Source organism: Xenopus laevis, chromosome 8L (assembly GCF_017654675.1).
Source record: "Xenopus laevis strain J_2021 chromosome 8L, Xenopus_laevis_v10.1, whole genome shotgun sequence".
In the NCBI taxonomy this organism is placed as follows: domain Eukaryota; kingdom Metazoa; phylum Chordata; class Amphibia; order Anura; family Pipidae; genus Xenopus; species Xenopus laevis.
In genome coordinates this window covers 7,135,800-7,279,978 of record NC_054385.1, presented here as the reverse complement: position 1 = coordinate 7,279,978, position 144,179 = coordinate 7,135,800, and the positions used below count along the sequence as shown (strand labels likewise).

Sequence of the window (144,179 nt, the reverse complement as noted above, 5' to 3'; positions counted from 1 at the left end):
ACAGGAGACACAAAACTGACTCCTTTTAATCCTCAGATTTTATTTCTACATCAAAGTCCTTTTGTACAGTCAGTGGGGCTTATTTATCAACACTGGGCAAATGTATCCATGGCAACCAATCAATTTGCTGCATTCATTGTTCTACTTGCAGCTGGCTATAAAAAGCTAATCACTGATTGGTTGCTATAGGTAACTGCCCATGGGCTAATTTGCCCAGTGTTGATAAATGAGCCCCAGTGAGTCAGTCTGTTACTGTTTGAGATTTGTAAATCACTTTGTATTTATTCCACTGAATGATCAGCATGGGGGGGACGGTGGCAATAGCCCCACACTCTCAGCAGTGATATCAGTAATACTCAAGGTGCCCAGGGAAGGAGAGTGGGATTTTTAAGGTGAAGACACACAGGGCCACTAGTAGCAGCTACTTGTCACAGCTACAAAATAGACAGTGATAATTGGCTTTACTAAGACACTACATTTGCTTTAGCTGAGGCAACTCTCACTATTGTCTATGGCAGGGGATGTTTTTGGCATTTTGTAGCCGTGTGACTTCACATTAATAATTTCCAATGGACTTGCAGTACAATAGTGTGTGTGTGTGTGTGGGGGGAGACCAAGAGCGCAACATCCCAAGATCCCCTCGTTACTTTTTATTACTGTAAACTGGAGAGCTGCTGAATAAAAAGCTAAATAACCCAAAAAACAAAAATAATAAAAAATGAAAACCAATTGCAATTTTTTTCCAAATATCACTCTCCGCATCAGACTAAAAGTTGTCTTAAAGGTAAACATCCCCTTTAAATATTAAAAGAAGTAAAGTTATTTGCTTCAGCCCCAGTCCCATCTGGAGACCCTGCCCCTCCCTGCTGAGCCCCTATGACTTGTAAAAGTGCAGTTTCTTTAGACAAATCCAGCCCATTACCAAACACAGTGACTTCATGTTACATTTATTTGTTGTCATTTAGTGACATCTAGTGGTGACAAAGAATATAGCACTGTTTTTGTCTGTTCTCTGCACTGCTGGTTCTGACTAATGAAGCAATGTACCTTGAATGTCATTGCTGTTCACTGTTTTTGTCTGTTCTCTGTACTACTGGTTCTGACTGATGAAACAATGTACCTCAATGTCATTGCTATTCTCTGGTTTTGTGTGTTATCTGCACTGCTGGTTCTGACGCATGAAACAATGTACCTCAATGTTATTGCTGTTCACTGTTTTTGTCTGTTGCCTGCGCTGCTTGTTCTGACTGATGAAACAATGTACCTCAATGTCATTGTTAGTCTCTGTTTATGTCTGTTCTCTGCACTGCTGGTTCTGGCTGATAAAACAAAGTACAATAATGTCTTTGCTTTTCTCTAATTTCTTTGTTCCGTGCACTGCTAGTTCTATCTCATGAAACAATGTACCTCAATGCCATTGCTGTTCTCTGTTGTTGTCTGTTCTCTGCACTGTAGGTTCTTACTGATGAAACAATGGACCTTAATGTCATTGCTATTCTCTGTTTCTGTCTGTTCTCTGCATTGCTGGTTCTGACTGATCAAACAATGTACCTCAATGTCATTGCTGTTCTCTATTTTTGTCTGTTCTTTGTACTGCTGGTTCTGACTGATGAAACAATGTACATCAATATCATTGACTATTATCTGCTTTCTGAGTTCCGTTCTCTGCTGGTTCTGACTGATGAAACAATGTTCTCTGTTTTTGTCTGGTCTTTTGACTGCTGGTTTTGAATAATGAAACAATGTACCTCGAATGTCATTGCTGTTCACTGTTTTTGTCTGATGCCTGCACTGCTGGTTCTGACTGATGAAACTATGTACCTCAATGTCATTGCTATTCTCTGTTTTTGTCTGTTCCCTGATGTCATTGCTATTCTCTGTTTTTGTCTGTTCTCTGCACTGCTGGTTCTGATTCATGAAACAATGTACCTCAATGTCATTACTATTCTCTGTTTTTGTCCTCTACACTGCTGGTTCTGACTGATGAAACAATGTACATCGATGTCATTGCTATTCTCTGTTTTTGTCCCCTGCACTGCTGGTTCTGACTAATAAAACAATGTACCTCGAATGTCATTGCTGTTAACTGTTTTTGTCTGTTCCCTGCACTGCAGGTTCTGACTGATGAAACTATGTACCTCCAGTGACGTAACTAGAGGGGGGCGGGCCCTGGTGGGGCCCTGAGGGGGTGCGGGCCCTGGCCCAATCGCACCCCTTGTTCCCCCGGTAGTTACGCCACTGTGGACCTCAATGCCATTGCTATTATCTGTTCTTGTCTGTTCTCTGCACTGCTGGTTCTGATTCATGAAACAATGTACATCAATGTCATTACTATTCTCTGTTTTTGTCCTCTGCGCTGCTGGTTCTGACTGATGAAACAATTTACCTCGGTAACATCGCTATTCTCTGTTTTTGTCTGTTCCCTGCACTGCTGGTTCTGACTCATAAAACAAAGTACCTCAATGTCATTGTTATCTCTGTTTTTGTCTGTTTCCTGCTATGCTGGTAATGACTGATAAAACAATATACCCCAATTCATTTATATTCTCTGTTTTCTTTGTTCCGTGCACTGCTGGTTCTGACTGATGAAACAATGTACCTCAATATCATTGCTAGTCTGTGTTTTCATTGTTCCGTGCACTGCTGGTTCTGACTCAGGGAACAATGTACCTCAATGTCATTGCTGTTCATTGTTTTTGTCTGTTCTCTGCACTGAATGTTCTGACTCACGAAACAAAGTACCTCAATATCTTTGCTATTCTCTGTTTTCTGCACTGCAGGTTCTGACTGATTAAACAATGTACCTCAATGTCATTGCTTTTCTGTGCTTTTGTCTGTTCTCTGCACTGCAGGTTCTGACTAATGAACCAATGTACCTCAATGTCATTGCTATACTCTGTTTTTGTCCACTGCACTGCTGGTTCTGACTAATAAAACAATGTACTTCAATGTCATTGCTATTCTCTCTTATTGTCTGTTCTCTGTACTGCTGGTTCTGACTGATGAAACAATGTACTTTAATGTCATAGCTATTCATTGTTTTCTATGTTCTCTGAACTACAGGTTCTGACTTATGAAACAATGTACCTCAATATCATTGTTTGTCTGTGTTTTCATTGCTCCGTGCACTGCTGGTTCTGACTCAGGGAACAATGTAACTCAATGTCATTGCTGTTCTTTGTTTTTGTCTGTTCTCTGCACTGAATGTTCTGACTCACGAAACAATGTACCTCAATATCTTTGCTATTCTCCATTTTTGTCTGTTTCCTGCACTGCTGGTTCTGACTGTTAATACAATGTATTTCTAAGTGAATTCCCAACTTCCATGTTTTTCGCATTCTCACTGGGTTTATAGTTAATTGTAAGAGTCATTGCCATTGTCTGTCCTTCTCTGTTCACTGCAGTGCTGGTTTTGATTCATGAAACAATGTATCTCAAAGTGACTTCCCAATATCCTTTTATTCCTCATTCACACTGGGTTTATAGTTATTTGCTATTTGCATTGTCTTTATGTGTCCTTGTCTATTCCTTGCACTGCTTGATCTGACTTATGAAACAATGTACCTATAAGTGATTTCCCAATTTCCATAAATGCCTCATGGTACAAGTGCAGCTTCTATAGACAATTTCAGCCCATTACTGAACACAGTGACGGCATGTTACATTTATTTGTTGTCATTTGGTGACATCTAGTGGTGAAAAAGAATATAGCACTAATACAATTAGCAATAATACTGCAAATTGAACCATAAAAGGAAAATTGCTCCCACTCTGATTAACCTCAATATAGTGACCTGCTGCTCCTCTTCTTATAGTTATGTGGCACTGTACTTGTCTGTTCCCTGCACTGCTGGTTCTGACTCATGAATCAATGTACCCCGGTATCATTGCTAGTCTCTGTGTTTGTCTGTTCCCTGCACTGCTGGTTCTGATGCATGAAACAATGTACCTCAATGTCATTGCTATTCTCTGTTTTTGTCTGTTCTCTGCAATGCTGGTTCTAACTGATGAAACTATGTACCTCAATGTCATTGCTATTCTCTGTTTTATTCTGTTCTCTGCACTGCTGGTTCTGACTCATGAAACAATGTACCTCAATGTCATAGTTGTTCTTTGTTTTTGTCTGATCTCTGCACTGCAGATCCTGACTGATGAAACAATGTGCCTCAATGTCATTGCTATTCTCTTTTTTTGTCTGTTCTCTGCACTGCTAGTTCTGACTCACAAAACAATGTACCTCAATGTCATTACAATTCTTTGTTATTGTCTGTTCTCTGCACTGCTTGTTCTGGCTGATGAAACAATGTACCTCTATGTCATTGCTATTCTCTGTTTTGTGTGTTCCCTGCACTGCTGGTTCTGACTCATGAAACAATACATCACAATGTCTTTGCTATTGTCTGTCCTTGTCTGGTCTCTGCACTGCTTGTTCTGACTGATGAAACAACGTACCTCAATGTCATTATTGTTCTCTGTTTTGTTCTGACACATGAAACAATGTACCTCAATGTCATTAAAATTCTTTGTTTTTGTTTGTTCTCTGCACTGCTGGTTCTGGCTGATGAAACAATGTGCCTCATGTCGTTGCTATTCTCTGTTCTCTGCACTGCTGGTAATGACTGATGAAACAATGTATCTCAATGTTATTGTTATTCTCTGTTTCTGTCTGTTCTCTATACTGCTCATTCTGATTGATGAAACAATGTACAATAATATCATTGCTTTTCTCTAATTTCTTTGTTCCGTGCACTGCTGGTTCTGCCTCATGAAACAATGTATCTCAATGTCATTGCTATTCTTTGTTTTCTTTGTTACATGCACTGCTGGTTATGATTGATGAAACAATGTACCTCAATGTCATTGCTATTCTTTTTTTGTCTGTTCTCTGCACTGCTGGTTCTGACTGAAAATACTATGTACCTCAATGTCATTGCTATTCCTCTGTTTTTGCCAGTTTCCTGCACTGGTGGTTCTGATTAATGAAACCATGTACCTCAATGTCATTGCTATTGTCTGTTTATCTCTGTTCTCTGCATTGCTGATTCTGACTGAGGAAACAATTTACCTCTATGTCTTTGCTGTTAATTGTTTTTGTCTGTTGCCTGCACTGCTTGTTCTGACTCATTAAACAATGTAACTCAATGTCATTGCTATTCTCTGTTTTTGTCTGTTCTCTGCACCGTAGGTTCTGACTGATGAAACAATGTACCTCAATGTCATTGTTATTCCCTGGTTTTGTCTGTTCACTGTACTGCTGATTCTGACTGATGATACAATGTACCTCAATGTCATTGATATTCTCTGTTTTTGTCTGTTCTCTGCACTACAGGTTCTGACTTATGAAACAATGTACCTCAATATCATTGCTAGTCTCTGTTTTCATTGTTCCGTGCACTGCTGGTTCTGACTCAGGGAATATTGTACCTCAATATCATTTTGTCTGTTCTCTGCACTGCATGTTCTGACTGATGAAACAATGTACCTCAATGTCAATGCTTTCTCTGTTTTTGTCTGTTCCCTGCATTGCTGGGTCAGACTGATGAAACAATATTTCTCTAAGTGAATTCCAATTTCCATGTTTTCCTCATTCTCACTGGGTTGATAGTTAAGTGTATCAGTCATTGCCATTGTCTGTCATTCTTTGTTCCTTGCACTGCTGATTCTGACTGATGAAACAATGTACATTAATGTCATTGCTATTCTCTGTTTTTGTCTGTTCTCTGCACTGCTGGTTCTGACTGATGAAACAATGTACCTCAATGTCATAACTTTTCTCGGTTTATGTTCCCTGCTCTGCTGGTTCTGACTAAATAAATTATGTACCTCGAATGTCATTGCTATTCACTGTTTTTGTCTGTTCCCTGCACTGCAGGTTCTGACTGATGATACTATGTACCTCAATGTCATTGCTATTCTCTGTTTTTGCCAGTTTACTGCACTGCTGGTTCTGACTGATGAAACAATGTACCTCAATGTCATTGCTATTCTCTGTTTTTGTCTTTTCTCTGCACTGAAGATTCTTACTGATTAAACAAAGTACCTCAATGTCATTGCTATTCTCAATTTTTGTCTGTTCCCTGCACTGCAGGTTCTGACTGATGAAACTATGTACCTCAATGTCATTGCTATTCTCTGTTTTTGCCAGTTTCCTGCACTGGTGGTTCTGATTAATGAAACAATTTACCTCAATGTCATTGCTATTGTCTGTTTTTCTCTGTTCTCTGCACTGCTGGTTCTGACTCATGAAACAATGTACCTCAATGTCATTATTATTCTCTGTTTTTGTCTATTCTCTGCATTGCTGGTTCTGACTGAGGAGACAATTTACCTCTATGTCTTTGCTGTTAATTGTTTTTGTCTGTTGCCTGCACTGCTTGTTCTGACTCATGAAACAATGTAACTCAATGTCATTGCTATTCTCTGTTTTTGTCTGTTCTCTGCACCATAGGTTCTGACTGATGAAACAATGTACCTCAATGCCATTGTTATTCTCTGGTATTGTCTGTTCACTGTACTGCTGGTTCTGACTGATGAAACAATGAACCTCATTGTCATTGTTTTTATTGGTTTATGTCCCCTGCTCTGCTGGTTCTGACTAATGAAATAATGTACCTCGAATGTCATTGCTGTTCACTGTTTTTGTCTGTTCCCTGCACTGCAGGTTCTGACTGATGATACTATGTACCTCAATGTCATTGCTATTCTCTGTTTTTGCCAGTTTTCTGCACTGCTGGTTCTCACTGATGAAACAATGTACCTCAATGTCATTGATATTCTCTGTTTTTGTCTTTTCTCTGCACTGTAGGTTCTTACTGATTAAACAAAGTACCTCAATGTCATTGCTATTCTCAATTTTTGTCTGTTCCCTGCACTGCAGGTTCTGACTCATGAAACTATATACCTCAATATCATTGCTATTTTCTGTTTTTGCCAGTTTCCTGCACTGGTGGTTCTGATTAAGAAACAATGTACCTCAATGTCATTGCTATTGTCTGTTTTTCTCTGTTCTCTGCACTGCTGGTTCTGACTCATGAAACAATGTACTTCAATGTCATTATGATTCTCTGTTTTTGTCTGTTCTCTGCATTGCTAGTTCTGACTGAGGAAAAAATTTACCTCTATGTCTTTGCTGTTAATTGTTTTTGTCTGTTGCCTGCACTGCTTGTTCTGACTCATGAAACAATGTAACTCAATGTCATTGCTATTCTCTGTTTTTGTCTGTTCTCTGCACCGTAGGTTCTGACTGATGAAACAATGTACCTCAATGTCATTGCTATTCTCTGTTTTTAGCAGTTTCCTGCTCTGCTGGCTCTGACTGATGAAACAATGTACCTCAATGTCATTGATATTCTCTGTTTTTGTCTTTTCTCTGGACTGTAGGTTCTTCCTGATTAAACAAAGTACCTCAATGTCATTGCTATTCTCAATTTTTGTCTATTCCCTGCACTGCAGGTTCTGACTGATGAAACTATATACCTCAAGGTCATTGCTATTCTCTGTTTTTGCCAGTTTCCTGCACTGGTGGTTCTGATTAATGAAACAATGTACCTCAATGTCATTGCTATTGTCTGTTTTTCTCTGTTCTCTGCACTGCTGGTTCGGACTGATGAAACAATGTACCTCAATGTCATTGCTAATCTCTGTTTTTGTCTGTTCTCTGCACTGTAGGTTCTTACTGATTAAACTCAATGTCATTGCTATTCTCATTTTTTGTCTGTTCGCTGCACTGCAGGTTCTGACTGATGAACCAATGTACCTCAATGTCATTGCTAATCTCTGTTTTTGTCTGTTCTCTGCATTGCTGGTTCTGACTCATGAAACAATACATCTCAATGCCATTGCTATTCTCTGTTTTTGTCTGTTTCCTGCACTGCTGGTTCTGACTGTTAATACAATGTATTTCCAAGTGAATTCCCAACTTTCATGTTGACCGCATTCTCACTGAGTTTATAGTTAATTGTAAGAGTCATTGCCATTGTCTGTCGTTCTCTGTTCTCTGCACTGCTGGGTCTGACTCATGAAACAATATACCTCAAAGTGAATTCTCAATTTCCATAAATACCTCATGGTACAAGTGCAGCTTCTATAGACAATTTCAGCCCATTACTGAACACAGTGACGTCATATTACATTTATATGTTGTCATTTGGTGACATCTAGTGGTGAAAAAGAATATAGCACTGATACAATTAGCAATAATACTGCAAATTGAACCATAAAAGGAAAATTGCTCCCACTCTGATCAACCTCAATATAGTGACCTGCTGCTCCTCTTCTAATAGTTATGTGGCACTGTACTTGTCTGTTCCCTGCACTGCTGGTTCTGACTCATGAAACAATGTACCCTGATATTATTGCTAGTCTCTGTGTTTGTTCCCTGCACTGCTGGTTCTGATGCATGAAACAATGTACCTCAATGTCATTACAATTCTTTGTTTTTGTCTGTTCTCTGCACTGTTGGTTCTGACTCATGAAACAATGTACCGCAATATCATTGCTAGTCTCTGTGTTTGTCTGTTCCCTGCACTGCTGGTTCTGATGCATGAAACAATGTACCTCAATATCATTACAATTCTTTGTTTTTGTCTGTTCTCTGCACTGCTGGTTCTGGCTGATGAAACAATGTACCTCAAATGTCATTGCTGTAAACTGTTTTTGTCTGTTGCCTGCACTGCTTGTTCTGACTTATGAAACTATGTATCTACATGTCATTGCCATTCTCTTTTTTTATCTGTTCACTGCACTGCTAGTTCTGACTGATGAAACAATGTACCCCAATGTCGTTGCTAGTCTCTGTTTTCGTCTGTTCTCTGCACTGCTGGTAATGACTGATGAAACAATTTATCTCAATGTCATTGCTATTCTCTGTTTTTGTCCCCTGCACTGCTGGTTCTGACTAATAAAACAATTTACCTCGATTTTCATTGTTGTGCACTGTTTTTGTCTGTTGCCTGCACTGCTGGTTCTGACTGATCAAACTATGTACCTCTATGTCATTGCTATTCTCTGTTTTTGTCTGTTCTCTGCACTGTAGGTTCTTACTGATGAAACACTGCACCTCAATGTCATTGCTCTTCTCTGTTTTTGTCCCCTGCACTGCTGGTTCTCACTAATAAAACAATGTACCTCGAATGTCATTGCTGTTCACTGTTTTTGTCTGTTCCCAGCACTGCAGGTTCTTACTGATGAAACTATATACCTCAATCTCATTGCTATTCTCTGTTTTTGCCAGTTTCCTGCACTGCTGGTTCTGACTGATGAAACAATGTACCTCAATGTCATTGTTATTCTCTGGTTTTGTCTGATCACTGTAATGCTGGTTCTGACTGATGAAACAATATACCTCAATGTCATTGCTATTCTCGGTTTTTCTCTGTTCCCAGCACTGCAGGTTCTTACTGATGAAACTATATACCTCAATCTCATTGCTATTCTCTGTTTTTGCCAGTTTCCTGCACTGCTGGTTCTGACTGATGAAACAATGTACCTCAATGTCATTGCAATTTTCTGTTTTTGTCTGCTCTCTGCACTGCTGGTTCTGACTGATGAAACAATGTACCTCAATGTCATTGCTTTTCTCGTTTTATGTCCGCTGCTCTGCTGGTTCTGACTAATGAAATAATGTACGTCGAATGTCATTGCTATTCACTGTTTTTGTCTGTTCCCTGCACTGCTGGTTCTGACTGATGAAACTATGTACCTCAATGTCATTGCTATTCCTCTGTTTTTGCCAGTTTCCAGCACTGGTGGTTCTGATTAATGAAACCATGTACCTCAATGTCATTGCTATTGACTGTTTTTCTCTGTTCTCTGCATTGCTGATTCTGACTGAGGAAACAATTAACCTCTATGTCTTTGCTGTTAATTGTTTTTGTCTGTTGCCTGCACTGCTTGTTCTGACTCATTAAACAATGTAACTCAATGTCATTGCTATTCTCTGTTTTTGTCTGTTCTCTGCACCGTAGGTTCTGACTGATGAAACAATGTACCTCAATGTCATTGTTATTCTCTGGTTTTGTCTGTTCACTGTACTGCTGATTCTGACTGATGAAACAATGTACCTCAATGTCATTGATATTCTCTGTTTTTGTCTGTTCCCTGCACTGCTTGTTTGACTAATGAAACAATGTACCTCGAATGTCATTGCTGTTCACTGTTTTTGTCTGTTGCCTGCACTGCTTGTTCTGACTGATGAAACAATGTACCTCAATGTCATTGCTATTCTCAATTTTTGTCTGTTCCCTGCATTGTAGGTTCTGACTGATGAAACTATGTACCTCAATGTCATTGATATTCTCTAATTTTTTTCTGTTCCCTGCACTGCAGGTTCTGACTGATGATACTATGTACCTCAAAGTCATTGCTATTCTCTGTTTTTGTCTTTTCTCTGCATTGTAGGTTCTTACTGATTAAAAAAAGTACCTCAATGTCATTGCTATTCTCTGTTGTTGCCAGTTTCCTGCACTGGTGGTTCTGATTAATGAAAAAATGTACCTCAATGTCATTGCTATTGTCTGTTTTTCCCTGTTCTCTGCACTGCTGGTTCTGACTCATGCAACAATGTACCTCAATGTCATTGCTATTCTCTGTTTTTGCCAGTTTCCTGCACTGCTGGTTCAGACTAATGAAACAATGTACCTCAATGTCATTGCTATTCTCTGTTTTTGTCCATTCTCTGCACTGTAGGTTCTTACTGATTAAACAAAGTACCTCAATGTCATTGCTATTCACATTTTTTGTCTGTTCCCTGCACTGCAGGTTCTGACTGATGAAACTATGTACCTCAATGTCATTGCTGTCCTCTGTTTTTGTCAGTTTCCTGCACTGGTAATTCTGATTAATGAAACAATGTACCTCAATGTCATTGCTATTGTCTGTTTTTGTCTGTTCTCTGCACTGTAGGTTCTTACTGATGAAACAATGTACCTCAATGTCATTGCTATTCTCAATTTTTGTCTGTTCCCTGCACTGCAGGTTCTGACGAAGGAAACTATGTACCTCAATGTCATTGCCATTCTCTGTTTTTGCCAGTTTCCTGCACTGCTGGTTCTGATTGATGAAACATTGTACCTCAATGTCATTGCTATTCTCTGTTTTTCTCTGTTCTCTGCACTACTTGTTCTGACTCATGAGGCAATGTACCTCAATGTCATTGCTATTCTCAATTTTTGTCTGTTCCCTGCACTGAAGGTTCTGACTAAGGAAACCATGTACCACAATGTCATTTCTATTCTCTGTTTTTGCCAGTTTCCTGCACTGTTGGTTCTGATTGATGAAACATTGTACCGCAATGTCATTGCTATTTTGGTTTTCTCTGTTCTCTGTACTGCTGGTTCTGACTCATGAAACAATGTACCTTAATGTCATTACTATTCTCTGTTTTTGTCTGTTCTCTGCACTGCTGGTTCTGACTCATGAAACAATTTACCTCTATGTCATTGCTGTTCACTGTTTTTGTCTGTTGCTTGCACTACTTGTTCTGACTCATGAAACAATGTAACTCAATGTCATTGATATTCTCGGTTTTTGTCTTTTCTCTGCACTGTAGGTTCTTACTGATTAAACAAAGTACCTCATTGTCATTGCTATTCTCAATTTTTGTCTGTTCCCTGCACTGCAGGTTCTGACTGATGAAACTATATACCTCAATGTCATTGTTATTCTCTGTTTTTGCCAGTTTCCTGCACTGGTGGTTCTGATTAATGAAACAATGTACCTCAATGTCATTGCTATTGTCAGTTTTTCTCTGTTCTCTGCACTGCTGGTTCTGACTCATGAAACAATGTACCTCAATGTCATTATTATTCTCTGTTTTTGTCTGTTCTCTGCATTGCTGGGTCTGACTGAGGAAACAATTTACCTCTACGTCTTTGCTGTTAATTGTTTTTGTCTGTTGCCTGCACTGCTTGTTCTGACTCATGAAACAATGTTACTCAATGTCATTGCTATTCTCTGTTTTTGTCCTCTGCACCGTAGGTTCTGACTGATGAAACAATATACCTCAATGTCATTGTTATTCTCTGGTTTTGTCTGTTCACTGTACTGTCGGTTCTGACTGATGATACTATGTACCTCAATGTCATTGCTATTCTCTGTTTTTGCCAGTTTCCTGCAATGCTGGTTCTGACTGATGAAACAATGTACCTCAATGTCATTGCTATTGTCTGTTTTTCTATGTTCTCTGCACTGCTGGTTCTGACTGATGAAACAATGTACCTCAATGTCATTGCTATTCTCTGTTTTTGTCTTCTCTCTGCACTGTAGGTTCTTACTGATTAAACAAAGTACCTCAATGTCATTGCTATTCTCATTTTTTGTCTGTTCCCTGCATGGTAGGTTCTTACTGATTAAACAAAGTACCTCAATGTCATTGCTATTCTCAATTTTTGTCTGTTCCCTGCACTGCAGGTTCTGACTGATGAAACTATATACCTCAAGGTCATTGCTATTCTCTGTTTTTGCCAGTTTCTTGCACTGGTGGTTCTGATTAATGAAACAATGTACCTCAATGTCATTGCTATTGTCTGTTTTTCTATGTTCTCTGCACTGCTGGTTCTGACTCATGAAACAATATACCTCAATGTCATTGTTATTCACTGTTTTTGCCAGTTTCCTGCACTGCTGGTTCTGACTGATGAAACAAAGTACCTCAATGTCATTGCTATTCTCATTTTTTGTCTGTTCTCTGCACTGCAGGTTCTGACTGATGAACCAATGTACCTCAATGTCATTGCTAATTTTCATTTTTGTCTGATCCCTGCACTGCAGGTTCTGACTGATGAAACTATATACCTCAAGGTCATTGCTATTCTCTGTTTTTGCCAGTTTCTTGCACTGGTGGTTCTGATTAATGAAACAATGTACCTCAATGTCATTGCTACTGTCAGTTTTTCTCTGTTCTCTGCACTGCTGGTTCTGACTCATGCAACAATGTACCTCAATGTCATTGCTATTCTCTGTTTTTGCCAGTTTCTTGCACTGCTGGTTCTTACTGATTAAACAAAGTACCTCAATGTCATTGCTATTCTCATTTTTTGTCTGTTCCCTGCACTGCAGGTTCTGACTGATGAACCAATGTACCTCAATGTCATTGCTAATTTCCGTTTTTGTCTGTTCTCTGCGCTCCTGGTTCTGACTCATGAAACAATACATCTCAATGCCATTTCTATTCTCTGTTTTTGTCTGTTTCCTGCACTGCTGGTTCTGACTGTTAATACAATGTATTTCCAAGTGAATTCCCAACTTTCATGTTGTCCGCATTCTCACTGAGTTTAAAGTTAATTGTAAGAGTCATTGCCATTGTCTGTCGTTCTCTGTTCTCTGCACTGCTGGGTCTGACTCATGAAACAATGTACCTCAAAGTGAATTCTCAATTTCCATAAATAACTCATGGTAGAAGTGCAGCTTCTATAGACAATTTCAGCATATTACTGAACACAGTGAAGTCATGTTACATTTATATGTTGTCATTTGGTGACATCTAGTGGTGAAAAAGAATATAGCACTGATACAATTAGCAATAATACTGCAAATTGAACCATAAAAGGAAAATTGCTCCCACTCTGATCAACCTCAATATAGTGACCTGCTGCTCCTCTTCTTATAGTTATGTGGCACTGTACTTGTCTGTTCCCTGCACTGCTGGTTCTGACTCATGAAGCAATGTACCCCGATATTACTGCTAGTCTCTGTGTTTGTCTGTTCCCTGCACTGCTGGTTCTGATGCATGAAACAATGTACCTCAATGTCATTACAATTCTTTGTTTTTGTCTGTTCTCTGCACTGTTGGTTCTGACTCATGAAACAATGTACCCCGATATCATTGCTAGTCTCTGTGTTTGTCTGTTCCCTGCACTGCTGGTTCTGATGCATGAAACAATGTACCTCAATATCATTACAATACTTTGTTTTTGTCTGTTCTCTGCACTGCTGGTTCTGACTGATGAAACTGTACCTCAATGTCATTGCTATTCTCTGTTTTTGTCTTTTCTCTGCATTGTAGGTTCTTACTGATTAAAAAAAGTACCTCAATGTCATTGCTATTCTCTGTTGTTGCCAGTTTCCTGCACTGGTGGTTCTGATTAATGAAAAAATGTACCTCAATGTCATTGCTATTGTCTGTTTTTCCCTGTTCTCTGCACTGCTGGTTCTGACTCATGAAACAATGTACCTCAATGTCATTGCTATTCTCTGTTTTTGCCAGTTTCCTGCACTGCTGGTTCTGACTGATGAAACAATGTACCTATTCTCTGTTTTTGTCTTTACTCTGCACTGTAGGTTCTTACTGATTAAACAAAGTACCTCAATGTCATTGCTATTCTCATTTTTTGTCTGTTCCCTGCACTGCAGGTTCTGACTGATGAAACTATGTACCTCAATGTCATTGCTGTCCTCTGTTTTTGTCAGTTTCCTGCACTGGTGGTTCTGATTAATGAAACAATGTACCTCAATGTCATTGCTATTGTCTGTTTTTGTCTGTTCTCTGCACTGTAGGTTCTTACTGATTAAACAAAGTACCTCAATGTCATTGCTATTCTCATTTTTTGTCTGTTCCCTGCACTGCTGGTTCTGACTGATGAAACTATGTACCTCAATGTCATTGCTGTCCTCTGTTTTTGTCAGTTTCCTGCTGTACCTCAATGTCATTGCTATTCTCAGTTTTTGTCTGTTCCCTGCACTGCAGGTTCTGACGAAGGAAACTATGTACCTCAATGTCATTGCTATTCTCATTTTTTGTCTGTTCCCTGCACTGCAGGTTCTGACTGATGAACCAATGTACCTCAATGTCATTGCTAATTTTCGTTTCTGTCTGATCCCTGCACTGCAGGTTCTGACTGATGAAACTATATACCTCAAGGTCATTGCTATTCTCTGTTTTTGCCAGTTTCTTGCACTGGTGGTTGTGATTAATGAAACAATGTACCTCAATGTCCTTGCTATTGTCAGTTTTTCTCTGTTCTCTGCACTGCTGGTTCTGACTCATGAAACAATGTACCTCAATGTCATTGCTATTCTCTGTTTTTGCCAGTTTCCTGCACTGCTGGTTCTGACTGATGAAACAATGTACCTCATTGTCATTGCTATTCTCTGTTTTTGTCTTCTCTCTGCACTGTAGGTTCTTACTGATTAAACAAAGTACCTCAATGTCATTGCTATTCTCATTTTTTGTCTGTTCCCTGCACTGCAGGTTCTGACTGATGAACCAATGTACCTCAATGTCATTGCTAATTTCCGTTTTTGTCTGTTCTCTGCGCTGCTGGTTCTGACTCATGAAACAATACATCTCAATGCCATTGCTATTCTCTGTTTTTTTCTGTTTCCTGCACTGCTGGTTCTGACTGTTAATACAATGTATTTCCAAGTGAATTCCCAACTTTCAAGTTGTCCGCATTCTCACTGTGTTTATAGTTAATTGTAAGAGTCATTGCCATTGTCTGTCGTTCTCTGTTCTCTGCACTGCTGGGTCTGACTCATGAAACAATGTACCTCAAAGTGAATTCTCAATTTCCATAAATAACTCATGGTACAAGTGCAGCTTCTATAGACAATTTCAGCACATTACTGAACACAGTGAAGTCATGTTACATTTATATGTTGTCATTTGGTGACATCTAGTGGTGAAAAAGAATATAGCACTGATACAATTAGCAATAATACTGCAAATTGAACCATAAAAGGAAAATTGCTCCCACTCTGATCAACCTCAATATAGTGACCTGCTGCTCCTCTTCTTATAGTTATGTGGCACTGTACTTGTCTGTTCCCTGCACTGCTGGTTCTGACTCATGAAGCAATGTACCCCGATATTACTGCTAGTCTCTGTGTTTGTCTGTTCCCTGCACTGCTGGTTCTGATGCATGAAACAATGTACCTCAATGTCATTACAATTCTTTGTTTTTGTCTGTTCTCTGCACTGTTGGTTCTGACTCATGAAACAATGTACCCCGATATCATTGCTAGTCTCTGTGTTTGTCTGTTCCCTGCACTGCTGGTTCTGATGCATGAAACAATGTACCTCAATATCATTACAATACTTTGTTTTTGTCTGTTCTCTGCACTGCTGGTTCTGACTGATGAAACTATGTATCTACATGTCATTGCCATTCTCTGTTTTTATCTGTCCCCTGCACTGCTGGTTCTGACTAATAAAACAATATACCTCGAATTTCATTGTTGTGCACTGTTTTTGTCTGTTGCCTGCACTGCTGGTTCTGACTGATCAAACTATGTACCTCTATGTCATTGCTATTCTCTGTTTTTGTCTGTTCTCTGCGCTGTAGGTTCTTACTGATGAAACACTGCACCTCAATGTCATTGCTCTTCTCTGTTTTTGTCCCCTGCACTGCTGGTTCTCACTAATAAACAATGTACCTCGAATGTCATTGCTGTTCACTGTTTTTGTCTGTTCCCCGTACTGCAGGTTCTTACTGATGAAACTATATACCTCAATCTCATTGCTATTCTCTGTTTTTGCCAGTTTCCTGCACTGCTGGTTCTGACTGATGAAACAATGTACCTCAATGTCATTGTTATTCTCTGGTTTTGTCTGCTCACTGTACTGCTGATTCTGACTGATGAAACAATATACCTCAATGTCATTGCTATTCTCGGTTTTTCTCTGTTCCCTCTACTGCTTGTTCTGACTGATGAAACAATATACCTCAACAATATACAATATAACTCAATGTCATTGCTATTCTCAAATTTTGTCTGTTCCCTGCACTGTAGGTTCTGACTGATGAAACTATGTACCTCAATGTCATTGCAATTCTCTGTTTTTGTCTTTTCTCTGCACTGCTGGTTCTGACTTATGAAACAATGTACCTCAATGTCATTGCTTTTCTCGGTTTATGTCCCCTGCTCTGCTGGTTCTGACTAATGAAATAATGTACGTCGAATGTCATTGTTGTTCACTGTTTTTGTCTGTTCCCTGCACTGCAGGTTCTGACTGATGATACTATGTACCTCAATGTCATTGATATTCTCTGTTTTTGCCAGTTTCCTGCACTGCTTGTTCTGACTGATGAAACAATGTACCTCAATGTCATTGCTATTCTCTGCTTTTGTCTTTTCTCTGCACTGTAGGTTCTTACTGATTAAACAAAGTACCTCAATGTCATTGCTATTCTCATTTTTTGTCTGTTCCCTGCACTGCAGGTTCTGACTGATGAAACTATGTACCTCAATGTCATTGCTATTCCTCTGTTTTTGCCATTTTCCTGCACTGGTGGTTCTGATTAATGAAACAATCTACCTCAATGTCATTGCTATTGTCTGTTTTTCTCTGTTCTCTGCACTGCTGTTTCTGACTCATGAAACAATGTACCTCAATGTCATTACTATTCTCTGTTTTTGTCTGTTCTCTACATTGCTGATTCTGACTGAGGAAACAATTTACCTCTATGTCTTTGCTGTTAATTGTTTTTGTCTTTTGCCTGCACTGCTTGTTCTGACTCATGAAACAATGTAACTCAATGTCATTGCTATTCTCAATTTTTGTCTGTTCTCTGCACCGTAGGTTCTGACTGATGAAACAATGTACCTCAATGTCATTGTTATTCTCTGGTTTTGTCTGTTCACTGTACTGCTGGTTCTGACTGATGAAACAATGCACCTCAATGTCATTGATATTCTCTGTTCCCTGCACTGCTTGTTCTGACTAATGAAACAATGTACTTCGAATGTCATTGCTGTTCACTGTTTTTGTCTGTTCTCTGCACTGCTGGTTCTGACTTATGAAACAATGTACCTCAATGTCATTACTCTTCTTTGTTTTTGTCCCCTGCTCTGCTGGTTCTGACTAATAAAACAATGTACTTCGAATGTCATTGCTGTTCTTTGTTTTTGTCTGTTCTCTGCACTGAATGTTCTGAATCACAAAACAATGTTCCTAAATATCTTTGCTATTCTCCGTTTTTGTTTGTTCTCTGCACTGCAGGTTCTGACTGATGAAGCAATGAACCTCAATGTAATTGATTAACTGTGTTTTTTTCTGTTCTATGCACTGCAGGTTCTGACTGATGAACCAATGTACATAAATGTCATTACTATTCATTGTTTTTGTCTGTTCTCTGCACTGCTGGTTCTGACTGATGAAACAATATACCTCAATATCATTGCGATTCTCTATTTTTGTCTGTTTCCTGCACTGCTGGTTCTGATTAATGAAACTATGTACCTCAATGTCATTGCTATTCTCTGTTTTTGTCAGTTTCCTACACTCCTGCTTCTGACTGATAAAGCAATGTACCTAAATGTCATTGCTATTCTCTGTTTTTGTCTGTTCTCTGCACTGTAGGTTCTTACACAGGGAACAATGTACCTCAATGTCATTGCTGTTCTTTGTTTTTGTCTGTTCCCTGCACTACAGGTTCTGACTAAGGAAACTATGTACCTCAATGTCATTGCTAATCTCTATTTCTGTCAGTTTCCTGCACTGCTGTTTCTGACTGATGAAACAATGTACCTCGAATGTCATTGCTGTTCACTGTTTTTGTCTGTTCCCAGCAGTGCAGAGAACAGACAAAAACAGGTTCTGACTGATGAAACAATGTACCTCAATGTCATTGCTATTCTCTGTTTTTGCAAGTTTCCTGCACTGCTGGTTCTGATTGATGAAACAATGTAACTCAATGTCATTGCTATTCTCTGTTTTTGTCTGTTCTCTGCACTTTAGGTTCTTACTGATGAAACAATGTACCTCAATGTCATTGCTATTCTCAATTTTTGTCCCCTGCACTGCAGGTTCTGACGAAGGAAACTATGTACCTCAATGTCATTGCCATTCTCTGTTTTTGCCAGTTTCCTGCACTGCTGGTTCTGATTGATGAAACATTGTACCTCAATGTCATTGCTATTCTGTTTTTCTCTGTTCTCTGCACTACTGGTTCTGACTCATGAGACATTGTACCTCAATGTCATTGCTATTCTCAATTTTTGTCTGTTCCCTGCACTGCAGGTTCTGACTAAGGAAACCATGTACCTCAATGTCATTGCTATTCTCTGTTTTTGCCAGTTTCCTGCACTGCTGGTTCTGATTGATGAAACATTGTACCTCAATGTCATTGCTATTCTGTTTTTCTCTGTTCTCTGCACTGTAGGTTCTTACTGATGAAACAATGTACCTTAATGTCATTACTATTCTCTGTTTTTGTCTGTTCTCTGCACTGCTGGTTCTGACTGATGAAACAATTTACCTCTATGTCATTGCTGTTCACTGTTTTTGTCTGCTGCTTGCACTACTTGTTCTGACTCATGAAACAATGTAACTCAATGTCATTGCTATTCTCTGTTTTTGTCTGTTCTCTGCACTGTAGGTTCTTACTGATGAAACAATGTACCTCAATGTCATTACGATTCTCAATATTTGTTGGTTACCTGCACTGCTGGTTCTAACTGATAAAACAATATACCTCAATTCATTGATATTCTCTGATTTGTTTGTTCCATGCGCTGCTTCTGACCGATGAAACAATGTACCTCAATGTCACTGCTATTATCTGTTTCTGTCTGTTCTCTGCACTGCAGGTTCTGATTGATGAAACAATGTACCTCAATGTCATTGCTATTCTGTTTTTCTCTGTTCTCTGCACTGTAGGTTCTTACTGATGAAACAATGTACCTTAATGTCATTACTATTCTCTGTTTTTGTCTGTTCTCTGCACTGCTGGTTCTGACTGATGAAACAATTTACCTCTATGTCATTGCTGTTCACTGTTTTTGTCTGTTGCTTGCACTACTTGTTCTGACTCATGAAACAATGTAACTCAATGTCATTGCTATTCTCTGTTTTTGTCTGTTCTCTGCACTGTAGGTTCTTACTGATGAAACAATGTACCTCAATGTCATTACGATTCTCAATATTTGTTGGTTACCTGCACTGCTGGTTCTAACTGATAAAACAATATACCTCAATTCATTGATATTCTCTGATTTGTTTGTTCCATGCGCTGCTTCTGACCGATGAAACAATGTACCTCAATGTCACTGCTATTATCTGTTTCTGTCTGTTCTCTGCACTGCAGGTTCTGATTGATGAAACAATGTACCTCAATGTCATTGCTATTCTCTGTTTTTTCCCCCTGCACTTCTGGTTCTGACTTATGAAGCAATGTAGCTCATTATCATTGCTAGTCTGTCTTTTCAATGTTCCGTGCACTGCTGGTTCTGACTCAGGGAACAATGTACCTCAATGTCATTGCTTTTCTTTTTTTTTTGTCTGTTCTCTGCACTGCAGGTTCTGACTGATGAACCAATGTACCTCAATGTCATTTATATTCTCTGTTTTTGTCTGTTCACTGCACTCCTGGTTCTGACTGATGAAACAATGTACTTTAATGTCATAGCTATTCTTTGTTTTCTATGTTCCGTTCACTGCTGGTTCTGACTGATGAACCAATGTACCTTAATGTCATTGCTATTCTCTGTTGTTTTCTGTTCCATGCACTGCTGGTTCTGACTCATGAAACAATGTACCTCAAAGTCATTGCTATCCTCTATTTTCTTTGTTCCATGTACTACTGATTCTGACTGTTGAAACAATGTACCTCAATGTCATTGCTATTGTCTGTTTTTCTCTGTTCTCTGCACTGCTGGTTCTGACTCATGAAACAATGTACCTTAATGTCATTACTGTTCTCTGTTTTTGTGTTCTCTGCACTGTAGGTCCTTACTGATGAAACAATGTACCTCAATGTCATTGCTATTCTCTGTTTTTCTCTGTTCTCTGCACTGCTGGTTCTGACTGATGAAACAATGTACTTTAATGTCATAGCTATTCTTTGTTTTCTATGTTCCGTTCACTGCTGGTTCTGACTGATGAACCAGTGTACCTCAATGTCATTGCTATTCTCAATTTTTGTCTGTTCCCTGAACTGCAGGTTCTGATTAAGGAAACAATGTACCTCAATGTCATTGCTATTCTCTGTTTCTGCCAGTTTCCTGCACTGCTGGTTCTGATTGATGAAACATTGTACCTCAATGTCATTGCTATTCTGTTTTTTCTCTGTTCTCTGCACTGCTGGTTCTGACTCATGAAACAGTGTACCTCAATGTCATTACTATTCTCTGTTTTTGTCTGTTCTCTGCACTGCTGGTTCTGACTGATGAAACAGTTTACCTCTATGTCATTGTTGTTCACTGTTTTTGTCTGTTGCTTGCACTGCTTATTCTGACTCATGAAACAATGTAACTCAATGTCATTGCTATTCTCTGTTTTTCTCTGTTCTCTGCACTACTGGTTCTGACTCATGAGACATTGTACCTCAATGTCATTGCTATTCTCAATTTTTGTCTGTTCCCTGCTCTGCAGGCTCTGACTGATGAAACAATTTACCTCTATGTCATTGCTGTTCACTGTTTTTGTCTGTTGCTTGCACTACTTGTTCTGACTCATGAAACAATGTAACTCAATGTCATTGCTATTCTCTGTTTTTGTCTGTTCCCTGCACTGCAGGTTCTGACTGATTGAACAATGTACATCAATGTGATTGCTTTTCACTGTGTTCTTTGTTATGGTTCCGTGCACTGCTGGTTATGATTGATGAAACAATGTTCCTCAATGTCACTTCTATTCTCAGTTTTTGTCTGTTCTCTGCACTGCAGGTTCTGATTGATGAAACAATGTACCTCAATGTCATTGCTATTCTCTGTTTTTTTCCCCTGCACTTCTGGTTCTGACTTATAAAGCAATGTTGCTCAATATCATTGCTAATCTCTGTTTTCATTGTTCCGTGCACTACTGGTTCTGACTCAGGGAACAATGTACCTCAATGTCATTGCTGTTCTTTTTTTTTTGTCTGTTCTCTGCACTGAATGTTCTGAATCACAAAACATTGTACCTCAATATCTTTGCTATACTCTGTTTTTGTCTGTTCTGTGCACTGCAGGTTCTGACTGATGAAACAATGAACCTCAATGTCATTGGTTTACTGTGTTTTTGTCTATTCTCCGCACTGCAGTTTCTGACTGATGAACCAATATACCTCAATGTCATTGCTAATCTCTGTTTTTGTCAGTTTCGTGCACTGCTGTTTCTGACTGATGAAAAAATGTTCCTCGAATGTCATTGCTGTTCACTGTTTTTGTCTGTTCCCTGCACTGCAGGTTCTGACTGATGAGACAATGTACCTCAATGTCATTGCTATTCTCAATTTTTGTCTGTTCCCTGCACTGCAGGTTCTGACTAAGGAAACTATATACCTCAATGTCATTGCTATTCTCTATTTTTGCCAGATTCCTGCACTGCTGGTCCTGATTGATGAAACATTGTACCTCAATGTCATTGCTATTCTGTTTTTCCGCTGTTCTCTGCACTGTAGGTTCTTACTGATGAAACAATGTACCTCAATGTCATTGCTATTCTCAATTTTTGTCTGTTCCCTGCACTGCTGGTTCTGATTGATGAAACATTGTACCTCAATGTCATTGCTATTCTCTGTTTTTCTCTGTTCTCTGCACTGCTGGTTCTGACTCATGAGACAATGTACCTCAATGTCATTGCTATTCTCATTTTTTGTCTGTTCCCTGCACTGCAGGTTCTGACTAAGGAAACTATATACCTCAATGTCATTGCTATTCTCTGTTTTTGCCAGTTTCCTGCACTGCTGGTTCTGATTGATGAAACATTGTACCTCAATGTCATTGCTATTCTGTTTTTCGCTGTTCGCTGCACTGTAGGTTCTTACTGATGAAACAATGTACCTCAATGTCATTGCTATTCTCAATTTTTGTCTGTTCCCTGCACTGCTGGTTCTGATTGATGAAACATTGTACCTCAATGTCATTGCTATTCTCTGTTTTTCTCTGTTCTCTGCACTACTGGTTCTGACTCATGAGACATTGTACCTCAATGTCATTGCTATTCTCAATTTTTGTCTGTTCCCTGCACTGCAGGTTCTGACTAAGGAAACCATGTACCTCAATGTCATTGCTATTCTCTGTTTTTGCCAGTTTCTTGCACTGCTGGTTCTGATTGATGAAACATTGTACCTCAATGTCATTGCTATTCTGTTTTTCTCTGTTCTTTGCACTGCTGGTTCTGACTCATGAAACAATTTACTTCTATGTCATCGCTGTTCACTGTTTTTGCCAGTTTTTTCTGCACTGCTGGTTCTGCTTGATGAAACATTGTGCCTCAATGTTTTTTCTCTGTTCTCTGCACTGCTGGTTCTGACTCATGAAACAATGTACCTCAATGTCATTGCTATTCTCTGTTTTTGTCTGTTCTCTGCACTGCTGGTTCTGACTGATAAAACAATTTACCTCTATGTCATTGCTGTTCACTGTTTTTGTCTGTTGCTTGCACTGCTTGTTCTGACTCATGAAACAATGTAACTCAATGTCATTGCTATTCTCTGTTTTTGTCTGTTCTCTGCACTGTAGGTTCTTACTGATGAAACAATGTACCTCAATGTCATTACGATTCTCAATATTTGTTGGTTACCTGCACTGCTGGTTCTGACTGATAAAACAATATGCCTCAATTCATTGATATTCTCTGTTTTGTTTGTTCCATGCACTGCTGGTTCTGACTCATGAAACAATCTATCTCAATGTCATTGCTATTCTCTGTTTTCTTTGTTCCAAGCACTGCAGGTTCTGACCGATTGAACAATGTACATCAATGTGATTGCTTTTCACTGTGTTCTTTGTTATGGTTCCGTGCACTGCTGGTTATGATTGATGAAACAATGTTCCTCAATGTCACTTCTATTCTCAGTTTTTGTCTGTTCTCTGCACTGCAGGTTCTGATTGATGAAACAATGTACCTCAATGTCATTGCTATTCTCTGTTTTTTTCCCCTGCACTTCTGGTTCTGACTTATAAAGCAATGTTGCTCAATATCATTGCTAATCTCTGTTTTCATTGTTCCGTGCACTACTGGTTCTGACTCAGGGAACAATGTACCTCAATGTCATTGCTGTTCTTTTTTTTTTGTCTGTTCTCTGCACTGAATGTTCTGAATCACAAAACATTGTACCTCAATATCTTTGCTATACTCTGTTTTTGTCTGTTCTGTGCACTGCAGGTTCTGACTGATGAAACAATGAACCTCAATGTCATTGGTTTACTGTGTTTTTGTCTATTCTCCGCACTGCAGTTTCTGACTGATGAACCAATATACCTCAATGTCATTGCTAATCTCTGTTTTTGTCAGTTTCGTGCACTGCTGTTTCTGACTGATGAAAAAATGTTCCTCGAATGTCATTGCTGTTCACTGTTTTTGTCTGTTCCCTGCACTGCAGGTTCTGACTGATGAGACAATGTACCTCAATGTCATTGCTATTCTCAATTTTTGTCTGTTCCCTGCACTGCAGGTTCTGACTAAGGAAACTATATACCTCAATGTCATTGCTATTCTCTATTTTTGCCAGATTCCTGCACTGCTGGTCCTGATTGATGAAACATTGTACCTCAATGTCATTGCTATTCTGTTTTTCGCTGTTCTCTGCACTGTAGGTTCTTACTGATGAAACAATGTACCTCAATGTCATTGCTATTCTCAATTTTTGTCTGTTCCCTGCACTGCTGGTTCTGATTGATGAAACATTGTACCTCAATGTCATTGCTATTCTCTGTTTTTCTCTGTTCTCTGCACTGCTGGTTCTGACTCATGAGACAATGTACCTCAATGTCATTGCTATTCTCATTTTTTGTCTGTTCCCTGCACTGCAGGTTCTGACTAAGGAAACTATATACCTCAATGTCATTGCTATTCTCTGTTTTTGCCAGTTTCCTGCACTGCTGGTTCTGATTGATGAAACATTGTACCTCAATGTCATTGCTATTCTGTTTTTCGCTGTTCTCTGCACTGTAGGTTCTTACTGATGAAACAATGTACCTCAATGTCATTGCTATTCTCAATTTTTGTCTGTTCCCTGCACTGCTGGTTCTGATTGATGAAACATTGTACCTCAATGTCATTGCTATTCTCTGTTTTTCTCTGTTCTCTGCACTACTGGTTCTGACTCATGAGACATTGTACCTCAATGTCATTGCTATTCTCAATTTTTGTCTGTTCCCTGCACTGCAGGTTCTGACTAAGGAAACCATGTACCTCAATGTCATTGCTATTCTCTGTTTTTGCCAGTTTCTTGCACTGCTGGTTCTGATTGATGAAACATTGTACCTCAATGTCATTGCTATTCTGTTTTTCTCTGTTCTTTGCACTGCTGGTTCTGACTCATGAAACAATTTACTTCTATGTCATCGCTGTTCACTGTTTTTGCCAGTTTCCTGCACTGCTGGTTCTGCTTGATGAAACATTGTGCCTCAATGTTTTTTCTCTGTTCTCTGCACTGCTGGTTCTGACTCATGAAACAATGTACCTCAATGTCATTGCTATTCTCTGTTTTTGTCTGTTCTCTGCACTGCTGGTTCTGACTGATAAAACAATTTACCTCTATGTCATTGCTGTTCACTGTTTTTGTCTGTTGCTTGCACTGCTTGTTCTGACTCATGAAACAATGTAACTCAATGTCATTGCTATTCTCTGTTTTTGTCTGTTCTCTGCACTGTAGGTTCTTACTGATGAAACAATGTACCTCAATGTCATTACGATTCTCAATATTTGTCGGTTACCTGCACTGCTGGTTCTGACTGATAAAACAATATACCTCAATTCATTGATATTCTCTGATTTGTTTGTTCCATGCACTGGTGGTTCTGACTCATGAAACAATCTATCTCAATGTCATTGCTATTCTCTGTTTTCTTTGTTCCATGCACTGCTGGTTCTGACCGATGGAACAATGTACATCAATGTCATTGCTTTTCACTTTTTTCTTTGTTACGGTTCCGTGCACTGCTGGTTATGATTCATGAAACAATGTACCTCAATGTCATTGCTATTATCTGTTTTTTTCCCCTGCACTTCTGGTTCTGACTTATGAAGCAATGTAGCTCATTATCATTGCTAGTCTCTGTTTTCATTGTTCCGTGCACTGCTGGTTCTGACTCAGGGAACAATGTACCTCAATGTCATTGCTGTCCTTTTTGTCTGTTCTCTGCACTGCAGGTTCTGACTGATGAAACAATGAACCTCAATGTCATTGGTTTACTGTGTTTTTGTCTGTTCTCTGCACTGCAGGTTCTGACTGATGAACCAATGTACCTCAATGTCATTGCTATTCTCTGTTTTTGTCTGTTCACTGCACTGCTGGTTCTGACTCATGAGACAATGTACCTCATTGTCATTGCTATTCTCAATTTTTGTCTGTTCCCTGCACTGCAGGTTCTGACTAAGGTAACCATGTACCTCAATGTCATTGCTATTCTCTGTTTTTGCCAGTTTCCTGCACTGCTGGTTCTGATTGATGAAACATTGTACCTCAATGTCATTGCTATTCTGTTTTTCTCTGTTCTCTGCACTGTAGGTTCTTACTGATGAAACAATGTACCTTAATGTCATCGCTATTCCCTGTTTTTTTCTGTTCCTTGCACTGCTGGTTCTGACTCATGAAACAATGTACCTCAATATCATTGCTAGTTTCTGTTTGATTGTTCCGCGTACTTCTGGTTCTGACTGATGAAACAATGTACCTCAATGTCATTGCTTTTCTCTCTCTTTGTCTGTTCTCTGCATTGCTAGTTCTGACTCATGAAACAATACATCTCAATGCCATTGCTATTCTCTGTTTTGGTCTGTTTCCTGCACTGCTGGTTCTGACTGTTAATACAATGTATCTCTAAATGAATTCCCAACTTCCATGTTTTCCGCATTCTCGCTGGGTTTATAGTTAATTGTAAGAGTCATTGCCATTGTCTGCCGTTCTCTGTTCACTGCAGTGCTGGTTTTGACTCCTGAAACAATGTATCTCGAAGTGACTTTCCAATATCCTTTTATTCCTCATTCAAACTGGGTTTATAGTTATTTGCTATTTGCATTGTCATTATGTGTCCTTGTCTATTCCTTGCACTACTTGATCTGACTTATGAAACAATGTACCTCATAGTGAATTCCCAATTTCCATAAATACCTCATGGTACAAGTGCAGCTTCTATAGACAGTTTCAGCCCATTACTGAACACAGTGACGTCATGTGATATTTATATGTTGTTATTTGGTGACATCTAGTGGTGAAAAAGAATATAGCGCTGATACAATTAGCAATAATACTGCAAATTAAACCATAAAAGGAAAATTGCTCCCACTCTGATCAACCTCAATATAGTGAACTGCTGCTCCTCTTCTTATAGTTATGTGGCACTGTGCTTGTCTGTTCCCTGCACTGCTGGTTCTGACTCATGAAACAATGTACCCCGATGTCATTGCTAGTCTCTGTGTTTATCTGTTCACTGCACTGCTGGTTCTGATGCATGAAACAATGTACCTCAATGTCATTGCTATTCTCTGGTTTCGTCTGTTCTCTGCACTGCTGGTTCTGACTTATGAAACAATGTACCTCAATGTCATGGTTGCTCTTTGTTTTTGTTGGATCTCTGCACTGCAGGTTCTGACTGATGAAACAATGTGCCTCAATGTCATTGCTTTTCTCTGTTTTTGTCTGTTCTCTGCACTGCAGGTTCTGACTGATGAAACAATTGACTTTAATGTCCTATCTATTCTTTGTTTTCTTTGTTCCGTGCACTCTGTACTGCTGGTTCTGACTGATGAAACAATGTACCTCAATGTCATTGCTATTCTCTGTTTTATTCTGTTCTCTGCACTACAGGTTCTGACTGATTAAACAATGTAACTCAATGTTATTGCTATTCTCTGGTTTTGTCTGTTCTCTGCACTGCTGGTTTTGACTCATGAAACAATGTACCTCAATGTCATTGCTAGTCTCTGTTTTCTTTGTACCGTGCACTGCTAGTTCTGACTCATGAAACAATGAAGCTCAATGTCTTAGTTGTTCTTTGTTTTTGTCTGATCTCTGCACTGCAGGTTCTGACTGAAGAAACAATGTGCCTCAATGTCATTGCTATTCTCTGTTTTTGTCTGTTCTCAGCACTGCAGGTTCTGACTGATGAAACAATTGACTTTAATGTCATAGCTATTCTTTGTTTTCTTTGTTCCGTGCACTCTGTACTGCTGGTTCTGACTGATGAAACAATCTACCTCAATATCATTGCTATTCTCTGTTTTTGTCTCTTCTATGCACTGCTGGTTCTGACTGATGAAATAATGTACCTCAATGTCATTCATATTCTCTGTTTTCTTTGTTCTGTGCATTGCTGATTCTGACTGATGGAAAAATGTACATCAATGTCATTGCTTTCCTCTGTTCTCTTTGTTCTGTGCACTGCTGGTTCTGACTGTTGAAACAATATACCACAATGTAATTGCTATTCTCTCTTTTTGTCTGTTCTCTGCACTGTTGGTTCTGACTCATCAATCAATGTACTTCAATGTCATAGTTGTTCTTTGTTTTTGTCTGATCTCTGCACTTCTGGTACTGACTTATGAAACAATGTATCTCAATGTGATAGCTGTTCTTTGTTTTTGTCTGATCTCTCTGCACAGCAGGTTCTGACTGATGAAACAATGTACCTCAATGTCATTGCTGTTCTCTGGTTTTGTCTGTTCTCTGCACTGCTGATTCTGATTAATGAAACAATGTTCCTTAATGTCATTGCTATTCTCTATTCTCTTTGTTCTGTGCACTGCTGGTTCTGACTCATGAAATAATGTATCTCGATTTCATTGCTATTCTCTGCCTTTGTGTGTCCCTTGCATTGCTGTTTCTAACTCACCAAACAATACATCTCAATTTCATTGCTATTCTCTGTTTTTGTGTGTTCTCTGCACTGCTTGTTCTGACTCATGAAACAATGTACCCCAATGTAATGACATTGTTTTAGTCTGTTCCCTGCACTGCTGGTTCTGACTGAAACAATGTACCTCTAAGTGACTTCCTCTATATCCTTTTTTTCCTCATTCTCACTGGGTTTATAGTTTGGTGTTACAGTCATTGCCATTGTCTGACCTTCTCTGTTGTCTGCCCTCCTGGTTCTGACTCATGAAACAATGTACCTTAATGTCATTGCTGTTCTCTGTTTTTCTCTGGTGTCTGCAATGCTGGTTCTGACTAATGAAAAAATGTACATCAATGTCATTGCTTTTCTCTGCTTTCTTTGTTCCGTGCACTGCTGGTTCTGACTCATGAAACAATGTACCTCAATGACATTGCTATTCTTTGTTTTTTGTGTGTTCCTTGCACTGCTGGTTCTGACTCATGAAACAATACATCTCAATGTTATTGCTATTCTCTGTTTTTGTCTGTTCTCTGTACTGCTGGTTCTGACTCATGAAACAATGTACATTAATGTTATTGCTATTCTCTGTTTTTGTCTGTTGTCTGCAGTGCTGGTTCTGAATCATGAAACAATGTACCTCAATGTCATTGTTATTCTCTGTTTTTGTCTTTTGTCTGCACTGCTGGTTCTGACTCATGAAACAATGTACCTCAATGTTACTGTTATTCTCTGTTTTTGTCCGTTGTCTGCACTGCTGGTTCTGGGCTCATGAAACAATGTACCTCTATGTCATTGTTATTCTCTGTTTTTGTCTGTTGTCTGCACTGCTTGTTCTGACTCATGAAACAATGTACCTCTAAGTGACTTCCCAATTTCCATTTTTCCTCATTGTCACTGGGTTTATAGTTAAGTTTAACAGTCATTGCCATTGTATGTCCTTCTCTGTTCCCTGCACTGCTGGTTATCACTCATGAAACAATGTACCTCTAAGTGATTTCTGAATATTCATGTTTTCTTCATTCTCACTGGGTTTATAGTTCTGTGTAACTGTCATTGTGTCTGTCCCTTTCTCTTCTCTGCACTGCTGTCTCTAACTCCTGATACAACTTCCCAATATCCATTCATTCCTCATTCTCACTGGGTTTATAGTTCTGTGTAACTGTCATTGTGTCTGTCCCTTTCTCTTCTCTGCACTGCTGCCTCTGACTCCTGATACAACTTCCCAATATCCATTCATTCCTCATTCTCACTGGGTTTATAGTTCTGTGTAACTGTCATTGTGTCTGTCCCTTTCTCTTCTCTGCACTGCTGCCTCTGACTCCTGATACAACTTCCCAATATCTATTCATTCCTCATTCTCACTGGGTTTATAGTTCTGTGTAACTGTCATTGTGTCTGTCCCTTTCTCTGCACTGCTGCCTCTGACTCCTGATACAACTTCCCAATATCCATTCATTCCTCATTCTCACTGGGTTTATAGTTCTGTGTAACTGTCATTGTGTCTGTCCCTTTCTCTTCTCTGCACTGCTGCCTCTGACTCCTGATACAACTTCCCAATATCCATTCATTCCTCATTCTCACTGGGTTTATAGTTCTGTGTAACTGTCATTGTGTCTGTCCCTTTCTCTTCTCTGCACTGCTGCCTCTGACTCCTGATACAACTTCAAAATATCCATTCATTCCTCATTCTCACTGGGTTTATAGTTCTGTGTAACTGTCATTGTGTCTGTCCCTTTCTCTGCACTGCTGCCTCTGACTCCTGATACAACTTCCCAATATCCATTAATTCCTCATTCTCACTGGGTTTATAGTTCTGTGTAACTGTCATTGTGTCTGTCCCTTTCTCTTCTCTGCACTGCTGCCTCTGACTCCTGATACAACTTCCCAATATCCATTCATTCCTCATTCTCACTGGGTTTATAGTTCTGTGTAACTGTCATTGTGTCTGTCCCTTTCTCTTCTCTGCACTGCTGCTTCTGACTCCTGATACAACTTCCCAATATCCATTCATTCCTCATTCTCACTGGGTTTATAGTTCTGTGTAACTGTCACTGTGTCTGTCCCTTTCTCTGCACTGCTGCCTCTGACTCCTGATACAACTTCCCAATATCCATTCATTCCTCATTCTCACTGGGTTTATAGTTCTGTGTAACTGTCACTGTGTCTGTCCCTTTCTCTGCACTGCTGCCTCTGACTCCTGATACAACTTCCCAATATCCATTCATTCCTCATTCTCACTGGGTTTATAGTTCTGTGTAACTGTCATTGTGTCTGTCCCTTTCTCTTCTCTGCACTGTTGGCTCTGACTCCTGATACAACTTCCCAATATCCATTCATTCCTCATTCTCACTGGGTTTATAGTTCTGTGTAACTGTCATTGTGTCTGTCCCTTTCTCTTCTCTGCACTGCTGCTTCTGACTCCTGATACAACTTCCCAATATCCATTCATTCCTCATTCTCACTGGGTTTATAGTTCTGTGTAACTGTCACTGTGTCTGTCCCTTTCTCTGCACTGCTGCCTCTGACTCCTGATACAACTTCCCAATATCCATTCATTCCTCATTCTCACTGGGTTTATAGTTCTGTGTAACTGTCATTGTGTCTGTCCCTTTCTCTTCTCTGCACTGTTGGCTCTGACTCCTGATACAACTTCCCAATATCCATTCATTCCTCATTCTCACTGGGTTTATAGTTCTGTGTAACTGTCATTGTGTCTGTCCCTTTCTCTTCTCTGCACTGCTGCCTCTGACTCCTGATACAACTTCCCAATCTCCATTCATTCCTCATTCTCACTGGGTTTATAGTTCTGTGTAACTGTCATTGTGTCTGTCCCTTTCTCTTCTCTGCACTGCTGCCTCTGACTCCTGATACAACTTCCCAATATCCATTCATTCCTCATTCTCACTGGGTTTATAGTTCTGTGTAACTGTCATTGTGTCTGTCCTTTTCTCTGCACTGCTGCCTCTGACTCCTGATACAATTTCCCAATATCCATTCATTCCTCATTCTCACTGGGTTTATAGTTCTGTGTAACTGTCATTGTGTCTGTCCCTTTCTCTTCTCTGCACTGCTGCCTCTGACTCCTGATACAACTTCCCAATATCCATTCATTCCTCATTCTCACTGGGTTTATAGTTCTGTGTAACTGTCATTGTGTCTGTCCCTTTCTCTTCTCTGCACTGCTGCCTCTGACTCCTGATACAACTTCAAAATATCCATTCATTCCTCATTCTCACTGGGTTTATAGTTCTGTGTAACTGTCATTGTGTCTGTCCCTTTCTCTGCACTGCTGCCTCTGACTCCTGATACAACTTCCCAATATCCATTCATTCCTCATTCTCACTGGGTTTATAGTTCTGTGTAACTGTCATTGTGTCTGTCCCTTTCTCTGCACTGCTGCTTCTGACTCCTGATACAACTTCCCAATATCCATTCATTCCTCATTCTCACTGGGTTTATAGTTCTGTGTAACTGTCACTGTGTCTGTCCCTTTCTCTGCACTGCTGCCTCTGACTCCTGATACAACTTCCCAATATCCATTCATTCCTCATTCTCACTGGGTTTATAGTTCTGTGTAACTGTCATTGTGTCTGTCCCTTTCTCTTCTCTGCACTGTTGGCTCTGACTCCTGATACAACTTCCCAATATCCATTCATTCCTCATTCTCACTGGGTTTATAGTTCTGTGTAACTGTCATTGTGTCTGTCCCTTTCTCTTCTCTGCACTGCTGCCTCTGACTCCTGATACAACTTCCCAATCTCCATTCATTCCTCATTCTCACTGGGTTTATAGTTCTGTGTAACTGTCATTGTGTCTGTCCCTTTCTCTTCTCTGCACTGCTGCCTCTGACTCCTGATACAACTTCCCAATATCCATTCATTCCTCATTCTCACTGGGTTTATAGTTCTGTGTAACTGTCATTGTGTCTGTCCTTTTCTCTGCACTGCTGCCTCTGACTCCTGATACAATTTCCCAATATCCATTCATTCCTCATTCTCACTGGGTTTATAGTTCTGTGTAACTGTCATTGTGTCTGTCCCTTTCTCTTCTCTGCACTGCTGCCTCTGACTCCTGATACAACTTCCCAATATCCATTCATTCCTCATTCTCACTGGGTTTATAGTTCTGTGTAACTGTCATTGTGTCTGTCCCTTTCTCTTCTCTGCACTGCTGCCTCTGACTCCTGATACAACTTCAAAATATCCATTCATTCCTCATTCTCACTGGGTTTATAGTTCTGTGTAACTGTCATTGTGTCTGTCCCTTTCTCTGCACTGCTGCCTCTGACTCCTGATACAACTTCCCAATATCCATTCATTCCTCATTCTCACTGGGTTTATAGTTCTGTGTAACTGTCATTGTGTCTGTCCCTTTCTCTGCACTGCTGCTTCTGACTCCTGATACAACTTCCCAATATCCATTCATTCCTCATTCTCACTGGGTTTATAGTTCTGTGTAACTGTCATTGTGTCTGTCCCTTTCTCTGCACTGCTGCCTCTGACTCCTGATACAACTTCCCTATATCCATTCATTCCTCATTCTCACTGGGTTTATATATTGGGTCAGCGACTCCCATTTTAAAGCATTAAATGAAGAAGGCAAATGATTAACTAAAAACGATAAAATATTAAAAATGCATTCAAATTTAAAAGTTGCTTTGAATTAGAAATTGTACAACTCACTAAAAGTTTAATGAAAGTTGAACATTGTCCTAATGGCCCAGATACTTTGCTAAACCGAACGATATCACCGCACAACTGTTCCAGGGGTTGCAGTTATTAGTATAACCACTAGTTGGCGCACACTATTTTACACAGCATTTACTTTGTTTAGCTCCAAATCTGCCTCAACCAATATGGCGAGTGGCGGATATCCGCTAAAACAAGTATGGCGGCGCCCGTGGCAGTGATTAGTGCAGGCTGGATGTATCAGGATGGAGGTGGAAGTAAAGCTGTCGGTGGCACAAAAGCGAATCAATGCGGAGTTGGGATCACAGAGCGGCCTCCATCTAGTGACCCCGGGGACTCCATCACCACGGACACGGGACTGATGAGGTGGGGACAAAGTGTAGCACGTGGTGAAGAGATCTAGGGGTGTAACTGTACTGCTACTATTTCTACTCCACCCACTGACACACGGACAAGGGAAAGAGAGAAAGAAAGAGACAGTCAGGGAGTGAATTAAAGGGATAGTTCTCCTGTCAGTTAATTATTAGTACTGTAGCTGTCAGGCCGTCATCTATACCACTGCATTGTTGCTAGGGTCAATTACACCTTAGCAACCAGACGCTGGAACAAAAACCTAAATCGTTATTAAGATAATAAAAAATAAGAGCAAATTGCAAACTATTGGGATATAACTGGCTGCACCATGTGAAATGTTCTTTTAAAGGTGGACAATCCCATTGGGTGAGATTTGGGGTGAGTGCTTATTTGTACCCTGGGTACCCCTGGAACTATAGCAGGGTGACTGTTACCCCAATGTTTCTATATATCTGTAACCTTGTTATGAGCTAAGGGGGCCCAGCCTGAAGGTCAGTTAGGGGGAGATTTGGGGTGAGTGCTTATTTGTACCCTGGGTACCCCTGGAACTATAGCAGGGTGACTGTTACCCCAATGTTTCTATATATCTGTAACCTTGTTATGATCTAAGGGGGCCCAGTCTGAAGGTCAGTTAGGGGGAGATTTGGGGTGAGTGCTTATTTGTGCTCTGGGTACCCCTGGAACTATAGCAGGATGACTGTTAACCCTATGAGGCTGCTGCCTTATCTCTTACCTTATCTATCACTGCCAAAGCTCAAAAATGAAACCACATCCTTCGATAATTCTAAAGCAAAATCAAAGTGAAACTACATAAACCAAACACAACTGGAAAACCTAAAACAACATGTATATATAATATGAACTGGCCATGGCATATAGCTATAGAATAGCTGTTAAATACAACCCAAAATTAACTAAAGTATTGTTCTTAGAAACAGAATGATTTCTGCCAGATCATAGAAGCTTATCTACTCTTATGTACTTCGGGTGACTAACCTCCCCGAAATGCTTTGCCGCTGGTATGAATACGAATCACCCGTGGGCCTCAGGAAGAAACTTTGGACAACATCGGAAATCCAAAGCGATTTGTATGCCATCCCGCCAGCTATTCATATTCTTGCCTGCGGGAAGGCATTTCGTGGAGATTAGTCGCCCAAAGTAGAGAACATTATCGCCGGCGGGTAATCTCCCCGTCTGCCACTACCCTTAAAACCGAGCCCCCCTACCAATTTCCTTGTTTCCCACTGGAGGGCACTATTAGGGCAGAGACACACGCTCCGATTCTGGGAGATTAGCTGCCCAGCGACAAATCTCCTCTTCTTCGGGCGACTAATTTCCCTGAACTGCCTACTGCCGCTGGAATGTAAATCACTGGCGGGATGGCAAAAGGTGTGCTTCATTCTCCAAAGTCGTCCGAAGTTGCCTCACGAGGAAACTTCGGAAAACAAAGTACTCCGAGTTCCATCCTGCTGGTGATTTAGATAGTAGCCGGCGGGAGGCAGTTCGGTGAGATTAGTCGCCCGAAGAAGAGATTTGTTGCCGGGCAACTAAATCTCCCCAAATCTGAGCGTGTGTCTCTGCCCTTATAATATGGGATGACTGTTCTCAGACACAAATATTCCAAACAGGCTTCCTGTACAGGATAATCTATACAAGTATGTAATTGAGCAGCAGCATTTTGGGTTTCACTTTTTTTTATTTCAAATGTATTATTATTTTTTTGTGTTTATAGAGCTCCCAGCACCTTTTATGCTACCACAGGACTTCAGTGTTGGCAATGGGACTACATTTGATCAGAAGAATGAAAACACAAGTAACGGTAAGTCCACATCACATGCCAAGAGATAAATCAATGTCCGAGCAGAGCCACTTAATAGGGCACTATTAACCCACTACCATGCTATTTGTCCGTGTATCAGATGTGCCACAGTCACCTCTGGACTAAACATGAGTGTATCTGTATATGCCTCACGCGCCACAGGATCTGTTCTTTTTTCTGCCACCAAGAAAAATACCATGGTAAAATTCATTTACCGAAGTTCTAGCTGACCCAACCCGAGTAGTTGAGTAGTTACTCGCCTTCAGCGTTTTCTGAGCTATTAGATACCTGTCACTTCATATGAGCAGATAAAAAAACATTAAAGACCAAATAAGTTTCCTAAAACCATCAGGAGAGATCAGTATATACATGTACATAGAAGCGAGACAGTAAAAATAAATATTACATTTATATAAGGATGTGCCGCATACTAGTGCCCCTGACTGACACCTTGTTGGTGGCCAAGCAATGAAGTGAAATAAATAATCCACCAAGCAGATATATAGGAGCAGACGTGTTTCACCCCATATGTATCATGAGAACCATAAGGACCAATATAACAGGGAGCACCCAAGGCCTGTCCCCAAGCACTCTTGCTATTCCAGTTCTGTTACACTTTAGATCTCTGTACAACATACAGACAGCTATTACTAGAGATGTACTAACTTATAGTTTCATGTTTTGCCTTAAAATGTTTTCTTCCTGTTCACTGCAGAATTCAGACTTTATCTCTTCTTTTTTTCCTTCAGTAATCATTGGTGTTGCTGATCTAATTGGTGTTGCTGCCCTTACAATTACTGCAGTAGCCTGTTGGGTGAGTACAACATGCTGCTAATTTGATATTGCTTCCATTTCCCCGCCATGTAAGGATTTATTAGCTGAAGGTGAAGTTAAGGCTCATTGTTTAGATTTTCTATATGCTTTGGTCTGATATGGGAATTCTCTTAGGACCCTTACACACCAGCATTGGACATTTGTCTCAATTATTTAACATGAATTTCTCTATTAAAAAAAAAAAAAAAGAAACATTTTAGACATGTACCCTGTGTACGCAAACGTGTCAAATATGTGAAAAAATTTCAATATATGAAACCGGGCCCTTACACTGATGGGACATGGGAGTTTTCTGATTTAATGGCTGCTGATGGACAGGACCTGAGCCCCTAGAGCTGTTTGCTTCATATTACAAGAATGGGACCTGTAATCCAGAATGCTCAGGATAACCGATAACAGATCTTTCCATAATTTGCATCTTTATACCTTAAGTCTACTAGAAAATCATGTAAACATTAAATAAACCCAATAGGCTGGTTTTGCTTCCAATAAGGATTAATTATATCTTAGTTGGGATCAAGTACACGCTACTGTTTTATTATTACAGAGAAAAAGGAAATCATTTATAAATATTTGAATTATTTGTTTATAAGGGAGACGGCTTTTCCTTGATGCTACACTTCCTGGATAAAGAGTTTCTGTATAACAGTCCCATACCTGTACTTTAGTGACGTGCGGGTCGGGTTTTAACCGCAGTCGAACCCGCCCTCCATTCTCCCGCGCCCGACTTCTCGGTTCCTTTTATAGACCCGCCGATGACGTCACGGAAGGGGCGGGGCAAGCCGGCGCACGGCTATAGAACGGAAAGTCGGAAGCCGGCAATGGGGGTGCGAGCCCAGCCCGCACATCACTACTGTACTTGTGTATGCTGCCATCCAGTGGTCATCATAGAATCAATTGGTTTAATCCTTCTTGCACAAATATACCCTGATAACAATGTATCCGCTTGATTAGCAGGGTACATCCACATCATGGATTCCAGCCAATATGTCAAAATTAGATTTTTGCTGAAGGTTATTTTAAATTGTTAAATTGTTACAGATCAAGTTTTAAAGGTTTTTTTTTTTTTAATTCTGTCTCCTGTCTCCTTTAGCAATGGAAAAAGATCAGTACAGTCTGTACATAACCTGCCTAACTGCTAGTTGATCCAGAGGAAGCAAAAAAAAAAAAAACCCCATTTGAAGCCTCTCCTATTTGACTCAGAGGGGGAAAATATTCCTTCCTGACTCCAAGATGCAATGGGACCAGTCCCTTTAAGAATGAATTGTATAAAACTGGGAAATCTACAAATCTTTGCAGCATTTCTGTCGGTACTTCTGTCCATTTGGAATTGTTCTGATCACTTGAGCAGGCTCCTCTTTACTTCCTAATCTGCCAATGCACAAAACACTGGCATCAGCAGATGGATTTTCTAAACATAGACTATTCCTAAACTTACTGACTATAGTACATGGGTATTGGTGGAGAGTGCCAGGAACCGTTTGTGTATGGCCAGGCGCTAAAAACGCCTTTAGATGCCAAAAACCTTTTTTTTTTTTTTTTCCATTGTGCATTTAACTGTTTGTAATGTTGCTTTATTTGTCTTTTATAAGAAAATACAAAAGGCTTATTTATTTTGGTGATTTCATTTTATTTTAAAGAGCAAGAAATTTATGCTAGTTTCCCCCCACTGAATAAGTCTGCTTACTTTGCTCACTACAGTCCATTTTCCCATTTCTCTGGTACTTGGAATCAGACACCGTAATATTTTGGCTATGGGAGGAGTCTGGGAAATTTACAACATGAGCCAAAAAAAAGTTTCTGATTTTACAGTTTTTTCCCTAAATAAGATTTAGCTATATTTATAATGAATTTTTTTTTTTTCAAAACAATATATTAAATATAATGGATTATAGAAACCTTGTCTCATGTTTTGCTTTACATCTGCCCAACATTGAAACAGCAGTGAGAAAAGTCATTGGGCTTAAAGGGGTGATTCACCTCTAAGTTAACTCTTCTTGGTATGTTATAGATTGCCTAATTGTAAGCAACTTTTCAATTGATCTATATTTTTTTCTTTTTAATTTAATTCTCGTTTCAGCTTTCAAATGGGGGTCACTGACCCCACTTAACGAACAAAAGCTCTGTAAGGCTACACATTTATTGTTACTGCCATTTTTTTAGTGATATCGTTTTATTCAGGCCTCTTCTATTCATATTCCAGTTTCTTATCAAATCAATGCTTGGTTGCCAGAGTAATTGCACCCTAGCAACCAGATTGATGAAATTGCAAACTGGAGAGCTTCTGGATAAAAATCTAAATAACACAAAACCCACAAAAAAAAAAAATTACAAATTGTCTCAGAATATCACTCTCTTTGTCATACTAAGTGAAAAGCGAATTTAAATGTGAACAACCCATTTAATGATATGGGCAGGGGCTTATAAAGAGGCCAAAAGAATGATAAAATAATATATGTCAGAAGATGTGTACAAAGGTTTGTGGAGTGAGGAGAGCATAAGAGGAAACGGGGTGTGGGGATGTGAGAATAAAGAGGTAGAAGACCATGGCAATTGGAATGAACAGTAGAAAAATGGGGTGTGCAAGTGGGAAGGAGAGGTAAGAAGGGAAATAGCAGAAGGGTAGTTAGAGATATGAAGAAAAAGAGTACATGTGTCTGTATATGAGAAATGTAACAGCAAGAAGAAGAAGAAAAAGGTGTGTGTCACAGGTATAGTTGTGGGCATTTTTGGGTCTAATAATCCAAATGCCACATAAAATAGAATCTACTTTCTTTGGATAAAACTTTCTCAAAGTGCCACAGATTGTAAATTCTGCTGAATTTCCAGGCAGGGGCCCGACACCCCAGGGGCCACAGACAGCACTACACGTGTGTAAACCACATTCACTGTTGTCTATGTGCTTCCTGCATCCCACATCTTGGATTTTCAGCAAGAAGGAGGCCCAATGTCTTGTATTGATGTGTTTAGGAGATATGGGGCTTTCCAAAACAGTTGGATTTTCACACATTATGTACATAGACATTATGACTTTAAATATTTGTATTAGAAGTTGAATTACACAAAAACCCAGCTATAGATTGATTGTCCAATTGAGGACAAGTGAAAAACTTAAAATGCAAATGAAATGTTAATTTCTGCAGGCACTTAGACCTTTCACTGCTCTCGGGATCAGAACCACCTTCTGGATACAACTGTTATAGTGCCTAAAAGAAAATAAATAAAGGTCAAATATGTTTCATTGCGACCCAGGGAACATTGGGCTTATTTCAAGCATTTTGGATTATGGAAAAACCCAATCAAGTACAACTCTCAGAGTCTTGTCATGTGATGAAAACCTTTCTTAAACAAAATAGGACCGTTCCTGCCAAAAAAAATATTTTCAGATGGTGGAAGAAAAAGATTTCTGGTGTCGCTGGCCCTTTAACGACATTCACAGCACAGAATGAGAATGCAGAGCACGACGACGACAAGGAAGCAGCCAATCGTACGTAGGATGAAAATCACTAGCCTTTTATGTTGAGTGACGGCTTCTTCTGATACAAAAAAAGAGAAATAATATAAAACGTTGGCAATTACAGACCAGGATTATTTCTTCAATCCTTCTTCAGAATCATATAACCCCAGTCGGTGAAAACCTTTGAGTCTATTAAATTAACTTGTGGAGGCCTATTTATCAACAGTCTAATTTTTGCGGTTTTAGAGGTTTTTTGAAACCACGATTAAACTCACTTTCTCTAATACTACGAATGTTATGGATTTTATTAAAAGATCCGAAAAAACAAGTGTGAACAGAAAATTACGCTGAACGATTCAAAACAAAAAAAATACTAAAACCTCTAAAAATTTGAGTTTTTGGTACAATTCCTAGAGAAAAAAAATCTGAAAAGATTCCGAATTGATTTAAAATGGTCCAATAGGAGCAGCACAGCTTCCATTTACTTCTAAAGGACCTCAACAACTTTTACCTGACAACATTTTGTATTATTGTTTTTTTTTTGGTTTTTATGCTTAATAAATCTTGAATTTTTAGAGCTTTTAAACAAAATCAGAAAACCACAAATTTTTGGAGATTTGTGAAAAAAAAACAACGCAATTCAATTGTTTGTAAATGGGCCCTTTAGTATATTATAGAATATCCTATTCATAACAACATTACTATTGGTTTTCATTATTTTTAGTTTTTAAATTACATGCCTTCCTCTTCTTCCTCTTTCAAGCTTTCATATGGGGGTCGCTGACCCCAGCAGCCATAAACTATTTCTGTGAGGCTACAATTTATTGCTACTCGAGGAGTGACATCTCCCCATAAAATTTTGAACCATTTGTTTGGATCATCAGCTGATAAGAAAGAAAGCCGAGATGACTATAGGACTGGTTGATTAGAAATACCCAAAATGATCACATACCCACAGCTGTGGGGCTCCCCTGAACCCACACATGTATTGTCCTTGTGATGGTACTCCCAATCATTAACAGCTTAACTGTGTAAGTTCCACTGTCATTCACACTGGGATCCTTCAGCAACAGGGAACCGTTCAGTGGGAAGAATTCCACTCGCCCTTCATACTTTGTGAATATTTTGGTTTTCTCCTCAACCCACGTAGGACGACCTTTGGCACCGATAGTCCCATTCAGTAGAGAACAATACACAATGGTGTGGCCTCCAATGACCCACTCTATGGATGGCCAGTACCGACGTGGAGATGGGATGAAATATGTGGTTTGGAGCAGGACGGACTGCCCAGCAGTGACATTGATATTGTCCTCATAGACAATCATCTCATCCCCTACAATGGAATCTGAGAAACACACAGTGTTACAAATATACCTATTATTCGTTATGCATAACATGTGTTTCCAGTATTGTCTAGGAAGGTTTTCATTCATCCAGGTCATGATAGAAAGCATCTAATAGTTATAAGTCTAAAGCCACTGGACTTGCCGAGTAATCCTGAAAATGCTGCACCACTCATCCGGAGATGGAGGTTCTAGCAAAATGTTCCAGTGGTGAATTTTATCACCGTCTTAGAATCTTCTATCCGCAATAACATTCTGGTGGATGAAGCTGAAGAACTCTTCTTAAAAAGTATCAGCCATGCTTGTGTTAAAGAATTTTCTACAGCATCACCACTGACAACTGAATTGCTGAATATACTAGAATCAGTGATGCTGAAAAATATGAGCGTTTAAGAGGAAGCATTCCAGAAGAAAAAGATTATAGGCTGATTGCAACAAAATGAAAATGTCATCAGACAAGCTGTACATCATTGCCTGTAACCAAGACAAGCCACTTTCCCTAAGACACACAAGTAAAAAGCCCCATTAAGGTACATTTTGTAACAAGACAATAACTTTGCAGCAGAACAAAAATCAACCAAGGCCAAGTTTGTTCTTTGCTGGACCAACATTTCAAGCACACGTATCTTTAGGTATAAACATGGCTGTGTATTGGGTTCACCCATGTCTCCTACCATAGCAAGCCTTTACAAAGAGCAAAGAAAAGCTTTGAATACAATCAAGGAAACAATTCGGCCTGCCTGCCTGAAATTCCAACTGAACCATTGTGATTGGGTTTTGGTTATTACAATATTCCCATGGGTTGAACGTCTTAGTTTGAAGAAGCCACTTGCATAAGTGATTAAATGTTTTCAAGGTTATTTACCAAGTTCAGCTGCTTTAGACTTATTGGTATTATATTGTGTATCGTCCCTTTCTGTTGTGAATTTTTGCTTGACCTTGACCTCTGTAACTGAAGAAAACAGAATCATACAAAAAGTTAACCTGAAGAATGGATGGAAAATATCAGAGGTTGCATTATGTAAAAAGGATGATGCCCTCTATGGAGCCACAACGTCTACATAGGTAGATCAACTCATGTGGGTGAGCTGACCATTACCCCTCAAGCCAACTTATAAATCACATGGAGGACCCAAGAAAATCCATTGGGAGGTTATGTTTTTTTTCTGATCCATACCGGGATTAGCCCATTGGTTTGGGGGCTACCCTTGCTTCGTATAGAACATGTTGAAAAAAAAGTAAAACGACACAAGGACAAATACTCTGCATAACCTTCTAACCCAATTATATCAGTTACAAAGACTTAAGTCATAGCCAAATAAAACATTTACCAAAGGAGGCTGGGGTACTCTCAACCCACAGGTAGATTGTCCCTTCCATGATATCGCCAGGCATTAGAAGTCTGACCATGTACGTTCCAGTATCATTCACACTGAGATGTTTGAGTATCAGGGAAGCATTCAACGGGAAGAATTCCACCCGTCCTTGGTACTCTGGGGATATTATGGTGATTTCTGTGACCCACAGAGGATGTCCTTCAGCACTGAGGGACCCATTATATACAGAGCAATGTGCAATGGTTTGGCCTCCAATCATCCACTCTATTGATGGCCACTGCCGAGGTGGAGAATAGACAGAATATGTGGTTGGAAGCAGGACAGACTGGTCGACCGTGACATTGAGAAATCCTTTATGGACAATCAGATCATTCCCTGGATGGAATACAAGTAACAATTTACACAGTTGGCCTTTTGTTTATTGTATAAAGTGAACTAAAAATTTCATTGTCGAAATTTGCCATGTATGCCTCCATCCGAGCAGAGGTAATGCTTCTGGATTCAGGCACATTGGGTAGAAGGGCAGCGCAGAGGAATGGATTCTTGGTCTGTGTTTCTCTGCAGGCCAAGATCTGACTCGTCTAGTCCTAGCCTAAAAATCCACAACGAATCTGGATACCCAGTGGGAAACCTTCTTTAATTTCACCCCACAAGGAGGCAAAAAGATCAAACAAACATCAGAAAATCTCTCCTGTTATACCAAATGTACACAGGGCATATATCTGTACTAAAGCAGCTTATTAGTTATAACACTATAAAACCTCAAGCCTTTCCACTTGAACATGGAGGGCGAGTGGTCAGCTTCTACATCCTGTTTATAGACAATGCAGAGGAAAACAAGAATAGAACTGTGATGAGGAAATTCACTCATACGGAAAGTTAGCCTTTTGATTTACTTTTGGATTCTGTGAAAACAAGAAAGAGAATTGTGGCCGATACCTGTAGAAATATGTGCCATTGTAATTGAAGCCTTTAGTATAAATTAGGCAAAGATCTTTTAAGTGTAATGATAGACAGGGCAATTTCCTGTCCTCCAACCATTTTGTACTATGAGAGAGACATTCATGGGGCACTTATTTGCCAAAATCTAAAGAAAAGGGGAAATTTGGAGATGGTAATACGCCTTTAATCACATACCAAAAGAGGCAGGGCTCCTCTGAACCCACACATGGACTGTCCCTTCGATGACTTTCTTGGCCATTAGAAGTCTAACTGTGTAAGTTCCACTATCATCCACACTGAGATCTTTGAGTAACAGGGAAGCATTCAGTGGGAAGAGTTCCACCCGTCCTCGGTACTCTGAGGATATTCTGGTTTTCTCAGTGACCCACATAGGAAGGCCTTCAGAACTGACGGACCCGTTTCGTACAGAGCAATGCACAATGGTCTGACCTCCCAGCACCCACTCTATTGATGGCCAGTGCTGAGGTGGAGTAGAGATGGAATATGTGGTTGGAAGCAGGACGGACTGTCCAGCAGTGACATTGAGAGAACGCTTATGGACAGTCAGGTTATTCCCTACCATGGAATCTGAGGAACAAATTCTGAGTGTTACAAACATAGACTTAAATGTGTTTTGCTTATAACAAGGTAATAGATGTTAGTAGAATAACAAAGCACTGGCAGACGGCCCCAGAGCACATAGGCTTCTCCTGAAATGTCACCGGCCTTTAGGCTAGGTCTCTGTCAGTGGTCTAGACTCCCACTAGAGGGACTAGTACCATACAATAATTATTATTAATAATACATGTAATTACTTACCAACAGATAGAGGGCTTTGCTGAACCCACAAATGTATTGTCCCTTTGTAGATATTGTCATCCATTAGAAGTCTGACAGTGTACTTTCCTGTATCAGCCTCTGTGAGATCTTTGAGTAACAGGGAAGCATTCAGTTTGAAGAAATCCACCCGTCCTTGGTACTTTGGGGATATTCTGGTGTCACCGGTAATCCTCACAGGACTGCCTTCAGCACTGAGTGAGCCATCACTCACAGAACAATACACAATGGTATGGCCTCTGATTACCCACTCTATGGATGGCCAGTTAGTTATTGGAGAAGTGATGGAATACGAGGTTGGCAGCAGGACGGACTGGCCGACAGTGACATTGAGCGAATCTTCATGGACAGTCAGGTCATCCCCTACAATGGAATCTGAGGAACACAAAGATCAGTCCTATATGTTGGTGTAGGGAATACAATATTAGGGAGAAAGAAAAGCACGTTTCTTATAAAAAGCTATCCGCTATTGCACTCGTCCGACAAACTGGTTTTGCATAATCAGAGTGAGAAAGAGGATGATGGTCTAAATTCACAGTTATATTTTTAGGTTGGACAGATGGCCTGCCTATTTGAAGTAAGGAAGATCGGGGTCACTTTTTAATTTTTATGTGTGGTTTACGGGATTCTGCTTATGCATTTATCAGCACAGGAAGTCTGTAGGTTGCTCTTTTCCTTTCCCTGGTGTAGGAGCAACAGAATTACGTTTCCATTACGCCTCTGGCAGCACCACCCTGGGGGCCATAATCCTCTTTAGTACAGAGCACCTGTGGCCAGGGGCAGTTTATACATTAATCCTTAAGAAGTGTAATCTCTGTGTGGATGGATCATATTAAATATGGTTTCTTTTAACTTTAAGATACTACTACTGAGGCAGGAAGAGTCTCCTGATGCTTTCCTGCTCCATTCTATTGCTCCAAATCACTGCTAGAATTAGGGAGAGGACTCTACATTATACTGATGTTTATTTTAAAGGTGAACAACCCTTTTAAGGTTGCCACTATTTTTTAGTGATTGTAGTGACCCTGCTCAGGGGGGGGGATTACGTGAACGTAGCACACTGGCCCACCCCACCCCCTTCAGTATCAGGGTCTGCTGTATGGGAGTTACACCACTGAAGGTCGTATTAAGCAGTTTCCTAGGGGTTATTAATATCATTACATTTGTGAATCTACTCGACAAATGCACACACACACCTGTTTTATATGACTGGTCCTTTCACTTCCCTAACATAAAAAAAAGAAGTGCCACTCCTATAAAGCCTCTTATTTCTAAATAAAATTTTTTTTTATGAGCTAAATATATTTTACCGTAACAGATAAGCAGTTGCAACTTTTCCAGAGTATAGGGACCCTTGTCTGATATCAATCTGTCCTTTAGCTACAAACCATTGTCTGTTTCTGGTTTTCAACATTGTTTTATATATGTAACTGCATAAATAAATGCAATGGAGAGAAAGTCGCTTCTATAGTCTTGTGGCTCTTGCATTGATTAACAGTCCCATTGTATCTTGGGTTACCTATAAAAACAGGTGGGAAGGCCAAGATGCCCAATATTTGAAGGGATCACCTGCTATTGGTCGCTAACTCTAATATCCCCTAACCTGATTTAAAATGTCACATTTCAGCATAAGGTCCTCAACTTGACATTAAGACAAACTAGAGAAGCCGCCAGGTAACTCTTCCACCCATGCAGTTAAGGTTGAAAGTTTCTTACCTGTAAATAAGATGTTAAATATGGGGACAAAGAAGAACACTCTGCTATCGGTCATTTTTCAAGAGAGAAATAAAGACAATGGAACGTTTCGTTCAGGTAGTCAGAGTGAAACCAGGTGGTAGAGTTGGACAGGAAGCTTAAATTGAAACTAACAGAGAAAGGAAAGCGTTGATTTGTACAAAGAGAGCTTGGTGGACTCAAGAAGTGAGAAAAAAAACACTTAATATAAATGAAGGTGCTCAGGTGATTTAATGCTTTGAGAAAGAATAAGTTTATGCCTCTGCAGAGAATAGAGTCCCAAAGAGACATGTTGGGCATTAATCCTGTTAAACATGATGTATTTCTTTAGACAGTCCTTGAACTACAGATTCGGGAAGTTCATACATTTTTTTTTGGACCAGGCCCAATACAGAATCCTTAATGAAACTGCTCAGAGTGAACCTGTTCTTTAAAGTCATTGGTAGAATTCCAATTTACTTTTAGGGGCCCATTTATTAAACCTCAAATGGATCTGGTCGAGTTTTTAAAGGGGAAAATTTCTTTGAGGAAGAAAAAACCTTGAATTTTAAGAGATTTTTTACACCCCCAAAGCTGCTAAAAATCCCAATCCGCAAATACTCCATCTTGAACCTGTTGAGGTCATGTAGAAGTCAATGGCAGATGTCCCTCAAGTTTTTTATTGACAACGTGATCTGTGCTGGATAATCCGATAAAGTTGAATTTTCAGAGAGTCAATCGTATGATTCGAATTGATGCTCGGCTTTACGCTCCGACTTTTTCGAGATTAATTATTTGTAAATGAGTTCAGTTTGTGGATGGGAGTTAGGTTGACTTTGCTTTAATACAAAAATGAGATAAATTCGAGTTTTAGTAAATAACCCCCCTTATTATCATGAATTGAAAACTCTGCTAGCAGCTTTAAGGTATGTAACATGAGATGTCTGCTAGCAGGTGTATACATGGAGATCCCTGCAAGACAACCATTCACAATATTATTGGATTTGCATTGAAGTGTGAGTGCAGTTGTGTTAATTTAATATATTGGCTGCAAATTTGACCCCCCCCAACAACACTGTTGCACCATTAAGAAACCTCTGAAAAGTTTATATCATAAAACACCTAACGAGAGTCTAAACTTAAAATAGATTTAAAGGGAAGCTATACACCTGACCATTGCTTAAAATGCATCCCATTAAACAGCCAATATACAAAACACTTGTTTAAAAAACAGCTGTAGGCAGGAGAGCAGTCAAAGCCATTTCCCTTTAAGAAGCCTTGATGGTGGTTTTGTCAGAAACTGGTTCCTGTGGCTGCAAATACAAATGCAACAGAGCCGAGTAAACGTGATGCATGGAACCTTGGAATTCATGGAAAGCCCAGAAAGACTAGTAAATGAAAATGCAAATCTGCAACAAACAGGTAACCATAAGATAAGCTCAGTAGGGATTTTATTTGTACCAGGAATTCAATGCAATTTCAAACTGATTTTCTTCTTTATGATATTTTCAAAACTTAAGAAGATCTAGATATATAGTGAATAAAGTACCCCCTCTTGTAAAAAATAAGGATATTATAAGTTACCGAGGAGTTTCATGACCATATAAAAGCACGAGGCCGAAGGTAACTTCTAATATCCTCATATTTTGCAACTGGGGGGTTCTTTATTTATTATAATACACACGTTTCAGTGAGTTATGTGACAGAAATGACATCAGAACTCCGTTTATAAGGGTATAATTTACAGGATATTCATGGCTTTTGTGTATTATATATATATATATATATATATATATATATATATATATATATATATATATATATATATATATATATATATATATATATATATATATATATATATATATATATATATATATATATATAGAGTAATATATAATAGTCCGGTAAGCAAAAGATCACTCTATTGAAGGCTTTTACGGCATTTTAGTGCAGTCCATTCCTCTGTGCTCACACCCAAACCAAGGGCACACACAAGGTTGGTTACGTCGGTCAATAATTGGACAAAGCTGTATGTCACTAACTTTTCTTCCTGTTTTTTGTTCCTCACTGCTATTGAGAGTTCATTAGGCTGAGAATAATGAGCATCAACAGTGGCACAAGGTAAAAAAAAAAATAATATTTTATTCCACAATACCTGTAGAGTTAACAGTAAGGGTCACAGATGTTTACAGATATAATATGAACAGATATCCTTGCTGTCTGCAAGGAGTTTGGCAGTGTCTGTGTGTTTCTATTTAGGCGGCAAAAGTAAATATAAAATAAAATAAATCTTGTGATATAAGTGTTATTAAAGTAACAGTAACACCAAAAAATTGTGTTTTAAAGTAATGAAAATATAATGCATTGTTGCTCTGCACTGGTAAAACTGATCTGTTTGCTTCAGCAATGCTACTATAGTTTATATAAAGATGCTGCTGTGTAGCCATTGAAAGCTGAAAAATGTTTCAGGATATTCAGTGGATAACAGATAAGCTCTGTAGTATACAATGGGATTCTTCAGATCTCATCTGTTATCTACTGTGTATCCTGTGCTTGAATGGCTGCCCCCATGGCTACACAGCAACTTGTTTATATAAACTATAGTAGTACTTATCTGTTATCTACTGTGTATCCTGTGCTTGAATGGCTGCCCCCATGGCTACACAGCAGCTCGTTTATATAAACTATAGTAGTGCTTATCTGTTATCTACTGTGTATAAACAAGTAAACCTACACGTTTTACCAGTGCAGGGCAACAGTACATTATATTGTCTTTCTTTTGAACAATTTTTTTATTTATTGGTGTTGTTGTTCCTTTAAGGGCACACACTGAGTCTATGAGAAAACAATAAGTGCTACGTATGGCTTCTCTGTACTTGCCATAAGCCTTGTTTTAAAAGGGTTTTAGGTGCAAATGCCTTTTTTCCAGAGGGTAGGATGCATTTACATAAGATACAAAAACAGAGGAAAGTGCTAACAACAAGAACACTTATCAAGACCCAGAATGTTATGGTTGAGCACTGGGCAGCCTCTTTCTCTGGATTCTGTAACCTGTCTGCTTTGAGTGTATCAGATGCTGCCAATAACATCTCAGTTTCTGATTCTGAAAAGAAAAAAACAAGGTTATTCTTTAAGAACAAACAAGACCTCAGCAGTAATTCAGCACTTAGTTTGTCCAGTAGCAGTAACCCATAGCAACCAATAAGATGTTTGCTCTTAAATAGGTGATGAGTAAATTCTACCTGCTGATTGGTTGCTATGGGTTACTGCTCCCAGGCAAGCCTAGTGCCATAAACCCCATGTAATGTACTTCTGCAGAGAACATCATTTCTGAACCCCTAATAAAGCTCTCTGTGATTTTGGCACCCAAATCTAGCAGTGGAGCTATACTAGGAATCTTGGACAGAATGCTGCATTGTGGGTAAAAAGAATTGCAAATTCCTCAGACTGATTGCGCATCTTTAGTATCTTTGGGGCAAAGGCTAATCATACATACTGGAGTGCAGGAGCTTCATTTCAGATTTAGATAAGCTGCACAAATGCACTAAAGCTGTGACCCGGGTATGGCTACCTGGAAGCACCTAAAATTGCCCTTTCCACTGGGATGTCACATGTATTTCAGGCTTCCATTTAAGTGTATTTCAACCTACTTACAAAGATGTGGAGACACTATAAAAAGCTTGCTATTTACAGCACTGCCTGACTGTATCTTCCAGAGGGGCTTCCAATACTGCTGTGCGTGTTTTAGACATACTTTTCTGCCTTGTTCTAGGTAAATAAATGTACATTGCAGGTAACAGTCCGCTATCAATTATAACATGCAGGATTATATTGGCTGTGTGTAATAAATAAGTTTAGTTAAAAACTAGGGATGCACCGAATCCACTATTTTAGGATTCAGCCGAATACTTTGTAAAAGATGTGGCCAGTGGCCTAACTAGATTTTACTGGGCCTCACAGAAAAAAAATTTTCAGGCCCCCAAAATGTCTAGAGGTTTACCAATATTGAAGTTATATATGAAATAGGGTGTCATGGGGCTCCTGTGCCCCCCTGCAGCCACGGGGTCTGCTTCCTTTGTAGTTACTCCCCTTGATTTGGCCGAATACCAAACCGGTTCTGAACCCTAATTTAGGGAAATGAATGGGAAAGAGAATCTTGTGGAATTTTTGGACTTTCTTGTAATTTTTTTGGACTTGGATTCGACCAAATCCTGCAGAAAAAGACCGAATCCCAAACCAAATAGTACAGTGGTCCCCAACCAGTAGCTCGCGAGCAACATGTTGCTCTCCAACCCCTTGGATGTTGCTCCCAGTGGCCTCAAAGCAGGAGGTTATTTTTGAATTCCAGGCTTGGAGACAAGTTTTAATTGTATAAAAACCAGGTGTACTGCCAAACAGAACCTCCTGTAGGCTACCAGTTCACATAGGGGCTACCAAATAGCCAATCACAGCCCTTATTTGACATCCCCATGGACATTCTCATGCTTGTGTTGCTCCCCAGCTCTTTTTACAATTAAATGTGGCTCATGAGTAAAAAAGGTTGGGGACCCCTGAAATAGTAGATTTGGTGCATCCCTTGTAAAAACAGCTGCAGGCAGGCATGGGAGCAGACAAAGCAATTTCCCCTTAAGAAGCCTGGATGGTGGTTTTTGTCAGAAACTTGTTCTTGTGGCAGCGACTCCAAATGCAACAGCCGAGTAAACGTGATGTGTGGAACCTTCGAATTCATGGAAAGACTAGAGAACGAAAAGGTTAATCTACAACAAACTGTTAACTATAAGATTAGCCCAGTAGGGATTTTACCTGTACCACAATATGAACCAGGAGTTGCATGCACTTTCAAACTGATTTTCTTCTTTATAATATTCTCAAAACTTAAGAAGGTAATTTGGTAAGTGCCTTCATCACAATGCTTGAGATCTTTTAAAGTCAAGGAGGCATTCACAGGATGAAATTCTAGGCGTCCCTCGTATAAAGGGGAGATCGCTGTGCTTCCTGTGCTCCATATGACCCGACCGTTCGAGTTTAAGGAACCATTATCTATAGAGTAATATAAAATCGTCTGGTAACCAAAAGACCACTCTATAGAAGGCCAATTGTAGAATGGACTGGAGACGGAGTAGGAAGAAGAGAATCTTACTGAATCCCCTACAGACGCGGTTAAAGAGGTTTTATGCACCTCAAGTGTGTGGCCTGTACAGCAATCTGAAATAGAAAGTGGAGAAAAAAAACATGAACAAAAATATATTTGCATTTTAGTTTATACACAGAGGCTGTTTTTTTTCCATGATCATTTATATTTAAACAGCTCCGCCATAAAACTACCTCAAATATTATGAATTAGAATTAAAGCTATGGGATTCATTATCCGGAAACCCGTTATCCAAAAAGCTCTGATTAACGGAAAGGCCATCTCACATAGACTCCATTTTAACCAAATATTTAAATTTGTTTTCCTTTTTCTCTCTCAAACAGTCGCTTGTACTTGATCCCAACTAAGATATAATTAATCCTTATTGGAAGCAAAACCAGCCTATTGGGTTTATTTAATGTTTATATTATTTTCTTGTAGACTTAAGGTATGAAGATCCAAATTAGAGAAAGATCGGTTATCCGGAAAACCCCAGGTCCATAGTATTCTGGATAACAGGTCCCATACCTGTATAACCTGCTCTTTGAAGCAAAATATAAACCCATATCAGCTAATAACCTTATTTTCCCTCTCAGGCAGATATCAGCATAATATATCTTGCAAAAGTTTCACCTATGTTTTATTGGTTATAGCTTTTCTGTAGGTGTCATTTTAAAGTTTAGCCAAGGTACTTACCAGATGTCAACATCGAAACTGTAAGAATGAACGTCAGCACATTGGAAAAACGCAGCCACCAATTCCAAATTGTTCTGTTGAAACAAGAGAAAAAAGTTTAATATCTGACCCACCATCATGCTGGAATTTGAGCACTTAAAGCTGTGGTTCACCTTAGTATGTTATACAACGGGCATTTCTAAGCAACATTTAAATTGGTCTTCATTATTAACTTTTATAGGTTTTTTTTTTTTTTTTAATTATTTGCCGCCTTCTGACTTTTTCCAGCTTTCAAATGGGTGTCACTGACCCCATCTAAAAAACAAATGCTCTGTATAGCTACAAATGTATTGTTGTTGCTACTTTATATTTTTTCTATTCAGGCCTCCCCTATTCATATTCCAGTCTTTTTCATATCAGTGCAAGGTTGCTAGGGGAATTTGGACCCTAGCAACCAGATGGCTGAAATAGCAAACTGGAGAGCTGCTAAATAAGTCAAAAACCACAAATAACTAAGAATGAAAACCAATTGCAAATTGTCTCAGAATATCAATCTCTACGTCATACTAACAGGTGAAGAACCCCTTTAACACTTGCAACAAAAATGCTCTCTGCAATAGGTATTGCATGGTAATACACATTTTTCACTAAATTACTGCCAACCATCTGGCACTGCTTCAGTGTCTATGGATAAACCTACCTATTAGAATAATTATAGCTGCATCTACTGAAATTAAGTAAAAGAGTAAGTAAATGTTTAGTATTTTATAGAATGGCCTGGTCTTAATTTGTATATTTTAGGGGGCGTCACTGGCCCCCGGCAGCCCAAAACGTACTGTTTTTTTGTGTTAAATTTTTGGACCACACCCTATTTGGCTGGTTATGAACGGTTGAAAACATTTCTGAGAGTTTTAGTGCAATGTTTTATGTGAAACTACAGTTTTGCTAATGAAGGTGAATTGCCCTTTAAGATGCAAGTCTCTGTTTTCCCAAGAGACCTGCTTATCTTAAATAGTTACAATTGTTTCTTTGCCTATCTTAAATTGTTACAAATGTATCAAAGTGCACCTGCCACATATACTGGACGCTCTGCTTAAAGTCAATTACGTTTCAGAAAATTTGTATCTTTTTTCTGGCTGTTCAGTGCAGATCAAAGAGAAACTAGGGACATTTCAGTAACAATCTGGGACTGCTGGTTGAGTTGTCAAAATTGGGATTACCTAAAGCGATGCTTCTGTCTTCAAAAGAAGTGATGTACTGCTAAATAAGCGGAAATTGATCATAAAGGTACAATTCACACATGGTTTTTGAGTTATTTAGCTTTTTATTCAGCAGCAGTCTGGTTACTAGGGTCCAAATTCCCCTAGCAACCTTGCATTGATTTGAATAATAGACTTGAATATGAATAGGAGAGGCCTGAATAGAAAGATGAATAATAAGCAGAAATAACAAATGTGTAGCCTTACAGAGCTTTTGTTTTGAAAGCAGAAAAGTCAGAAGAAGGCAAATAAGACCAATTGAAAAGTTGCTTAGAATGAGCCATTCTATAACATACTATAAATTATCTTAAAGCTACACCTCCCCTTTAATGCCTAGAGAATAATAAAAGAAGTGTATAAAGCACTCACTCACCCTATTCCCCATTCTCTACACACGCAGCGCACAACCAACATGTTTCCCAAGGGGGGCGGGTTAAAACTAAACAGATTAGCGCCAAAAGACTTGATTGACACTTCACTGACACTTCACATTGGCTATTCAACCTCGCTCTTCCATATCCCGGAAGTTGCCATTTTGAAGCAGCGGCGGGAAGCGGGTGTGACACCGATCGGGCCACATTCGCTCTGCTTTTGTCTTTTCAGTGAATAAATGGGAACCGGCCGATTGGTGGTATTTTTCCTGTTGGCCCTACAGTGCAAGAGTGAGTTATTCAAATTCGCTAGTGGACATTATGAACTTGTCTGCGGAAGCAATTTACATGCGGGACCCCTGTCTAACCATAGTAACGTAGACCACCCCCTCGTGATTGTTTCGAGCTGAAGTGGCCTCGTCTCAGCGGCAGTGACTGCAGGAGGAAATGACACACCGGATGCGGCTTTGATGCAACAGTTTGATTGACAGCTCGTATAGTGGCGCGCAGTAATGTCATTCCATCTACAGGGTAGGGCAGCTGCTGGACCTTAGCATGTAGCTAGTTCAGGTTAATTATTTGTCCATCCAACATTACGGGGACAAGGGCATTCTCAGCAGGTTGTACTTCTGTAAGATCTTAACTGTAAAAATGGGTTACTGCTTTCCACAGGGCTGGGTTCAAAGGGGTTGTTCTGCTTTAAATGATCTGTTAGTATGATGTAGAGAGGGATATTCCGAGACAATTTACAATTGCATTCCATTTTCTATTATTGGTGGTTTTTGACTTGTTTAGCCTTTTATTCAGTTTGCAATGTCAGCAATCTGGTTGCTAGGATCCAAATGCCCCTAGCAACCAGGCATTGATTTGAAGAGGAGACTGGAATATGAGTAGGAGAGGGTCTGGATAGAAATATGATCTATAAAAAGTAGCAATAACAATTTATAGGTAGCCTTACAGCAGGGACGTAACTACAGCGGGTGCAGACCCTGCGACTGCAGGGGGGCCCAGGAGGTAAAGGCAGGGTTGTATTTATATATAGGACCCCAAGGGCCTGTGCCTAAGGTGGCCCTCGGGGTGCCTATCCTCTTCCACGAGGATTTCCATAGGAAATCCGGTGATGGAGATGAGGGGTGGGGGTTGCTTGATAAAGGGGTTGTCCCCGAAACGTTGCCTGCTGCACTAAATCAATTTAAAGCAAGGGTCTCACCCTGCTAGCATTACCTGTGTGCCAGTGAACTTCTTTCCTTGCATTGATGAGGGGTAGGGGGTCAGAGGAACACTGTGGAAGTGAGGTCACGCGCATGATTTAGGGGCATGTTTAGGCCCGATGCCTAGGGTGAGGTATAGGGGCCCCTTGATACCCTAATTCATATACAGTCTCAATAAATATTGGTAAAACATGCAACCTCTAGACATTTTGGGGTCCTGAAAATGAATTTACTGTGTGGCCCAGTAATATCTAGTTACACCACTGCTTTACAGAGCATTAGTGATGTGAGGGTTGGTTTAACCCACATCCGACCCTAACCTGCCCTCCCTCAGCCCAAGCCTGCACCCGACTTCCGGGTTCCTTTTATAGACCCGCACCGACCCGCCTCGATTATGATGTCACAAAAGGGGCGGGACAGCGGCTATAATGCCTGTGAAGAGGAGTGCGAGGTCGACCCGCCGGTATCGGGCCGGCTCCAACATCACTACAGAGGATTGTTTTGTTTAGACCCCCCCTGATTGCAAAGCTGGAAAGAGTTGGAAGAATAATTCATAAGCTATGAAAAAAAAATAATAATTGATGACCAATGGAAAAGTTGCTTAGAAGTGGCCGTACTATTACAAAGTAAAAGTTAACTCAAAGGTGAACCATCCCTTTAAAAATACTAAACATTGCCCCATGGCTGACTGCTGGAGATATGTAAAAAAATCCGAGACAGCAACTGAGTTTGTTTTTCTCCTGAAAACTCTCTTGTTATTGGGCCAGGACTGCATCAAAATTTCCTGTGGCTGCATTTAGGGTAATTATTTGGCTGTTTTTTATGCTTTTATGCTTTTTATGCTTTTTTGAACAAAACCTGCAGCAGCACAACATCTTAAATGGCAACTTTGTCTATAGCTGTAGCCGTGCGTGCCTGATCATTATGAAGAGGTTATCAGAAATTTTTTTTAGCTACAATTTCTCTTTCAGGCTTCAGCACAGCTTGTCCTGGGAACGTCTCTGCCGACAAAGGTTCCAGTGTAGCCTTATTTAAACGTGTTCCACAGACTGGTGTATTCGTTATAACTCAAGAGTCTCCAAAGAAACGACTGATGATAGAAGTCATTGATGGAATCGTCACAAAGGCACAAGGAAACTTGAAGATTGTCAAAAATGATGTGTTTATCATAAATGCACAAATGAGAGATGCTGGATTATACAACGCCGTTCACAAGAACAATTGGGAATGTCACTTTGATGTTCAGGTTACCGGTAGGTGATCGTTTGTGTCTTCTCCTCCCACTTCTACTTGTGCATCTAACATTCTGATATTTCAGGCTCATGCGAGTGTAAATATCATCACTACTAACTGTGCCATAAATGAAAAGCTTCCAAGCATACTCTCACAGACGCACAGGGGCTTATTATCAGGTTTTCTGGCATAAATTAATTTACACAACATGTTAGTCCCCCCCCCCAAATATATTCTGAGATGATCCTAAGTATCAAATGACCTCTCCGAACTCCCTCTCTGCTTGCTGTGTTTACAGAATACACACAGCTGCTAGTTTCAGGTTTGATGTACATATTGTACAAAAAACTGCATCAAAAACACCCAAATTGCCTAATTTCTGGAAAAAACAAATGACCACAAAACTTGAGCATAAAACATTGTGACACAATTCTGTCCTGACACATCTCTTGTACTTAGTTTTTGGCAAAAGCTCCTTGATAATTGTGGCTATGCTCTTGCTGGAATTCTTTATGATTTATTTTGCCCAGGAAAAAATACAGTGATGTAACGTTACTAAAATTGCCACTTTTTTAATAGCTGCATTGTGTCTATCTGTATATGATATTGATCTAAGAATGCAACAGTGATGTTGCTGGACAACAGCTCCCAGCATGCCTTAACCTTGATAATGGGTTGCATAGTTGTGGGAGATGGAGTTCAGCAACAACTGAGTAAAAGTGTGGTTAAGCCATGCAAAAGTGTTTAGATCCATCCACTAAATTGAAGCTGATGTAATTTATAATTTCTTAGTCCCGAGTGCACTATTTTATGGCACTATTTTTTTGCCCATGGTTACTTGGGAAAGAGCTATCAAAAATAGGTGGTTTTTGTGACTGAACAATAAATAGTACAGGCATGGGATCCATTCTGTGGAAAATTACGGGGAATTTCTTTGTAGTAATAAAACAGTACTTGATCACTTACGTTTTAGTATATTTAAGGTATGGAGATCAAAATTACAGAAATATCCCTTATCGGTAGTTGGGACTATTTTGAAAAAACTGCATTTGAAAATTTCAATCCTTTGTGTATTGCAGACTCAACAATACAGAGACCCACGGAAGCTGAGACCTCGGTAACCCAGTCACCACCCAGTTCTGCAGCATTAAATAGTGAAACAAAGTCCCGCATTGCAGGTACATCTGAGTCCAATTAATTTCCCTCTTGTTGGTTCTATTTTTGGGGGATTTTTTACAAGGTATTCTGCTTAGCCTTACCAGTGTAACTGGCCTTCAGGCTGGACCCCCTTAGCTCATAACAAGGTTACAGATATATAGAAACATTGGGGTAACAGTCACCCTGCTATAGTTCCAGGGGTACCCATGGTACAAATAAGCACTCACCCCAAATCTCCCCCTAACTGACCTTCAGACTGGGCCCCCTTAGCTCATAACAAGGTTACAGATATATAGAAACATTGGGGTAACAGTCACCCTGCTATAGTTCCAGGGGTACCCAGAGTAAGCACTCACCCCAAATCTCCCCCTAACTGACCTTCAGGCTGGGCATTAGCTTCACAACTTTGGTTCCTCTACAGTTTGGGATCTTGCTTAGTCTTACCTGTGTTTGATAATATCTTAGTAAGTCTAATAAGCCGTATTAGTCTTGTCTGATAGTTGTACCAGTTTCTGTACTATGGGTTTACTACTTTGAGACACGTTGCACCGGTCATTCTTATAAACTCTCTCCCTCCCTTGTACAGTTATTCACAAAACAATACTTTATTGAAGGAGGAGACATACATGTATATAAAACTGCTATTAATATTAACATGTTGCAGGATAAAATAATTCTCTCTTTTTTTTTTTTTTTCTTTGTTAGTGCTAATCTGGGGTCTGGTCATCATCGGTAGCCTTTTTTGATCATATGAAAGAGACGGATCAGAAGGATTTTCAGGTGATTGTCCCATTATTTCATTTGAAGGGCAGTGCAGCAGTTATGGATACTTTGGGGCATTTAGCACCATGTTTTAGTAGCTGAATATCCAGTAGCTGTATGTTAAGCACACAGTATGTGGTTTATATCTATAGACACTGCAACTGTAGTTGTAAAAGCTTTTTATTGCCCTTGGTCACGTTTTTAAATTTATACTTTCTGTAAATTCCCTAAAATAAAAATAAGCTGGCTTGAAACTTTAACTGCTATGGCCAATATCTAAATAAAACTTCTATTCTTAAGGCCTGGAAAAACATTTGTACTTCATGTGACACTTTTCTTCCCCTTATTTTCACAGGACTGGTAATACAAGAGCTGACGATTAAATAACCCCCACACTCCATCACATCATCCATTCATATCGAGGCTCAAGTGTCAGCTGGTCTGCTGGTAGTTTCATCTGGATCGGATTGTGCAACGTTTTGGAATTTTTTTTTCTACCTAATTTATCTCAAAGAATCCAATCATCATGAATAGATTTAGAAATAACTTATTTTAAAGTCACATTTAAATATTGATATCAAAGGAGACTTCTAGAAAGCAGATATTTATATTTGAAAATAGTCTGGCAGCAGCATTGCTAAAGTGCACGTATGTGAATGTCCTTTAATGCATCACACAAATTTGCCTTGTGTTGTGCAGATACAGAAAGCAAGTTCTTTTGAGCCTCACTTAAATGATGAAGAAGAGAATATTTTGTATCAAAGTAGCGGTTTATTTTTCCAAACACTAATGGCAACTCTATGGCTGTAAATGTGACTATTTACCCCGAAAACACTGTACTGGAAAACTTGCCATTAATCTTGTAGATTCATGAGTTTTACGTGTAACATAAGCTATGTATAAAGCTGCTTCTAAACGTCACCTGTGTCTGTTGTTTGTAAGAATCTTGCGATACATTACCCCTTGTGTATCTGCTAATATCCTTTATATAGTTTTGATCTATTCCACAATGCTTTATGATTATACATAATACACATCAATCTCCATTTACAACCTAAACCCCTATCCCATTTGCTCAGTAAGGGAACACTACTGTTTATCACTGTGCTCATTGGGAACTGTTCAAAGGGAACAATTCTACTCTGATAACCGTATATTCTCCTAGTGTAAAGTTCCCGTCTACCCTTTTTTCTAAGGTACAGACCCTGTTTCAGGACCTTGTCACTGGTCTCTTACCATTAACCCATACGTATCCCTGTATTTGCTTTGCTGATATTGGACGGTGTAAACTGCCCTCCTGTGTGGGACTGGGAATGTAGTTCTCATTTGTTAACTGCTGCCATAGGCCGGGTACTTGTGCAGCTGCAGAGCATCACAACAACCAGTCTAGTGAAAGGGATGAGCGAGGGTGTGGGTGCCACCAGGAAGGGGAAGGCTGGGCTTTTGCAGCTCCTCAGGGGCAGAGCTTCCGTTCAACTGAAGAAGCCGCTCAGAGTAGTAGTCAAATGTCTTCAATGATTACTCTGCAAATGTGTTAGTTCTAGAGTTACTTCTACTAGGTATACCATGACCTAGATCAGGGATCCCAACCAGTGGCTTGAGTAAAACTTGCAAGGTGTACTGCCAAACAGAGCCTCGTGTAGGCTGCCAATCCACATAGGGGCTACCCTTATTTGGTATCTTTTAGGAACTTTTCATGGGTTTTGCTCCCCTACTCTTACATTTGCACGTGGCTCACAGGGGACTCCAGACCAAGATGAATAAAAACATTCACAGACATACTACTTCTATAATTTCACTAGAGGGCAGCATCTGACCATTTCTCATTGAACCCCTTCATGCCAATGAACTTCTGCTATAAGGTCACTAGATGGCAGCATCTTACTATATGTATAAATTCTAATTGAAATCCCTAAATTTCCCAGTAAAGACTAATGTACTACTTCTATAGTGCCACAAGAGGGCAGCATCTGACAAGCCAGTGTTTTGATTTCAGTATCAATAGTGTTGTTTGTCTGTCTGTAATTAGATAATTATGCAATGTGAGCAATTTGGGTGCAAGTGAGTTTTGGCCCAAAACATACATCTTTTCCAAACCAAAGTCTGTGGAAAGCAATTGGCAGTTTCAACCCAGTAATGCATGGAGATTGGCAAGCTTCTTAGAATGGTATTTTTATTATTGCCTGACAATTACTGGGTGGAGTGTCCCCCTAAAATCAAAAATGCATTTTGAATGAAAAATTAAATAATATTTGACTACAACATTTGCATTTGACTGCAAGGAACTACTTGTACTGGTATAGGACCTGTTATCCAGAATGCTCAGGTCCTGCGGTATTCTGGATAACAGATCTTACCATCATTTGGATCATCATACCTTCTACTGGAAAATCCGGTAAACATTAAACAAACCCAATAGGCTGGTTTTTATTATAGATTAATTATATCTTAGTTGGGATCAAGTACAAGCACCTGTTTTATCATCACAGAGAGAAAGGGAATTGTTTTTTAAAATTTTGATTATTTGGATGAAATGATGGCCATTTCATAATTTTGAGCTTTCTGGATAACGGGTATCTGGATAACAGATCACATCCCTGTTATTGTTTAGTGTTGCAGTCAATCCCTTCTGCAGAGCTGCTCCAGGGCCTGCGGCTTGTCTGGGTGGCCTTAATTTGGCCTCAAAAAACTCTTTACACTTATGACTTATGATTACCAAAGCTGGCCCTACCTAGTCTGCCCACATGGAACTGTATATACTATTTCCCTACTTTTTGCCTATACGGATAATTTGACTTGATGACACGATGACAACAGAAAATGTATGCAACATGTATCTTTATTTTCTTTTCTTCTGTTTGTTTTTGCTTTCATTTCATATTACTTATTTCATTCCTGTTACTTTCCCTTTACTTTTTTGTATGTTGTAAAACAGGTTTGCAAATTGCAACTACTTTCTGGTATTTTGTACATGATACTGAACCTGAATAAACACAAAGTTGAAAAAAAAAAAAAAACTCTTTAGTGTCAAAAAGAAGCCCAATAATAAATATATTTTCTTTCCCTGAAAATATTCCCTTTGTTCTTCTCAAGACAGAGTCAGTGACCCTGCACATGCTCAATGAGCTGAAGAGGCACACGTAGGAAACATGTAAGGAGCAAGTACTCACTGATGTCACAGAGCAGGGGACAACTTATTAAAGGGAAAAGATATTTAAGGCCATTGGACTGCTGGACGCTTAAAGCAGCCCCATGATTTAGCTTTGCCCTCTGGACTGGGGATGGAAAACAGCTCCCAGCTTTCCCTTCAGTAGTTGATGCTACACATTAAATAGACAAACTGAGAAGCCCCTTGGTCCCAACACTACTGGCCCTTGGCAAACTGCTGCCGGATCTGATCAGTGGCCCCTGTAGTTTTACAACAATCTTCTGTATCAACCTGGAGTGGGAAGGTGTGGGGCATGGGCACAAGTTTGCTGTGGAAGATCTGAATGAGAAGTGTCATGGACTCAAAGGCCCCTTGGGAGCCGCTGGGATACGATGTTTCTCTAAGCAACTGATATCCAGCTCGGCTGGCAACAGAAATTTGCAAAATACTATAAAAAAATAAAGAAAAATTGAAGACCAATTGCAAATTGTCTCAGAATGTCACTCTTTACATCTTAATAAAAGTTAATACGAAGTTGAGACATAGTTCCGGGTTATCTTGTGTACTTTTTAATTCTGGTTCAGTTTTACAGCCAAATTCACATATTCACCAGCAGCAAATATTTTCATAAATCCGAGTCAGTTTCTTCCCGCATTTTGCTTCTCCAGAAAATAGAACACTGAACAGCTGAATTCAACTGTTTGTTCTCACAATGAAAGTTGTCTATAATGGGGCTGATTTTCCAACGTGCCACATGTTTATGAGGCCAGAGACTGCCCCAGTGGAGCTTGGTCAGGAGATATTAAGCTGTAAGTGTTGAAGGAAAGCCACACAGACATGGAGAGGAACATACAAGACGTTGCAGATAGGGCCCCAGCCAGAGCTCCAAGGCCATATGTTCCAATGATATTTGCTAGGGCCCACCCCATGCATCTGCCAGTAGATTTCTGCAGTGGGGCTGGAAACTCACAGTCACAGATGGGATTTGATTTTAAAGTAAAAAGTGTGATTTAACTACATATTTACGAAGAATGGAGATGTTTTTGTCAAGTGCTGCTATAGTGTAGTGGCTAGAGGTGATGCTTTGTCTCACAAAGTTTTGAGTTCAATTCCAGCCAAAGAAAAAACTTTATATTTACAAAGAATAGTGAGTTGAATGATCTCCTTCAAGTGCTGTCTCGTGTTTTAACTATATATTCACGAAGAATGGGATGCCTTTAATCTAATGCTGCTATAGTGTAGTGGCTAGAGGTGATGCTTTTCAACACTAAGTTTTGAGTTCAATTCCAGCCAAAGAACTTTAAAATTTATATTTGCAAAGAATAGTGAGTTTAATGATCAATTTCATGTGCTGTCTCATTGTGTTTTAACTATGTATTTACAAAGAATGAGAAAGGTTTCATCTAGTTCTCCTATGGTGTAGTGGCTAGAGGTGTTGCTTTGCAACACAAGGTTTTGAGTTCAATTCCAGCCAAAGAACTTTAAAATTTATATTTACAAAGAATAGTGAGTTTAATGATCAATTACAGGTGCCATCTCATCTTGTTTTAACTATGTATTTACGAAGAATGGAAGAGGTTTCATCTAGTGCTCCTATAGTGTAGTGGCTAGAGTTGTTGCTTTGCAACACAAGGTTTTGAGTTCAATTCCAGCCAAAGAACTTTAAAATTTATATTTACAAAGAATAGTGAGTTTAATGATCAATTTCAAGTGCCATCTCATCTTGTTTTAACTATGTATTTACAAAGAATGGAAGAGGTTTCATCTAGTGCTCCTATAGTGTAGTGACTAGAGTTGTTGCTTTGCAACACAAGGTTTTGAGTTCAATTCCAGCCGAAGAACTTTAAAATTTATATTTACAAAGAATAGTGAGTTTAATGATCAATTTCAAGTGCCATCTCATCTTGTTTTAACTATGTATTTACGAAGAATGGCAGAGGTTTCATCTACTTCTCATATGGTGTAGTGGCTACAGGTGTTGCTTTGCAACACAAGGTTTTGAGTTCAATTCCAGCCAAAGAACTTTAAAATTTATATTTACAAAGAATAGTGAGTTTAATGATCAATTTCAAGTGCCATCTCATCTTGTTTTAACTATGTATTTACGAAGAATGGAAGAGGTTTCATCTAGTGCTACTATAGTGTAGTGGCTAGAGTTGTTGCTTTGCAACACAAGGTTTTGAGTTCAATTCCAGCAGAAGAACTTTAAAATTTATATTTACAAAGAATAGTGAGTTTAATGATCAATTTCAACTGCTGTCTCATCTTGTTTTAACTATGTATTTACGAAGAATGGGATAAGTTTCATCTAATGCTCCTATAGTGTAGTGGCTAGAGATGTTGCTTTGCAACACATTGTTTTGAGTTCAATTCCAGCCAAAGAACTTTATATTTACAAAGAATAGTGATTTGAATGATGACTTTCAAGTGCTGTCTCCTCTTGTTTTAACTATATATTTACGAAAAATGTCTAGACTTTCATCATGTGCTGCTATAGTGTAGTGGCTAAGAGTTATGCTTTGAAACGCAGAGTTTTGAGTTCAAATCCAGCCAAAGAACTTGGGTAATTGACCATTTAAAAGAACTGTCTCAACACGTTTCTATTAAGAAGAAGAATTAGTTGAATGATCACTTTCATGTGCTGTCTCATCTTGTTTTAACTATATATTTATGAAGCAGGGAAGAGGTTTCATCCAGTCCTCCAATAGTGTAGTGGCTAGAGGTGAAGCTTTGCAACACAAAGTTATGAGTTCAATTCCAGCCAAAGAACTTTAAAATTTTATATTTACAAAGAAATGGAGTTAAATGATCATATTCAAGTATTGTTTCATCGTGTTTTAACTATATATTTACGAAGAATGGCAATAATTTTACTGAGTGCTGCTATAGTGTAGTGGATAAAGTTTATGCTTTGCAACGCAGAGTTTTGAGTTCAATTCCAGCCAAAGAACTTGGGTAATTGACCATTTGAAAGAGCTGTCTCAACATGTTTGTATTTACGAAGAATAGTGAATTGAATGATCACCTTCAAGTGCTGTCTCATCTTGTTTTAACTATATATTTACGAAAAATGTCATTATTTCCATCAAGTGCTGCTGTAGTGTAGTGGCTAAAGGCTTTGCTTTGAAACGCAGAGTTTTGAGTTCAAATCCAGCCAAAGAACCTGGGTAATTGACCATTTAAAAGAGCTGTATCAACATGTTTGTATTTAGGAAGAATAATGAGTTGAATGATCACTTTCATGTGCTGTCTCAATGTGTTTTAACTATATATTTACGAAGAATGAAAACCTTTCTTTATCCCTGCAGTGGTGTGGTGAATAGAAGAGCTGCTTTGCAACGAAAGGTTTGGAGTTCAATTCTTGCCAAAGACCATTTATAGTGCTGTCTCATCATGTTTTAACTATATATTTACAAAGAATGGACAGCTTGTATCAAGTGATGCCGTGGCGCAGTCTTAAAAACTGTACCTTGTAATGCAAGGGTTCTGAGTTCAATTCCAGCCAAAACTCTTGGCTTAATGATCACTTTAAAGCGCTCTTCCAACTTGTTTAAATGATATATTTACCAAAAATTTAAGGCTAGAAGGAAGTGATGAGGTGGCGCATTGGATATGGGTGCACCTTCCAACGCAATGGTGCTGAGTTCGAATCCTCAAGATGACTGAATTCCAAGTTCAAGGTAAGATGTCTGAAGACTGTGATCCAGGTAAGAATACTCAAAACATCTGAAGTCTGGGTGTCAGGTAAGATGTCTGGCTGCCAGGTAAGACACGTAAAGATGACCACAGTCCGAGTGCCAGGTAAGACAAGTAACGAAGTCCACAGTCTGGATGCCAGGTAAAACATGTGAAGATGGTTGCAATCTAGATGGCAGGTAAGACACCTAAAGATGGCATTAGTCCGGATGCCAGGTATGACACGTAAAGAAGGCATCAGTCTGGCTACCAGAAAACCATGAAAAGGTGGTTGCAGTCCAGCTGGCAGATAAAACTTGTCAAGAAAGGTAAGATGTGTAAAAATGGCCCCAGTTCAAGATAAGACAAGGTCAGTGTGCCAGGAAAAATTAAATTCTCTTTAAACACCCTATTTTTAAAGCTACTTGCTTTTAACATCTTACGTGAATGCACATTTGATGCCATCTTGGCAAGTCTTAACTTGCAACTGGACTGTGGCCATCTCGTGCTTTCTTACCTGGTATCCAACCGGATCCACCGATCTTTTGCTCCTTACCTGGAACCCATTCTGCGGCCATCTTGACAGGTCCTACCTTGCACCTGGGCTGCGGCCATCTTGACAGGTCTTACCTGGAATCTGGACTTCTTGAGTTGCCTTACCTGGAACTTAGTCTTCAGACATCTTGAGAACTCTTACCTGGAACTTGGAATCCACTTTGCACATTGTAGCCATGCACCGCTGCTACCTGTTTGCATTACACACAGTCACAGACAGGATTTGAACTCATGGCCCACAGGTGTTGCTATGTAGCAGTGCTACCCCATGCGCCACCTGGCCACACAAGAACAAACCTTATTTTTGGTAATTTTGTCATGGATTATCATGTTTGTTCAGCACTTTAAAGAGAAAATAGACTTTTAAATCACTGCTACAGCTGGATTCAAACCCAAGTCCCCAGCGACAGGATTCGGTTTGGCTACACAGCAGTGCTTCCCATTGAGCTACTGAGCCACACAAGAAATGGCCTTGTTTTTGGTATATTTATCATTGATTATCATGTTTATTAGCACTTTAAAGAGAAAAGGCATTTTTCAATCCCCACTATGGTGATACCATGGGGTAGTGTGTAGCTTGACTTGCAGCTAAATTCCTTCCTTCATTAGGAATGAAGGATTCCAGGTTAGAAAGCTTCAGTTTTTATTAACAAGGGGAAGGTGTAAAACTGGGGAACAGAAAATAACAGTGTTTAGTGAAACTGTACGATATGTATCATAACATAAGTCCATAAACACTGTGGAAATAGCATGTTTAATGCATAAAGGATGAGAGGCATCTGTAAGCAAGTAAAGCCTAGAAGCCAACAAGTGATGGGCGGATCTGTCGCGTTCTGCCTTATGAAAAATTTAAGTCAATGGGTGTCAACGTTTTTTCGAACAATTATTACACACGCAACAATTTTTACATTTTTTTACATTTTTTGTCCAAATGCATTGCAACAATTTTTATGCGTGCAACAACTTTTAAAAATTCACGAAACACATTGAAGTCAATGGGCGTCAAAATAATTTTGAACAATTTTTACACGTGTGACAATTTTTTAAATTTTTTTGTCCAAATGCTTTAAAGTCAATGGGCATCAAAATTATTTTGAAGCGACAATTTTTGCCCGCGTGACTTTTTTTTTTGTCGCAGCTAATTTTTTTGGCAGCGAATTTTTGAAGGTGGCAAAATTTGGAAATTCAATGCAAATCCAAAAATGGTGAATAAATTCGCCCATCACTTTTGAGTGTACAGTAGGACTATGAGGCGGCTGCACATATATCACAGGTTATAAGACTTGTATAAAAGTACAAAACAAGAAAATAATGGTATGCTTTCATAAACCAGGGTTTCTACATTATTAACACCTACCAACGATGCTACCACAAGGGTGGATGGGGTAGGATTACTGCAGATGCTGGTGTGCTAGCTGTGATTAGTATAAAGATGGCAGCTAGACTGATCATTTACTGCTGTTACACATGGTCACATGGTACAGGTACAGGAAGCAAAGAAAGACATTTTTATAGCAATGCACATAAACCATTGACTAAACCACTAGGTGGTGCACACAAACAATAAAATGATGCTGGAGGCATAACATATATAATCAACATATTTATTCAGCACTTTAAGGAGAGGCAAACAAGGCTAGATTCAAACTCCCACCCCCAGAGCTCAAAGCCTAACACACTAGACCATGTTTACAAACCCCAATCCCTTGTTTACATGATATTACCCAACTCTCCATAGCAAACACAAAGAAGAAGGGGCAAACACTGCCAACCTTGGAGTCTCCAAGCTGCTCACTAACGTTGATGTTTTGTTAGAGCAAGAAAACAAGAGACTTCTCCAGACTTCAGGTTGGGTTACTCCAGGCGGCATCACAGTTGGGTTAGGGTTAGGATTAATGACTGACATGGCACATGTTTTCATTTAGAAGGGTGTTTCACCTTTAAACAATACTTACACGTTCATATAGAAATCTTAAGAACATGTTTGTATCAATGAAGAGATGTTGCACGCCAAATATTTGCAGCCAAAAGCTCCCCCAGCCCAGCGAACCTTAGTGAAGCCGACCCTCCGACACAGCTAAGGGATCTTCCCCGGTTGTTTCAGTCACGCTGGGCTGGAGCCACTCAAGGTGGGTATATCAGGGCAAGATACAATGATTTGGCAACCTCTCCAAACGAGCAGATCTGCACAGGTATGGACTAGTGACTGAGTCTCACCAGAAGTCCCAGCTCAGGTTCCAGCTCAAAGTCTACTGGTTATTAACAGTGATAGAGGGACCCTAATATCTTCCTCTCTACCCCCTATAAATATTTGCAACTGACAACATGCGCAATCTTTAGAGTTCACTCATGACTCCCACATCAGTGGATTTCAGCCTGTGGAGAAACACTTGATACCCCTCTGTGACACCTGAGTTATTGCCACATTTCAAGAAAATAGGTTTGAGTATTTTGATACCAACTGTCATCTGTGATCTAATTGTTGGATAGTCGTCTGTATTTGTATTGTCAACAGTGTAAGAAATCGGCATCTTTGTTTTGGAGACTTAAGGTGGCCATAGACGCAAAGATCCGCTCGTTTGGCAAGATCGCCAAACGAGCGGATCTTTCCCCGATGTGCCATGGGCTCCGGCGGGATCGATCTGACCAAACCTGACCGATCGACCAAACGACCGATCTCAGCCGGACGAAAGATGTCGGTACACCCCACACTCGATCCGAAAATCTTATGAATCCTCGATTCGTACGATAGGATCTGTGTGTCTAATGCCACCTTTACATGGTAGAAGTCTGGAACAGCATGAATGTTTGATTAATGTCTCACTGCTGCCTCTGACTCCTGATACAACTTCCCAATATCCTTTCATTCCTCATTCTCACTGGGTTTATAGTTCTGTGTAACTGTCATTGTGTCTGTCCTTTTCTCTGCACTGCTGCCTCTGACTCCTGATACAACTTCCCAATATCCATTCATTCCTCATTCTCACTGGGTTTATAGTTCTGTGTAACTGTCATTGTGTCTATCCCTTTCTCTGCACTGCTGCCTCTGACTCCTGATACAACTTCCCAATATCCATTCATTCCTCATTCTCACTGGGTTTATAGTTCTGTGTAACTGTCATTGTGTCTGTCCCTTTCTCTTCTCTGCACTGCTGCCTCTGACTCCTGATACAACTTCCCAATATCCATTCATTCCTCATTCTCACTGGGTTTATAGTTCTGTTTAACTGTCATTGCTATTGTCTATCATTGCTAGTCCTTGTCCATTCTCTGCACTGCATGTATTACTCTTTTTCTATTCAGACCTCTCCTATTCATATTCTAGTCTCTTATTCAAATCAGTGCATGGTTGCTAGGGGGATTTAGACCCTAGCAATCAGATTGCTGCAATTACAAATAGAAGAGCTGCTGAATAAAAAGCTAAATAACTCAAAAACCACAAATAATAAAAAATGAAAAAAAATTGCAAAGTGTCTCAGAATATCCCTCTCTACATCATACTACAAGTTAGTTTTTTCCAAATGTGAACAACCCCTTTAATGTTATGACCTTGGTTTAAATAGTCAGGTTTTCCATTGCTGTTCCTGATTAGGCAGCTCCTCCCTATTGTGAATCACAAGTTTGGATCATGTGACGTGTGCACTCCTTTACAGACAGGGGTAAAGTTAGAGGTAAAAGGATTTTCATTGTGACCACAGTGAGTATTAGGCAGAATGGTGAGTTGCTCTCAAACCAAAGTGATGTTTAAGTGGCAGCTGAAGTCATTCATTCACAGCATTTGACAGTTTAGTTTAGACAACTCTTATAGATGGGTCGGTAGCTGCATTCACAGGGCTGTGTTTACGAGAGAAATTTCTCTTTGTCTTGGGACCTCCGTTATTATTTGGGGCCCTCACAGCAGTTTTATTTCATGTTTAATGTCCCAAGAACTCAGCTATGTAATTACACTTCCATCCTTGTGTCTAATGTCAGTGCACACAGCAGAGGGAATGTAGCACCACCTATTTGTTTAATGTTCCCAATACACACAGCTGCCAGTTTCAGCATTGATGTACATATTGTACAAAAACACCCAAATTGGCCCTTTGTTGGAAAAATGAATGACAACAAAACAACAGCATAGAACATTGTGACACAATTCTGTCCTTAAACCTTTCTAGTACTTAAATCTTTCTAGTCCCTTAAAATGTGCTTGTGGCTATGCTCTTGTTGGAATTCCTTATGATCTATTTGCTCAGGAAATAATACAGTGATGTAACGTTACTAAAATTGCCACTTTTTCAACAGCTGCATTGTGTCTTATCTGTATATGATATTGCTTTAAGAATACAATGATGTTGTTGTACAACAGCTCCCAGCATGCCTTAACCTTGCTAATGCATTACATAGTTGTGGGAGATGGAGTTCAGCAGCAACTCAGTAAAAGTGAGGTTAAGCCATGCAAAAGTGTTTAGATCCACCCATTAAGTTGAAGCTGATGTAATTTATCATTTCTTAGTCCCGAATGCACTATTTTATTGCACTATTTTATTGCACATGGTTACTTGGGAAAGAGCTATCAAAAATAGGTGGTTTTTGTGACTGAGTAATAAATAGTACAGGTATGGGATCCATTCTGTGGAAAATTACAGGAAGGCCATCTCCCATAGAGATAATTAAAAAAATTTAAAAACATAATTTCCTTTTTCTCTGTAGTAATAAAACAGTACTTGATCGCTTACGTTTTAGTATATTTAAGGTATGGAGATCAAAATTACAGAAATTTCCCTTATCGGGAGTTGGGACTATTTTGAAAACAGCATTTGAAAATCTCAATCCTCTGTGTATTGCAGACTCAACAATATAGAGACCCACGGAAGCTGAGACCTCGGTAACCCAGTCAACACCCAGTTCTGCAGCATTAAATAGTGAAACAAAGTCCCGCATTGCAGGTACATCCTAATCCCCTTCATTTCCCTCTATTTTTAGGGGATTTTTTTACAAGGTATTCTGAAAGCCCAATTTTGTTTTGTACTACTGATAGTTCCTGTAATAGTAAAATCTTTAAATGCCCTTATACTACTTTTACTATTCAGACATACTTGGCGTAAGTCCCTATTTGTTGTCCAGCAGGAGATCCGGCATCACCTCTTAGCTTATGACTTTGTGACATAAAAATACATGAAACATAGTCATAATTTGTATTTACAGATATGTACAGGTCAGGAAATATTCTCTTACCCGTGATTGTCAGTTACCCTGCTATAGTTCCAGGGGTACCCAGGGTACAAATAAGCACTCACCCCAAATCTCCCCCTAACTGACCTTCAGACTGGGCCCCCTTAGCTCATAACAAGGTTACAGATATATAGAAACATTGGGGTAACAGTCACCCTGCTATAGTTCCAGGGGTACCCAGGGTACAAATAAACACTCACCCCCAAATCTCCCCCTAACTGGCCTTCAGACTGAGCCCCCTTAGCTCATAACAAGGTTACAGATATAAAGAAACATTGGGGTAACAGTCACCCTGCTATAGTTCCAGGGGTACCCAGGGTACAAATAAACACTCACCCCCAAATCTCCCCCTAACTGGCCTTCAGACTGGGCCCCCTTAGCTCATAACAAGGTTACAGATATATAGAAACATTGGGGTAACAGTCACCCTGCTATAGTTCCAGGGGTACCCAGGGTACAAATAAACACTCACCTCAAATCTCCCCCTTACTAGGCCGTCGGGCTGGGCATTAGCTTCACAACGTTGGGTTTCTCTACAGTTTGGGATCTTGCTTAGCCTTACCTGTGTTTGATAATATCTTAGTAAGTCTAAAAAGCCGTATAAGTCTTGTCTGATAGTTGTACCAGTTTCTGTACTATGGGTTTACTACTTGAGACACGTTGCACCGGTCATTCTTATAAACTCTCTCCCTCCCTTGTACAGCTATTCACAAAACAATAGTTTATTGAAGGAGGAGACATAAATGTACATAAAACTTTTATTAATATTAACATGTTGCAGGAAAAAATAATTCTCTCTTCTTTTTTCTTTGTTAGTGCTAATCTGGGGTCTGGTCATCATCGGGTGCCTTTTTTGATCATATGAAAGAGGCAGCTCAGAGGGATTTTCAGGTGATTGTCCCATTATTTCATTTGAAGGGCAGTGCAACAGTTATGGATGATTTGGGGCATTTAGCACCATGTTTTAGTAGCTGAATATCCAGTAGCTGTATGTTAAGCACACAGTATGTGGTTTATATCTATAGACACTGCACAAGTTGTAAAAGCTTTTTATTGCCCTTGGTCACATTTTTAAATTTATACTTTCTGTAAATTCCCTAAAAAAAACATAAGCTGGCTTGAAACTTTAACTGCTATGGCCAATATCTAAATAAAACTTCTATTCTTAAGGCCTGGAAAAACATTTGTACTTCATGTGACACTTTTCTTCCTCTTATTTTCACAGGACTGGTAATACAAGAGCTGACGATTAAATAACCCCCACACTCCATCACATTATCCATTCATATCGAGGCTCAAGTGTCAGCTGGTCTGCTGGTAGTTTCATCTGGATCGGATTGTGCAACGTTTTGTAATTTTTTTTTCTGCCTAATTTATCCAATCATCATGAATAGATTTAGAACTAACTTATTTTAAAGTCACATTTAAATATTGATATCAAAGGAGACTAAGCAAATGTCACTATTTCTAGAAAGCAGATATTTATACTTGAAAATAGTCTGGCAGCAGCATTGCTAAAGTGCACGTATGTGAATGTCCTTTAATGCATCACACAAATTTGCCTTGTGTTGTGCAGATACAGAAGTTCTTTTGAGCCTCACTTAAATGATGAAGAAGAGAATATTTTGTATCAAAGTAGCGGTTTATTTTTCCAAACACTAATGGCAACTCTATGGCTGTAAATGTGACTATTTACCCCGAAAACACTGTACTGGAAAACTTGCCATTAATCTTGTAGATTCATGAGTTTTACGTGTAACATAAGCTATATATAAAGCTGCTTCTAAACGTCACCTGTGTCTGTTGTTTGTAAGAATCTTGCGATACTTTACCCCTTGTGTATCTGCTAATATCCTTTATATAGTTTTGATCTATTCCACAATGCTTTATGATTATACATAATACACATCAATCTCCATTTACAACCTAAACCCCTATCCCATTTGCTCAGTAAGGGAACACTACTGTTTATCACTGTGCTCATTGGGAACTGTTCAAAGGGAACAATTCTACTCTGATAACCGTATATTCTCCTAGTGTAAAGTTCCCGTCTACCCTTTTTTCTAAGGTACAGACCCTGTTTCAGGACCTTGTCACTGGTCTCTTACCATTAATCCATACGTATCCCTGTATTTGCTTTGCTGATGTTGGACGGTGTAAACTGCCCTCCTGTGTGGGACTGGGAATGTAGTTCTCATTTGTTAACTGCTGCCATAGGCCGAGTACTTGTGCAGCTGCAGAGCATCACAACAACCAGTCTAGTGAAAGGGATGAGTGAGGGTGTGGGTGCCACCAGGAAGGGGAAGGCTGGGCTTTTGCAGCTCCTCGGGGGCAGAGCTTCCGTTCAACTGAAGAAGCCGCTCGGATGAGTAGTGAAATGTCTTCAATAATTTCTCTGCAAATGTGTTTGTTCTAGAGTTACTTCTACTAGGTATACCATGACCTAGATCAGGGATCTCAACCAATGGCTCGAGATCAACTTGCAACCGATTGGATGTTGCTCCCATTGGCCTCAAAGAAGGTGCTTTTTAGGAATTCCTGGTTTGGAGACAAGTTTTACATAAGAATCAACTGTACTGCCAAACAGAGCCTCTTGTAGGCTGCCAGTCCACATGGCCACATATGCTAATCACAGACCTTATTTGGCATCTTTCAGGAACTTTTTCAAACATGGGTTTTGCTCCCCAACTCTTACATTTGCATGTGGCTCACAGGGGACTCCAGACCTAGATGAATAAAAAGCTTCACAGACATACTACTTCTATAATTTCACTAGAGGGCAGCATCTGACCATTTCTCATTGAACCCCTTCATGCCAATGAATTTCTGCTATAGGGTCACTAGATGGCAGCATCTGCCTATATATATTTATAAATTCTAATTGAAATCCCTAAATTTCCCAGTAAAGACTAATGTACTACTTATATAGTGCCACAAGATGGCAGCATCTGACAAGCCAGTGTTTTGATTTCAGTATCAATAGTGTTGTTTGTCTGTCTGTAATTAGATAATTATGCAATGTGAGCAATTTGGGTGCAAGTGAGTTTTGGCCCAAAACATACATTTTTCCAAACCAAAGTCTGTGGAAGGCAATTGGCAGTTTCAACCCAGTGAGAATTAGGAATGCATGGAGATTGGCAAGCTACTTAGAATGGCAATTTTATTATTGGCTGACAATTACTGAGTGAAGTGTCCCCCTAAAATCAAAAATGCATTTTGAATGAAAAGTTAAATATTATTTGACTACAACACTTGCATTTGACTGCAAGGACTTACTTGTACAGGTATAGGACCTGTTATCCAGAATGCTCAGGTCCTGGGGTATTCTGGATAACAGATCTTACCATCATTTGGATCTTCATACCTTAAGTCTACTAGAAAATCAGGTAAACATTAAACAAACCCAATAGGCTGGTTTTAATGATAGATTAATTATATCTTAGTTGGGATCAAGTACAAGCACCTGTTTCTTCACCACAGAGAGAAAGGGAATTGTTTTTTAAAATTTTGATTATTTGGATGAAATGATGACCATTTCATAATTTTGAGCTTTCTGGATAACGGGTATCCGGATAACAGATCCCATCCCTGTTATTGTTTAGTGTTGCAGTCAATCCCTTCTGCAGAGCTGCTCCAGGGCCTGCGGCTTGTCTGGGTGGCCTTAATTTGGCCTCAGAAAACTCTTTAGTGTCAAAAAGAAGCCCAATAATAAATATTTTTTCTTTCCCTGAAAATATTCCCTTTGTTCTTCTCAAGACAGAGTCAGTGACCCTGCACATGCTCAATGAGCTGAAGAGGCACACGTAGGAAACATGTAAGGAGCAAGTACTCACTGATGTCACAGAGCAAGGGACAACTTATTAAAGGAAGAAGATTTTTAGGGCCATTGGACTGCTGGACGCTTAAAGCAGCCCCATGATTTAGCTTTGCCCTCTGGACTGGGGATGGAAAACAGCTCCCAGCTTTCCCTTCAGTAGTTGATGCTACACATTAAATAGACAAACTGAGAAGCCCCTTGGTCCCAACACTACTGGCCCTTGGCAAACTGCTGCCGGATCTGATCAGTGGCCCCTGTAGTTTTACAACAATCTTCTGTATTAACCTGGAGTGGGAAGGTGTGGGGCACGGGCACAAGTTTGCTGGGGAAGATCTGAATGAGAAGTGTCATGGACTCAAAGGCCCCTTGGGAGCCGCTGGGATACGATGTTACTCTAAGCAACTGATATCCAGCTCGGCTGGCGACAGAAATTTGCAAAATACTATAAAAAAATAAAGAAAAATTGAAGACCAATTGCAAATTGTCTCAGAATGTCACTCCTTACATCTTAATAAAAGTTAATACAAAGGTGAGACATAGTTCCGGGTTATCTTGTGTACTTTTTAATTCTGGTTCAGTTTTACAGCCAAATTCACATATTCACCAGCAGCAAATATTTTCATAAATCCGAGTCAGTTTCTTCCCGCATTTTGCTTCTCCAGAAAATAGAACACTGAACAGCTGAATTCAACTGTTTGTTCTCACAATGAAAGTTGTCTATAATGGGGCTGATTTTCCAATGTGCCACATGTTTATGAGGCCAGAGACTGCCCCAGTGGAGCTTGGTCAGGAGATATTAAGCTGTAAGTGTTGAAGGAAAGCCACACAGACATGGAGAGGAACATACAAGACGTTGCAGATAGGGCCCCAGCCAGAGCTCCAAGGCCATATGTTCCAATGATATTTGCTAGGGCCCACCCCATGCATCTGCCTGTAGATTTCTGCAGTGGGGCTGGAAACTCACAGTCACAGATGCGATTTGATTTTAAAGTAAAAAGTGTGATTTAACTACATATTTACGAAGAATGGCAATGTTTTTGTCAAGTGCTGCTATAGTGTAGTGGCTGGAGGTGATGCTTTGTCTCGTAAAGTTTTGAGTTGAATTCCAGCCAAAGAAAAAACTTTATATTTACAAAGAATAGTGAGTTGAATGATCTCTTTCAAGTGCTGTCTCGTGTTTTAACTATATATTTACAAAGAATGGGATGCCTTTAACCAAATGCTGCTATAGTGTAGTGGCTAGAGGTGATGCCTTTCAACACTAAGTTTTGAGTTCAATTCCAGCCAAAGAACTTTAAAATTTATATTTGCAAAGAATAGTGAGTTTAATGATCAATTTCATGTGCTGTCTCATTGTGTTTTAACTATATATTTACGAAGAATGAAAAAAGTTTCATCCAGTTTTCCTATAGTGTAGTGGTTAGAGGTGATTCTTTGCAACACAAAGTTTTGAGTTCAATTCCAGCCAAAGAACTTTAAAATTTATATTTACAAAGAATAGTGAGTTTAATGATCAATTTCAAGTGTTGTCTCATCTTGTTTTAACTATGTATTTACGAAGAATGGTAGAGGTTTAATGTAGTGCTCCTATAGTGTAGTGGCTAGAGATGTTGCTTTGCAACACCATGTTTTGAGTTCAATTCCAGCCAAAGAACTTTATATTTACAAAGAATAGTGATTTGAATGATCACTTTCAAGTGCTGTCTCCTCTTGTTTTAACTATATATTTATGAAAAATGTCAAGATTTTCATCAAGTGCTGCTTTAGTGTAGTGGCTAAAATTTCTGCTTTGCAACGCAGAGTTTTGAGTTCAAATCCAGCCAAAGAACTTGGGTAATTGACCATTTAAAAGAACTGTCTCAACACGTTTGTATTAAGAAGAAGAATTAGTTGAATCATCACTTTCATGTGCTGTCTCATCTTGTTTTAACTATATATTTACGAAGCATGGAAAAGGTTTCATCCAGTTCTATAGTGTAGTGGCTAGAGGTGATGCTTTGCAACACTGAGTTTTGAGTTCAATTCCAGCCAAAGAACTTTAAAATTTATATTTACAAAGAATAGTGAGTTTAATGATCATATTCAAGGGTTGTTTCATCGTGTTTTAACTAAATATTTACAAAGAATGGCAACTTTTTTACTGAGTGCTCCTATAGTGTAGTGGTTAAGGTTTATGCTTTGCAACGCAGAGTTTTGAGTTCAAATCCAGCCAAAGAACTTGGGTAATTGACCATTGAAAGAGCTGTATCAACATGTTTGTATTTACGAAGAATAGTGAGTTGAATAATCCCTTTCAAGTGCTGTCTCATCTTGTTTTAACTATATATTTACGAAAAATGTCAAGATGTCCGTTAAGTGCTGCTTTAGTGTAGTGGCTAAAGGTTATGCTTTGCAACGCAGAGTTTTGAGTTCAAATCCAGCCACAGAACTTGGGTAATTGACCATTTAAAAGAGCTGTATCAACATGTTTGTATTTAGGAAGAATAAAGAGTTGAATGATCACTTTCATGTGCTGTCTCAATGTGTTTTAACTATATATTTACGAAGAATGGCATACTCTCTTGATTGCTGCAGTGGTGTGGTGAATAGAGGAGCTGCTTTGCAATAAAAGGTTTGGAGTTCAATTCTTGCCAAAGACCATTTAAAGTGCTGTCTCATCATGTTTTAACTATATATTTACAAAGAATAGTTGGCTTGTATCCAATGATGCCATGGCTCAGTCTTAAAAGCTATACCTTGTAATGCAAAGGTTCTGAGTTCAATTCCAGCCAAAACTCTTGGCTTAATGATCACTTTAAAGCGCTCTTCCAACATGTTTAAATTATATATTTACCAAAAATTAAAGGCTAGAAGCAAGTGGTGAGGTGGCGCATTGGATATGGATGCTCCTTTCAACGCAATGGTGCTGAGTTCGAATCCTCAAGATGACTGAATTCCAAGTTCAAGGTAAGATGTCTGAAGATTGTGATCCAGGTAAGAATACTCAAAATGTCTGAATTCTGGATGTCAGGTAAAGACGTCCTGGTGCCAGGTAAGACACGTAAAGATGTTCACAGTCCGGGTGCCAGGTAAGACAAGCAACGGAGGCGCAGTCTGGATGCCAGGTAAGACATGTGAAGATGGTTGCAATCCAGATGGAAGGTAAGACACCTAGAGATGGACACAGTCCGGGTGCCAGGTAAGACACGTAAAGACGTATAGATGGCCACAGTCCGGATGCCAGGTAAGACACATAAAGATGACCACAGTACACGTAAGACGTGTAAAGATGACCACAGTCCGGATTCCAGGTAAGACATGTGAAGATGGTTGCAGTCTAGATGGCAGGTAAGGCAAGATGACAGTGGGCCAGAAAAGATGACAGATGAGCTTCATAAAGAAGCTAAGATGTGTAAAAATAGCCTGGTGTAAGTATAGAATGGAAAAGATTTCTTAAACCTTTGCTATGATACACAAATTGGTTGCATCTGGCCTGTGTTCACTCTTACCTGGAACCCACTCTGCACCAATCTTTTGCTCCTTACCTGGAACCCTTTCTGCACTTTTGCTCCTTACTGTGGCCATCTTGACAGGTCCTACCTTGCACCAGGGCTGCATCCATCCTGACAGGTCTTACCTGGAATCCGGACTTCTTGAGTTTCCTTACCTGGAACTTAGTCTTCAGACATCTTGAGAACTCTTACCTGGAATCCACTTCGCACATTGTAACCATGCACCACTGGTCTTACCTTGCATCTGGAATGCAGCCATCTTGACAGGTCTTACCTGGAATCCAGACTTCTTGAGTAGTCTTACCTGGAACTCAGTGTTCGGACATCTTGAGAACTCTTACCTGGAATTTGGAATCCACTTCGCACATTGTAGCCATGCATCGCTGCAACCTGCCTGCATTCCACACAGTCACAGACGGGATTTGAACTCATGGCCCACAGATGTTGCTATGTAGCAGTGCTACCCCTTGCGCCACCTGGCCACACAAGAATTAACCTTATTTTTGGTAATTTTGTCATGGATTATCATGTTTGTTCAGCGCTTTAAAGAAAAAAATAGACTTTTAAATCACTGCTACAGCTGGATTCAAACCCAAGTCCCCAGCGACAGGATTTGTTTTGGCTACACAGCAGTGCTACCCATTGAGCTACTGTGCCACACAAGAAACAGCCTTGTTTTTGGTATATTTATCATTGATTATCATGTTTATTAGCAATTTAAAGAGAAAAGGCATTTTTTAATCCCCACTATGGTGATACCATGGGGTAGTGTGTAGTTTGACTTACAGCTAAATTCCTTCCTTCATTAGGAATGAAGGATTCCAGGTTAGAAAGCTTCAGTTTTTATTAACAAGGGGAAAGTGTAAAACTGGGGAACAGAAAATAACAGTGTTTAGTGAAACTGTACAATATATATCATAACATAAGTCCATAAACACTGTGGAAATAGCATGTATAATGCATAAAGGATGAGAGGCATCTGTAGGTAAGTAAAGCTTAGAAGCCTGGGTATACAGTAGGACTATGAGGTGGCTGCACATAAAACTTGTATAAAAGTACAAAACAAGAAAATAATGGTATGCTTTCATAAACCAGGGTTTCTACATTATTAACACCTACCAACGATGCTACCACAAGGGTGGATGGGGTAGGATTACTGCAGATGCTGGTGTGCTAGCTGTGATTAGTATAAAGATGGCAGCTAGACTGATCATTTACTGCTGTTACACATGGTCACATGGTACAGGTACAGGAAGCAAAGAAAGACATTTTTATAGCAATGCAATTTTCTGATTCTCTGGAAGAGAGTAGCAAGACCAGTTCAGACCTTGACCTCCACTTTTAAAAGTCCATTTGGATCAAGTGGCTCAAGCTTCCTCAGGACACTGTCTTTGGAGACAAGTTGCATTTGATGTGCTCAAGCTCTTTAAGGGTCAGTCCACACTGAGCGTTTTGGGGAGTTTGGTCGCCTGGCGAATAATCGCTTTGTTTTTGCGGCAACCAATCTCCCCAAACGCCTTCCCTCACTCTGCACCAGCTTAAAATGAAAAAACGCCAGCGCTAATCACACACGGCAGTTCATTTTCCGAAGTCGCACAAAGTTGCCTCACGAGGAAACTTCAGGTGACTTCGGAAAACAAATTGCCGCTTGTGATTAGCGCCGGCGTTTTTTTCATTTTAGCCGGCGCAAAGTCAGGAAGGCATTTGGAGAGATTGGTCGCCGCAAAAATGAGGCGATTAGTGGCCAGGCGAACAAATCTCCCCAAAACGCCCAGTGTGGACTTACAGCTGTTTCATGCTGTACACAGAGAATGACAATGTCTGTCACTTGCTTAAAGTATTAGTTTACCTTAAAGTTAACATTAAATATGTTAAAGAATGGCTAATTCTAAGCAACTTTTTAATTGTTTTTTGTTATTTCTTTTATATTTGGATTATTTGCCTTCTTCTTCTGACTTTTTCCAGATTTCAAATGGAGGTCACTGACCAGGCCCGGACTGTCAATCTGTGGGTTCTGGCAAATGCCAGCTGGGCTGCTGTATAAAAAGTTAAATAACTCAAAAACCACAACATTTTTAAAGTTAATTTAAAGCCCTTTAAGTTCATTCACTGTATATGTCTTTTGACAGTAGTGCCAACCTTTGCAGTTGTTGGAGGTTGGAAGGAAATGTTTCTTAAATAACTTTGCTATATAAAGTAGCCAATTAATAGACCTGACTAGAGAAAATCTTTTGAAGTGATGGGACCTGAGGTGGGTAGTTCAGACTTTAGTGCAGAGTGCTGACACTTGTGGATGAATCTCTGGGTCACATGTTGCCTCAACTAACTCATACACATCATCAGGGCGGTTCTGTTCAGAAATATACAGGAATGTGGGTCCTGCAAACCAGGAGGTTTGTTTTAAACAAGCTGCAGCTGCAGCTCTTGTTGCATGATCTGCTGGGTTTTGGTCTGATGGTACATAGTGCCATTGTTTTGGGTGTATTAATCCCCATATACACAGAATTCTGATGCTGACATAGACATAGAAGCGTCTGGTCTCATTGCAGATGTAGCCCAACACTACATTACTGTCTGTGTACAATTCCGCCTCACTTAGTTGGAGATCAATTTCTGAAGTGATAAGATCAGCCATTTCTACTGCTAAAACAGCTGCACAAAGCTCTAGTCTGGGTATAGTGTGCTCTGGCCATGGAGCTAGTTTTGCTTTACCCATGACAAATCCTAAATGGCACTGATCTTTGTAGTCAACAGTCTTGATATGAGCAACAGCAGCTACAGCCTTGGTTGAAGCATCAGAGAATACACAGAGTTTCCTCTCCTTGGTTCCTGTAGGAGGAGTAGAAGTGTATTGCCTCGGAGCCTGTAAGGTAGACAATGATTCTAAACAGTCTTTCCCCTCTATCCACACTTGTTCTTTCTCTGATGGAAGTGGTGAATCCCAGTCACAAGATTCTGTAGATAAGACTCCTCTGTGAGTTAAAGGTTTCTTATCCTTGTTCACCTAAAATGTAAATGTATCAGATTTCAAGTCCCAGTTTAGGCCAAGGCTGCGTTGCACAGGTAAGGAGTCTGTTCCTAAATCTAATTTTCTTAATTCAATAGCGTGATCTTGGGTTGGGAAGGTTTCATTATCTGTATGCTGTTGGAGGCTGTCATGGTCGGCACCCAACACCAGAACAAATGCCAAGCACCCTGGTCTCGGCTCGTGCTTCACCTGTAGTGTGACCGCCGTTGGCCTAGGGAGGAGCCCTCAGCTAATTGGATGCCACCAGGACTTAAATGAGAGGTGCAAGGCAAGAGGTTCTGGATAGTCAGAGGGGCACGACTGTTAGCGAGAGTCTTTGGGCAGAAGGTCGTCGTACGAGGCGTTAGGCAATAAAGTAGTCAGATCAGGCAGGGTCGAGGCAGGCAGAGAATAAGCGTAGTCAGGCAGGCAAGGGTCAAACCAGGAAGTCAATCAGAGGGTTAAACAGAATCGGAGTCGGTAAACAGGCAAGGGTCAGGATACAGAGAGTAGAATTGTCAAAGCCAGGCAGGGGTCACAACAGGAATCAAAACAGGTTCAAACAGATTTAGCTTAAAGCTCAGAAGCACCAAGGAAAAACTCCTATAACAGGCAAAGATTCTAAATATGAATGTCCCTTTTAAACTCATGACGTCAGTGTGCATGTGCCTTTTAATAACAGAGACGCGCGGCGCACGCACCTTAGAGAGACCCACACCGAGGAGGAAGATGGCGTGGCGGGCGTCCCCGCCGAGGGGGCAGCAGGCGTCCCTGCCGTCCCCCCACTAAACCACCAGGGTGAGTAACCACTGTTACAGAGGCTAGTTGATGCTGGTTGGTCTGTGTACATCTCCTAAGAAAACATCACCTATGATGACCCATCTGCTTTGATCATAAGGTGCATAATGAGGCCCATTTATCTGGTCTCTTGCTTTGTGGACCTGTAGAGCATCTCTTCCAATAAAAATAATTATCTGGGCCTTGGGGTTGAGTTCAGGAATTTGGTGCATAGCCACATCTAGCGTAGGAATTTCAGATCTATTATCAGGAACCAGATTGCATTTGATTACAGTTGACAAGGGCAAGCATATTTGTCCATCTATGATAGCCAGATGCCTTTCTCCCAGCATCTCAATAAGTCCTGCACAAGTTTTGAGGGAGTATGGGGTGCTTGGGCCCTTGATATTGAACATATCAATAAGGCTGGACAAACTTGAAATCTGTGGCTCTGACCATCAAGCTAAACGGCTTTATCTCTTTTACCTGTTGATTTCACTCTGTAGCAGATGTTGCTTTCCTTTAAGAAGGCTTTATGGTCCACTATGGGCTTTTCTCTGAAGTCTCTGCATGTCAGAAGGGAGTGAGGCTTCCGGTGTAGGGGACATTGTTCACCAGGGTCTTTGTTTCCTCGTGAGAGATGTCAGCTGACCTGTTGGAACAATCCGGAGAGAAAACAGTAGTTTTGTGTTACTGCTGTTTTGTGAGAGTTAGGTACTGAAAGGGTGGCATGTGGCAGAGTGAGATAAAAACTGGGCTAATTTTACATTTAGACTTGGTATACAAAGTCTACAAATACAATGAAGGGAGGAAATGGAACATTGTGCTCCTCTTTGAATTTTGACCCATGTGCCATCCACCGCTCTTGTAAGTTGTAGGGCAAATATTGCATTATGGGGTTAACACCTATGGCTGTGTCAAGAAATGCAAGCCCTGGAGATATTTTAGGGAAGACATTGATTCTTTTGAAAAGTGCATTTTCTACTACCTCTGCTGAGCCATAGCACTCATTAAGTCTGTGCCAGATCATTCTGAGACCAGTCTCTGGGTGATTTATATTAATTACCCTGATCCTTTTGGCATGCTCTGCAGACTCAGTTCATAGGTATTTGATTAGGAGGTCTATTTCCTCACTGCGTGAAAGGTCTAAGTCTCTGATAATGTTTTTAAAGGAGGATCATCAGGCTCTGTAGCCCTCTGGGTGGTCATTAAACTTTATAATTCTTTTGTGACTAACTCGTGTCATGCAAGGAATTTGACAAAGCCCATTGGCCTGGTTGGCACCAGGATAAGTAGGTAGATGTGTGTAATAGTGAGAATGTTGTGCGTGGTCATACCTGTCTGGAGATTCTCCTTTGGCTACTTTGTGACATACAGCTTTATCATAGCAGAGGGGCCAGCATGTATAATGATGGGCAGATCTGTCGTGTTTCGCCAAAAAAATTGCGAAACCCCGAAACATTTGCTTAACACATTGAAGTCAATGGGCATCAAAGTTATTTTGAACAATTTTTACATGCGCAACAATTTTTAGAATTTTTCGTCCAAATGCATTAAAGTCTATGGGCGTCAAAATTATTTTGATGCACAAAGTTTTTTTAAAATTCTCGAAACTCGAAGTCAAGGGGGCGTCAAAAAATAATTTTGGACAATTTTTACACGCTTGACAATTTTAACATCTTTTTACATTTTTTGTCCAAATGTTTTACAGTCATTGCCCATCAAAATTATTTTGACGCGACAAATTTTTACCCGTGTGACTTTTTTTGTCACAGCAAATTTTTCCGCCAGTGAGTTTTTGCAGCTGTTTCGTGAAACAATTCGCAGATGGTGAAATGCAGAAATTCACCGCTAATCCATGCCTGGTGTATAGATTCACCCATCAATTCTGAGTGTACAGTAGGACTATGAGGCGGCTGCACATATATAACAGGTTATAAAACTTGTATAAAAGTACAAAACAAGAAAATAGTGGTATGCTTTCATAAACCAGGGTTTCTACATTATTAACACCTACCAACGATGCTACCACAAGGGTGGATGGGGTAGGATTACTGCAGATGCTGGTGTGCTAGCTGTGATTAGTATAAAGATGGCAGCTAGACTGATCATTTACTGCTGTTACACATGGTCACATGGTACAGGTACAGGAAGCAAAGAAAGACATTTTTATAGCAATGCACATAAACCATTAACTAAACCACTAGGTGGTGCACACAAACAATAAAATGATGCTGGAGGCATAACATATATAATCAACATATTTATTCAGCACTTTAAAGAGAGGCAAACAGGGCTGGGTTCAAACTCCCACCCCCAGAGCTCAAAGCCTAACACACTAGACCATGTTTACAAACCCCTATACCTTGTTTATATGATATTGACCCCACTCTCCATAGCAAACACAAAGGAGAAGGGACAAACACTGCCAACCATGGAATCTCCGAGCTGCTCACTAACGTTGTCCAGGTTGGGTTACTCCAGGAGGCTTCACAGTTGGGAAAAGCCCAGCTCTACATGGCACTGTTGGGAATATTTATGGCCTGGAAATGATTACTCCCTTACAGAAGAACCCACATATTAGTCACCCATAAATAAAGAGCTGAATGTGTGGCAATGGAGAGTCATGAGCAGAGAGTCACTGATGGCTTTAATGGGGCCTCCAGAGAGACTGGTCTGGATGTGTCAATCTGCAAGCGCTGGATTCCCTCCTACAGCAACAAATGCATTTACAGCAGGACAGCCCAGAACCTGTGGAACAGGAGCAGAGAGACCCACCACTGGATTGAAAGCTCTTCAGACTAGTTCTTAAAAAAATATTATTCCCGTAAAGCACTGATTAATGATTATTTGACTGTTGCTCTTACCATATATATTTAGGTAAATATGAATAGGGTTAGGATTAATGACTAACATGGCACATGTTCTAACTTAGAGGGGTGATTCACCTTTAAAGCAATACTTGCGCATTACTATAGAAATCTTAAGAACATGTTTGTATCAATGAAGAGATGCTGCACGCCAAATATTTGCAGCCAAAAGCTCCCCCAACCCAGCGAACCTTAGTGAAGCCGACCCTCCGACACAGCTAAGGGATCTTCCCCGGTTGTTTCAGTCACGCTGGGCTGGAGCCACTCAAGGTGGGTATATCAGGACAAGATACACTGATTTGGCAACCTCTCCAAACGAGCAGATCTGCACAGGTATGGACTAGTGACCGAGTCTCACCAGAAGACCCTAATATCTTCCTCTCTACCCCCCAAAAATATTTGCAACCGAAAACATGCGCAATCATTAGAGTTCACTCATGACTCCCAGATCAGTGGATTTCAGCCTGTGGAGAAACACTTGATACCCCTCTGTGACACCTGAGTTATTGCCACATTTCAAGAAAATCTGTGATCTAATTGTTGGGCTAGTCGTCTGTATTTGTACTGTCAACAGTGTAAGAAATCGGCATCTTTGTTTTGGAGACTTACATGGTAGAAGTCTGGAACAGCATGAATGTTTGATTTATGTCTCACTGCTGCCCTCCTGTGGCACAAACCGGGAACAGCCAATGGGTGATTTATGTTTCACTGCTGCCTCTGACTCTTGATACAACTTCCCAATATCCATTCATTCCTCATTTTCACTGGGTTGATAGTTCTGTGTAACTGTCATTATGTCTGTCCCTTTCTCTGCACTGCTGCCTCTGACTCCTGATACAACTTCTCAATATCCATTCATTCCTCATTCTCACTGGGTTTATAGTTCTGTGTAAGTGTCATTGTGTCTGTCCCTTTCTCTGCACTGCTGCCTCTGACTCCTGATACAACTTCCCAATATCCATTCATTCTCATTCTCACTGGGTTTATAGTTTCTGTGTAACTGTCATTGTGTCTGTCCTTTCTCTGCACTGCTGCCTCTGACTCCTGATACAACTTCCCAATATCCATTCATTCCTCATTCTCACTGGGTTTATAGTTCTGTGTAACTGTCATTGTGTCTGTCCCTTTCTCTTCTCTGCACTGCTGCCTCTGACTCCTGATACAACTTCCCAATATCCATTCATTCTCATTCTCACTGGGTTTATAGTTCTGTGTAACTGTCATTGTGTCTGTCCCTTTCTCTTCTCTGCACTGCTGCCCCTGACTTCTGATACAACTTCCCAATATCTATTCATTCCTCATTCTCACTGGGTTTATAGTTCTGTTTAACTGTCATTGCTACTGTCTATCATTGCTTGTCCTTGACTATTCTCTGCACTGCATGTATTACTCTTTTTCTATTCAGACCTCTCCTATTCATATTCTAGTCTCTTATTCAAATCAGTGTGTGGTTGCTAGGGGGATTTAGACCCTAGCAACCAGATTGCTGAAATTACAAACTGAAGAGCTGCTGACTAAAAATCTAAATAACTCAAAAATCACAAATAATAAAAAATGAAAACCAATTGCAAAATGTCTCAGAATATCCCTCTCTAAATCACACTAAAAGTTAGTTTTTTCCAAAGGTGAACAGCCCCTTTAATGTTATGACCTTATGACTCCCAGATCCCTGTATTTCGATGCCACCTGAGCCATTGCCACATTTCAAGAAAAAGGGTATTTTGATACCAACTGTCACCTGTGATCTAATTGTTGGGATAGTCACCTGTATTTGTGCTGTCAACAGTGTATTGGCATCTTGGTTTTGGTATACTGGGGTGTTTTCTGGCTAAAATGGGGTATTGTTGACGCAGAACAGAGGCGTCAGCAAAAGAATCACTGGGGATCATACGGGGGAGACATTTTTGAATATGCAAGAAGGAAAGTGGCAGCAAGCTGTCAGGGGGATGACAGTTTTTTCTTTAGGCACTAATAACAACCAATCATTCATTTTTTTGGTTACTGTTCTTTTAAAAGACAACTATGGCTTATTTCATTACTAACTCTCCATTTTCCTATAAGCTCTTCGTCCACTTTATATAAGTCAAGTGAGTAGGAAAGTATTTGAGGAGAGGAGGCAGCTGTTTGGAGTGGGAGCCACTGTACTACCACTGGATACACAGTAGATAATGCATAAGCTCTGTAGAATCCCATTGCACACTATAGACCTTATCTGCTATGTATCCTGTGCCTTTTCTGCTTTTCCAGCTTGAATGTTCCTGTTGAATGTTCCTGTGGCTACACAAGTGCTTATATAGTAGAGTTTCTGAAACAAACACACTAGTTGCACCAGCACCAGGGCTGCCATCAGAAATCAAGTAGTTTCTTTAGAATTCAATAACTTTAAGTGGGTATAGGTCAGCTGCTGGTTAGTCCAGAACTTGCGCATAATCTTTTGGGACATGAACCAATCGCTTTAGTTTTACAACATCAGGGGAGCCATACTAGTCATTCCATGCATACTCAGGGGAGAGAAGTTTGGTTGGTTTGGAAATATTTGTTCTGGTAGCTTTCATCATGCCATAAAGCCTCAATATTCTTTGCCTTGTCTTCCATCATAACATTGTAGCAGAAACTATGGGGATCACAGGGGAGAAAGGTATCCCTTTATGGAATTATGGGGGAAAAACATGGCACATTGCCTTCCAAATTGCACCTTGCACACTGCACTCGTAAAATAGGCTCTTATGTCTGAATTACTCTAATCACTTTCCAGGAAACCACTTTCAGGAAATTGGACTTAATCAAGGCTGGCGGTCTACCAAATAAATTGGCCAGTTAAATTAATTCCCAAGAATTTCATAAAAGTTCAAATGCCTTGAGATCCTGCAGGATCAAACATTCGTCCCTATGTACCTTTCCTTAAACAAGAGGGCTCATCTATCATTGCCCAAGATGCAAGGGCAAGAGCACAAAGGAACACAAAATTGTACCCCTTAGAATTCTTAAACTTTGCAGCTGCACTTGGGGCATTGATCTGGGCATGTAGTGGTGAATTTACATAAGGCAAACCAACAGTAACCTGGGGCCCTTAATTCCAATGGGCCCCAGCACCAGGGGCTTCAAATGGACACCTACATGTCATTTACTACGTCTTCATCCGAATGCAGTGTTACCAAATGCAGGCACGTCTGAATTCAGAGTGAGGGACAGCTCTTTACCCTCTAATATAGGAATCCTAAGGGGTTGATAGTGGGAAGAAAAGAAGAGATGGAGATGTTAGGCCACGAAAGAGGAGATTGGAGAAGGGTGGAGAGTAAAAGAGAGGGGCTACAATTTGGAGACAAGGACTACAATAAATATTATCTAGATTTAGCTTTATAAATGTGTCAATACAACAACCCATCACCATAAACATGCTTATAATTTTTCATATTTCAGTCTTTGAAAGAGAGTGGACAATGTTTACATCCTAACGATTCTGTAAAACAAAGTTCGGATCCATAAAAAAAGAGAATTTTTAAAAATATTTTTCAGGTCCATCTGGATAATCCTCTGGGTATTTTCTCTTTATGGTCTCAATGGGTCTTGGATTATTCTCTGGGTATTATCTCCTTTTGTTCTCAACTCCTGGTCAGTTTCGGATGACTCTGTAATTTTTTGGGACATGAATGATCTTTTTTCTTTTTATAACATAGGTTGGGCCATTGTCATTCGATGCATACTCAGGGGAGAGCAGTTTGGTTGGTTTGTGATACAGGAAATATTTGTTCAAATAACTTTCATCGTGCCATATTGCCTCAATGTTTTTTTCCTTGTCTTCCATCATAGCATTGTGGCAGAAGTTGGTCAGTTTGTAGACCTCTTCTACCCTCCCTCCAAAGAAACACCCTGTGTAGTAAAAGTCCCCCGTGTCAACAGGAATGTAGGCTTCAGACTTATTCCTACGCTCATTGGGGAATTCTATACGTGGTTTTCCAAAGTAGCCATGATGTATGACTCCAACCAAATCTCCTAATATCTCTACACCCACATTATCTGTGAACTTCATATCAGCATCCAAACAAGCCAGGTAGTCAACCTCATTGATCAACCTCTCAGCAATATAGTCATGAATAAATTGCATGCGCCTCATGGTGATGTCCTGCCAGCGTTTGTAGCCTGAGATTTTCAGGATCACCAGGCTCCTCCCCTCCTTCACCATGATTTTAGGAATGGCTCGGACATCATCCGTAAATACGTAATAATTGACCTTGTGACCCGCCATGAAAAATTGTTCAGCAGTTTCAATTAAACTCTTGACAAAAATGTTGTATCTATAAAAACACAAGTCAAAATGTTATGAACAAAATGATTATATTAATACCTATTATTACAATTATTTATATAAATGACGTTAAGAAAATTATGTTATAACAATTTAGTTATAATAAAATTATTATATAACATTAAAGAATATATAGGAGAACACCACTCAAAAAGGAAAGAAATTCTTAAAACTCCAAAATCTTAAAAACTCCAATATACATATATAATTTATATATATTAAATATTAGAATTAAAATTGATCCATAAATTTTATTAAAAAGAAACAGTTTTCTGTTACCATCACTGATGGTGCTGACCAGGTGGGGATGCCAAACTGCTGATGGAAGAAACTAGACAAAGGGGCAGAGTAGTTAAATAAGAGGTGGGGCTATGATGCTTAGGGTGGGACAATGATATTTTTGATATCACAGGTGAGGATTTTTGGCCAAGTTTCAGACCTTTAAAACAGGCAATGTTAAAATGGACATCCTGTTATTCAAAAACATGCCCATAATCCATAATAGGTCGTACTTACGTAATCCTTTCCCCTTTGTGGCCCACTATTGTGTCTCTGGCCACAGGGCCACTGACTGGATTACCCCATTTTCCCTCCCAATGGCAGTCCTGCTCCTGACTACATGCACCATGGAACAAAGTTGCCATAGTCAGGTCTCCTTTGACCAAGTGTTCTGTTGCAACAATGCCTTACATGTTCTATAACCAGCAGTATGCAAGCCTTTCTGGAATCTCCAAACTTTGTGGATAAAGGATTTCCACATAATTGATCCCATATCATGTTTGTTCAAGTAACATAGTAAAAGACCCTTGTAAACTTTCAGTTGACATTTTCTTACTTTCTGACTGCAAACACTGTAAGACCAACGCGGACACCTCTCTGGTGGAACTGTGCATTCAGAACATCAAGGTTGTAGGTGCCATCAAAAATGATTGGGGCCAGCCAAGGGGTTAATACCATGAAACCAACTTTCCTGGAAGGCAGAACAATGGTGATGTCATTGTTAACTTAATCAAGGCGAACATTATTTTTTATAACACTCACTGATGATGTAGAAAATATTTTGGTGGCAGCTTCCAAGAGGGTCTACAGATCCCATGCTCAATAGAGCAGACACTATTACTTAACAACAGCAACACTGGAGAAAATCTGGCATCAACTAGAGACTGTTCCCCACCTTCTTTATGATTTCACTTATCACTGTCAAGAACCTCCTACAAACTAAAAGCTTGAATTACTTATGAGCAGTAGCTTTTGGAACTGACCTTAGGTGGGATCTCTGAAGTATTATTAGGCATCCTCCCCAAATCTGAACCTGAATGGCCTTAAATATGAGCTTTCAGGTGTTTCCAGGGGAGCTAATACACATTCTCCCAAATTACCTTAATGGTGGGGTTTCTGAAGTATGCAGAAGAGCCATTAGTCATTTCTCCAAAATCTAAACCTAAATGACCTTAATTTTGGACTTTCTGGAGTATCCAGATAAGCCAACAGGCAAAATCTCACATAAAATGGACTTTGACTTGAGCATGGCCAACCAGTCTGGAGTTCAGTCTGGACACCACTGCTGTAGAGTGCTACACAGTTGTCTCTTGCTTAGCCTTTCCGCTTCTCTACATTTATTGTTGGGGGGGGGGCAGGTGAGATTCCAGTCAGGGGCACAGTAGCAGTTGGGAGCCTTGATTCATGGATTTACCTGAGAATGTAAATCAATTGGATTTGGATGTAATAAGGTCATGGTCAGGCATGGGTTTTCAGGAGACCATTCATTTCAAGACTTTATTCTACTTAGCTGTCAGGACTAAAAAACCAGGTGGTCTAGCATGGGTAGTGGGCTAAGAACCTAACCTCCCTCTGGCCCTACCTATTAAGTTATATATATATATATATATATATATATATATATATATTTATTATCTCCATTATCAATCCTTAATCTTCAAACTCCTTCTACAATGCTGTAAGTCTTGTCCAGGTCAGAAGGAACCCTCTCAAGTAAACTTTTTTTTTGAGTTATTGAAGTTGCTTTATCCTTCAGCTATCGAGTTCTATAGCTATATACAGGGGCGATCCTGCCCAATTTGCCACCCCCCCGCCTCTCAACTTCAGCGCCGAACGGGTCCACATCGCTAGTGCAGAGAGCGCAATTGCGCCGAATTTCCTGACAACCAGAGGGGCGCTGCCGCCTGAGCCGAGTGCTTAAACTCGCCTCATTGGTGGAGCGCCCCAGGCTATATAATAAATCTATATAATAATCTTAGCTGGTTGCTATGCCTTGATTACCCTTGCAACCAGATAGCAGTTTAGAAGAATCACAGATGAAGAATATAGGGGACAAAACAGACAGAAAAACAATAAAATTGATTATAGTGAAGATGTTCCCACTTGCAAAGCTATCCAAAAAAAAAGAAAGCTTATTTAAAATGAAAGAACTCACGAAGGCCTGAAGGGATTTGGCTGATCGTACGGCATTCTGTAAATAAAGGAACAATTAAATTACAAAACATTCTTACAACATTTTTTGTCCAGGATAGTAGTGTTTGCCTGTTCCTTTCTATCCTTTGCACTCCCTCACTGGTTTTGACTCTTGAAATAATGTAGCAGCAACTCAGTTTTTGGGTAGCTCCGCTTTAACATTTCATTAGCTTGCTTATTATGCTATGATAACATGTGAACATAATTTATCTTTGTATTCACATGATAACTTCTGCCCAAAGCAGAATGCTCCCATTTATTGTAATATAAATAGACACGTGCGGCATATATTCATTTTGGGTGTGGGAGAACCCGTTACAGAACCAAACTGAAGGTGAATTTGTGAAAACTCCAGGATTTTTAGCTTTATCATCTTAACGGGATTTTTCATTTGGTGCAGGGACTTCTGGGCAACTCCCCTGATAAACCTTAAGGGAATCTTGATAATAAGCCTTAAAAAATCAGTCTCTCTGTCTGTGCAAATACTTTCTGGTTTCCAAACAGCATTATAATGAGCAGTTGTAGAAATCCAACAAGATGCCAAATATATAATTACTTGAAATGCAATCCATCATTCTACCATTTGTAACCCAAATTGTCTTGCAGGCCACTAGGGTTGCCACGTTTGCTGGAAAATAATACTGACCTTCCTATATTTTTTTTTATATATATATATATATATTTGTATATATAATATTATTAAAACTAGCATCAAGCATTATTTTTATGATGCCAGCCAGGTGGCAACCCTATAGGTTGGCCCCCTTCTCTGCAATCTCGAAGAGGTTTTATTTTATCCAGACAACATAAATCAGTAAGCTGCATAATAGTGTTAACTAGCTATTCCATAATTACATGGGCTTATCTCATAATATTTATGATTTTAAAAAAAATGATCCATTTTGGCCATGCTCACAGCTCAACTACCCTGCAGAGAGCCAGTTACACTCAACTGTTCCCCTCGTCTTCAAGACCACTTTGCAATAAGCCATACTCCTTTTTGGCACCAAAATCCCAAACCTTTCTGTTAATAAGCAATAAGGTGGGGGTATACATTGACCTGATTTCAATGTTGAAGGTCTCATCCACCAGCTCTCCCCCAAAGCTGACACCATTGTTTTGCACCTCTCTTCTGTTTGTCCAGGACAGAGAAAATTACACCAAAACCCACACTGGGTTACCACACACTTATTTTAGGATCAAAATTCAAGACTATTCCACAAATACACAGTAAAGTGGTGAGAGGGAATGCAACAACCTGAGTCTAACATATGTAACTAAATAGCCATCAGGGGTACAGGCAGGAATCCTACCATTGGCCCAATCCAAGTGGAGTCCCTGGACTATAATAAAAGAGGTGTTGCTGCACATGGTTTTGATGGATCACGAGGAAATTTCAGGCGATTTCGGAAAACAAAGTGCTCAGAGTGCCATCCCGCGGCGATTTTGATTCTAGCCGGCGGGAAGGCAGTTTGGGGAGATTAGTCGCAAACAAAGAGGCGATTAGTCGCCGGGCGACTAAATCTCCCCAAATCTCCATGTGTCTCTGCCCTAAGAGGATAAATCAATCAATATTTTATTGCTGCAGCTAAGACTGTGGTTTGAGGTATATCCCATTAGATGTCTAGTAACCCATAGCAACCAATCTGCAAGTAGTTTTTCCTTTTTAGCTGCTTGAAAGCAAACATCTGAATGAGCTGATATGGGTTACTACTGTATGTGGACAAACATAAAACTTTTAATGACATTAGCCTGTTCATATTTACAAGTATGATTTACTTTTTAATAAACTGAGACAAAAATATATCCCTTTCATTATGGGGAAAATATAGCAATTAGAAGCTTGAGAAGACATAAATTATTTTTTCAAGTAAAGTAATTAAGTCTCATACCCAGTCCAGCATGAGTATGCAGTAAAGGGATTGCACTTGCCTTCATTTGACCAATACCTGTAAAAAGAAGATTTTTAAAACCAGGAATTATCATGGAAATCTTTTGCAATGTAACGAAGATGTCTGTTTTGTTGCCAGTATCAGAAATCTATAGGGAGCATTTCTAGATTTTTTATGCTGACCTTTTAAAATCCAAGGATCGGCTTCTTGGAGAACCAGTCCTTTATTTGACTCCATATCATGGTCCAAGGGCAGCACACTTAACAATATAAAATAAACACCATGGGGCATATTTATCAAAGAGTGAAGTTAGAGATCACCACAGTCCACTAGAGGGAAATTCCGCCACTCTCCTTTCATTTCTATGGGATTTTTAAAAGAGTATTTATCAATGGGTTGAAAGTTCACCCTTTGATAAATACGCCTTTTGGGATGTCTAAAAAAAGATTATGACTAGAAATGCTTTATTTTAGACACTGAAGCAGCCCTGTATTGTCCCATGCCTTCAAAGCTGAATTATAATTCGGGTGACCACCTGGTTTTTCCATTAGGTGATAAGTCGGGAAATGCGGGCATGGGGAATGGTGGTAGGGGGCTTGATTTGGGTGCCCTCACCTAATGGCACTGGCTGTAACCTTCCAATAAAGAAGGGAACTTAGAGGCAGTTAACTTCTTTACTTAGGTGCATACTAATTATTATCTATTGTGAAACTCACTTCATTTGTAGAAGCAGATCAGGACATTTTTATTCCAATAACTTACCAAGTAAAGGAGAAAAAAGAAAGTACGATAAAAGAAATGAGGATACCAATCCGCCTTTTTCCTTTGCCAATGATATTCCCTGGAACACACACACACATATATATCACATATAATGTCATATATCAGACACATGTTTATTATGTCAAGGAAGTACTTGAGTATCCAAATAAAGTCACAGATTGTCAGTTAGCTTTAGGGTTTTGACTAGAACATTGACATATTTGTCTGTGTCCCTCCCATGTGACATGTCCTATTGAAACATGAATGGCTACCCATAATTAATGGTGGCCATAGACGCATAGGTGGGAAAAGAGCTGACAGTTATCGGCAGAAGACTTGGATATCGGTCAGCTTGTCTATCGCGATGGACGTAAAATTTTGATCAGATGCTTTGAAGGCAACCAAACATCGGCCATTGTTAGTGTTGAATCGTCAGATACAGGTAGAATTATATTGTTTCTATCTGAATATCTGAACATTCAGCTCTACACGTGTCTATTGAAATAAACAATTTTTCTTGGAAAGATCTTTTCCAAGAAAGATTGTAATTGTTACATCTATGGCCACCTTAAGTCTGCTCCAGCCATTCTTCTTCAATAAGGTGTCTATTGTTACGGCTGATGCTTCATTGACAACAGCCAGTTTCTCCATACACTCTCCATACAAACGCAGGTTGCACATTTAAAACGTTAAATAGTGAATCTAATGTAGTCTAAAACCACTGTAGATAAATACGGGGGGATGCAGCTATAGAGGGAAAGGCTAGTTCCTCTTGCCAAATGTGTGCAGTACTCAACGGATCTTTCATTTTTGAGTTTTGACCATTTTCCCTAATATATACTGTAGATGTTTGTTTATGCATTCTGTAATTGTAGGGCTGGTTGGATATTTCTAAGAGGGGATAGTGACAGGCTTCATTAAATAAAATAAGACAAACTGTATATAATTGAGGTTGACTCTCCCTATTGTAAAACAGAAGGGCATATTCAGGGAGTAGAGGTAGCCTCTTTTAGATAATGTTGAAGATGATAGCTAAAATATTAAACCGGTAATTCTGGATTTCAGTTCATGTGCAAGGAAGCCCACTTCAGAGATACATCCCCAGCATGATTTAATGGCTATATTAAAGGGGACAGTATATCTCCCCCCCCCCCGTTCAACATGCAAAGTGCAATGAATAGGGCATGTGCTAAACAGGGAAACTGAAGCAGCTCCATGTTTGGACCTAGCAGATAGATAATTAGATTCCCAGTGTCCATTCCCTGGTGCTTATCTGGGCACTGGAAATCTAATTCTCTATCTCGCAAGGTCCAAACATGGAGCAGCTTCAGTTTCCTTGTTTGCCCTATTTAATTTTAGGAATAACAAAAACCATAGCTTTTCATGATTGAAAGAATAAGCAGAAGGTATGCTCAGCACGTCTTATTTATTGCACTCATGTTGAACGAGGAGTTTATATTGCCCCACAAGTAGCTGACATGGAGTGGCTTCAGTTTCCCCGATTGCCGTGTTTAGCTCAAAGAATAACATATAGGAACTGGGCGGGGCAGATTCAATGAAAGCTCTGATTTACAAACTGGTAGCATAGCTAAAAATTATATCTATCAATTCTCCATCGTTCAAAGCAGCTGCAAAACTCCCAACGGTAGAGCGTTTGCCTTCAATGACAGGTAGGTGTGTCAATGTTTTAAAAATAACATATACCTGAATTTGCCTGAAATGCTAATTTCATAAATCAGCCCCCCAAAGAAGACATATCAAGTTGCTGCAGTAAAAGCCCACCCCAATGATGCTTTTCTGTGCTATTTGTTGCATTAGGTTCCGTGCAGCTGCCTGAAGTCTAGGTGGGAGCATGTTGCGAGTTTTGGGGTGTACATACCCAAGGTCTTTAATAGAGTGGGTGATCCTTACAGAAGTCTAGAATTCTACTGCTTCATTATACATTTTACACAGGGACTAAATTTAACCTGCAAATTACTTGCTTTTCAAGGTAAATACTCCCAAATGGTCACCTTTTTATTGATCTTCACTGGGGTCACCTGGGGATGCCATTGGGAATATGGTTTACACTAAATTCTACTACCCTGTCCAATAACTACTAAATCAAACATATTAATAACTGGGGGTTGGATGTTAATTAAGATTGTTATTGTTGCTAATTAATATATCATTTATTCCTGACATAGGGCCAGATTCAATTCAGTGAGAAAAAGTTATCTCATGGTTTATCACGTGAAAAGTCATGGACGAGATTCAATTTGAGGGAAAAAAACAAACTAATTTTTTCCCCATAGGCTTTTTATAGAGTTTTCATGTGATAAACCGTTAGATAAGTTTTTCTCAGTTGAATTGCAACTGAAATTGATTGTCGTCCATGAGTTTTCACTGGATAAATCTTTTTCTCACTCAATTGAATCTGGCTCAATATCTGAAAATGGAGTTCCAGGGAATTGTCTTTTGACAATATTACATGGCACCTGCTATAAATGCCAAAATAAATATGATTATTACAATAGGAGTTATGGTTAAAGCAACCAAGAACTGAGACAAGCGATCAGCCATGCTCACAAATGACTGGTATCTGTGTTATGTCAGTGGCCAGATGCTAGACATTGTTGAGGTGTTTAGCGGCTGAAGCTAAATGAGTGTCACTTTAGACACTAGCCTCAGAACACAGAGGTGACAATGTCTACTTCAAGCCTATGGCCAATGTTGCTTCGTAAAGATAAGGAGCCCATTTATTCTGGTTAAGGTTTTTAGCAGAAAAACTCCAAAAAACGTTATTTTGAGGGATTCATAAAACGTTCAAAAGTCGAGTTTTTGCTGCAAAACATTTGATAAAACTGCATTTTCAGAGCATCAATCTTACGTTATGGCGCTCATGACGTTTTGACGCGATGATTTTTTAAAGGAAAATATTGATAAATTAGTTCAATAAGTGGAAGGGAGTTAGGTCGCATTTTTTCAGCATAAAATTAGATAAATTTGAGTTTTAGTAACTCAGACCCTAAATATTCTTCCTGTTGTGGTGAGACTTTTTCTCTCTTTATTGTGCCCTCGCCAGCAGAACCCAATGCTGCCAAAATAACAACAGTGGTACTTATTGTTACATTGAATAAAAACCCAGACAACTGTTACCCAACAGACTTAAACTTGAGTTCTTTCATTGAGAAAAATATATGTTTTGGTGGAGCAAGTGCATCTTCCTCAGATAAACATGGAACTGCTTAGAAGATGTGAAGGCCCTTAGAGTGCCTCATGAAACCTAGGGTTATTTGATCTTCTAGCTAAACAAACTGTCAGACATGCAGGTGTTCTAATATGAACAGCTAAAACAAATACATATGAAAAATAATGTGCCCCCCTGTTGTAAAGTACAGGTATGGGATCCATTATCCAGAAACCCATTATGCAGAAAGCTCCAAACTAGGGGATGGCTACCTCCCATAGACTACATTTTAATCATTAAAAAAATATTTTCTTTTTCTCTGTAATAATAAAACAGTCACTTGTACTTGATCCTAACTAAAATATCATTAATCCTAATTGGAAGCAAAACCAGCCTATTGGGTTTATTTAATTGTTACATGATTTTTTAGTATATGTAAGGTATGAAGATCCAAAAGACCCCTCTTCCAGAAAACTCCAGATGAGCATTGTAGACAATAGGTTTCATATGCATATGGGGAAAAAATGAGTGGACCAGCCCAAAATTAGTAGGTGGGGAGTTCATACGCCGCTAAAATGCCAGATGTACCATCCTAGAACAAAATGAGAATGGGATCACAGTTGTCAGTGGACATGGATACGTAATCTAATGTAGCCTAAAACCGCTGTAGATAAAAACTGTACAAAAACTGGGGGATGCAGCTATAGTATAGCGGGACAGGGTGGTTCCTCTTGCCAATTAATTTTTTGAGTTTTGTGCATTTTCCCTAATATAGACACTGTGTTTATCCATTCTGTAATTATAGGGCTGGTTTGATATTTCTAAGAAGAGAGGTTAATGACCTTATTAATACAAACAAGAGAACAGGAGCTTACCTTTCCGGGAGAGCATCGTGAAAATGTTCTGCCGGATTCCAGTATCAAAAATTTCTCTTATGCCATTCATCCTTCATACGTATAGGGCAACAGGAATGATATCTGCACTGGGATAAGCCCAGAATACAAAGACACTATAGACAATTCATAGTGAGAAATCTGCAGAGGTACTCCTCCCAATTTCTCAAAAAACAAATGACGCAACCAAGCTCCCCACCCAAACAAAATGTGGTTGAACAACTGCACATGTTTGGGGAATGCTGGGATGTCTATTCCCATCACATATAAAGAGGTCTATACCTGTTCTTCACTCCCCTGTGGGAATTTGGCAACTATTTTCTAGGTTGCAGTGCACGGAGGCTGTACTGTGAGGTTGGCAAGTGACTACTTGCAATCAGGAGTTTGGAAGTCAGAGTTGAACTGCTGTTAAAGTTTTGAAAGGTAAGCTGTAACATTGGCACGGGACACTGTCTGCCACCTTGGATGTAGAGGGAGCTTCAGGATTCTCCTGCCCAGATGGTCAGACAAGAGGCTGTAATTGGGCAAATTGCTGAACTAAAAACCCCTGCATGGCCTCACTAGAACCATATATAATCTTTACAAAAGTACTTCTGCTACAAACAGTTCAGTTTGATGCTTTATTTATTATTGAGCAACTCTTTTTTTAACTGAAGTTATGCTTAAAACAGACAAGGTTATGCATAGTGATATTCCAAAGCAATATAGAATTGGTTATTTTTAGCTTTTGTTGTTTCAATTAGGCAAGCACAGAATTCTGAATTTGTGGAACGTCTGCAAATATTACAACAGGTGTCTGTAGAGAAGAAGACTGAAACCAAATGAACATATTAATTTGGATAAGCAAATATCACATTTTACTATGATTGCTATATTTGTTAGCATAAAACTTATATGATATGTAAGTTTGCTCATTGTCTATAAAGACAATACTAAAAAGTGATTATAGCACATCTATTCCACTTTATCAGTCCAATTCAGCTGAAAAATAGAGTTTAACTTCCCCTTTAATTCTGTTTTGGGGTATATATATGCTCCCATATGTTGCTGCTAAAAGTAGTAGATAGTGATGAGATCTTAACATTTAGGCCCTTGATTTTAGTGCCTTTTGATGGTCAGTCCCGAACTTGAGCATAATCTTTTGGGACATGAACCAATCGCTTTCGTTTTACGACATTGGGGGAGCCATAATAGTCATTCCATGCATACTCAGGGGAGAGGAGTTTGGTTGGTTTGTGATAAAGGAAATATTTGTTCAAGTAGCTTTCATCATGCCATAAAGCCTCAATATTCTTTGCCTTGTCTTCCATCATAGCATTGTGGCAGAAATTGGTCAGTTTGTAGACCTCTTCTACCCTCCCTCCAAAGAAACACCCAGTGTAGTAAAAATCTCCCTCATCTTCAGGAATATAGCCTGCGGAATAGTTTCTACGCTCATGGGTAAAAACTTGACGGGATTCTCCAAAGAAACCAGGATGTATGACTCCAAACACATTGCTTAATATCTCCACCCCAACATGATCCATGAACTTTAGGTCAGCATCTAAACACACAAGGTAGTCAACCTCATTGATGAATTTTTGAGAACTATAGTCACGAATCAGCTGCATGCGCCTCATGGTGATGTCCTGCCAACGTTTGTACCCAGAGATATTTAGAACCACTAAATGTCTGCCTTCTTTCAGGGAGAGGTTGGGGATGGCTTGGACATCATCAGTAAAGATGTAATAATGGACCTTGTGTCCTACCATAAAAAATGTTTCAGCGGTTTGAAGAAGAGTCTTGATAAAAACTTTGTACCTGCAAAACATACGAAAAAGGGGATATTTTTTTACTTTTAGAAGCAGGACGTAGGGCATAAGACTTCACTTTGGTCATGATAACAGTTGAGGTTTGGTCTGGTTAAGCACCATTACTGACCAACAGGTAACAAGGGAGAACGGAAATAGAAACAGTAAAAAAGAACAGAAGAAGTACAACTTAATGTGTAAGATATCACCTGATTTAGATCAGGAACAACTATGTTTTGAGAGATCTCTGATGGTTTTTGGATCTCGGAAACAACCTTTCTCTGCTGTTCTGTGCTGGGCCACATTTAACAGTCTCAATACAAGTGACACCCCATCTCAACACACATCAAAGTCATTAAACTTTCATTTCTACCTTCTAGGGTGATAACCTTGTAACTCACTTTCGTATCACAAACACTGTAAGGCCAACTCGAACTCTTCTCAGGTGGAACAGCGCATTCAGAATATCAAGATTGTAGGTACCATTCCAAATGATTGGGGCGAGCCATGGAGTTAATACCATGACATCAGATCTCCTGAAAGAGGAAAAAATTCATGATGCCGTTTTGATGCCAATGGACTTTGCTGAGGAATGGAATTTGGGAGGGCAGGACACAAAAAGGGACAAAAACAAGGGCAATAATGTATATCATATTCCTAGAGATAATGGTTAATCAATACTGTCATTTATTTCAGGGAGCCTAATAACTTGAGGTGGCCAAACACGATAAGATTTGTTTGTTTGGAGAGGTTGCCAAACAAGCAGATCTTTCCCCGATATGCCAACCAACGGCAGGGCGATATCGGGTTTGGCCCTAGGGCTGAATGATCGGATTACAGTGAAGAGAATGGGGGCTGACGGGTCGTAGGACTGTATTAAGCTGCCGAATTGGTCTAAAGGACCAATATTAGCAGCTTTAATCTGCCCGTGAATGGCCACCTTAAGCATAGAAGTAGGCACAGTGGCAATGACATGTATGTAGATTCCTTCCTTTACATAAAAACAATTGATGACTTTAGTGTGGAGAACACATTTCCTTTAATAGCTCCCCCAGCTAGATAATGGCTCTCTATAATCTTAAATCATGTTCTCCTATCATAAGATATACCTAGGTTATTTGTAATTGTACCACAGCAGATTTCAACAACATTTTTATCTGGACCTGGTGTACATATTCCATGTTAGTCTGAAGCACATGACAGAAGTTTTTTTGCACTGTGCCAACCAGTCATACCCTCATACTGTAACCCACTGTATATTTCAGATCACTCACGAGGCAAAGAGGAGATTTGGCTTCCCGTACAACATTCTGTAAATAGAGAAACAATAAAGCAATTTATATTAGCTCATTACCATTGATTCTGCTTTGGTCTCTGACCTGGGTGACATTCTATTGTGAGGGCTTTAAAGGTAGCAATTTTTCAATACATAGCAATTAGTGCTTCTGGTAGTCCCTTTCATATTGTAATCTGCGGTAGTCAACAAAAACATACACTTAGGGGCAGATTTATCAAAGTGTGAAATTAGAGCTCACCATAGTAAAGTTCCTCCCCTCTCTATTCATTCCTAAGGGATTCTTAGAGGCATATTAAGGGCAGAGACACAGGCGAAGATTCGGGGAGATTTAGTCACCCGACGATCAATCGCCTCTTCTTCAGGCACTAATCTCAGCGAAAAGCCTTCCTGCCAACTAGAATCTAAAGTCGCCCCAAAGAAGAGGCGGTTTGTCGTCGGGCAACTAAATCTCCCTGAATCTTCACGTGTGTCTCTGCCCTTAAATTCCAGGACCCAATTTACAGATTAGAGATTGAATAATTTCTTTCCAGGTACTAGTTTCACTAAACCAGGATGAACATTACCCACACAAAAATCATACTTCACTTATCCCTAATATCCCTAATTTGGTTTATCTGACATTCAGTCTTGAACCAAGGTGTTCTGCATTTTTCTTTAAAACAAATTTGTGCAGGCACAAGTCACATGACCAGGGGCAGCTGGGAAATTGACAAAATGTCTAGCCCCATGTCAGATTTCAAAATTGAATATAAAAAAATCTGTTTGCTCTTTTGAGCAAATTTTTTTTCCCATGACAGTATCCCTTTAAACCACAAGAATCTATAGGTTTAAAATTTTGTTTGCCAAGCATCAGTTACCATCTTGGCCAACCTTCATTTCTCTTTCTAGAGCTCAAACCAAATAGTGGGCTGCAAATGGGTTGAACCAAGCATGACTGAGAACCTCTGCTTTATCCCAGTGATGCTTCTGCTTGTGCCTATAGGATGGTACTTATATGTGGATCATGGACCATTCAAGTTAAATATAGAGAGCCAGCTTTGAACTTTTTTGTTTGTACTTTACCCTGTGTTAAGTGGAAAGGATTAGACACAGAAATCTTACCTACGCAGTGTAATATTATTTTGAAGATGGAGGTATGATGCTTTGGCACAATGTATGCTTTACTTTCCTTGACCCAGGGGAAAGGTTTAGAAGTGCCTTGAATAAATAATGTGGGAAGATACAAAAGGTGGAACCATAGTAGCTGAGGATCTACTCACCTCTCTTTATAGTGAAAGGAGACCCCATTCTGGTGCCATTCATTTCCAAGCCTGTAAAAACACACAACAATTATTTGCCTTTTTACATCATGGTCCTTTGGTTATTCGGCCTGAAGGGCTTGAAAATGGTGGGGGCATTCACCAAACATTACCCTTGACTAGTGTGTTTTTTGAATAAGAGGATGGCCAGCTCTTGTAGCAGGTAAGCAACAGAATCACTGTAGGGTTTACTGTGTATTACATTTATTAAGGCTGCTATAAACATTTCCCATGTATCCCAATTTCCACAGAACTGGGCTAAGGACCAAGTCACGGGCCAAATAAGGAGTTGAAATAATAGGAAATTGGCATGGTTTGGGGCATGTTAGCGTCATGTCTTGCTGCAACAAGCGCAGGACCTAGGCATAGCCAAAATGGGAACTCCCTATGAAATGAAGCTGTTGGAAGATTTGATGACTAATAAATATGTTGGAACAATTAATCTAGAAATTTATAGCCATTGATTAAAGAAAATGACACACTAATTATCTGTATATAATCAGTTGAAATAAATGCACTTACATAAACACAATCAATACCTAATTTCTAGCCTGGCTGCATATTGAGCCTATAAATAACCATTGTTACATGGTTGGCAGTGTTAGAAACCAACAATCCTCCATTGCTCTCTCATAGCCCTCCTGTTTGATAATCCCCAAGGGGTGTGACTAAAGCAGCTTCAACTGACATCGATTGAGGGCGCAGTTAGCCCAGATTAGACAATAATGTAAACCTGTTCAATGATCATTTCAGTGGGAGATTATTCCATATGTGTAAGTAGGGCTTAATATACTCTATGCTTTAATAAGTTTATATTAGTAGAAGTAGGAGCTGCCGTACCATTTGCTTATACTAATTTGCTTCATTCTTCCTCCGAGTGGAATAACAGCCTTTCAAAAATGGCATTTCTCTTTCCTCAACTGACTGTGGTCCCGCCATTAATAATTAAGGAGTGATGAAATTGCTGACTCTAATAACAGGATCCAGCTACAGCTTTTCATAAACTCACCAGATTACAAGGGACAATGCGAGAACTGTCCCAAATACTGAGCTCCACCTGCTTTGGCGACAGATCATTTTTCCTGCAATAAAAAAAATGGATATGCGGTAAGTCACCCTGCTATAGTTCCAGACATACCCAGGGCACAAATAAGCACTCGCCCCAAATATCCCCCTAACTGGCCTTCAGACTGGGCCCCCTTAGCTCATAACAAGGTTACAGATATATAGAAACATTGGGGTAACAGTCACCCTGCTATAGTTCCAGGGGTACCCAGGGCACAAATAAGCACTCGCCCCAAATCTCCCCCTAACTGGCCTTCAGACTGGGCCCCCTTAGCTCATAACAAGGTTACAGATATATAGAAACATTGGGGTAACAGTCACCCTGCTATAGTTCCAGGGGTACCCAGGGCACAAATAAGCACTCGCCCCAAATCTCCCCCTAACTGGCCTTCAGGCTGGGCCCCCTTAGCTCATAACAAGGTTACAGATATATAGAAACATTGGGGTAACAATCACCCTGCTATAGTTCCAGAGGTACCCAGGGCACAAATAAGCACTCACCCCAAATCTCCCCCTAACTGACCTTCAGACTGGGCCCCCTTAGCTCATAACAAGGTTACAGATATATATAGAAACATTGGGGTAACAGTCACCCTGCTATAGTTCCAGGGGTACCCAGGGCACAAATAAGCACTCACCCCAAATCTCCCCCTAACTGGCCTTCAGGCTGGGCCCCCTTAGCTCATAACAAGGTTACAGATATATAGAAACATTGGGGTAACAATCACCCTGCTATAGTTCCAGAGGTACCCAGGGCACAAATAAGCACTCACCCCAAATCTCCCCCTAACTGACCTTCAGACTGGGCCCCCTTAGCTCATAACAAGGTTACAGATATATAGAAACATTGGGGTAACAGTCACCCTGCTATAGTTCCAGGGGTACCCAGGGCACAAATAAGCACTCACCCCAAATCTCCCCCTAACTGACCTTCAGACTGGGCCCCCTTAGCTCATAACAAGGTTACAGATATATAGAAACATTGGGGTAACAGTCACCCTGCTATAGTTCCAGGGGTACCCAGGGCACAAATAAGCACTCACCCCAAATCTCCCCCTAACTGACCTTCAGACTGGGCCCCCTTAGCTCATAACAAGGTTACAGATATATAGAAACATTGGGGTAACAGTCACCCTGCTATAGTTCCAAGGGTACCCAGGGCACAAATAAGCATTCACCCCAAATCTCCCCCTAACTGGTCTTCAGGCTGGGTCCCCTTAGCTCATAACAGTGAGAAGGTAGGTGAAGAAGTTGTACTACCCATAAGAATATATCTCTGTCCATGTTGGAAGATTGTCCAACTCATAAATGTAATGATCTACAGCAATTATATATATATATATATATATATATATATATATATATATATATATATATATATACTTACCATGCAACATACCTTCAATTACAGTGCAACTCAGTTACCCCTAAGACCACTAGTAACCACACAGCAATGCAGAATGAAGGGTGTCTAGAGTCCCGCAGTATTCAGCAGAGCAGACTACCAAGAATTAGTTGGTGCTGGTGTATTTCATAGGTGCTCAGATGCCAAGATTGATGAGGCCACCCTGCCATATGTATCACATGGGTTTTGAACGTTTCTGTAGAAGGACCGAGGAAGACTGAATGTACTGTATAACTGATTGGCTTATTGTATGTTCAATGCAATGTCATGAAATACACATGGTGCCAACATATTGATTGATATTTCCTGCAGAGTTCCACCGATTTAAATGCCACATACATCTTAAAGGTCCACCCAAATAATCTAAAAAAAATAATTTTATATAATAAAAGAAATTCTAATCAACTTTCTCTGCATTCAAGATTTTTAATGGTTTTTAATTGATTTGTAAATGTAGTTGCTATTAAATTATGTATTTATTTACTACAAGCACCATCTCTCCCTACTATACCTGCTATCCTACAGTCACACTCCCTTCCCAGAGACTATTATCCCACTGTTACTATAGGCACTATCTCTTCCTACTATACCTGCTATCCCACAGTCACACTCCCTTCCCAGAGACTATTATCCACTGTTACTATAGGCACCACCTCTCCCTACTATACCTGCTATCCCACAGTCACACTCCCTTCCCAGAGACTATTATCCACTGTTACTATAGGCACCATCTCTCGCTACTATACCTGCTATCCCACAGTCACACTCCCTTCCCAGAGACTATTATCCACTGTTACTATAGGCACCATCTCTCCCTACTATACCTGCTATCCCACAGTCACACTCCCTTCCCAGAGACTATTATCCACTGTTACTATAGACACCATCTCTCCCTACTATACCTGCTATCCCACAGTCACACTCCCTTCCCAGAGACTATTATCCACTGTTACTATAGGCACCACCTCTCCCTACTATACCTGCTATGCCACAGTCACACTCCCTTCCCAGAGACTATTATCCACTGTTACTATAGACACCATCTCTCCCTACTATACCTGCTATCCCACAGTCACACTCCCTTCCCAGAGACTATTATCCACTGTTACTATAAACACCATCCCTCCCTACTATACCTGCTATCCCACAGTCACACTCCCTTCCCAGAGACTATTATCCACTGTTACTATAGGCACCACCTCTCCCTACTATACCTGCTATCCCACAGTCACACTCCCTTCCCAGAGACTATTATCCCACTGTTACTATAGGCATCATCTCTCTCTACTATACCTGCTATCCCACAACCACGATACGGTCTTCCCTACTACTATCTTGCCTTACTATTATCTTGCCCTACTATACCTATTGACAGTTACAAAGTATTTACATTATTCTTGGGTGTATTTTCCTCCAATATCTAGGTATTTATCTGGGAGTACATACTTCCCCAATCACCCAGACACCCCTCTAAAGGTATATGATAACTGATGAACTCTGGGTGGGAGAGTCATAACAAAGAGGGACTTTCGATGTCTCCGCAGCATCACACAGTGACTGTTCTGACATTACCAAACAGGAAATAAAGTGGGAATATAAAATGACAAGGAAGTGTTTTCTTAGTAAAGACGAACATCAAATCAGGCAAAAAGTTACAAATATTTAATTTTATACTATGCGTGAAATGGAATTTCCAGTTTGTGTGCCGGTGAATTTCTTATGATTATATCACGCTTACGGCAATGATCTCAGAGGCTCATGGGTTCATGTGCAAAATTCATACCACCCTTTTGCCCCAAAAAACACCTACGACCAACCAACCAGGCACCACTGGATGTGGCCTGGTTGGGGTGTGAAATATCAGATGATGGGGTGGGTTATATCAGCAACCGGGGTGAGATGGGTTGTTGGTGGTGGAGAAGTGGGGTAGGGTGGCAGTGAGGTCCTAAAGGTCAAGTCATCAGGTGTGCCCCGTGGTCTCCAGTCCGACACTACCAGCCTGTGGTTGAGATATACTGGGTTGTAGAAGGTTTATAGTGAGACATTTTACCAAAAATAACTGGAATGGCAATAGTTTAATACAACTGCAATGGGTTACTAGTCCTGGTGCCAAGTTTTGCACTTCTAATTGCATTAATTGCAAATACAGGTATCGGAACGGTTATCCAGAATGCTTGGGACCTGGGGTTTTCTGGATAAGGGGACCTTACATAATTTGGATCTTCATACTTCAAGTCTACCAAACAAAACATTTAAATATTATTTAAACCCAATCAGATTGCTTTGCCTCCAATAAGGATTAATTTTATCTTAGTTGGGATCAAGTACAAGCTACAATTTTATTATAAAAACAATCGAAGTATGTGATTATAGTGGTGTCTATGGGAGCTGGCCTTATAGTAATTTGGAGCTTGCGGGATAATGGTTTTCTGGATAAAAGATCCCATACCAGTTCCACTCTTAACAAGCCCTTCATCTTTTTTTTAGACATAATCCCCTTAATCTCCATTAAACCAACTCTCTTTATTCCAGGAGAAAGGGTAAAGACAAAAAAGTCCATTATTTCTTTTATAACAGATACATTAATATAGCAAAAGACACTATAATAGACCAAGAAATGTGTGTTTATTAGATGATATTATGCACAAACATTTGGGTCCTTGTTAGGAACTTTCTGAAGGACAGTACAAGAACGGAGTGGCACAACTAAAAGGCATCATTTATTCACTTGCTGGGAATTATAAAGCATTATGCTAATTTTTTTAGAAGGTCTTGCTGCGGATAGGAGTGATTATATAGATATAGCAGCCCTTTGTGTGATGTGAATATATATATATATATATATATATATATATATATATATATATATATATATATATATATATATATATATACACACACACACACACACACACACACACACACATATATACATACACACATATATACACACGCATATTGCACCATTGTTTAGACTCCTGTACCATAGTCAGAGTAAGGGGACCCACCCAAGCCTTTAAACAGCTCTGATTCCTTTGGGAATAGTTACTTTTTCATTAAATTACTTTTTGGTGAATGCCCATTTGTTTCCCCTATGCCTCCTGGGCTTCACAGCAGCTACGGAATGTACTTCCTCTGTAGTTCCTCCGTAGCGTTAATCCTTCAGTTTCAGACCTCAGTGGTCATTTCCAAAGAGCAGAAAATGGGATCAGAAGGCTCCACAAGCAAAGGATTTTGCACTCCCCCATCCCACCCCCTAAGACCCGTCAAACCTCCCAGAATTTTTGGGAATCACACATATATTTGCACTTAGTGGGAGGGGAGGTATCAAAGTGCATGGTCAAAAATTACCTGGATGCAGTTTCTAGGAGGTTGATGCCTTTGCTGACATTCATCTCATAGAATGTCCAACCTTTGTTATAACTGGGCCCAAAAATTTAAATTTGAACCCATGACACATTAGGTTTCCATAGATTCTAGTCCTGAATTATTGTTGCACTAATGACACTAAGCACTGATTATAACCAATGACATCACTATGCATCTTTTATTAAGGGATGTTTACAGGATATCCATGGCTCTTGTGTATTATAGGATACATGGATTTCCTATCCAATGAAATGCAGTGTGACAAAGGTATTTGTAAATTCTTCTGATCCCAAAAAACTGTAATTACCTTTAAATCTCAATCATGACTAATCTCATGGAGCTTTATGGTGAGTAACTCATAAGTACAGTAAGTTCCTGTATCGGCCATTGGGTTCAGAATCATCATGGAATTAGAGGATTGTGCAAATGATTGAAAAAGTTTGAGGGGGTAATTGGAAATCATAGTACGATAAGTTAGTTCCGGACTTCATCTGGGTTTTTATGAAGTGCAATTAACCTTCTTTTCCTTAGGTAGTGTGCGGTACCATCCAGTTCATTCCACAGATACTCTGGAGAGAGGATCTTAGTAGGCTTTTTGTAATATAGAAAGTAATTGTTTAGGTAACTCTCATCATGCCAAACAGCTTCAATGTTATTTGCTTTGTCTGTCAGCATAGCATGATGGCAGTGGTTAGTCAGTTTGTAGACCTCTTCTACTTTTCCTCCAAAATAACCCCCTGCATAATAAAAGTCTCCTTCATCTTCAGGAATGTAGGCTTGAGACTGAGGCCTACGTTCATAAGTAAATTGGTGCCTAGTTTTAACGAAGAACGCCGGGTGTAAAGTCCCAAACACATCACTGAGAATCTCTACTCCAACATGGTCTTGAAACCTCATATCTACATCTATGCACACTAAATAGTCCACCTCATAGGCAAATCTCTGTTGAGAAGCGTCTCGAATCATCTGCATGCGCCGCATGGAGACATCCTGCCACCGTTTGTAACTGGGGACCTCGAGGAAGACAAGTCGCCTTCCCGTCCCAACTGTAATGTTAAAATTAGTTACGTTTCTTACTAGATCAGTGAAAACATAGTAGTTGACTTGGTGTCCCACCATGAAGAACTTCTCAGCTGTTTCAATGAGCGTTTTGAGAAATCTTATGTATCTGTGAAACAAAGAAATATATATCTTACCGGTGATTCATGACTTTTGTGAATCATAAGCGGATCAAGGGATGGAATTAAGAAACTTGTTGTCACTGGTGTTTTGACATTACTCTAAACCACAGGACGCTTGCATGTGAACAGTAGAAGCAGTCAATGCACATAACTCAGTGGCCAACTGACCTCCCATCTACAAACCTTCTCAAGCCCACAAATTCTAAAATCCCACAGGTTCCAACCATCACTTACTTTTTAATGGCAAACACTGTAAGGCCAATGCGAACATCTCTCTGGTGGAACTGTTCATTCAGTATATCAATGTTGAAATTGCCTTCCCACACTATTGGGGCCAGCCAGGGGGATACAGACAGAACATCGGTTCTCCTGGAATGATAAGTGTAAAAATCAATATTTGTTTCTTGTTCCTCTTAATGCCCCACTGACTTATGCTTTTTCTTCCAATACATGCAAAGTAGATGGCATTAGCGTATGTTGGCGTACAGTAAATTTCCATTATTAGTACCATGGAAGAACGGAATTAAGCATCCACTGCTGTTTCAGTCTAACGAAGCATCCTTACTTTCTTTCTAATTCAAGTCACTGATCCTTGCAGAACCTCATCCCTACAGTCCTCTAAAATAACCCTATACCTATTCCAAAAAGCCATTTGCCTTATCTGTTCCAAAAGCACAATAGTGGGGTTGCCGAACACCTTCTTAACCTTCTCTTGTTAGCAATCACCAATGCTCAGCATGTGAAGCTGAAACTAGGTCCAAAATTACTTCAACTGTGCATGCTCCGTGTTGTGCCCCCCCATTGCTATAGAAGATTAAGTGGGTGTACAGGATTATCCCATGCATAGGGTTGCCACCTGGCCGGTAAAAATGACGGTTGATCCCAATGTTATTAATAGGGAAAAAGATAAATATATAGGAAGGCTGGTATTTTGTTCCAGAAAAGGTTGCAACCCTAGCCATGCATGGCCTCCCATAGCCACCCTCCAGAGTTATAAAATTATTTAGGAAAACAGACACTGTTATGGGTGGATATAATTGGGGGGGCATGGCATTACAATTTGCTACACTTTCTACTATAGCTGGTGGTATATACAAGTCGATTAAATATCAAGAAAATAATTCAAACTCACTGTGGCTTTAGGGTTTCAGCTTTTGGATACAATATTCTGTAAATAGAGAAAAATGAAAGATGAAGTTACAGGATTCATACAGTCCTTTTATCCTCTGTGTAGCTTTCATTTCTCCTATAATCAACCAGTGGGCCTGATTCAATTCCATGAGAACAAGTTATTGTTTATAAAAACGTTCAGTCTAATTCAGCTCCTGCTTCCCCCTCCCATAGACCAACATTTTCATTTGATTAACAGCGAGAGATCTGGAATTGGATTATACAAAAAACTCTTAATGCTTTCTTTGCCAGTAGGTCCTTTCAACATCCATTCAGATTTGAAGGATATCTTAAAATATGAAAAGGGCTTATTAGCGAGGGAACACAAAGTTGATCCATTGCCATGTCAGAGGCAAATTGGAGAGGCTCTATCTGGGGCTTTCAGCTTCTCCTGGATCAACTTGCAGGTTGGCAGGTTTTACTTTGATGGACATTACTTTTTTTCTGACCTTTCTGTCTATGTGACTAGCAATTATTTTTCTTGGGTTTTCACTTGAAACATAATATCTTGGTGTATCCAATATAAGTAATTGCAGAGTAATCATTGAAGACGTGTCACTACTGATCCGAGCAGCTTCTTCAGTTCAACTGACTGGTGTGGGAAGTCCTCGGCATATAAACTCTTACACTAATCCAATCACAATGGCACATTGTATCTTTTCAGAGAGGTGACATCTGAATGGAAATCTTCAGTCATATTGTTCTCTTTCCTGGTCTTAGCAGTTCTCGGCTTTCTTTGCTCAACTAATTCCTTTTGGACTCTTGCTAGGAGACATGATTACTCTTTACAAGTACATTAGAGGGCTCTATAGAAAGATAGTGGGAGACCCTTTTTTCCCCCATAAAAAGTATCACTGCACCAGAGGACACCCCTTTTGACTATAGGAACAAACCGAGAGGTTGCAGAATGTCCTGCCGGATGATGTTGAGATGGCAGATTCTATTAATGCCTTTAGCAGGATTTTAAATGACTTCTTGGACAGGCATACAACCATAGGCTATGGTGATATCAAAATCTACAATTAGCAACTATCAATATTGGTATATACAGTTTATGTGAGTGTATGGAGTGGTCTGTATTAGTGTATGTATGTATGTATGGAAGCTGGGTTTCATTTGGACTGTCTTTTTTTAAACCAACTTAACTATGTAATAAACCAATAAAACAAAGGGCCAGAAGATGGTTGTAGAAGAGAGGGTGTTTAAAACTTGCCAGGTGGTCATAGGCTGGTGATAATTCTAGGCACATCGTTCTTCACCAGACCAATTGGTCCACTGGATGGACACTTGTTCCAGAGGGAAGGGAGCTTAGTCTGAAGGCCAGTTATGGTTACAATGGAGGACAATAGCCATTTTCTCTCCATAACTTAAATATAATTTAGGGTGCAATTCGGTGTTTATATGTAATTGCTGCCCTAGGCCAATGATTGGACCTTGAAGAGGGCTGACATTATTTTCGCAATCTGAAAGCTGCCTGACCCTTGTTGCACTCGACCCCCCCTGCTCATAAGAAATGAGACCAACACATTCATCAACCTTTAGCAATTCATAAACATCACCTTTTAAGCTGGACTGCCTTTAAGTTGTCTTGGCTTGATCTGAAGTAAATGGACAACTCCGAGCTGAAAAGAAATATTAAATGTAATAGGTTACTACAGATATGGGATCCTATATCCGGAAACCTGTTATCAAATACATTCCAAATGACTGGAAGACTGTCTCCCATATACTCAATTTTATCCAAATAATCACATTTATTTTTAAAAAACCTCTGTAACCATAAAACAAAACAATGCTACAAACATTGGCAACCCATGACATTAACACACAATCAGTTAGAAGGCCTGAAAAGATATATTACTCACTTATTTGCTTTGCAGGAAAAGAGGTAGTGGGGGTACCATGTAGAGGAGGCCTTTGGCTTGTACCTGTAATAAGATAGTAGTTTAACCTATTTTGTTTTCAGTTATGTTGGTTACTGGGCAAGTTTTAACAACACCTCCAATCTCTAAATTCTCTTTTGTAAGTTACGCAACTTTCAGTACTATTGCTCTGCTGTCCCTATATGGCTGGAAAATCCAGTTAAGTTGGCCAGGCACATCTTCAAAGAACATTATGTTTTATATAAAAAAAGAAGAAAAATATACACTACTAAGGCAGACACAGGAGGGGTGAGATCTGGTGTGACTTGTAGAATTAGACGTCATATATGTAACATATGTTGTAAGCTGGTTCAGTGTCATTGCTGCAGTACATGCAGAGCAAAGCCAACTATGTGTGGGAAGGGATATGGATTGGCAGCACATAAATATAAAACCCAACAGGTTGATCAGCAGTTAATTTGGAGACGGTTCATTTATAAACATTGGCCAAATTTGCACCTGGGCAGTAAACCATGGCAAACAATAAAATATTTGCTTTCATTGTTCAACTGCAGCTGGCAGAAAGAATCCAGTCGTCACTTGGTTGTTATGGGTTACTGCCCATGGGCAAATTTGCACAGCGTTTATAGATGAGCCCATGGATGTGCTACTTGGTTGCACAGAAGTCACAGTCACTATGCAGTATAATATACAAAAGGCGTTTACTAAATTCACTAATCCCTACCTGCTCCACCTGATACCATCAACCCACCCACTGTCATCACCCCTCAGGTGCCCTCTCATCATCATCTGTCCAGTCCCTAGGTTCTGACTCACCAGCCTAATACAAAAATCCCTGCCATGGTAAGAATGGAAAGAACCAGAGTTTTCCTCCCAATCCTGCACTGGCCTGCAAAGCAAAGAAAACACAAAAGACATTACAATTAATGTGTTAACAATATTGGGTGTTAATGGTTCATTGGTGCTTGGGCTTCATATTCTAAATATTTTTATGTGCTTTTAGTGGTTTAATTTTTTCGCCAATGTTTGCACAGAAGTTGAATTTTTCAATGATCATTAAATATATTATTAGAATAAGGCAAACATCACCCCTTGATCATTTCCCAGGGTGCATAAACCTTAATAGAAAGTTATAAATGTGTTATGTATTTACTCAATTTTTCTGGAGTGAATCATGTATACACAGCACAATAAATCTGCACCCAAGCGATTATAAAGGCTGGAAAAACATTTGGCTCATTTTAATTTCTAACTTGAAAAGGGGAAATTCACCCCAAATCTGTTTTTTTTTTGCACAATGAAAAAAAAACCACATCATTCTGAACAATGTCCTTAAGACATGTGCAGCGGTTTTAAATATACTTGTAAACACAACCATTGTTGCGCATGTTATCTAATTATATACTTGACACTGCTGATTGCGACTGATAAAAAAAACAAAACAACAATGTCGCAGAAGTTCTGTGATTAATGGACCAAAGGAACAGGATAAAAGAGATTTCAAGTTTCAATAGCAATGTGCACAACTATAAAACTAATTCTACAGGTTTAGTTAATGTATAGAAATAAAAAAGAAGCAGTCTGGTGCATATTAAATTCATCTACTTGTAAATAATGTTAACACATTTGAATTAGGTTTCATTAGAAGATTCACTTCTACCTTAGTTACAAAGGAGACAGTAGCTTGTTGGTGCCAGCACACAGCGGTACCTCCTGTATTTACTGTTGTAAGGTTTTCTGTATAGACCCTTCTGTTGCACAGAGCTGGCAGATATGTTGGCACATTTAGCTTCAGGTCCTTTTCTTCTCTATGCTTTTAGTTCGGACTCAGCATACAAAACACTACATCGCCTCTGCGTTCTATAGCTTTCATAACCCAGTTGTCGGGGTCAAATAAACAGTGTACCCAAATCTTCTCGCACTTCACCTATAGGATGGGCCCACCCTGTCATTGCTCTGGGAGGGGGGGAAATTTGTTGACTGTTTATTCAGCTCTTCAACTTTTTCTATTTGCAAAGAAACATCTTGTGCCTTTATTAAGCCCCTTTACATACAATTTCCCTTTCCGAATACAGGTACGGGACCCGTCATCCAGCATGTTTGGCACCCGTGGTTTAATGGATAAGGTAGGATTCCTTAATTTGGATCTTCATACCTTAAATCTACTAGAAAATCATATAAACATTAAATAAACCCAATAGGCTGGTTTTGCTTCCAATAAGGATTAATTATATCTTAGTTGGGATCAAGTACAAGCTACTGTTTTATTATTACATTACATTTTAATCAAATAATTCAAATTTTTAAAGATGATATCTATGGGAGATAGACTTCCCTTAATTCGGAGCTTTCTAGAGAACAGGTTTCCGAATGATGGATTCCATACCTGTAGCTGATATTTTTTTTTAACCCACAATATTGGCGACTGCCATGTGACAATCAGAAACCTGCCTTTTATTTGGGAAGACCAAGAACAGAGAGAATCTGCCACCCCGGTAACAGAAATAAGATTTTCAAACAACTTGAAAATGAATTTGACAGGCACCTTTAAATTGGTGGTTCACCTTTAAGTATGTTATAGAACGGCTAGTTCTTAGCAAATTTTCAAATTGGTCTTCACTATTTTTTTTTTTTAATAGGTTTTTAATTAGTTGCTTTTTTGTCCAACTCCTTCTATCGAAAAAAACAAAAACAAATGCTCCGTAATGCTACAAATTTATTGTTATTACTACTACTGATCTATTATTTCTATTCCAGTCTCTTATTTATATCAATGTACAGTTGCTATGAGAATTTGTACCCTAGCAACCAGATTAACTCAAAAACCACAAATAATAAAAATCGATTGCAAATTGTCTCAGAATATAACTCTACATCATACTAATGGTTAACTCAAAGGTGAACAACGCCTTTAATCTTCTTGCTGGTTTTTAATTTAAATTAAATGATAGAAGACCAATATTCCAGGCTTACTGCCTGCCCCTCTGGCATTAACACAGTCCCCTCTCTCTACAGTCAGTTTTATAGAGACAGCAGAATACAGAGGTACTTACATTTTTCCAACCGCATCCTCAGTGATCGTTTAAAGCAGATTTGACGGAGAACACTAAACCCATCAATAACAGTTTACTTAAATGAAGCCTCTTGTTGAGTTAATATTCACACGCCCAATAAGGAATTATAGCTGGGAACCGCCCTTGCCCCAGCTGAAGAAATCTTCCAAATGAAGGAATTAAAATACAACCAAAGACTTATTGAAGTGAAAATAATTTGGCTGCATTGCAACACAGTTTCAATGATTTCCGTATAAAACTCTGCCCTTGGGAGCACAACTTCCTTTAACTTGTCCCAGTCTGATGGCATTCCCAGGAACTGAAGTGATCCAATATGGACAAAACCAGGAGAGAGGTGGTGTCCTAATGGGTCACATATATGAGAGAGACAACAAATAACGTGCTGGAGAGGTGTGTGCTCCTACTGAAGATGAGAAAGGGGCTGGAGTCATAAATATATTAACTATACTGCACAGGGAAACTGCATTTTGTAGAAGATTGTTGTGAAATAAAAGTTTTTTGCAGGTGTGGAAGGGTGCCCAGGTGCAAGTTGTGCCCCAGGGATTGCTGAGCTGTAGTTACACCTCTGCCCAAAGTGGTGCCTGTAGAAAGGTCATTTATAAACTACTTGCACCGGGACTACTCCATCAGGTCAGTGACCTTGGTTCAGGTGACAACAAGCTGAGGTCCAAGGACATTTGCCACATACTCTGTTTTCTAAACAGGTCCCGTGAGCCACCAAAAACAGTGATCCCCAACCATTTAACCCATGAGCCACATTCAAATGTAGGAAAAGAGTTGGAGAGTAACACAAACATGCAAAAAAGTTCCTGAGGGTGCCAAATAAGGACTGAGATTGACAATTGGTAGCCTCTATGTGGACTGGCAGCCTACAGGAGGCTCAGTTTGGCAGTGCACCTGGTTATTATGCAACCAAAACTTGCCTCCAAACCAGGAATCCAAAAATGAGCAGCTGCTTTGGGTGATTGGGAGCAACATTCAAGAGGTTGGTGAGCAAGATATTGCTCATGAGCTACTGGTTGGGGATCACTGCTCTACAATAAGACAGTGCCCTTCATATCTGTTTGGAGGCCAATATTTTGCAGGACCTGATTCCCCTTAGATGTTGGTGAAAAAATTGATTGCCATGCGGTCTTCTGGTTTTATTGCCTGAGCAACACAGCATTGTGGGACCTAAAAAAAATTGCGGAATATGCATTTTCCCCCCCTTTGTACTTTGCCCAATCTTATTATACCAAATGGATACCCTGGTGATTCAGCACAGTAAATGGTACTGAATTCAATCAAACCCACAACTGCTGCAACATTGTACATAAAAGGACAGGTGGTGGGAACACTAACCCGTGCAATGGACCAATGGAGCCACTTGGGGAGGTCAAGTCATAACTTTGTTGGGGACATGGAAAAGTGAGAAAGATAATAGCCGGCGAGCACGTAATTCTTCATTTAAAAAGTCATCTCTTTATTCGCAGACATTTACTGCACAACATGTTTCAGCTACAACGACCTTCATCACATGCATAAAATACAGTGATACAACAAGCTATTTACCCCTCACCTCACCAACAACTGCATAATCGCTCCACAGTGTGGCCAGGTAAATACATACATTAGAAATAATAGTACTACCATTTTGTGGCCTACTAGTAGATAGCACCAACAAAGAGTTGCAATTGTATTGTAGTAAAGATAGAACATAGTCACAATGTATACAATTGTTTATAATAGTAGCAAGGTATTTTCCTACCAGTGCCAAGTCATTCTCAGTATTATATATGTGTAGGTTATTCTAAAGTATATCTGAAAGAAAAGAATGGAATTTCACTTGTAAGCAACAATTACAAAAAGCATTTATAGCTTCGTTCATTCCCCTAGGTTCGACCATGTTCATTCTATCTATCCATCTTGCCTCAGTTTGGAGAAGTAGGAGTTTTCTATCTCCCCCGCTTTGAGGTAACTGAACCTTTTCTAAAACCAGCCACCTTAGTGTTATTTATTATGTTTACGCAAATAAAAATGTTTACCGAGTCATGGAAAAGTGTCGACATCCTTGGGGAGTGACCAAAACCTCCACCTTTGGGTGTTGACATCTTTGCCTCGGGACAATTAGGGCTCAACCGTAAACATTTCCCAATTCCACCAGTGCAGTAACCCACAGCAGCCTTAATCAACAATTGGATACCAAACCAAATATTTAGGTTGCTTCGGTCATGTGGCAGCACACCCACAAGTGGGTGGCAAAAAGCAGCTCCTGGTATTATTAAACCATCTATTTGGCTCTTCTAGTGCAGAGAGCACAATTGCAAAAATTGCCACTGGTTACTATCCAGTGCAAAGCTTTACCATCATAAATGAAAAGTTTCAGTTTTCATGCTGCAATATTTACCTTTATATAATTTGTATGGGTCTCTCTCTCTCTCTCTCTCTCTCTCTCTCTCTGTGTTCAAATGTGGAGGCTGCACGATGTGCAACTCCCTAATCACAGGTAATACATTTCAGCACCCGCATACGGGTAAGTCGCATAAGATAAAGCACAGACTTAATGTACATCCCGAAACGTTATATATATATATATATATATATATATATATATATATATATATATATATATATATATATATATATATATATATATATGCATCGCTCCACAATTAGTGCAGCTTTGGACCCTAAACCGAAACAGGAAAATTCAAAAGAATCTAAACAAGATAATTCTAAACAACCAGTGGCCCAACATTGGCTATTAGCCAAACACCCAGCTTCCGCTTTTAAGTGTATGCCTATCTATTGTATTTCAGGTCCAACACGAGGAGGAATCTTCCTGCATCTTGCTCCAAAGGGAAGCATCCAAACTCAATTGTGTTACCCCCAGGGGTCTGAATAGCTCATGGTCTTTAACCTGCTTCTTGTGAAGGAAAGATTTTAGCCATAACATCAGTTAATAACTTTAAGTGACTGCAATAATGAAGCGCAAAAAATGTCGTTATATTATTATTAATAAATATGGGAAGTAAGATGACATAACTTGACACCCCCAGTTACTAGTACGACCTGTAGATTTGTTTTTAAACTAAGGGGCATGTGTAATAAAATATATAATTTTTAAACTTTCTTCACTAATATTAGCACTTTGATTACACCAATACAATGGAAGTAAAATAATGCACACTATCATTAACTATTTGTGGAACTTTTAATTCAACAGGCACTTTCACGTAAATTGAACCTATAGCACATGTCACTTTAATGGTTTTAAAAATCGTAACCATAGTTGCTGATGTCACTGTTCACTCAGGGTAGAAGTATTTGATTGGAGTATCAGCATGTTGCCTTGAGAAAAGTCCCAATAGGGACCAAAACGTCACGTTGATTTTAAAAATGATTAATACAGTACATGTACAAAACCTAAACCCTTTATCTTTGGTTTCTATGGTAGTACAATGTTGTGAGTCAATATTTGTTATTCATCAGGCTATTTATTCAGTTCAGTCATTGAAAGGACAACAATGACAGTATAAAACTTCCTCAATATTTCAGTGATCACAATAGAACATTCACAGATATATTTATAAACCAAATAGAGGAACATTATAGTCCCTTTTCCATAGTGAAGTCAAATTGTTATTAAAAAGAAAAACCATTGTATGTGTACCTCCACAGAATCTGTACACGTGTATAGATGGATAGAGGTAAATGGGGCATCCCAATAAGGAAAGTTCCCTCCTTGGTAATGTAGTGCTACTGGTTGTGTATTTCTGTTAAAATCAAGCTGGAGAGGTTTAAATGTTCTGGTAGTGTGTGTTGGAAAACTCTTGAGATATTTTCCATCTCAAGTCCATCAAGCATGGAAGGTGACCCTGACCCAACAAGTAACTCCTGAGGTATTTTCCCCATCTCAAGTCCATCAAGCATGGACAGTGATCCATCAGGTAACAGGGAGGGCATAGTTTGTTTCATTGGCCCTTCAGGGAGGGTTAAAGATAAAAATGGTTTATAGCACTGGTTAATCACTCCAGAGACCCCAAGTGTTTGAAAATAGAGAGAAGGTAAAAACTTATTTCCAAGATAAAGCTACAAGTTAAGGGAAGGCAAGGCTGAGAGGAAGACTTTGGAATGTCACCATACAATTACGAGAACCACAAAAGATTCTGATTAATTTTGGACCCAAGTTTAGGGTGTATGTATACATAAATATTGCATGAACAGGTAAAGGGAGAGGCACAGGGCAAAGTTTGGAAACAATTTATTTAACCCTCTTGAATTTCCTGTATTTCTAAGTCATGTCGCCATCTTTTATCCCAAAATTGGTTAAATGATGGGGATAAAGCCACTACCCATAAAAATTAAAAGAACACTGACACCAACAAATGAAAGCATTTTAAAGTAATGAAAATATCATGCAGTGTTGCCCTGCACTGGTAAAACTGATCGGTTTGCTTCAGAAACACTACTACAGTTCATATAAAAAACTGCTGAGTAGCAATGGCAAAATTTTTAAAAAAAAGCTATATGGAACAGGATAATTAGTGGATAACAGATTCCATTATGTTCTACAGAGCTTATCTGCTATCTACTGTGTAACTTAAATAGTGTTTCTGAGGGGCGTGGCCGCATGCAGAGCGGGTAGCAGGCACTTTCTAGTGCTCCAAACCGGGACCCACAATATGGCTCAAAATAGTGCATCCTAAGGGGCCAAAAGATACCAGCGGGTCCCTCTTCGTTTCCGGAAGCCGCCCCGCACAGAACCGCATCACGGAGATGAGCAGAAACCGTGAGCAAACCCCTAAACAAAGGCGCTCGCAAGCGGAGGAGGGAAAACAAAATGGCGGCCGCAGCCACGCTGCAGTGCTAGCAGCGTCTCAGCAGGAGCAGCGCGGCCACACTATAGGCACCAGGGCAGCGCACAAACTGGAGAGATTTGTCAGAGAGCCTAGAGTCAGCACTAACAAATCCAAGGCTGACTCTCCTACAGCAAGTCCACCAAAGACAGGCAGGCAAGCACAGCATACCTCACCTGCTATGGAGGACAGCGTGGAACATCTTGAGCCTGGGGGAATGGAGACTGACACAATGGCAAGTACCTCTTCTTCCATACAACCTCCTTTAGTGGATCAGTACTCTCTGGCAGAAATCATCTCATTACTAAATAGCAACCATGCCACCACTATTGGGAAGATTGATGAGCTCCAGTCTAATTTTAATATACTCCGCCATGACATCCAGAATATAAGGGAGCGCACCCAAGAAGTGGAAAGGAGGGTGGGAGATTTGGAAGATACAGTTCACCCCTTCCAAGCCCAGCTCCAATCCCTGGAACAAAGGCTGACCACCACTGAAGCTAAAGCGGATGACCTGGAAAACAGGCTCAGGCGCAACAACATCAGAGTGCTTGGTCTGCCTGAGAGAGTGGAAGGGGGTCAGCCAGAAGCTTTTCTAGAAAAATGGCTACAGGACACTTTTCCTGCAATTTCTTCGCCTACCTTTACAATTGAACGTGCCCATAGGGTGCCAGGCAGACCACCTCCACCGGGCTCCCAGGCGAGACCTATGATTGCTCGACTACTTAACTACAGGGACAGAGATAAAATTCTGCGGGAGGCCCGCACTAAAGGTGATCTCCTGTTTGAAAACTCCAGGATCTCCATATATCCTGACTATTCCATTGAAATCCGCAAACAACGGATGAAATTTACGGATGTAAAGAAACGCTTACGACAACTCCAACTGCCCTACGCAATGTTGTACCCTGCAAAACTGCGAGTGGTAGAGAATGGGCACACCCACTTCTTTTCATCGGCTCGGGAGGCGGACGCTTGGCTGGAGCATAATGCTGGGAGATCTCCTCGCAGATAAGTATGAACGCTGCGCATTGAGGGTTCACTAGGCCCAATAACACCTGTAGACTATTCTCTTAGGATGCACACTCATTTATCCTGTGAGGGTGCCGGCACGGGGACAAAATCCAAGTCCGTCACTGTACTACATGTCTTTACCCATTGAGACTCTGGTTATGTCACTTTTCTTCACTCATTTGGTTATTGGGATTCAGATCCGCTACGAGTTGGGGGTGGTGGTGGATAGGGTGGGAGCAATGGGAGTTCGGCACTGCTTTGATGAACTTGATTGTAAAACTCTGGGAAAAGACTCTACACACTGCACAGCTACTTATTATTGGGACGCAAAGGAAGCTGAGGAGGTCTGGCCGGTCAGACGGGGCATGGGAAAGTATATTGCATCTTCTATTTTGTATTGTTGTCAATGTATAACATTAAGATAGTGTCTTGGAACGTTAGGGGTCTGGGGGATCCGATTAAAAGGGGTCTGGTTAACAAATTCCTGCGGAGGCAAAACCCGCAGATTATGATGCTTCAAGAGACGCACTTAGATGGGAGCAAACTCATGACTTTAAAGAAACCGTGGATGGCGGCAGCATACCATGCGCCATACTCCAGTTACTCCAGAGGGGTGTCCATACTCATAGCTAAATCATGTATGTATACCCTACATAACGTCATATCAGACCTTGGGGGAAGGTTTTTAATACTGCATCTCTCTATTATGGGTAGACAATGGACCATTGTCAATATCTACATCCCACCACCCTTCGTAGATAATTTACTATATACAGTAATGAACAAAGTTTCCACACTGCCTATGGCCCCTATTATACTTATGGGTGACTTCAATAATGTAATTGACAAAGAGTTTGACAGATTCCCTGTACCCACTAGGAGTGACCGGGCAATGCGGAAATGGATGGATACATTTCACTTAACTGATTTATGGAGAGCCCGAAATGAAGGGGTTACACAATATACCTGCTTTAATTCTGCCCACAATACCCTCTCACGCATTGATCTAGCCTTAGGCTCCCCTGAGGTAGCCCGTGCAACTACGGGAATTCAAATACTGACCATAGGCATTTCCGATCATTCTCCCATTAGTTTGTGTCTGCAGGTCAGTCCTGAACCCCAGGACACTGTGTGGCGACTGAGCCAACATTGGATTACTCACCCAGAATTGGTACCACCTATGGCTACATCAATAACGGAATTCTTGTCCCTAAATTCAGGTACTGCAAGTGACCCCATTGTATGGGATGCCTTAAAGGCGTATGTTAGGGGTGAATACTCAATGATGATACGACAGGTAAAGAATCAGGCCACGGCACTTATTGATGGGAAACAGCAGGAATTAGAGTCTACTGAGGCCCAATACGTAGCTAATCCAAACGCAGATATGATAACATGGAAAAAGGCGCAAGCAGCACTCCTCTTAGCCCAAACCGCAGCAGTTAAAAACATACTGTATCACAAAACTAATGTCTTGGAATCAGGGGACAAATGTGGTAAACTTCTAGCATATCTAAGCAGAGACCCCAACCAATTGACGACTATACCTGTAATAAAAAAGGGATCGGGAGATCTTACAACAGTCCCTAGGGAAATAAATGACACGTTTCGGGTATACTACTCAGCTCTATATGACTCAAAACTTAGGTTTGACTACGATGACATTCTAAGGTACTTAGGGAAGGTGGACATGTCCACCTTAGATATGCAGGGACGGATATTGCTGGACGCTCCCATTGCAGCCCACGAAATTGCAGATGCCATAGCTTCCTTCCCGAGGGGTAAAACTCCAGGGGCAGATGGGATCCCAATGGAATGGTATTCGACGTATCAAAAGGAGTTAACCCCCAGTTTGGTTAAACTATTTAATGACGTAAGGGAGGGCACACCCCTGCCTGCATCCATGAATAAAGCCCTCTTATAGTCCTCCCGAAACCTAACAAAGACTTGAAGGAATGTGCATCATATAGGCCGATTTCTTTAATGAACTGTGATGCCAAGATATTGGCAAAGGTCCTGGCTAGGCGTCTCAACACAGTCATCACGCAAATAATCGATGTTGATCAGTCAGGCTTTATACCCATGAGAACCACTGACATAAATATCAGACAACTCTACACAAATCTCTTGATAGACCATGGAAATTCCAAAGCTAGGGTCATAGCGACCCTTGACAATGAAAAAGCGTTTGACTCAGTTGAATGGCCATATTTGTGGGCAGGTATGAAGTGTATGGGGTTCCCTGACAAATTCATGAAATGGGTGCAAATGTTATATAGTGCTCCGGAAGCCTCTATTCGCACGAATTCCAACTCTTCCAAGCCATTTAAACTGTGTAGGGGAACTAGGCAGGGCTGCCCTCTCTCCCCCCTACTCTTTGCAGTGGCCATGGAACCCTTGGCCTGCATGATACGACAATCAGCTAGGATAGAGGGGCTCAAGATAGGGGGGTTAACAGAAAAAAATATCCATGTTTGCAGACAATACATTACTATACTTAGCTAATCCAGGCCGTGACCTTGAGGCAGCTTTGGATATTATTAATGTCCATACTTCTTATTCAGGGCTTAAGGTTAACTGGAGTAAGTCCGCTCTTTTCCCAGTTGACCCCTTACCAAACCCTTTACCGGTACTGCCAGAAGGCTTACGTTGGACAGATAGCTTCAAATATTTGGGTATTAACATCCATAAGGACCCAGGCAAGTTCGTAGAGTTAAACTTAATGCCCTTGATGCAGGGTCTGGAGCAGAAAATTAAAATATGGACTCGTCTACCTTTATCCCTGATTGGACGCATTAATTTATTTAAAATGGTAATGTTACCCAAGTTTACATATGTATTTAGGCAATCCCCTGTAAGGATCCCAAATACTTTCTTCAAGAAAATGAGGTGCCTACTTACGCAGCTATATTGGCACCCATCTACACCAAAGATTGCCATGGCAAAATTACAGCTCCCCACCAGTGCAGGGGGGTTGGCAGCCCCGAATCTTTTCTTGTATTACCTAGCAGCGAAGCTGGCTACAGCTAAAGGGTGGGTGACCCCTTGCTTGGACAATCCTCCCACACGCTTAGAGGCACAACATATTGGGTCATATGAGGAACTCAAAAATCTCCTCTATAGAGGTTGTAAATATGCAATACAAGCAACTACACCTGTGAGAGAAGTAGTTTGGGCATGGAACACTGCTCATGGTCTTCTCCCCAAACTGGAGGGTCACTGCTCAGGGCTCATACCTATTTGATGCAACCCCAAATTGCCGCATATGCAGACTGTACCGGACCCTCAAGCCTGGGCCAACTATAGAATAAAATATATTCAGGATATAATGTCAGATGGTAAGTTAATGGACTTTCAAACCCTGAAAGAGAGGTTCGATCTCCCCAATAAAATGTTTTTTAGGTATATCCAACTAAGACATGCCGCACAAGCCCAGTTCAAAGGGGTGATACTGAATACCGAGCCTACGCAGATAGAAAAAAGGGCACTAGCTAGCGTACACACCAAACACCTGTCCAGTTTCTATGCCATCCTGATTATTGCGGGGAAGTCTCCGCTGGGTAACTACTTGAGAAGTGGCGTAAGATATCCCTGAGTTAGACACTGACGCTTGGAAAGAGGTCCTCGATTCTATTTTTGACCATATTGTGGCTTCCCGGGATAAAATTATACAATATAAGTTTTTACACAGAGCTTATCTTACCCCTAGTGTGCTAGCCAAAATGTCCCCAACCCAGGTGGATGAATGCCCCAGGTGCCATCTCTCTCCAGCTGACTTCATGCACATGGTCTGGTCGTGTAATAAGATACATAGGTTCTGGAGGGAGATAGCACAGTATATGTCCGACATGATGGATACACCAATCATAGTGGAACCCCGGGGAATGCTTCTGAATCAAGTTGCGGATCTAGCTCCCACGGTGGCAGAGAAAGCACTGATTTCCATACTATTTGCTTATGCCCGTAAATCCATCACTATGCAATGGAAGGCACCTCAGGCCCCAAGTGTACATTTCTGGGAGACGCAGATTGCTCATGCAGTACCACTGTACAAACTTCTCTATACCAGAAGAGGTTGCCCGGCAAAGTTTGAGAAAATATGGTCCCCTTGGATTGACGCACACGATGGTCCCAATTAGAATTGAGGCAACTACCCTAATGTTTCCAAGGATAACCTAGACAAGAAAGGAAAATATACATGCCTACTCAGACTCTTCCGCACCATAGGTAGAGTGCAATACAAACATAATGAAGCAGTGCAAAGTTAAGTTTAGTTGGGTTTATTGGATAGCTAGTAGCAAGGTACTTAAGGTAGTACATACAAGGTATAGAAGCTACAAATATGGTATAAGGATGTCATGGCTATTGTAGACTGGTTACAACGTTGTAATACTGTCAGTATTTTCTGTACACTCTGAGTAAGCTTGTATCTCATCCATGTTAATGTACTGTATTGAACTAAATAAAAAAAAACTTTTGTTAAAAAAAAAAAAAAAAGTGTTTCTGAAGCAAACACAACAGTTTTACTAGTGCAGGGCAACACTGCATTAAATTTATTATTTTAAAACAAATTGTTTGAATTTTTTTATTTTACTTATCCTTTAAGACATGTCACATAGGAGTGCCCTGAAGAACTATCAGTTGGTTCAGTAAAGCTTAATTAGTCACACATGCACAAAGAATGGGTAGGAAGTCTTTAAACTTACCCTTCTTAGTCTACTCATTCTTCGTATCAGTTTATTATCTCCTTACTATAGCCAGTTGATGGACAACCTTTGACAACATGACTTCAAACAGAACTTTTTGTAAAGGGCAGGCTGGAGGCTGCCCAATAACCCATTGTAAAGTACAGCATGCACTATTTGATCATATATATTTGTAATTTACTGGAGCTGCTTTATGGGGCACATTAATCAGGTATTGCGAAAATGCCATCTTTCTGCTGGGTTCAACTGCAAACTTTATAAAACTTGGGGAGGCTCATTTATTAAAGGTTGAATTTTAGCGGCAGTAGAACTTTCAAAAATCACAAAATGACGTAAAAGTTATTAAAAGATCCAAATATAACAGATAAGAAAACCTCTTTTCGTACAGAAAAATAAATAAAAAAAAAAAAAAGTCCAATAGGACCATTGACTTCTGAAGGACCTCCACTGCTTTAATTTGACATTTTTGTACTAGAGTTTTTCGTGCTTTTTACACTTTGAGTTGAGAGCTTTAGAGAAATAAAATTTTTTAGAGAAAAAAAAAGGATTTGTGAAAAAAAATAGAAATCCTAATATTAGTAAATCTGTCCCTTAAATATATAAATAATTTTGCATGTTGTAGCTTTATCCAGCTGCCTTGGTTTCCCTATGCACATACAATGTATAAGGAAACGAGTTTTACCTTATCCCCATCTTTATGCTTTACACAGGATTTTTAATTATTAAGCCTACAGTATTTTGTGCCATGGAGGGTTTGAATTTTTATTTTTGTATAATATATTTTTGACTCAAGTTATTGTTTTTTTTAACCTTAATCTGTAAGCAATATCTGAAAAAAATGCCTTGCAATTTCTTTTTGTCTTCTAGATTTCCCTCTAGAAGACAAAAATAATAAATAAATAATAAAATATAATAAAGAAAACATAGAAACTTGTGCTATCTAAGGTGTGTCTATTTATCTGTATGGCCTTATAGATATTGCCTGTGTACTTTGTTATGTTTTCTGCACCAGAAGGAGATGAGGGCAAGGTAAATGTTGGAATTTGCAGTTACTGCGTGTTCCTGGTTTTGGCTATATATTGTTGCCATGGCAACCAGATGGTATCATGCACTTCTCTCTTGTTTTCTCTAGTGGCTGCTATTTCCTCCAATTGTTCATGGGCAGAAATTAATGTGAATAGTTCCCGTAGAGAGTGTTCTGTTTTTAGTTTCCATTTCCTGGCTATAGTTGTGATTGCTGCAGTAAATATTTGAAATAATAATTTCCGTTGTGGAAGCTTTACATTAGGTGGAAGTACATTTAGTAGTGTATTTGTGGCTCAAAGGGAATTGTCCTTTCTAGGTCAGTTAGTAGAAATGTGAATATGGACTTTCAAAATTCGGTCACTCGAGGGCATTCCCACCACATGTGGTATAACGTGCCTGGGGTATCACATCCTCTCCAGCATTTGTTGGTGTACGTGGGATCTATTCTATGTATTTTGGCTGGTGTTATGTGCCATCTGAATCACATTTTTTTGTTGGTCTCTATTTGATTTGTGCATCTTGTAGCTCCTTTAGGTGCTGTGAATACTTTCTCCCATTCATGTAATGTGAGTTGGATGTTTTCAGTCTTGCTCCCACCTAATTTGATAGAGGAGCTTAAGGTCTGGGTCTTTCTTCACAAGTATTTTGCAACAGTCGGATAGTACTCCCTTCGTCTGATGTTCTTGTAGTTCTGAAGGTGCATTTTCAGAAATTTGGTATTTCCTTTGAAGGTTTTCAAAGGGTCTCCAAGTGTTTCGGCGAAGTATAGGTCCTCCAACGTATGTATACCTTTATGAATTAGTTCACCCATGTTAATATTTGGGATCATTGTGGTGATGGAAAGTTTCCAAAGTCATGCTGTTTGTGACATCTGTCCCAACATTTAAGGAGTAGTTGTTTGTGGTCTTTCTGGTTGAGGTAGACGCGCTTTGACGGGAATACATAATATATCTGCTATTGTACGGCCTGATAGGTAAAACATTTCTATATCTACCCATTTTTTATGCCCTGTGGCACTGTGCAGTCTTATTACATTTTCCAGGAAGGACGCCTCAAGGTATAGGGAGATGTTATGTTATAAAAGGGCTTCTCCAGTCAAATTGATATATGTTTGTCTCAGCTGGTTAATTATGGTGTGCAGGAGACCTATTGGAAGAGCCTGTTTTTTGTCTTGGTTGATCTTGTAATATTTGTTGGAAGGCTTTTAGCTTGTGTGTTCTTAGTTAGTGATGTAGCTGGATTTGGAATGGTCAAAATAATGTCATCTGCAAAAAGCCCAATCTTGTGGTGATCACCTGCTGCTCTAACTTCTTCAATTCCTGGATGGGAGTGTATTGTTTCTGTAAGAGTTTCCACCATTAGGGCAAATATAAGGGGTGATAGTGGGCATCCCTGTCTGGTCCCATTTGTTATATCAAAGGCATCTGACAGGGAGCCTGGAATTCTCACCTTAGCAGATGGTAGATTATATATAGTATATTATTATTATTATTATTATATATCAGTATAGTATATTACTGCTCTGAGGAAGCTGCCTTTTAGTCCCAACTTTTTCTAGGACTTTTTGCATATATATATCCAGTTCACCCTGTCAAATGTCTTTTCCGCATCAAGCGATAGGGCCAGAAAGGGAAATGTCTCTTTTTAAGCAATATGTATTAGATTTAATAACTTTCTGGTCTTGTCAGGGGCCTATCTGCCTAGTATAAATCCCACTTGGTCGTTTTGGAGAAGTGGAGCTAGTCTCGTGGCTAAGATCTTGGCATATATTTTAATATCTGTATTTAAAAGTGCTATTGGCCTGTAGTTGGTGCAATTATCTGGAGCTTTACCCAGTTTTGGGATGGTAACTATGTGCTGTGAGAGATTCTAGGTTTATGCTGTTGTTCTCTACCCAATAGTTAGAGTTTAGTGAGCTTGGGTGCGAATATGCAGGTAAACATTTTGTAGTAGTTGTTTGCGTACCCATCGGGGCCAGGAGATTTGTTATTCTTTAAAGTTTTGATCGTATCTGTCACTTCTGCCTCTATGATAGGGTCATTGAACCCATTTAATCCTTGCCTTGTTATAGAAGGTAGATTGACTGTAGCTAAAAATTCAACAAAACTGATTTTTCATATTTTTTACAAAAAGCTTGTAATGTAAAACTTCTGCATCTGAAAGATTGTCAACCCATTAGAAAATTATTAATAAGAATTTTGAGGTATTTGTAATTTTTTCATGGGTTTATCAAATTCCTTTTCTTCAATTCTGATTTTTTTCATAAATAAGGTACTATTTGCATTTTTTTAACTTTGTGGTCATTCGACGTGGAAAAAAAAATACAGATTTTGATAAATAAGTATGAAATGTAATCCGAAACCAAAAGGAAAAAATGTCATATTTTTGAGTTTTACTTTCTGGATATTTACCATTAAACTTTATGCATTCACTTGCTGTTTTTGCTTAGTTGTTATTTTAGTTTTACGAAATATTGCAATTTTTGCCTTGTTTGTGTATATTTTGACATTGCCAGAGCAATAGATATGAATGGCGTGCATAAGATCTGCTCCTGGATAAAATTCCAGTAAATAATATTAAGGGTGTTATTTATCAAAATCTGTTTTTTTCTGATTTTTTAAGTAATAAAAAGTCCGTCCAAACTAGAATCCAAGATTTGATCTTATTTATCATTGAAAAAACTTGATAAAATCAGTTCGAAAAATAATAAAAATAGGAATGCTATTTTTTGCGAAAACCCATGAATGGGTTTTATGCCCTAAATGCTCTAATTTTTCATGAATTCACTCAAAATCCCCATTTTTTCATATTTTTGGCCGAAACTCAGTGCAGACCATGATATCTTTAAATTTGAAATGGACCCTTTGCCATTGACTTCTACAGGACCTAGACAGCTTGGAAAGACTATTTTCAGATTTGGCTTTTAGCAGCCTTGGGGTATAATAAATAATAGGTGTTTTTTTTCCCCACTAGAAATTCAGATTTTATAATAACAAAAAAACAACTCGAATTTTTAGAGTTTTTGTATACAGACTTTAATAAACAACCCCCTTAGTGAAAGAGCCATTATGGCTAAATAAGATTGAGACCTATTTATCAAAGGTCGATGAAAAAAAAACGATGAATGTCCTGACATTTATTAAAAGATCCAAATTAAAAAAGTACGAATGGAAAAGAATTCTCTAAAAAAATATGAATTTTTACAGACAATTCCTGGCAGAAAATTAGTCTAAATTGATTTAAAACAGTCCAGTCCAAACAGAAAACTCTATTTTATGGTGTTATTTTTTTTTTTATCCAGTGCAATTCACATGTCAAGAAACAACTTCAGGCACGTCTGACATTGACTTCTACATGACCTCAACAGATTTAAAATGGTGTATTTTTGGATTTGGATTTTTAGCAATTTCATGGAGAACTGGCAAATCCACTACTACACTGGTAAGGTTACATCAAATTGTCAGTAGAGGGCGCCGTTCCCTTGGCAGTTGTGCTAGCTCTCCGTAAACAATCTACTAAATCAATTCAGTTTCATGAAACCAAACCCTAGATTCCATGCCTAAAGTGGTGTGTATTATCCCACCCTTGTAATATTCCCAGATTAGGAGCATTTAAAACATAACTTTAATTAAGGTGAATATACTGCAGTGCATTCTGGGATTAATTTAAAATACTGAACCTGTGCTATTAACCTAAATAACGCCTAGGGATAAATCCTTCAGTGATCATTTTACCGAAAAAGATGAAGCAAATGTTGAAGGTGTGAAACCTTTAGTTACTCGTTGTAGTGAATATGATCTGACACATAAGTATTTCAAATTGATCCCAAAATGTATTGTGTAATTTATTAGCCTTAATAATAGTTACTGTTTAATAGTTTCTGGAAATGGTGCAGAGGGTATAGTTTCCCTAAACCTCTAATCCCTTGATTTGGATAATCCAATTCACTCAAACATGGTACAGTGCTGGAATTTGGGGTGAATGTTACCCTATGTAACCTTGTTATGAGCTAAGGGGGCCCAGTCTGAAGGTCAATTAGGGGGAGATTTGGGGTGAGTGCTTATTTGTGCCCTGGGTACCCCTGTAACTATAGCAGGGTGACACCCCAATGTTTCTATATATCTGTAACCTTGTTATGAGCTAAGGGGGCCCAGTCTGAAGGCCAATTAGGGAGAGATTTGGGGTGAGTGTTCATTTGCTACTCTCTATGCTACACCATCACATATCCACTGCCCAAAGACTATACAGACCTCTTTATATGACAGTATCATTTTAATATACCTTTGAACATATGGTGTAATGGATAACTGACCCTCTCTCTTTCTTTTAAAATTCTTTTTATTGAATTTTCATGAAAATACAATGAATTAAAAATATGAACAATCATATAATGGAATAAAAGAAAAATGAATAAAGTTCAAGAAATGTTTTCATGTGAACTAAAACAATAAACATGAAATGACCAAAAACATAACAAAAACGACCCATACTTTTTTAAAAAAAAAAAATTAAGACATGGCAAAGCAGTACAAATAATTTTGACAAAATTTCATATAATAATGACAAATTAAAATTTATGTGAATGAAAAAAAAATATAAAATTACCAAATTCGTTCATTAGCGAACATCTTGCCCCATCAATTTCAGAATTAATTCTTTTTTTGAAGCATCTAAAGATGAAATATACAGGGACCACCTGCATTTAACTTTATTTCTCTGGATATAATCATCCATCCTAAATCTAAAAACCTCCTGCATACATAACTTATGTAAATATGAGAGCACATTTTTTTTAAAGAAGGGGGTTTATCTTTAATCCAACACAAAAAAATAGACTTTCGAGTAGCAGCAATAACCAGCCAACTGACCCTCTCTCTAGATAAAAAAACAGAAGGCCTACGTTCCTAGTACATCTCATCCCTTTCATGTTGCACAAAAAGAACAAACACAAAAGGTGGAAAAGAGCTGCCAATGTATGCTGTGCCCTAAAGGTATGATGGTATCCTGAACAAAGATAGAGCACCTGGCATTCACTGCAAAACATTGCCATTCATAGCAAGACAATAAAAGGCAAGATAATATTTTGTATATAGATACATTTCCACCAGCCGGCAGATTTTCCCATGTCCAACTTCGCCCTTGATTATTTTTTTTTTAACCCTACTCCTGCAATTTTCCCCTCCACAGACACACCCATTACACATTTTAAGGTTATTGTACATATTATTTTGTTTATGCTGGTCTGTACTCCGGTTCGGACCCTTGAAACAACGTAGCAGTCAGTTTGTTTTGATCAGCCACTAGTTCTACATTGATTCAGGAGTCACAATCAGGTGTGCAGAGAATTTAAACAAGCATTCAAATGAGGCGATTGCTCCATGCACATTGTCCTTTATAAGTAATTTGGTATCTGTGCAAGTGCATACAGTTTTAAAAAGAGGGTTTTTAATTTAAAGGTTTATGATTATAATATTGCCCAGCCACTGTACTCTCAGCAAAATAAACCCCATATGGTGGTTGTAAGTATTTACCTTCAGTCATATTCATAGCCTGGCAACTCCCTGCTTGCTGTCATTTCTTGGGAAAGCGTTTCCTGGCCAAAGCATTAGATCTCACAGGCGGATCCTTCCCCCCCACCCCCACTTTGGCTTTTATAGGGGAGAGACCTACAATAATCATTCTTAAAGGCACAATACTATCATTAAAGCACGGAGGGGCCAGCTAATGAAAAATATGACCAGAGGTTAATAGTTGCCACCATATAGCTTGCCCATTTTATAATTATAACCTTGTAATTACAAATCCCTGAAAATTTACGTTCTTGCACACATACTAAATTACTGCTAAAACAGGGGACTGGTCAATGTGCATTAATGAATCCTCACGTTTGTATGTTTATAATAAAGCAGGGCAGGATTAGAATCTCAGCTGCCATAGAGCAGGACAGGACTGCTGCTTACAATGGGGATCAGATAGGATCTGTGCAGTCACTGGGACAGAATGCTCTGTTATACAGATAGCTAGAATCTCAGCTGCCATAAAGCAGGACAGGACTGCTGCTTACAATGGGGATCAGATAGGATCTGTGCAGCCACTGGGACAGAATGTTCTGTTATACAGATAGCTAGAATCTCAGCTGCCATAAAGCAGGGCAGGACTGCTGCTTACAATGGGGATCAGATAGGATCTGTGCAGCCACTGGGACAGAATGCTCTGTTATACAGATAGCTAGAATCTCAGCTGCCATAAAGCAGGACAGGACTGCTGCTTACAATGGGGATCAGATAGGATCTGTGCAGCCACTGGGACAGAATGCTCTGTTATACAGATAGCTAGAATCTCAGCTGCCATAAAGCAGGACAGGACTGCTGCTTACAATGGGGATCAGATAGGATCTGTGCAGCCACTGGGACAGAATGTTCTGTTAGGGCTCTTACTCAGGAGCGTTTTTACCTGCGCTCCCCTGCGTTCCGTTTTTCGGCGTTCAGCCGCAGGGGAGCGCAGGAATAGACGCATTTCATTATTTCAAATGGGGCTGTACTCACACAGGCGCATGTAGGCGCCGAACGCAGGTTTAAACGCAACATGCTGCATTTTTCCTGCGTTCGGCGCCTACACGCGCCTGTGTGAGTACAGCCCCATTTGAAATAATGAAATGCGTCTATTCCTGCGCTCCCCTGCGGCTGAACGCCGAAAAACGGAACGCAGGGGAGCGCAGGTAAAAACCCTTGTGAGTAAGAGCCCTTATACAGATAGCTAGAATCTCAGCTGCCATAAAGCAGGACAGGACTGCTGCTTACAATGGGGATCAGATAGGATCTGTGCAGACACTGGGACAGAATGCTCTGTTATACAGATAGCTAGAATCTCAGCTGCCATAAAGCAGGGCAGGACTGCTGATTACAATCATCACAGGATACTCCTGTCTCCTTGTCGCAACTAGGGTTGCCACCCGGCCGGTATTTTACCGGCCTAGCCGGTAAAATACCTGCCAAGGCCGGGGCCGGTATTTCAAATTTACCGGCAGCTACAGCCGGTAAATTTGTAATATAATCAAAAGGAGCCCTCGGCCTGCCCCCAATCCCCTGCAACTTACCTTTTCTTTCGCCTCTTCTAGCGTCCTCGGGTCTCCGTTGTGTGGCCCGCCCCTTTTGCCGTCATGCCCCGCCCCTTTTGCCATCACATCCCGCCCATTTGAGGCCCCGCCCCCAGCAGCCGGTAAATTTTTTTATAAAAGGTGGCAACCTCTGGCTGCTCTCTTACATTCTCCTGATCCTGTCTTTGTCATAGAGTGACTAAAATTAAACCATCTAGTGACTAAGTTATGCCCAGGGGGCCAAGAGACCATGGGACCTAAAGGTTGCCAAAACCTTTCCCCTCCTACACATATTAAATGAAGGGCAGAGTCATATTAACAGAAGTTGGTGCACCTTTAAGTCAACTTTAAGCATGTTACAGAATGGCTAATTATAAGCAACTTTTCAATTGGTCTTCGTTAATTATTTTGCTCAGGATTTTGAATTATTTGCCCCCTTTCTTCTGATCCTTTCCAGCTTTCAAATGGAGGCCACTGACCCCATCTAAAAAAACAAATGCTCTTCAAGGCTTCACAATAAGGGGGGATATTTATTAAAATCCGAATGTTAAAATCTCGAAAAATTTTAGTTTTTTTCACTAGAGAACTCACATTTGTAGAGAAAAAAAAGTTTGGTCATGTTTTATTTTAATAAAATATTAGATAAATTTGGATTTTAGTAAATAACGCACTTATCGTTATCACTCCTTTTTTTATTCAGGCCTCTCCTATTCATATTCCAGTCTCTTATTCAAATCAATGCATGGTTGCTAGGGTAATTTTGACCCTAGCAACCAGATTGCTGAAACTGCAAACTGGAGAGCTGCTGAATAAAAAGCTAAATAAGTCAAAAACCACATAAAAAATGAAAATCAATTGGAAATTGTCTCAGAATATCACTCTCTACATTATACTAAAGTTCTATTGCCTGTGCTGCTGGCTCTGGTGAATTTTAGAGAGAAATTTAGTTTTTTCTTTTTTTTTTTTTTAGAGGCAACACTAACCAAGGCAGCTTCTGGGAATATCTAGAAGTGAAATGGACAGACCCCCAAATCTTACCTTAATTGGTCTTTAGGTTGGTCCTCCACACCACTACTGTAAGGGGGTTATTTACTAAACTGTGAATGCTAAAATCACAAAGAATTTGCATTTTTTTAAATAAAATCGAACTTTTAAAAAAATCACGAATTTTTCAGAATTTATTAAACCCATAAGTCAATGGGAGAAGTCCCAATGATTTTTTTTTTTTATATGCGCTGGGTTTTGTGCAATACCCCAGTGTTTTCGGGTGAAAAATGCTAAAAATCGTAAAAAACTGATTTTTTGTTTTCCGCAAAGCAAATTTTCAGGAAAATTTAACAATAAATAAGCGCCAAAAATCAGAGCGGATTTGATTGGAGTTTGTAGCAGAAAATAGAGATAAATTCAGACCTTGATAAACAACCCCTAATTGTAACTCATTTCGCATTATGAAATCAGAAAGTAAAGACCTAAAAGCATTTCACCATGGGCACGTCTGGGCACACAATGAAGACGCTGTACCATGCCAGCCACAGGTCAGACATAGAAAACACATTTTGAGGTTACGTGATACCATTGCGCTAGCCCATGAGCACAGCATAGACAAGTGGGGTGGTTCTTTAATACAGAACATAAGCTTTATTTTGTTAATAAAACAAAATTAATAAAAGCTTTTGTTTGTTTTCTAGACAATCCTGAGCAGGCTCAGACACACTCCTCTGTGGTATTTAAGAACACAACTATACATGCATTTGGGCTGTGCGATTGACAATTCAACCAGAACCAAAAGCAGACAAAGGCAACAATGCAGGTGTAGACATGTCAACGGCAACGCATTATTCTTCATAGATTCATCTTTGTTGTTTGTATAAAAGGTTAAAGGGATACTGTCAAGGATTCAAAACGCATCAGTTAATAGAGCTGCTCCAGCAGAATTCTGCACTAAAATCCATTTCTCAAAAGAGCAAACAGATTTTTTTATATAAAATTTTGAAATCTGACATGGGGCTAGACATATTGTCAATTTCCCAGCTGCCTCTCAGATGAATATTTCTATGAATTGGTAGGTATGTAGCGAACGTCGGAAAAAAAGTTCGCAAACATATTCGCGAACTTGCGTCAAAAATGCGAACGGTTCGCGAACGTCGCGAACCCCATAGACTTCAATGGGAAGGCGAATTTTAAAAGCTAAAAAAGACATTTCTGGCCAGAAAAATGATTTTAAAGTTGTTTAAAGGGTGCAACGAAAAATTATGTTTTTTTTGTCGCAGCCACTGAAGCACAGAGGCCAGAAAAAATATGCCATATGAATGCTAAAAATATAAAAAAATTTTGTCGCAGCCACTGAAGCACAGAGGCCAGAAAAAATATGCCATATGAATGCTAAAAATATAATTTTTTTTTGTCGCAGCCACTGAAGCACAGAGGCCAGAAAAAATATGCCATATGAATGCTAAAAATATAATTTTTTTTTGTCGCAGCCACTGAAGCACAGAGGCCAGAAAAAATATGCCATATGAATGCTAAAAATATATTTTTTTTTTGTCGCAGCCACTGAAGCACAGAGGCCAGAAAAAATATGCCATATGAATGCTAAAAATATAATTTTTTTTTGTCGCAGCCACTGAAGCACAGAGGCCAGAAAAAATATGCCATATAAATGCTAAAAATAGTCATTTTTTTTTGTCACAGCCACTGAAGCACAGAGGCCAGAAAAAATATGCCATATGAATGCTAAAAATATAATTTTTTTTTGTCGCAGCCACTGAAGCACAGAGGCCAGAAAAAATATGCCATATACATGCTAAAAATAGTCATTTTTTTTGTCACAGCCACTGAAGCACAGAGGCCAGAAAAAATATGCCATATGAATGCTAAAAATATAATTTTTTTTTGTCGCAGCCACTGAAGCACAGAGGCCAGAAAAAATATGCCATATGAATGCTAAAAATATAAATTTTTTTTGTCGCAGCCACTGAAGCACAGAGGCCAGAAAAAATATGCCATATGAATGCTAAAAATATAATTTTTTTTGTCGCAGCCACTGAAGCACAGAGGCCAGAAAAAATATGCCATATAAATGCTAAAAATAGTCATTTTTTTGTCACAGCCACTGAAGCACAGAGGCCAGAAAAAATATGCCATATATAATGCTAAAAATATAATTTTTTTTTGTCGCAGCCACTGAAGCACAGAGGCCAGAAAAAATATGCCATATGAATGCTAAAAATATAAGTTTTTTTTGTCGCAGCCACTGAAGCACAGAGGCCAGAAAAAATATGCCATATAAATGCTAAAAATAGTCATTTTTTTTGTCACAGCCACTGAAGCACAGAGGCCAGAAAAAATATGCCATATGAATGCTAAAAATATAATTTTTTTTTGTCGCAGCCACTGAAGCACAGAGGCCAGAAAAAATATGCCATATGAATGCTAAAAATATAATTTTTTTTTGTCGCAGCCACTGAAGCACAGAGGCCAGAAAAAATATGCCATATGAATGCTAAAAATATAATTTTTTTTTGTCGCAGCCACTGAAGCACAGAGGCCAGAAAAAATATGCCATATAAATGCTAAAAATAGTCATTTTTTTTGTCACAGCCACTGAAGCACAGAGGCCAGAAAAAATATGCCATATGAATGCTAAAAATATAATTTTTTTTTGTCGCAGCCACTGAAGCACAGAGGCCAGAAAAAATATGCCATATGAATGCTAAAAATATAATTTTTTTTTGTCGCAGCCACTGAAGCACAGAGGCCAGAAAAAATATGCCATATAAATGCTAAAAATAGTCATTTTTTTTGTCACAGCCACTGAAGCACAGAGGCCAGAAAAAATTATGCCATATGAATGCTAAAAATATAATTTTTTTTTGTCGCAGCCACTGAAGCACAGAGGCCAGAAAAAATATGCCATATGAATGCTAAAAATATAGTTTTTTTTTGTCGCAGCCACTGAAGCACAGAGGCCAGAAAAAATATGCCATATGAATGCTAAAAATATAATTTTTTTTTGTCGCAGCCACTGAAGCACAGAGGCCAGAAAAAATATGCCATATAAATGCTAAAAATAGTCATTTTTTTTGTCACAGCCACTGAAGCACAGAGGCCAGAAAAAATATGCCATATGAATGCTAAAAATATAATTTTTTTTTGTCGCAGCCACTGAAGCACAGAGGCCAGAAAAAATATGCCACATGAATGCTAAAAATATAATTTTTTTTTGTCGCAGCCACTGAAGCACAGAGGCCAGAAAAAATATGCCATATGAATGCTAAAAATATAATTTTTTTTTGTCGCAGCCACTGAAGCACAGAGGCCAGAAAAAATATGCCATATAAATGCTAAAAATAGTCATTTTTTTTGTCACAGCCACTGAAGCACAGAGGCCAGAAAAAATATGCCATATGAATGCTAAAAATATAATTTTTTTTTGTCGCAGCCACTGAAGCACAGAGGCCAGAAAAAATATGCCATATGAATGCTAAAAATATAATTTTTTTTTGTCGCAGCCACTGAAGCACAGAGGCCAGAAAAAATATGCCATATAAATGCTAAAAATAGTCATTTTTTTTGTCACAGCCACTGAAGCACAGAGGCCAGAAAAAATATGCCATATAAATGCTGAAAATATGAATTTTTTTTGGTCGCAGCCACTGAAGCACAGAGGCCAGAAAAAATATGCCATATAAATGCTAAAAATAGTCATTTTTTTGGTCACAGCCACTGAAGCACAGAGGCCAGAAAAAATATGCCATATAAATGCTGAAAATAGTCATTTTTTTGGTCGCAGCCACTGAAGCACAGAGGCCAGAAAAAATATGCCATATAAATGCTGAAAATAGTCATTTTTTTTGTCGCAGCCACTGAAGCACAGAGGCCAGAAAAAATATGCCATATAAATGCTGAAAATAGTCATTTTTTTGGTCGCAGCCACTGAAGCACAGAGGCCAGAAAAAATATGCCATATAAATGCTGAAAATATTCATTTTTTTTTGTCGCAGCCACTGAAGCACAGAGGCCAGAAAAAATATGCCATATAAATGCTGAAAATATTCATTTTTTTTTGTCACAGCCACTGAAGCACAGAGGCCAGAAACAATATGCCATATAAATGCTGAAAATATTCTTTTTTTTTTGTCGCAGCCACTGCAGCACAGAGGCCAGAAAAAATATGCCATATAAATGCTGAAAATAGTCATTTATTTTTGTCGCAGCCACTGAAGCACAGAGGCCAGAAACAATATGCCATATAAATGCTGAAAATATTCATTTTTTTTGTCACAGCCACTGAAGCACAGAGGCCAGAAAAAATATGCCATATAAATGCTGAAAATATTCATTTTTTTGGTTGCAGCCACTGAAGCACAGAGGCCAGAAAAACTCAGGATTTACCTGGATTCAAATGAAACCAGTAGGGTTTGCACCCTAGTTTGTAACGGTGGCGGAGGGAGGAGGACGCTAAAGGACAGCTGTGTGTGGAGTCATGAGGCGTGCAGAGAAGGACAGCTGCATGGGGAGTCAGAAACTCAGAACAAGTCTTCCGGCGTGCAGTAACCCTCCGAGATCCACCCCTCATTCATTTTAATAAAGGTCAGGTAATCCACACTTTTGTGACCTAGGCGAGTTCTCTTCTCAGTTACAATCCCTCCTGCTGCACTGAAGGTCCTTTCTGAGAGGACACTTGAGGCGGGGCAAGACAAGAGGTTCATGGCAAATTGTGACAGCTCTGGCCACAGATCAAGCCTGCGCACCCAGTAGTCCAGGGGTTCATCGCTCCTCAGAGTGTCGATATCTGCAGTTAATGCCAGGTAGTCCGCTACCTGCCGGTCGAGGCGTTCTTTGAGGGTGGATCCAGAAGGGTTCTGGCGCTGCCTTGGACTGAAAAACATTTGCATGTCTGACGTTACAGAGTGGCCAAAGTGCTTTGTCCTTGCAGGTGCGCTCGTGGCAGGATTACTGGCACCTTTGCCCCTGGAATGTTGATGAGTTCCTGAAGTGACATCACCCTTAAAAGCATTGTACAACATGTTTTTCAGGCTGGTTTGTAAATGCAGCATCCTTTCGGACTTGTGGTACGTTCAGGGCCGCCATTAGAAATCACGGGGCCCCGTACAACAAAATTTTTGGGGCCCCCTGGGCCCCGCCCACACTGACGACCAAGCTCCACCCCATATCCTGCCCACTCCACATCGCAGTTAAAAGACCACACAGACATCAGCGCTAAAAAAGTAACCCCCCCCACACAAGTTGTAAAAAGCTATTGATGGTCAGGGCCCCCTTATAAAAAATTGGGGCCCCAAAAAAAAACGTAAAAAAAACCTAAAAAATAAACAAACATTGGTGGCAGGGGCCCCCTTATAAGTTAAAAACAAATTGGGGCCCCAAAAAAAAAATGTAAAAAAAAAATAATTTTTGTTGAAAAAAAAAAAACATTGGCGGCAGGGGCCCCCTTATCAGTTAAAAACAAATTGGGGCCCCAAAAAAAAATTGGAAATTTTTTTTTTTTATTTGAATAAAAAAAAAACTGGTGGTAGGGGCCCCCTTACAAGTTAAAAACAAATTGGGGCCCCAAAAAAAAATTTGAAAAAAAAAAAGTTTTTTGAAAAAAAAAAAACATTGGCGGCAGGGGCCCCCTTATAAGTTAAAAACAAATTGGGGCGACAAAAAAAAATTTGAAAAAAAAATTATTTTTTTTTGAAAAAAAAACTGGTGGCAGGGGCCCCCTTACAAGTTAAAAAAATTTGGGGCCACCAAAAAGAAAATTTATTTTTTTTTTAAAAAAAAAAACAATGGTGGCAAGGGGCCCCTTACGAGTTAAAAAAAAAATTGGGGCCCCAAAAAAAAAGTTTTAAAAAAAAGATTGCTGGCAGGGGCCTATAGAATATTAAAATAATACATTGGTGGCCAGGGGATTAAAAAAAAAAAAAAACACAAACTGGTGTTCAGTAGGATTGAACTCATGCCTTCAGTACTTCAACTTCGCCTCCTTTCGTGACTTCGGGTCTTTTCACCGCTTCAGGACTTCAATTTCGGCTGTTTTCGTGACTTCGGGTCTTTGCGCTGCTTCAGGACTTCGGCTATTTTCGTGACTTCGGGTCTTTTCGGCGCTTCGTGACTTCGGGACTTCGGCTTTTTCCGTGACTTCGGGTCTTTTCGGCGCATCGGCTTCGGCTTTTCGGCACTTCCGCATTCGGCACGCAAGAGGCAAGACGTACGGCTCGGGCGCTCGTAAGGGGGGCCCGGATCTTCAAAAAATGCAGCGCTGCCGGGCCCCCCTTCATGCCCGGGCCCGGTACGCTTGTCCCCACCTGATGGTGGCCCTGGGTACGTTGGTAACATTTCTGCCACTTTATGCTTGTACCGAGGGTCTAGTAGCGTTGCGACCCAGTACAGGTCCTTCTCCTTAAGCCTCTTGATACGGGGGTCCTTCAACAGGCATGACAGCATGAAAGACCCCATTCTCACAAGGTTGGATGCAGAGGTATCCATCTCAGCTTCCTCGTTATCAAGGACTGCATCATCCACGGTCTCCTCCCCCCAGCCACGTACAAGACCAGGGGTCCCCAAAAGGTCACCACCAGCCCCCTGGGAAGCCTGCTCCTGTTGGTCCTCCTCCTCCACAAAGCCACCTTCCTCCTCTGACTCCACTTCTGACACCTCTCCCTGCGTTGCAGCAGGTGCCTGGGTTCGTTCTGGTGATTCCGACCAGAAATCGTGCGCTTCCTGCTCCTCGTCACGCTGGTCTACAGCCTCATCTGTCACTCGTCGCACGGCACGCTCCAGGAAGAAAGCAAAGGGTATTAGGTCGCTGATGGTGCCTTCGGTGCGACTGACCATATTTGTAACCTCTTCAAAAGGGCGCATGAGCCTGCAGGCATCGCGCATAAGCACCCAGTAACGGGGGAAAAAAATCCCCAGCTCTGCAGATCCAGTCCTACCACCCAGTTCAAACAGGTATTCGTTGACGGCTCTTTGTTGTTGCAGCAGACGTTCCAACATGAGGAGCGTTGAATTCCAGCGAGTCTGGCTGTCGCAAATCAAACGCCTGACTGGCATGTTGTACCGCTGCTGAATGTCAGCAAGGCGTGCCATGGCTGTGGAAGAACGTCTGAAATGGGCCGACACCTTCCTGGACTGCCTGAGAACGTCCTGGAATCCTGGGTACTTCGAGACAAAACGTTGGACTATTAAATTCAGAACATGTGCCATGCAGGGCACATGTGTTAAATTGCCCAGTCTCAGTGCTGCCAACAGATTGCTTCCATTGTCACACACCACTTTTCCGATCTTCAGTTGGTGTGGGGTCAGCCACCGATCGGCCTGTGACTGCAGAGATGACAGGAGTACAGATCCGGTATGGTTTCTGCTTTCCAGGCACGTCATCCCCAAGACAGCATGACAACGGCGTACCTGGCACGTCGAATAGCCTAGGGGGAGCTGGGGGTGCACAGGTGTGGAGGAGGAGGACCCAGCAGCAGAGGAGGAAGAAGAGGAAGAAGACGAGGTAGAGAGCGAAGGAGGAGTAGAGGTGGTGGCAGAACCGCGTGCAATCCGTGGCGGTGACACCAACTCCACTGTCGTTGTTGAGCCACACATTCCCTGCTTCCCAGCCATTACCAAGTTCACCCAGTGGGCAGTGTAGGTGACATACCTGCCCTGACCATGCTTGGAGGACCATGCGTCAGTAGTCATATGGACCTTTGGCCCAACACTAAGTGACAGAGATGCGGTGACTTGGCTCTGCACATGGTGGTACAGGTGTGGTATTCCCTTTTTTGAAAAAAAATTGCGGCTGGGTACCTTCCACTGCGGTGTCCCAATTGCTACAAATTTGCGGAAGGCCTCAGAGTCCACCAGCTGGTATGGTAAAAGCTGGCGGGCTAAGAGTGCAGACAAGCCAGCTGTCAGACGCCGGGCAAGGGGGTGACTCGCAGACATTGGCTTCTTACGCTCAAACATGGCCCTCACAGAAACTTGGCTGGGGGCAGATGACTGGGAATGGGAACTGGTGGTCAAGGTGGAAGGCGGAGTGGAGGGTGGTTCAGACGGGTCAAGGACAGCAGAGGTAGAGCAGTAAGATGCTGGACCAGAAGGAGGGTGGCTTTTAGTTTGCCTGTTGCCTTTGAGGTGTTGCTCCCAAAGTGCTTTGTGCTTGCCGTTCATGTGCCTTCGCATAGAAGTTGTACCTATGTGGCTGTTGGGCTTCCCAAGACTCAGTTTCTGACTGCACTCATTGCAAATTACAACACTTTTGTCAGAGGCACACACATTAAAAAAATCCCACACTGCTGACCTTTTTGAAGCTGGCAATCTGGCGGTAACAGTAGAAGTTGGCGGCGTTGGCGGCAATGGCGGGTGCGTTGGCCGGCTGACCACAGGTGGCGATACATGTTGTTGCCCTACTGTTCCCTGCGAGCTGTCCTCCCTGCTTCTTCTAAGTCTTATTCTCCTCCTGCCTCTCTGACTCTCCGTCTCTCCATCTGAACTATCCTCCTCTTGCTCTCTTCTACTGGGCACCCACAAAATCAATCTCCTCATCATCATTCTCCTCAGATGCATCAATTTCTTCTGACAGCTCACAGAAGGAAGCAGCAGCGGGGACCTCCTCATCACTCATTATGTCCATCTCTGTTGTGTTCTCTGCCAGAATTAAATCTGGTGTAATGTCCTCATCTCCTTCATCTTCTTCTGCCAATAATGGTTGCGCATCACTCAGTTCAAGAAACTCATGTGAAAATAACTCCTCTGACTCCAGTGAAGAAGGGGCGCCGGTGGTGGAGGAAGTGTTACGTGGGGTGGCCATAGCAGTGGAGGATGAGGATGTTGTTGTAAAGTTAGAAACGGTTGAGGATGGGGTGTGCTGTGTAAGCCAGTCAACTACCTCTTCAGCATTTTGGGAGTTCAGGGTCATTGCCTTTTTAAAACTGGGCAATTTCCTAGGGCCACAGGATAGCATAGCAGCACGGCCCCTAGTGCCTCTGCGTGGCGGCCTGCCTTTGCCTGGCATTATTTTTAAAACAACAACAACAACTCAGGTGGTGTTTCTGGAGACGGTATTATTATTGATATTTAGACAGTATGTGAAC

General features: G+C 40.0%; 4 protein-coding genes and 3 long non-coding RNA genes across 10 annotated transcripts; 2 read left to right on the top strand and 5 right to left on the bottom strand.

The window, feature by feature from the left end:
* The first annotated feature begins 33,560 nt into the window (after positions 1-33,560).
* Positions 33,561-38,290, top strand: LOC121396868. The gene is made up of 4 exons (XR_005963227.1): positions 33,561-33,755; positions 35,476-35,562; positions 36,312-36,376; positions 37,490-38,290. It is a non-coding gene; the product is annotated as an uncharacterized LOC121396868 (long non-coding RNA).
* A 10,437-nt stretch (positions 38,291-48,727) lies between these two features.
* LOC108698214 lies at positions 48,728-53,916 on the bottom strand. 2 transcript variants are annotated; one of them, XM_041572395.1, is made up of 4 exons: positions 53,833-53,916; positions 51,856-51,929; positions 50,832-51,233; positions 48,728-49,131 (listed from the first exon to the last, which is right to left on the bottom strand). In XM_041572395.1, exons 2-4 carry the CDS (start codon positions 51,866-51,868, stop codon positions 48,884-48,886), a joined length of 663 nt encoding a protein of 220 aa, XP_041428329.1. In that variant the 5' UTR covers positions 51,869-51,929; positions 53,833-53,916; the 3' UTR covers positions 48,728-48,883. The 2 variants fall into 2 exon arrangements, with proteins under 2 accessions (XP_041428329.1, XP_018085017.1); XM_018229528.2 differs by lacking the exon at positions 53,833-53,916 and adding an exon at positions 53,467-53,600 and having other exon boundaries at positions 48,774-49,131.
* A 14,875-nt stretch (positions 53,917-68,791) lies between these two features.
* Positions 68,792-72,216, top strand: LOC121396867. 3 transcript variants are annotated; one of them, XR_005963226.1, is made up of 4 exons: positions 68,792-68,877; positions 70,039-70,137; positions 71,240-71,314; positions 71,649-72,216. It is a non-coding gene; the product is annotated as an uncharacterized LOC121396867 (long non-coding RNA). The 3 variants fall into 3 exon arrangements; XR_005963225.1 differs by having other exon boundaries at positions 68,796-68,903; XR_005963224.1 differs by having other exon boundaries at positions 68,796-68,922.
* A 15,508-nt stretch (positions 72,217-87,724) lies between these two features.
* Positions 87,725-98,007, bottom strand: abo.6.L (ABO blood group (transferase A, alpha 1-3-N-acetylgalactosaminyltransferase; transferase B, alpha 1-3-galactosyltransferase) gene 6 L homeolog). Its single transcript, XM_018231619.2, has 6 exons — positions 97,862-98,007; positions 93,818-93,896; positions 93,056-93,112; positions 91,126-91,161; positions 89,527-89,661; positions 87,725-88,680 (listed from the first exon to the last, which is right to left on the bottom strand). The coding sequence occupies exons 1-6, from the start codon at positions 97,929-97,931 to the stop codon at positions 87,999-88,001; spliced, it is 1,059 nt and encodes a 352-aa protein (XP_018087108.2). The 5' UTR covers positions 97,932-98,007; the 3' UTR covers positions 87,725-87,998.
* Positions 98,008-98,485: 478 nt separating this feature from the next.
* On the bottom strand, positions 98,486-102,118 carry abo.5.L (ABO blood group (transferase A, alpha 1-3-N-acetylgalactosaminyltransferase; transferase B, alpha 1-3-galactosyltransferase) gene 5 L homeolog). The gene is made up of 4 exons (XM_018231618.2): positions 102,068-102,118; positions 100,944-100,979; positions 100,071-100,205; positions 98,486-99,679 (listed from the first exon to the last, which is right to left on the bottom strand). Exons 2-4 carry the CDS (start codon positions 100,976-100,978, stop codon positions 98,995-98,997), a joined length of 855 nt encoding a protein of 284 aa, XP_018087107.2. The 5' UTR covers position 100,979; positions 102,068-102,118; the 3' UTR covers positions 98,486-98,994.
* An 8-nt stretch (positions 102,119-102,126) lies between these two features.
* LOC121396866 lies at positions 102,127-104,945 on the bottom strand. Its single transcript, XR_005963223.1, has 3 exons — positions 104,729-104,945; positions 103,274-103,346; positions 102,127-102,276 (listed from the first exon to the last, which is right to left on the bottom strand). It is a non-coding gene; the product is annotated as an uncharacterized LOC121396866 (long non-coding RNA).
* Positions 104,946-108,066: 3,121 nt separating this feature from the next.
* On the bottom strand, positions 108,067-132,604 carry abo.3.L (ABO blood group (transferase A, alpha 1-3-N-acetylgalactosaminyltransferase; transferase B, alpha 1-3-galactosyltransferase) L homeolog; the record flags this gene model as incomplete). Its single annotated transcript, NM_001095183.1, is given in 7 exon segments — positions 108,067-109,271; positions 109,519-109,653; positions 110,417-110,452; positions 112,014-112,076; positions 112,320-112,382; positions 113,154-113,226; positions 132,527-132,604. Coding segments are annotated over 6 exon segments (1,017 nt in total). The 5' UTR covers positions 113,180-113,226; positions 132,527-132,604.
* Between the last annotated feature and the right edge of the window lie 11,575 nt (positions 132,605-144,179).

Coding starts and splice junctions, on each gene's coding strand:
- LOC108698214 (XM_018229528.2), bottom strand. CDS start 53,507: ATGTTGGTTGTGCGCTGCGTGTGTAGAGAATGGGGAATAGG. Junction 51,930..53,466: donor TGTAGAGAATGGGGAATAGG/GTGAGTGAGTGC, acceptor TTGTTTCAACAG/AACAATTTGGAATTGGTGGC. Junction 51,234..51,855: donor AGTTTCGATGTTGACATCTG/GTAAGTACCTTG, acceptor TTTCTATTTCAG/ATTGCTGTACAGGCCACACA.
- abo.6.L (XM_018231619.2), bottom strand. CDS start 97,931: ATGAATGGCATAAGAGAAATTTTTGATACTGGAATCCGGCAGAACATT. Junction 93,113..93,817: donor TCTTTTTTCTCCTTTACTTG/GTAAGTTATTGG, acceptor TTCTTTTTACAG/GTATTGGTCAAATGAAGGCA. Junction 91,162..93,055: donor GCATACTCATGCTGGACTGG/GTATGAGACTTA, acceptor CTTTATTTACAG/AATGCCGTACGATCAGCCAA.
- abo.5.L (XM_018231618.2), bottom strand. CDS start 100,978: ATGTTGTACGGGAAGCCAAATCTCCTCTTTGCCTC. Junction 100,206..100,943: donor CCAAATCTCCTCTTTGCCTC/GTGAGTGATCTG, acceptor TTCCTCTTTCAG/GAGATCTGATGTCATGGTAT. Junction 99,680..100,070: donor ACAGTGTTTGTGATACGAAA/GTGAGTTACAAG, acceptor TATGTTTTGCAG/GTACAAAGTTTTTATCAAGA.